This window comes from Rattus rattus, chromosome 1, assembly GCF_011064425.1.
Source record: "Rattus rattus isolate New Zealand chromosome 1, Rrattus_CSIRO_v1, whole genome shotgun sequence".
Lineage (NCBI taxonomy): Eukaryota > Metazoa > Chordata > Mammalia > Rodentia > Muridae > Rattus > Rattus rattus.
The window spans coordinates 1,383,417-1,498,726 of record NC_046154.1 but is presented as its reverse complement, the minus strand read 5'-3'; the positions used below and the strand labels follow the sequence as shown (position 1 = coordinate 1,498,726).

Sequence of the window (115,310 nt, the reverse complement as noted above, 5' to 3'; positions counted from 1 at the left end):
AGCACTGACTGCTGTTCTTCTGAGAGGACCAGGATTCTGTTCACAGCACCCACAGGGGAGCTCGCAACCATCGGTAATTCTATATCCAAGGAATCTAACACCTAGCTTCTGTGAGTGTTACACGTGGTATAGCACGTGTGGTGTGCAGAGACCCATGAAGGCAGACAACCATAAATAGAAAATGAAACTATTAATTAAAAAAAAAAAAAACCCCACGGGTTGGGGATTTAGCTCAGTGGTAGAGCGCTTGCCTAGGAAGCGCAAGGCCCTGGGTTCGGTCCCCAGCTCCGAAAAAAAAAAAAAAAAACCCACTATGGGGTTGGGGATTTAGCTCAGTGGTAGAGGGCTTGCCTTAGGAAGCGCAAGGCCCTGGGTTCGGTCCCCAGCTCCGAAAAAAAGAACCAAAAAAAAAAAAAAAAAAAACCAAACAAACCACTATAATAGTGCATTGCTGATCTGTAGTTCAGATTAAAAAAAAATAAAGTTTATGCACCATGTTAGACAGGTTTTGTGCACAAAAATCTTAATACTCTCATGTTTGGTATGTCTGTGGATAGAATTCACTTGAATCCACATTTTCTGTACCTGGGACTGGAGACATGGCTCAGTGGTTAAGATCACTTGTGGTTGCAGATGATCCACATGGTGGCTCACAACCATCCCTAATTTTGGTTACAGGGGACCCGATGCCCTCTTCGGAACTCTAAGGGTACCAGGCATGCACATGGTGCACATTCATACATGAAGAAAAATTGTTCATACACATAAACCTAACAAGAAAAATCTATACCTTCAGGCTGGATGTAGTGGGGTATGTCTTAGCCCAGGCTACTTAGGAGACTGAGGGAAAAAATCCAGGCGCCCAGAAGTTGCAGGCCAAAGACCCTGTCTGAAAAAAAACCTAACTTTTCTGTACCTTCCAGACTTTCCCGAAGTTGTTCCTCATTCCTCAATAGATTTAAATATGCCGTGCAGTTACTCTTTTATATCTGTGTCGGCATCTTTGTTCCTTCAGGTTATTTTATTCAGTATTTCATCCAAGTCTACAAAGTGAGACCCTGTCCAAAAAAAGGGTGTGTGTGTGTGTGTGTGTGTGTGTGTGTGTGTGTGTGTGTGTGTGAAGAAAATACTAAAATGAGCAGAGATTATCATACTTATAAAAAAAGACAGATAGACAGACAGACCTAGAGACTCAGTATGAAAAGGCAGACTGTGAGCTGAGCCTGGCAGTGACAGGTGGATCTCAGTTCAAGGCCAGGCTGGTCTACATATTGAGTTCCAGGACAACCAGGGCTATATAAAGAGACCCTGTCTCAAAACAAGAAGACAGGCTGTGGGGCTGACAGGATAGCTCAGCAGGTAAAAGCACTTGTTGCACAAGCTTAAGAGACCTGGAATCCATTCCCAAGACCCACTTGGCAGCTTGCAATCATCAGCAATTCCAGTTCCAGAGGATCTGACATCGTCTTATGGCCCCCATGGCATATGCTGCAAAGATATACGCGCAGGCAAACATCTAAGCATGTGAAAAGTCTTCTTTAAAAGGAATCCTCAAAAGGATTTGGTTTTTAATTGTCAATTAAAATCCTAGAATGGAGGCTGCTTGCGGTGGTGTTGGCCTGTAATTCCAACACCCAGTATGTAAAGGCAGGAGAACCAGGAGTTCAAGGCCAGCTTGGGCAACCAGAGACCCTGTCTCAAAAAAAAAAAAAAAAAAAAAAGGGGGGGGGGAGGGAGGAAGGGAGAGGGGAAAGAAAAAGGAAAGAGGGAAAAAGGAAAAAAAACCCCAAGTTTTCTGTGCAAGAAGATCACTGAAGTAGTTCAGATAATGGTGAAAATTTTGGAAGTGGCCTCAATGTAATAACTGGGGTAACTCTCAGTTGCTGTCATATGAGACTTGAGACAGCACTTATAGGCTATCTTTTCCCCACTCTCTCACTGAGACAAATTCTCCTAAAGTCCCATTGGCCTTGAACTTCTGATCCTTCCAGTCCCACAGTATTGAGATCACAAGTCTAAGCCACTGTACCCTGTACAATTTTTATTTGCATTTTAAATTTTGATGTGTATTATTTTTTAAACTTTCATACATGCATGCAAATTACTTTGATCATCTCCACAACTCCTTCCCCAACTCTCCCCAGGCCTCCCTCCTCTCCTCTCCTAACATGACCTTCTCATAATTCTTTTTCATTTAAGCCACTGAGTCCAATAAGCACAGGGTCATAGGATCACCCATTGGACTCGGGGAACCTACCAGTTAATCCTAAAGTGACTGTCTTAGTTAGGGTCTTATGGCTGTGAACAGACACCATGATCAATGCAAGTTTTATAGAGGACAACATTTAATTGGGGCTGGCTTACAGGTTCAGAGGTTCAGTCCAGTATCATCAAGGGGGAAGCATGGCAGCATCCAGGCAGGCCTGGTGCGGGAGGAGCTGAGTTCTACATCTCTCACTGAGACAAATTCTCCTAAAGTCCCATTGGAGAAGAAGCATCCTCAGGCAGCTAGGAGGAGGGTCTCCAAGCCCACTCCCACAGTGACACACTTCCTCCAACAAGGCTACACCTTCTAATAGTGCCACTCCCTGGGCCAAGCATGTGCAAACCATGACGATGACCCTCCCTTCCCCTCTTCCCCTCCCCCTCCCCCTCCCCCAGCAGCTAAACAATAGCCAATGGCTCCGCATCTACCAGTAGGGCCTTGAGATTCCTTCTCCACTCAGGCTGGAGACAGGATCTAACTATGTTGCCCTAGTTGGCCTGGAGCACCCTATGCAGACCAGGGTGACCAATATCTTGTAGGCTGGTGACTATTGCCAGGCACTGAGATTTTTGTCTACTAACCAGTTTTCTTTTTTTTTTTTTTTTTTTTTTTGGTTCTTTTTTTTTTTTTTTTTTTGAGCTGGGGATCGAACCCAGGGCCTTGCGCTTCCTAGGCAAGCGCTCTACCACTGAGCTAAATCCCCAACCCCCAACCAGTTTTCTAAGAGTGTCCTTGTTTCCTAGTGTGGGGCCTTTCTGTTCAAACTCTTTAAGTTTTATTTGGTGGGCTTGAGAGATGGCTCAGTGATTAAAAGCATCTGCCTCAGTAGCCGAGGAGTTTGGTCCTTGGCATCCATAGCAGGCAACTCCTTACTCCGGGGGCTCTTTTTTTTTTTTTTTAAAGATTTATTTATTTATTATATATAAGTACACTGTAGCTGTCTTCAGATACATCGGAAGAGGGCATCGGATCTCTTTACAGATGGTTGTGAGCCACCATGTGGTTGCTGGGAATTGAACTCATGACCTCTGGAAGAGCAGTCGGGTGCTCTTAACCGCTGAGCCATCTCTCCAGCCCCAGTTCCGGGGGCTCTTACACCCTCTTCTGGCCTCTTCCGCACGTGCGCCTTTACACACGGACACGTAAATAAAACTAAACCCTTAAAAACTATATTCTTGAGGTTGGGGATTTAGCTCAGTGGTAGAGCGCTTGCCTAGGAAGCACAAGGCCCTGGGTTCGGTCCCCAGCTCCGAAAAAAAAAAAAAAAAACAAAAAAAAAAAAAAAAAAACCTATATTCTTAGTTCACAAGCTAATAGGGTTGTCGAATGCTTCATACCTCATTAGTTTTGTGTAACCTCCACTCTCCCTTGTTGCAGTAGTTCCCAACCCCAATAAACCCATATAAAAATACACAATCCAGTTATTATAATTACAAGCTCTATGTCTAGAACGGGCAGATCTAACACGGTACTAACTGATCCCCCAGCAATGAGAGCCTTTGCTACTGGCCAACGGGCTCTGCTACATCTATGCTTCCTCCTCTTCTGTCCTCTCTCCTTCCCTTCTCTCTCTCTCTCTCTCTCTCTCTCTCTCTCTCTCTCTCTCTCTCTCCCCCCATCTCCAGTCCCAATACCACCTCTCCCCTCCACTGCCCAATCACAAACTCTAGCATTTATTGACCAGTTAAAATGGGGAGGAGGGTGCCCTCCCCTTGCCCTCACCCCAGGTCCCATTTCAGATTAACCCTTTAGCTCCCGGAACTCTCTCTCTCCTTACATATCACCTACATGTTCTACTATCCACTCCCACTACAATATGTTTTTTTTTTTTTTTAAAGATTTATTTATTTATTATAGATGAGTACACTGTAGCTGTCCTCAGACACACCAGAAGAGGGTGTCAGTTCCCATTACAGATGGTTGTGAGCCACCATGTGGTTGCTGGGATTTGAACTCAGGACCTCTGGAAGAGCAGTCAGTGCTCTTAACCACTGAGCCATCTCTCTAGCCCTACAATATGTTTTTTTAAAGAGAGCACACAGAGCCAAATAGAGTGGAATAATAATTACACAGAAATGCAGCAAAGTGCCGCGGGACCACAGGTAAGACCAAGTTTTCTGCTCCAAGTGACCTGCCTGGTGGACTCAGCACACACAGGGGCAAAATTCCTCTGGGACCTGACACTTCCGGTTTTTAGCTGGAGCCCCAACCTCACTGATCCCGGCCCACAGCTCACTGATCCCAAACCCACTGGGAGAGAGAGCTCACCTCCCGGACAGGTGGGCACTCCTGAGACTGCAAAGTGGGAGAGACCACCAATACTGCCCACCCCAGCCCACATCCCTGGCCCAAGAGGAAACTGTATACGGCCTCTGGGAACCAGAAGATAGGGGCACTGGAACAGCAGATCCCCTGCAGTCCAGACACCACCCAGACCTGAAGGGAACCTGTCAACAGTTCTCTGCACCCAAATCCCGTGGGAGGGAGAGCTAAACCTTCAGAGGGGCAGACACACCTGGGAAGCCAGAAGAGACTACACTCTGCCCACATTTCTGACTCCAGAGGAAAACACCTAACGCCATCTAGGACCCCGGTGCACGGGGGCCCCAGGAAAAGGCAGTGCAGGCCCTCCTGGTTGCCACCCTCATGGAGAGCTCAAAAGCAGCAACTTGAGCCTCGGGACCACAGGTAAGACCAACTTTTCTGCTCCAAGCGACCTACGTGGTGGACTCAGGACACAGGCCCATAGGAACAGCTGAAAGACAGTGGACTGGAACAACTACACGCCCGAAAGCAGAACACCCTGTTCCCATAACTGGCTGAAAGAAAACAGGAAAACAGGTCTACAGCACTCCTGACACACAGGCCTATAGGACGGTCTAGCCACTGTCAGAAATAGCAGAACAAGGTGACACCAGAGACAACCTGATGGCGAGAGGCAAGCACAGGAACCCAAGCAACAGAAACCAAGACTACGTGACATCATCGGAGCCCAATTCTCCCACCAAAGCAAACACTGAATATCCAAACACACAAGAAAAGCAAGATTTAAATTTAAAATCACATTTGATCATGATGCTGGAGGACTTCAAGAAAGACATGAAGAACTCCCTTAGAGAAACGCAGGAAAACATAAATAAACAAGTAGAAGCCTATAAAGAGGAATCACAAAAATCCTTGAAAGAATTCCAGGAAAACACAATCAAACAGGTGAAGGAATTAAAAATGGAAATAGAGGGGTTGGGGATTTAGCTCAGTGGTAGAGTGCTTGTCTAGGAAGCATAAAGGCCCTGGGTTCGGTCCCCAGCTCGAAAAAAAAAGAAAAAAAAAAAAAAAAAAAAAAGGAAATAGAAGCAATAAAGAAAGCACAAAGGGAAGCAACCCTGGATATAGAAAACAAAAGAAGAGACAAGGAAGGAGCCGCAGATACAAGCATCACCAACAGAATACAAGAGATAGAAGAGAGAATCTCAGGAGCAGAAGATTCCATAGAAATCATCGACACAACGGTCAAAGATAATGTAAAACAGAAAAACCTACTGGTCCAAAACATACAGGAAATTCAGACTCAATGAGAAGATCAAACCTAAGGATAATAGGTATAGAAGAGAGTGAAGACACCCAGCTCAAAGGACCAGTAAATATCTTCAACAAAATCATAGAAGAAAACTTCCCTAACCTAAAGAAAGAGATGCCCATAAACATACAAGAAGCCTACAGAACTCCAAATAGATTGGACCAGAAAAGAAAATCTTCCTGTCACATAATAGTCAAAACACCAAATCACAAAATAAAGAAAGAATATTAAAAGCAGTAAGGGAAAAAGATCAAGTAACATATAAAGGCAGACCTATCAGAATCACATCAGACTTCTCACCAGAGACTATGAAAACCAGAAGATCCTGGACAGATGTCATACAGACCCTAAGAGAACACAAATGCCAGCCCAGGTTACTGTATCCTGCAAAACTTTCATTTTTTTTTCTTTTTTTCGGAACTGGGGACCAAACCCAGGGCCTTGAGCTTGCTAGGCAAGCGCTCTACCACTGAGCTAAATCCCCAACCGCAAAATTCTCAATTAACATAGATGAAGAAACCAAGATATTCCATGACAAAACCAAATTTACACAATATCTTTCTACAAGTCCAGCCCTACAAAGGATGATAAATGGTAAAGCCCAACATAAGGAGGCAAGCTACACCCTAGAAAAAGCAAGAAACTAATCATCTTGGCAACAAAACAAAGAGAAGAAAAGCACACAAACATAACCTCACATCCAAATATGAATATAACAGGAAGCAATAATCACTATTCCTTAATATCTCTCAACATCAATGGTCTCAACTCCCCAATAAAAAGACATAGATTAACAAACTGGATACGTAATGAGGACCCTGCATTCATCTGCCTACAGGAAACACACCTCAGAGACAAAGATAGACGCTACCTCAGAGTGAAAGGTTGGAAAACAACTTTCCAAGCAAATGGTCTGAAGAAGCAAGCTGGAATAGCCATTCTAATATCAAATAAAATCGATTTTCAACTAAAAAGTCATCAAAAAAAGATAAGGAAGGACACTTCATATTCATCAAAGGAAAAATCCACCAAGATGAACTCTCAATCCTAAATATCTATGCTCCAAATACAAGGACACCTACATACATAAAAGAAAGCTTGGGGTTGGGGATTTAGCTCAGTGGTAGGCGCTTGCCTAGGAAGTGCAAAGGCCCTGGGTTCGGTCCCCAGCTCCGAAAAAAAACCAAAAAAAAAAAAAAAAAAAAAAAAAAGCTTACTAAAGCTCAAAGCACACATTGCACCTCACACAATAATAGTAGGAGATTTCAACACCCCACTCTCATCAATGAACAGATCATGGAAACAGAAACTAAACAGAGACATAGACAGACTAAGAGAAGTCATGAACCAAACGGACTTAACAGATATTTATAGAGCATTCTATACTAAAACAAAAGGATATACCTTCTTCTCAGCTTCATGGTACTTTCTCCAAAATTGACCATATAATTGGTCATAAAACAGGCCTCAACAGATACAGAAAGATAGAAATAATCCCATGCTTCCTATCAGACCACCACAGGCTAAAGCTGGTTTTCAATAACAATAAGGGTAGAACGCCCACATATACGTGGAAATTGAACAATGCTCTACTCAATGATACCCTGGTCAAGGAAGAAATAAAGAAAGAAATTAAAAACTTCTTAGAATTTAATGAAAATGAAGGTACAAATACCCATACTTATGGGACACAATGAAAGCTGTGCTAAGAGGAAAACTCAGCTCTGAGTGCCTGCAGAAAGAAACAGGAGAGAACATATATCAGCAGCTTGACAGCACACCTAAAAGCTCTAGAACAAAAAGAAGCAAATACACCCAGGAGGAGTAGAAGGCAGGAAATAATCAAACTCAGAGCTGAAATCAACCAAGTAGAAACAAAAAGGACCATAGAAAGAATCAACAGAACCAAAAGTTGGTTCTTTGAGAAAATCAACAAGATAGATAAACCCTAGCCGGACTAACGAGAGAACAGAGAGAGTGTGTACAAATTAACAAAATCAGAAATGAAAAGGGAGACATAACTACAGAATCAGAGGAAATTCAAAAAATCATCAGATCCTACTACAAAAGCCTATATTCAACAAAACTTGAAAATCTGCAGGAAATGGACAATTTCCAAGACAGATACAAGGTACCAAAGTTAAATCATGAACAGATAAACCATTTAAACAACCCCATAACTCCTAGCGAAATAAAAGCAGACATTAAAGGTCTCCCAACCAAAAAGAGCCCAGGTCCAGACGGGCTCAGCAGAGTTCTATCAGACCTTCATAGAAGACCTCATACCAATACTATCCAAACTATTCCACAAAATTGAAACAGATGGAGTACTACCGAATTCCTTCTATGAAGCCACAATTACTCTTATACCTAAACCACACAAAGACCCAACAAAGAAAGTGAACTTCAGACCAATTTCCCTTATGAATATCGACGCAAAAATACTCAATAAAATTCTGGCAAACTGAATCCAAGAGCACATCAAAACAATCATCCACCATGATCAAGTAGGCTTCATTCCAGGCATGCAGAGATGGTTTAATATACAGAAAACCATCATCGTGATCCATTATATAAACAAACTGAAAGAACAAAACCACATGATCATTTCATTAGATGCTGAGAAAGCATTTGACAAAATTCAACACCCCTTCGTGATAAAAGTCCTGGAAAGAATAGGAATTCCAGGCCCATACCTAAACATAGTAAAAGCCACATAAAGCAAACCAGTAGCTAACATTAAACTAAATGGAGAGAAACTTGAAGCAATCCCACTAAAATCAGGGACTAGACAAGGCTGCCCACTCTCTCCCTACTTATTCAATATAGTTCTTGAAGTTCTAGCCAGAGCAATCAGACAACAAAAGGAGATCAAGGGGATAAAGATTGGAAAAGAAGAAGTCAAAATATCACTATTTGCAGATGATATGATAGTATATTTAAAAAGCGATCCCAAAAGTTCCACCAGAGAACTACTAAACCTGATAAACACCTTCAGCAAAGTGGCTGGGTATAAAATTAACTCAAATAAATCAGGGCCTTCCTCTACACAAAGAGAAACAAAAGAGAAAGAAATTAGGGAAAAACGACACCCTTCATAATAGACCCAAATAATATAAAGCACATCGGTGTGACTTTAACCAAGCAAGTAAAAGATCTGTATGATAAGAACTTCAAGACTCTGAAGAAAGAAATTGAAGAAGACCTCAGAAGATGGAAAGATCTCCCATGCTCATGGATTGGCAGGATTAGCATAGTAAAAATGGCCATTTTACCAAAAGCGATCTACAGATTCAATGCAATCCCCATCAAAATAGCAATCCAATTCTTCAGAGAGTTAGACAGAACAATTTGCAAATTCATCTGGAATAACAAAAAACCCAGGATAGCTAAAACTATCCTCAACAATAAAAGGACTTCTGGGGGAATCACTATCCCTGAACTCAAGCAGTATTACAGAGCAATAGTGATAGAAACTGCATGGTATTGGTACAGAGACAGACAGATAGACCAATGGAACAAAATTGAAGACCCAGAAATGAACCCACACACCTATGGTCAATTGATTTTTGACAAAGGAGCCAAAACCATCCAATGGAAAAAAGACAGCATTTTCAGCTAATGGTGCTGGTTTAACTGGAGGTCAACATGTAGAAGAATGCAGATCGATCCATGCTTATCACCCTGTTCAAAGCTTAAGTCCAAGTGGATCAAGGACCTCCACATCAAACCAGATACACTCAAACTAATAGAAGAAAAAGTGGGGAAGAACCTCGAACACATGGGCACTGGAGAAAATTTCCTGAACAAAACACCTATGGTTTATGCTCTAAGATCAAGAATTGACAAATGGGATCTCATAAAACTGCAAAGCTTCTGTAAGGCAAAGGACACTGTTGTTAGGATGAAATGGCAACCAACAGATTGGGAAAAGATCTCTACCAATCCTACAGCAGATAGAGGGCTTATATTCAATATAGCGAGCCATATTGGATTTGGGCCTGGCCGTTTTGTGACTGTTTAGCTCACAGTGGTTATGTGACTCTCGGCCACACATACTCCTCTAAGAGCCTCTCCCATGTATTTGCGGCACAGGAAGAAAAGACCTAGTAGTAAACACCCGGTGTCTCCACTGCATGACCTCTGCTGAGCCCGGCTGATGCATGTGGAACCGACACACCTGGGCCACACTTGGGTGGTGGTCAATTTACTTCTGCCTTTTGCTTCCTCAGCCTTTATCCTTGAGATTTAGGCTGGTCTTCTCCTATTTCTCCCTAATTAATTCAGGTCTCATAGTTGGTCTTTTGTTACGAAGTCACGAGCCAGGGTTTCCCACTGTGCTTCCCAAATATTTTCTACCTGGAGACTTGGGTATATAAGTGGTGAATAAAGCTACAGGAGCCTCTCCTCCTTCCTCTCTCTCTCTGACTCTCTTCCTCCTTCCTCTCTCTCTGACTCTCCTCTTCCTCTTCTCTCTCTCTCTCTCTCTCTCTCTCTCTCTCTCTCTCTCTCTCTCTCTCTCTCTCTCTCTTCCTCTCTTCCTCTCCTGGTTTGACACGATAACCTGTATGTGTGTGTGTGTGTGTTTCTTTCATCCCGTAGGCTTTCGCCCGATTCTCGGTACCGTATCTGTGCTGGCGCCAACAATCCAAAATATACAAAGAACTCAAGAAGTTAGACCGCAGGGAGACAAATAACCCTATTAAAAAATGGAGTTCATAGGTAAACAAAGAATTCACAGCTGAGGAATGCCAAATGGCTGCGAAACACCTAAAGAAATGTTCAACATCTTTAGTCATAAGGGAAATGCAAATCAAAACAACCCTGAGATTTCACCTCACACCAGTGAGAATGGCTAAGATCAAAAACTTAGGTGACAGCAAATGCTGGCAAGGATGTGGAGAAAGAGGAACACTCCTCCATTGTTGGTGGGGTTGCAGACTGGTACAACCATTCTGGAAATCAGTCTGGAGGTTCCTCAGAAAATTGGACATTGAACTACCTGAGGACCCAGCTGTACCTCTCTTGGGCATATACCCAAAAGATGCCCCAACATATAAAAAAGACACGTGCTCCACTATGTTCATAGCAGCCTTATTTATAATAGCCAGAAGCTGGAAAGAACCCAAATGCCCTTCAACAGAGAAATGGATACAGAAAATGTGGTATATCTACACAATGGAATATTACTCAGCTATCAAAAACAATGACTTTATGAAATTCATAGGCAAATGGATGGATCTGGAAAATATCATCCTGAGTGAGGTAACCCAATCACAGAAAGACATACATGGTATGCACTCATTGATAAGTGGCTATTAGCCCAAATGCTTGAATTACCCTAGATGCACAGAACACATGAAACTCAAGAAGGATGACCAAAATGCGAATGCTTCACTCCTTCTTTAAAAGGGGAACAAGAATACCCTTGGGAGGGAATAGAGAGGCAAAGTTTAGAACAGAGGCAGAAGGAACACCCATTCAGAGCCTGCCCCACATGTGGCCCATGCATATACAGCCACCCAATTAGACAAGATGGATGAAGCAAAGAAGTGCAGACCGACAGGAGCCGGATGTAGATTGATCCTGAGAGACACAGCCAGAATACAGCAAATACAGAGGCAGCAAACCACTGAACTGAGAACGGGACCCCTGTTGAAGGAATCAGAGAAAGAACTGGAAGAGCTTGAAGGGGCTCGAGACCCCTTATGTACAACAATGCCAAGCAACCAGAGCTTCCAGGGACTAAGCCACTACCTAAAGACTATACATGGACTGACCCTGGACTCTGACCTCATAGGTAGCAATGAATATCCTAGTAAGAGCACCAGTGGAAGGAGAAGCCCTGGGTCCTGCTAAGACTGAACCCCCAGTGAACTAGACTGTGGGGGGGAGGGTGGTACTGGGGGGAGGATGGGGAGGGGAAGCCCATATAGAAGGGGAGGGGGAGGGATTAGGGAGATGTTTGCCCGGAAACTGGGGAAGGGAATAACAATCGAAATGTAAATAAGTAATACTCAAGTAAATAAAGATAAAAAAAAGAAAAAAAAAAAAAAAAGAAATACAGCAAAGTGTGGTGGCTCACATATTTAATACCAGCACTGGGAGGCAGAAACCGATGGATCAGTATGAGTTTGAGTTTGAGACCAGCCTGGCCTACTCACTGGGACCAGTGAGTTCCAGACCAACCAGGACTATATAGTAAGACACTTTAAAAAATAAAGTGTGTCTGCACAGAGATAAACCCAAGAGATGAGACAGATGTTAACAATGGCTATCTTATAAGGGGTATGAGATTATAGGTTATTACAATTTCGCTATCCATACATTTCTGTATTTTATAATAGTCTACATGCAATATGTGTTACTTTAGTAATTGTTTTAATAATTTAATAAATGTCAGGAAAGTGAGAATATTCACATTTAACAAGCTTTAATATAAAGCTCGGATTCTTAGTTTTTATTTTAAAATTTTTGTCATGTTTCATTTATTACTGTTATTATTGTTGTACATGTATGTGTGCGCATGTGCATGCATGCACCTCAGCACACATAGAGAAAAGCTTGCTGGAGTTGTTTCTGTCCCCACTGTGAGACTTCTGGGGGTTGAACTCAGTTGTCCATCTGTCAGAAGTGCCGATTCCCACTGAACCACCTCGCTGGCCTGGAATCCTCTCTTTTATTTAAGAACATTGCAAGAATGTTTCAACTTAACATTCACAAAGTGGAACATCAATTTAGCAAGGTCGAAGTTGAGTGTTTGGGTACACCCCTATATCCTGTACACCCCTATATCAGCAGAAGAGTCAAGGGGAGTTTAAGTTCTGAGTTAACCTGAGCTACTTAGCAAGTGTAAGGGCAGCCTTACAGTAAGAACCTATCAAAGAAAAGTTACTGCTACCAAGGAGTAACCAAAGTTACCAAGGAGGCCAAGAATATTAGGAGGCCAAGGTCCCATTGACCCACTAGTGGCCAGCCTGGTCTGTGTAGTGCATTCCAGGCCAGTCAGGGGTATATACCAAGACCCTGTCAGTCAGTCAGTCAGTCAGTCAGTCAGTCAGTCAGTCAGTAAATAAATAAATTCATGCATGGATATAGTGGTCTTTAGAGTGGGAAGTAGAGGATGGACTCTGCTCTGTGCTGCCTAGCCAGACCGGTACTGATGCATGTGGGACATCAGATCTGGGACATCAGATCTGGATATAGTGGCATATGACTCCCAGAGGTGCCTAGGACGAAAAGGAACTGTTTTTAAGTGTTGGTATGTGAGAAACAGCAGAGAGCTCTCGGAAGGAGTTGCTGAAGCTGGTGAGTGAAAAGTATAGAAGAAAGAAAAGGAGGAAGAGGAGGAGGGGGACAAGGAGGAGGAAGAGGAGGCAGGAGAGTTTTGCAAGCCTCTGAGAGAGGAGTTGGTTAGTCTCTCCATGGCCCCAAAGATCAGAGCTCCAGTTATGGCTCGAAGCTGCGGTAGATTTAGTTCCATGCAAAGAAAACAAACAAAAATCTGTCCGCTCTGAAGTCAGCCTTACGAAGACAAGCCCATAGGTGCTTGGGAAGCTCGCGTCGACTGAGAGAGAAGAGAAAGGGAAGGAGAGAGGAGAAGACTAAAGAGTGAGGCAACACAGAAGAGGAGAATGGGAGACGAGGAGAGGTGTGGGTGCAAGAAAGGAAGCGGTGAAATAAGATGAAAGTGGTTGGTCTGGGAGCTCGGTAACCGCTGCAAACCAGACTCTCCCTTTCTGTTCCACCTTCATCGGCAATACCCTGACACGCCAGCAGATGGAGATATTGCCCTGGAAAATGTGAAAATTTTCAGCCCTCCCCCCAAGTTAAAATTCAAATTTTCCTTAACACACCCAAAGAGAATTCCAGATATTTCTGAATTTCCGAACTAAATTTAAGAAGCAAAGATTTTTATGCTAAATTTTGCGTACTTTTAGTAACCCATGCTTTTAATCCCAAAGGAGGCCACTGTAAATTTTTGACCTTTGATTGCTACTTGAAAAAGGTTCCCAGCGTTCTTTCTGTCCCATTTCTGTTATTATTTAATGTATGCATATGCGTACATTGTCTGTGTATTCTTGGCTGTTAACTAGTTGAGCAACATTGGAGTGTACTACAGTTCTGACCCAGCTGACCAATGGATGTCCTTTCTTTTCCCAGGCGGAATCTCTAACTTTTGCATTCTCGCCTGTGGTAATTCTGGGAATCCTCATCCTCCCACCAGGAAGAAGGCAGCCAATGCAGAGCACTTCTAGTGACTATGTCCTCCTGGTAAAGAGGTACCCCCAAAAGGAACTCATTCTGGTGTAACAGAGTTTCCCGACCTTCAACTATACCCAAATCACAAGCCGATTTCCAGTCAGAAGATCTGATGGATTCAGAAGTGAAAGAAAAAAAACCAGCTTTCCTGCTGGGTGTGATGGTACCTGTGTGTATGTAATCCCAGCACTTGGCAGGAGGGTGGGGAGTTCATAGTCACCCTCGGGTTCAGAGCACCCCCAGGTAATGATGTCACTGTTTCAAAGACCATGGCACTTTAAATAGCAAAGTCATAGTGTCCCTGTGCTGTAGAGGAGTCCAGACACTCACCCCAAGAACTGCACCTGATTCCTTATACTGCACTCTTCTTTGCACTTCTTAACTTCCACATAACTGCATTTTCATGTAACCAGTGAACCCATACATTGTATCGATTATGTACAAACCCTTTGCTAACTGGTTTCAAGAATGTTACTAAGCATCTCTGAGAGGCACTCCTGCCCCAGGCTCCAAGAACTTGATGACATGTTCCGATCTATTTACCTACCCTTTCCTTCATCCCTTCAAAAGTTTTTATTTTACCTTTATTTATTTTTTGTGTGTGCAGGTATATGTTACCGAGTAAACTCTCTTCTTCCACCAAAGAAGGCCATCAAACTTGGTAGCAAGTGCTTATCCACTGAGCTATCTTGCCAGCCCTCTCACTCAACATTTGTTGAGATTCTCCATTTTCTTTTTACAGGACCTTCCAGGAGTTGGAGGTGCAGAAGTGAAAGAAAAGAAATAAAATTTCTGGCTGGGTGTGATGGTGCAATGCCAGCACTTGACAGGAGGGTGGGGAGTTCATAGTCTCCCTCAGACACAGAACAAGTGGAGTTTGAAGACAGCCTCAGCCGAAAAGGAATACAGACCTCAGCCCCTTCTTCCTCCTTTCATACTTGACCACCAAACGAGCAGTTTTGCTTTACCACACATTCCCTCTTGGGACCCAAATAAATTAATAATTTAACAAATGAAATGTTTCTAATAGGCTCTAACATTCGTTGTTAACTTCAAATAAACTGTGTATGGAAAAGACTCACGGAAGAGGCAGATGACTAATTAGTTAACTAAGCCCTTTCATCTTCTGGAAACCATCAATTGAAAATCACTGAGAAGAGTCAGATAAAGTAACCTTCCAACCAAGGAGTTCTGACAGGTAGAAGCAAAGTACAATTTGCCTGTGTGTCAGTTCTCATTTAGAGCCCAAGCTGGCTTCAAATTCACGGCAGGGATTCAAATGCAGGGATTACAAGCGTAAGGCTGTAACAAGATTTTGGACAGGATCTTTTAGCTGTAAAGGCAGTATTGAGACAGTTGGGGAATTTGGATACTGTAGAAAGATTACATGTCCCATCACTGTTAGTTTTCTATTCGGGTAGCTGTATTGAAATTACTTAAGGAAAGGACCTACATTAGTCAGGTTTGTTTGTTTTTTTTTTTTTTTTTTTTGAGCTGGGGACCGAACCCAGGGCCTTGTGCTTCCTAGGCAAGCGCTCTACCCCTGAGCTAAATCCCCAACCCCCAGGTTTTTTTTTTTTTTAATATTACCTTAACAAAACATGTGAGACAAAACAGAGTGTCCAATCTCTGTGAATCTGAGGCCATTCTGTTTTACAGAGCGAGTTCCAGGCCAACCAGGATTACACACAAGGTGATAGTCTCCCTAGAACGACAATAACAACACAAAATGAAGACAGCTCATAAAGAGGAACGGTTTCTTTTATTTTGGTTCAGTTTTGGAGATTTTGGTCTACGACTGGTCCCACAGCTTAGAGCCTGTGGGGAGCAATACATTACAAAGCTAAGCTCTTCATCTGGAGGCCAGCTAGGAAAGAGGAGGTACTGCATCCTCCTACAAAGGGCGTGGTCGTCGCGGGAGGAACCAAGAAGTGGGCGGAGACGAGAGCTACCCTGTAAGGGGCGTGGTCTTATTGCTGGCGTGCCCTGGGCGGGGCCTAGATATCACTTCCGGTTTGTGAGTCCGCGTGTGAACCAGCGAGCTCATGGCTACTCTGGAGTCTCCCGGGATGGATGGCCAGACTGGAGACACGGAGACAGAGGTGCTACAGAGTGCAAGATGGCAGTACTGTGGAGAGCCCGACGACAGGCAGAAAGCTGTGCTGGGTAAAGACCGCCGGATACGAGCAGAGTTCCTCATAACCCTGTCCCCTTCCAAGATCTGGGTACCACGGTAGCTCCCTGCCCACTGCCTGGAGCTGGGACAGGACCCCTGCCACCATCACCTCTTCCCTCCATTCATCTGTCACCACTTCGTATACTTCTTAGGACACTGCCCAGGATCTGACATCTCCACAGGTCTCTCATTCGCCCTTTTTCCCCTCTAGGAGCAGAGTTCCCTCTCTTGCCAGTAAATGGAATTCCCTCAGTAATTTTCTTCTGTCACAACCCTACCACGAGGTCACTTTCCTTCCCCTCCTCCAATTCCCTCTTTAGAACTGAACCAGGATTTCCTTCAATCCCCTTAAAAGTCGGACATGAGCTTCCTTGCCGTCGCTACCGGCTTCCAGCCACAATGCAATCCCCCCATCATCCCCCACCTCACCCTGCTGGTCCTGCTCGTGTCTCATTCTTTGGTTACACTCTTACAGTCCAATTCTCCAATGGGAAGCTGCAGAATCCAGGCAACATGCGCTTCACCTTGTACAACAGCACCGACTTGGTAAACCCCAGGCAGAAGTGTCATCGGATCCTGGTAAGTGCTTGCTGGTACAGGTTGTCTGGGTTCTGCAGATCTCAGAAGGTTCTTGGTGTGGGCAGACTTGGGGGGGGGTGTAGGGGGAGAAACGAAGGAGTAGCAAATGGGACTCTGGCTCCATTGAGGAGCAAGATTTGGGGTGAACGGATAGCTTTTCACTTATATGGGTTTTTATCTTTCCAGATGGGTTTTCTTTGTTTATCCCTGACTATTCTGGAATTTACTACCTGGCTGGTCTTGAACTCAGGGAGTCACCTGTCTCTGACTCCCTAGTGCTGGGATTAAAGGTGTGCAGCACCAGCCACTCCTGGCTTCATATGTTTCCCCCTTATTGAATGTTCACCATGTCCTCTTGTAGCAGGCTAAGGAAGCACCTTAATGGGATTTGCAACTCCTAGGGAAGCTGTTCAGAGATCAGGTTCAACCCTGTTTTATGTGTATGGGTGTTTTTCATTTTTGTCTATGTTCTGTGTGTGTGTGTAGCTAGTGGAAGCCAGAAGTGGGCACTGGGTCCCCTAGAACTGGAGTTACAAATGGTTGGTTGTGAAACCTTGTGGGTGCTGGGAATCCCATGAAGGTCCCATGGAAGAGTGTTCCTGACCCCAGAGTGATGCTTTTTTGTTTTTCTTGTTTTTTCAAAGGTTTCTTTGGGTAGCCCTGGCTGGCCTTGAAATCAGGGACCCACCTGTCTCCGCCTGAGTGCAGGGATCTGGGATTAAAGGCATGCGCCACCACCACCCAGCCCCACGGGATGCTTTGTAGCATCTCTGGTCTCTCCCGGGTGGATGCCAGGGTTAAGAGCATCTGCCCTCCAGAGACTCAAATTCGCCAAGTAGTACAGGCATACAGTAGACGCAGCTTGGGGTCTAAGGGAGTGCTTAGGGCCTAGCGAGCTCTGTAGGAAACCTAGTCTCTGCTTGTCTGAATGCCTTCCTGAGAAGGGTGAATCGAAATGAAGGATGGTGTGATAGCTGACGTTCGGCGTCCATAGTGAAAAGACAGAGAAGAAAAGCTTGTCTGTGATGGGAATCGAGCCAGCCATTTCCAGTGGCCTTGGTGCATAGGGAGAGCTAATGTCAGAAAGGTCGGCAAAGATCTAGGACTTGGGCTAAGGCAGTTCTGGACAGGATCCCGGTACCTGTAAGTGCTAGAAGACCAAGACCTCACTGGTTAGTTCTGTTGTGCCGCCAACTGCTATTTTTATCTGTATTCCCACTGCCTTCTGCCCACTGCCATCCCCCATATCTCCCTCTTGCCGGTCGCTTGCCACCCTCCCAAATAAGTCACTCTTTCATGACATACATACTGGGCTGGAGAGGTGGCTCAGCAGTAAAGAGCACTTCCAGAGGACCTGGGTCCAATTCCCCGCACCCACGTGGAGGCAACAACTGTCTATAACTCCAGTTCCTGAGGACCTAACACCCTCTCCTGGTTCCTGTGAGCACTTCATAAATAAGGCATGCATATATGCATAAAGGCCAAACACCCGCAACACATAACTATCTCATTACATGCATACTGTATCAGCCTCTCTCTCTGGTTTTCCTTTCTTTTACAACTCTTTCTTATGATTCTACTCTCATGCCTTGAATGTGTGCACACTCACACACTCACAGATTCACACCCAGACTTTGCATATGAGAAGAAAAACGCTTTTTTTCTAAGTCTGTTTTATTCCACTTCATTTCCCCACCAGTATCATGGTTTTATTTTTCTTTTTCCTTTCTTTTTTTAGATTTATTTATTATATGTATGTGAATATACTGTCTCTTTCTTCAGACACATCAGAAGAGGGCATCAGATCCCATTACAGATGGTTGTGAGCCACCATGTGGTTGCTGGGAATTGAACTCAGGACCTCTGGAAGAGCAATCAGTGCTCTTAACCGCTAAGCCATCTCTCCAGCCCGGTTTTATTTTTCTTTATGGTTGAGAAAGTCCCCTTGTGCATGCTTACCACATTTTCTTTATCTGTTTTTGTCACTGATGAACTTCTAGGCTTGTTCCATTTCCTGGCTGTTGTGAATCGTTTGGCGAAAAAACACGATTGTAGAAGTGCGTGTACAGTGAGCTGACTGACTTCTGGGTGCGTGCCTAAGAGTGGTACAGCTGCCTCATACGGCAGTTCTACTTCTAGTTTTTGAGGACCTTCCACACTGACTTCCACCGTGGCAGCAACAGTTTATAGCCCTACCAGCAGTGAATAACAGTTCTTTCCCCACATCTTTGCCAGCACTTGTTGTTACTTGTTTTCTTGGTGATAGGCATTCTGACTGGGGTGTGATGGAATCTCAAAGCATTTTTTGTTTGTTTGTTTGTTTGTTTGTTTGCTTGCTTGCTTGTTTTGTTGTTGTTTCTCTGTGTAATAGCCCTGGCTCTCCTGGACTTGCTTTTTACACCAGGCCGGCCTTGAACTCACAGAGATCCACCTGTCTGCCTTCTGAGTGTCACCAGGCCTGAATCAAAGCTATTTTAAAGAAACGTTTATTTGCCTGTGTTTGGGGAGGTGGGAAGAGTGCTATGGTACACATTGGAGATCAGAGAGCAGCTTGGAAGAATCAGTTCTCTCCAAAACATGGGTCCTGGGGATTGAACTCAGGTCATCAGATTTAGCAGCTATTGGTTTTACTCACTGAACCATCTTGCCAGCCCAAAAAGCAAAGTTTATTTTGTGTGAGTGTGTGTGTGTGTGTGTGTGTGTGTGTGTGTGTGTGTGTGTGTATGTATGTTTGTGTGTTTGTGTGTGTGTGTGTGTGTGTGTGTGTGTGTGTGTGTGTGTATGTGAGTGTGTGTGTGTGTGTGTGTGTGTGTGTGTGTGTGTGTGTGTGTGTATGTGTGTGTGTGTGTATGTGAGTGTGTGTGTGTGTGTGTGTGTGTGTGTGTGTGTGTGTGTGTGTGTGTGTCTGCACATGCATATAAGTCAGAGACTAACTTAGGAAACTGCCTCTGCTCGGTTCCCATGTGGGTTCTGGGCTCTATCTCAGGTGATCCTCTGGACTTTACCCAGGGAGCGGACTCAGCAGGCATCAAAGCACTTTGCATTTCTCTGATGGTTAAGGGTATTGAATACATTTCAAGTATTTATTGGTGGCATGTGTTGCTTCCATGAAGAAATGTCTATTCTGGTCATCAGCCCACTTATTGACTAGATTATTTGAGGGTGTTTTTAATGTTTAATATTTACATTTCCTTGTATACCCTCGAGATCTATCCCTTGTTTGATTAATACTATTGATACGTGGCAGAGATTTGTCCCATTCTGTGGACTGTCTCTCTACTTTGGGTAGTGTTTGTTTTGCTGTGCAGAAGCTTTTAAATTTCATTCAGTCTTATGTGCTACTCCCCACCCCCACCCCCACCCCCCAAGAACTTTACTGATCGTTTTGAAGCTTCCTTATGGTATTTGGGGTTCCCTTTCCAAAGTTTTCTTGCCTTTCCCCCAGAGAAACCCTAGATATGGCGTAGATGTGACGGGGCTGAGTCACTTGGAGGATATCTGGGGCTGGTACATTTGACTCGAAGGCTTCTGCGCATGTCATAAAGCGCTGCACATGCTCAGTGCTGACTGTTCACGGAGCCCTCCCTGCTTTTCAGGCCGCTGAGACAGACAGGCTCTCCTATGTTGGAAACAATTTTGGGACTGGCGCCCTCAAATGCAACACTCTTTGCAGGTAATGGACAACCAAGCAATGACAGAGGTAAAAGGAGGTTGCATTGGTGATACTGTCACTGGTGACTTCGGTGTCTGTTTGGGGGGTAGTTGGAGGGATCTGAAGGTTTGCCAGGACCCTGCGTTTCCAGGCTCACAAGTTCCTTACACCAGGTGTAGACACCCTGGAGAGGAAAAGATGCTTTCCTCTGTTAAGTTTCTAAAGACCTTATTTGTTTATGGCATTATTTGTGACTGTCCTATCTGCTGTCTGCTCACTTCAAGCTTGCCTTGGGACAAAGGGAGTTGGGATCCTCAAGGCTCTGGGTCACAGCAATGTCACTGAAGTGAATGACCTTGGTAGCTTTGCCCTGTACTCGCCTCTGCTGTCTTCCTTGTAACAGCATGTCCAGTCGAAGAGTCTCATTCCCAGGGCTGACACAGGGTGGATGGGGTCTCAGGATGCATCCGTGCACCTTAGGGAAACCTTTCAGAGTCCTGCTGGGCCTCAGCCCTAACTCCCACCCCTGCTCGTCAGCACTTACAAAGACACCCTGCCTCCCACAGATCTCTCCAGGAGGAACTAGGGTGTGCTTGTGTCTGTCTCCATAAAGTTTATGCAAGCCAAAATTATAGTTTAATTCTGGATTTTTTTTTTTGAAGATTTATTTATTACATATAAGTACACTGTTTCTGCCTTCAGACACACCAGTGGAGGGCATCAGGTCCCATTACAAATGGTTGTGAGCCACCATGTGGTTGCTGGGAATTGAACTCAGGACCTCTGGAAGAGCAGTCAGTGCTCTTAACCGCTGAGCCATCCCTCCCAACCCTAATTCTGGATTCTTAATACCTGAGAAAGGTTCCAGGTAACAGCAGTGTCTCTAAATGTGATTGGTTAAAAGAAGTAGCTGGCGGCCTTTCCAGTCCACAGCCATCTTCTATCCCCTTCTTTTCTTCACCTGCTACTGTCCCCTCTCCATGCAGGGATCACCGTTACATCTGAGCAATTAGATGCCTTCCTCTGACAGAAAGAAGCTGGGACCTCGTGTGCGTGGGGAAAGGGAATTGTGTAAATAGTTCCTTTTGAATAATCTATTATGGTGTCTTTCCTTCCGGCACAGACACTTTGTGGGCATTCTGAATAAGACCTCTGGCCAGATGGAAGTCTATGATGCGGAAGTGTTCAACATGCAACCCCTGTTTGCTGGTAGGTTCCAGACATGGCAGTTCAGTTAAAGACTGCACAGTTTGAATTTGTCGGATGAGTTCGTTTTTTGTTTTCTAAAACGCATTGCAGTTTCTTTCCCTAAATGGGTTCCCCCATACCTTTTAGAGACACGGTCTCATGTAGTCCAAGAGGCCCTTGACTCTGCTGGGCAGCTGAGGTCGGCCCTGCCTTTGCCTTTGCACGAGTGCTGACGTCACAGGTGTGTGCCACCGCGCAGGCTTATGTGATGAGGGGTGTGGACTCACAACGTTGTGTGTCTGCCTAGCAAACAGATTTTCCTCAGCCGTAACAGGAAGCCTCCTTGCCAGGTGTTTTTGCTTTCCTTTTTTAATTAGAAAAGTTATAGGTGTATTTTTTTTAAATGAATCATTTATTGATTCCCCACTGTGCTTCAAGTTCCAGGCTAAGGATCTGATGGCAAGTAAGAGTGTCTCTTCAGCCGAGTTAGTCAGGCCTCAGTACGTTCTCTCCCTTCACAGGTTCTTCCTAACTCCTCATGCGTGTGAGTGCAGGTACACATGCGCCCCGACACACACGGGGTCAGAGCGGAACCTTCGCTGTCAGTCCTAACCTACCGTGACAGACAGCACGTCCTGCTGGCTCTGGGTAGGCTGGCAATCTCGGGTTCTCCTGTGACTGCCTCCCATCCTGCTGTGGGAGTACTCGGGTCCCATGAGTGCATCACGGGCCTGGGGATCCACACAGAAGTCCGTGTGTTTGGGCCGCAAGCTCCATACACACGGAAATTCCAGTGGAAATTTAAATATTTTAGTACATTTCTTCATTATTTTACATGTGTATACATGCCACCGTGCATGTGTGGAGATTAGAGGTCAATCTCCCAAGGCAAGCTTGAAGTGAGCAGACAGAGGATAGGACAGTCACAAATAATGCCATAAACAAATAAGGTGATTTATTTCCCTTCGAACATGTGGATTCAGGAATGGGAACTCAGGTCATCACACTTGGTGGCAAACACCTTTACCTGCTGGCCCTCTGCCAACCTACCAAAGTGAAACTATTAAAAGTCTTTTTTTTTTTTTAAAGGTTTATTTATTTTATGTGTATGGGTCTACTGCCTGTGCACCACACACATGCAGTGCTTGTGGGGATCAGAAGGGCATTGGAGCCCCTGGAACTGAAGTTACCCTGGTTGTTAGCCACCGTGTGGATGCTGGGAGCTGAGCTTGGTCAGTCTTCAGACTCCGAAGCTGTTTAATCTTTTGATGAGCCATATTTTATGCTACGTGTAAATAGTTGATAAGTACTGGCTTGTTCTGGGTAGCACATACACAACTTTCATTTTGGGTACTTGTACACTTGCACTGTTCTGAACACCTTTCACGAGTGCCACATAATTATCTCTACTGTTATTCCTTCTTTTTCCTAAACCACTGTTGGGACTCGGCTGAGTCAGGTGACCTGTGGCTGAGCTAGCTCAGGCGAGGCCACCGCCTTGCTGTCCTGCTGGATGAGTCCTCTGTGGAAGGTCGGAAAGCGTCATGTGAAAATTCGCTTCACGTTTACATCTGCCTTCAGGACTTTGACCAGCAAAGCAAATCTGCTTATGGGAAGAGCCAAGGGTTTGGTTTCTGATCCTCTTGGCCCGCCTGGAAAAGTGCTAGGGCCAGTCACGGTGTCTGCAGGCCTCATGTCTCTCTGATTATGGATTAAGAGGCTGGAGCGGAGGACCCCTGCTCCCCAGTTCTCTTACTTGTGTACTGAGAGTATATTCAGCATTCACAGTGTACATTCATATTAGGGAAATCTTGGAATGAGGAGATCTGCTTTTCTCTGATTAATGTTAAATCAACGCTAAGTGCTTTTAAGATGTTTAAGGCCTTACAGAGCTGAGCACAGTGGCTGGTGTCTGCAGTGCCCCTGCTTGTGGGCGTTGAGACCTGGGCATCAGTTGAACTCACAAGACCAGTGTGGGCAGCATAGTCAGACCCCATTTAAAAACCAGCAGAATACACTTTGTGAGCCTTACAGTTCTGTGTTCCCTTCCTGTTCTGTGTTTCTGTAGAAGACTCTATTGAGCATGGGCCTCCTCTGGAGAATCAGAACAAGACCTTCAGGGACAAGGTGAGTGACAGTTTAGGAGGCTCCTTCCCGTCCTGGTTTCCCATCTGTGTACCAGTCCCCTTGAACTTGGTTGGCCCTCACTGGCTGCCCCAGCTCAGTTGGTCTGTGGTACTCTGCATGGTTGCTACCTGCAGAGGCCTTCCCAGTCTCCCAGGGAGCAGACCAGCTGCTGCCTCAGCCAGGGCAACGTAGCTAATGTCAGCATTTGCACCCTGTTCTCTGGGCTGATGGAGTAGAAAACGCTTTAAGTTTTGGTTCAAAATGTAGAAAATGATTGTGCCTGGAAACTCCCATAAACAAAGTCAGTTCCTTGAGTTCCTTGCTCTAGGGGAGTCTTAGAGAAGCCATCTCACCCCAGGGTGATAGATTGACTTCTCAGTGCTGCCCGGACCACTGAAAAGAGAATGCATTCTTATGGCTTGGGGAGAACCAGTGATTTATTAACAATGCCCGTTACTGGCACAGAATGGGAGATGGGTAGGCCGTGTGCCACAGATTTACTAACCCTGATTCTAGTAAAGTCTTCATTTTGTCCTGATGGGAAACTATAGATTTGTAAGTGGGGGAGACCACACAGCAAACCTCAGGGCTGATGTGGAGCGTGCGTTGAGATGGACAAGCATGAGAAAGGACTCAGCCTGATTGGCAGGTGACATAATCCTGGCTCAGGCAGCCCCCAAGCTTGCTTATGCTTACACAACTGGGAACCGCCATGCTGCCCAGCTGATCCTTTAGTAACTGGTTTGTGTCTTCCACAGTTGGATTCTTGCATTGAAGCCTTTGGAAGCACCAAGCAGAAGCGGTCCCTGAACTCCCGGAGAATGAACAAAGTCGGCAGCGAGTCTTTGAATTTCACAGTAGCTAAAGCCGCAGAGAGTATCATTGACACGAAGGGCGTGAGTGGTGAGTAGCTGGAGCTTGGGTGAAGACTGTGCCTGCGAAGGCCTGAGAGCGCTCACCGAGGCAAACGGTGGGCTGGCTCCCTTCCCGTGCTGGCCGAGGGCCTTCAGGAGTAACCCTGGAAGTAGGAGAGACACGCCACCCCATCCTGTCCTCAGTCCAGGAGGGGAGCAGGCATCGGAAGGGCAGTGTGCGAGCCCCGCCCTTGGTCGGGGTTCTCCGATGTCGCGCAGTAATTACTTAGCAGCCCACATCTCTTGGACTCTGTTCTGAGTTAATCGAGGGCAAACACATGGTACTCACTTTCTGCATCGGCCTGACGGGCAGCTCAGATCTTGGCAGGTGTTCCGATTCGAGTTTCGGAACGCGTGGTCTCCCCTGCCTAGTGGGGCGTTGGGGAGCCTGAAACCAGACAAGCCGACACTGACATTGATTTTTCTTCACTGAAAGCTTTGGTCAGCGATGCCATGCAAGATGACTTGCAAAACGACTCCCTCTACCTTCCTCCCTGCCACGCTGATGCCGCCAAGCCCGAAGACGTGTATAGATTTGAAGACAGTATCCTTGCTGACGAGCGGGTGTCTAGTCTGCGGGCTGTGATGCTTGTACACATTGGTAGAGCCAGGCTGTGTAGAAGGGTGGTCATCGTCTGTGACGTTAATAGATGTGACATCCAAATCTTTTCCCCATGTCCTAGAGCTGCTAGCGAGAGGTTGGTCAGTTAGGTTTCCTCAGTGCTGACTGGCCCATAGGACAGAGGGACACGGCTTAGCCCTGTGGGGGTCATTCTCCACAACAGTTGGCTGTGTCAAAGTCTAGAGCAGACACACTGAGAGAAGGGTTGGAACCTAGAACTTCACTGCTCAGTGTCTGGTTTATTGGAAATGTTGACACACGCTCTGATCAGGAAGAGAAGGGGGAGGATGGTCCAGGTAGGAAGTGATCCCTAAGCCGGGGTCTGAGACTCAGGGTCCCTGAGCTCTTCCCTGCTTCCTCTGTGAGTCCCTTCTCTTTGCTTCCCTACCTGGGAAATGAGGCCCTGTGGGACGACTTAGCTCCATGGGTTTCCATTTTGTTCAGTCACGTTCTTGACCCGCAACCAGTCCTGTCCCCGGCCGAGTATGATGCTCTTGAAAGCCCATCCGAAGCCTTCAGAAAGGTCACGTCTGAAGACATACTGAAGATGGTGGAAGAGAACAGGTACTCGTGGGCAGATGGGGTTTCAGTGAGTCATGGGAAAACCAGTCAGATAGAAAGCAGCCCCGTGAAGGATGGGAGGTGTCTGCTCAGCCTGGAATGAAGGAAGGAGTGAGCTTTGATGCTAGGCTTCCAGGAGCTGTGGGTGGATTCAAGGAGGAGGAGTGGTCATGTGTGTAGAGCCTGTAGCTGGGAGATGATGGTAAGGCGCTGTAGTCTGGGGCCGGGGACCAAAGCTTGCCCCGCCTCCAGTGTTTGTTGAAGCAGAGTGTCACTGTCAGTGCCCAAAGGCCAGCTTGGGAGCCCAAAGCAAGGCTTCTCTGTGACAGCATGCTGACAGATTAATTAAAATTAAATACGGATTCTAAACATTATTTATTTTAAATAACAGAGATTATCCATCCCTCTTCTCTTTTGCCATTAAAACAACTTTTTAAAAAAATGATAGTCAGATTATTTCTTAGTTCTGAGCCTTTTCTTCTAACTATTCCTTTCTTTTCTAAGATTTTGTATGTGTGTATGTGTGCCTATGACATGGGTGTCATGGGATCCTCTAGATCTGTAGTTACAGGCTGTTGGGAATGGCCCAGGGGAGTGGTAGAAAACAAACTGGGGTTCTCTGCAAGAGCAGCAATACTCTAGTAAGCCATCTCTCCCCTACTCTTTAAAAATTTGATTGTGCGTGTGTGTGTCTGAGTGTGTCTGAATGCCTATGTGTTTGTGTGTGCGTGGTGTATGTGTTTGCGTGTGGGTGCACGTGGAGTTTGATTATAGGAGTCATCCACTATTGCTGTCTACCTTATTCAGTGCGGTGGAGTCTGTCAGTCAAACCTGGTGCACCCCGAAGGGCGGGCCTCCTTAGCCGTCTTGCTCTGGGTGTATGGACGGTGTGCTGGGGAGGGGGTGTGGCTCCTGAGAGCCTGCTTTCCCTCATGTGCTGCTGTGACCCTTTCTTGTTTTAGCCACTGCTCCTTCATCATAGAAATGCTGAAGTCTTTGCCAGCAGACGAGGTGCAGCGAAACCGGCAAGCCCGGAGCATCTGGTTCCTAGACGCCCTCCTCAGATTCCGAGCTCAGAAAGTGATAAAAGGGAAAAGTAAGGCCCACAGCATTTTCTTATCCCAGCTCTTTCCAGCTGCTGGCTTGTCTGTGGTTCTGACATCACCTCCATCGATGTCTGTCCAGGGCCTCTGTGCACCCTGCCCTTCCTCCTGCTCCCGCTGCCTGCCTGAGCCGCACAGGCCTCTCCTCTCTGAATTTCTTTGTTCTGTTCTGGAAATGGGGACATGGTGGATGGGGCTTCCAGGGAGCACATTCACTGCTTTTGTTTTGTTAGGAAAACACTGTATCCAGGTCAAATGGAACAAAGAGGGAGTGCGTCAGGACAGACAGCAGTGAAGAGTAGTCAGAGCTTCGATTCGCACCTTCAGGTTGCTTTGGTGTTGTAGGACAGGACAGTCCCACTGTATATTCCTGGCTGGACTGGAACTCTCTGTACAGACCAGGCTGGCCTTGAACTCACAGTCATTTGCCTCTGCCTCCAGAGTGCCCCATCGAACTTGGCTTGTCTCTCTGTCTCTCTGTCGCGCTTTCTCTCTCTCTCTCTCTCTCTCTGTCTCTCTCTCTCCCCCTCCCTCCCTCCCTCTCTCTCATTGTTGTGGTAAAAATTAAAAAGGAACGTTTTCTATCTGCTCCCGCAAGCCGGACCCACTCGCTCCAGCTGCGACTCTGCTATGAGGTCTGCAGGCCGCCCTCTCCCGGCTGTCTCCTTTTAGCCGCCCTCTCCACGAGGTCCCCTAGGTGGTAGTTACCACTGACACACACATATCTCGTTCTGCTGGCCCTGCGGGTTCTCACTCCTCGAGGGCAGCAGAACCAGGTCCACACGTTCCAACTGCCTCTCAGCCGTTTCTTTCACACGCTGTCCTCTTTAGCTCAGTAAAATCAAAGTTCCAGAATCTTGTAATTTAGCAATTAGATTTACACGTTAAATTCTCAATCCACAATTCATCCACACAGAAAATTCACTGCCAATTGATAAAGACATAAACCGCCCACCTGACAAGATAAAGTCAGTCCAGTTCACCTAAATCTGAACCATCCTCCTCCATAGACTCCATCTCGATCCCCTCCTTCCTCCTCTCTCCCGACTTACAAAAACCTTGTCCCCTTTCCCCTCTACTGTCCAATGGTGTATCGCCTGACATCAACCTACATTTCCTCCTCCCTCCCTCCCTCCCTCCCTCCCTCCCTCCCTCCCTCCCTTGTTTTGGTGGTAGTGTTATAACACTTTATTTCAGACCGAGAAAGTCAGTTTGTAATGTTAGAAATTCCAGTTCCTCCATGCGGTGGTAGCACAGGCCTTTAATCCAGTCACTTGAGAAGCAGAGACAAGCAGATCCCTGAGCTTGAGGCCAGCCTGGTCTACAGGGTGAGTTCCAGGACAGCCCACACAGAGAAACCCTGGCTGGAAAAAACCCCACAGTTCCACCTGTTTCCGGGAGCGTATGTGGTGGCCACACACTCATACCTACCGTGCAACTTTAAAAACACAATGGCTCCTTTGCTCGGGCCACATTCTCTGCTTAGCTCTGCCAACAGCCAGCTGGTGTCCTGACTGGGATGGGTCCCCTGCCCTTCCCTGGGTCCCCTACCCCTCCCAGCTAGCTTTGCCAAGCCACCAGCCACCACTCTGCCTTTGCCCAAGGATGAGAAACGCTTTAAGACAGTTTTAATATTTTAAAACTTGCCAGATAACACAATTTCTGGGTATAGAATCTATTACCCTAAGCTTACAGCTATCCTATATCAGAAATTCACCCGCTCTAGTTGCCCTAAGACTTACATGGTTGTCTTGTCCTCTCATTCTAAAACCTGGTCTGAAGCGAGCTCCCCTCTCCCTGCATCCCTTTTCTTCCTCTACCCCCGCCATCCAACCCGGAAATCCCACCTTTTCCCCTTCACCCAGCAATTGGCTTCTGACTCCTTTATTGAATTGACACGATCAAGAACCAATTAGGGAATCAACACCCCCCTCTACGTCCCTTCTTTTCTGTACAATATAAGTGGAACAAAACCACAGCGAGTAAATTACATGGTATGAGGTATAAATGACAGCTAGTCTGTCAGCTTGTCAGTTTGCCTGTTCACTGTTTCTGTGTGCCCACCTGCTCAGTTCCCAGGTTTCCTATTCCTGTCCCTTCCCCGTTCCACCCTGCATGCACTTGTTTGTGGGTAGCTGTTGGAGGCGCCTACCTAGTGCCTCCATGGTCCGAGCACAACCAGGGAATCTGTCCTCTGCTGTGTGACTCCTGGAACTTGGTGGCACTCGTCTTCCCCTGTGGCATCATCTCACCGGTTCAGACTTCACCGTCCAGCATCTTATTGTGCTCTTAGCCTTCGTCAGTGTGTCCTTCTATCTTCTCACGCTTCCTTCATAAACAACCAGTGGTGTGTCTGACCTCAGAGTGGCTGCTTTGGATCTTGGGCCCCTGTTCCTCTTACCACGTGGTTCTGGCCATTACAACACCCCCTCCCTCACCCCCCATCTCCCTCCTATCAGATGTGTGGCCTGTGCACTCCCAGGACAATGCTGGAACTTTGTGTTCTAGGTGCCTTAGGACCTGGGACCCCGCACATCATCAACACCAAGCTGCTGAAGCAGTTCACCTGCTTGACCTACAACAACGGCAGGTCAGGGGCTCCGTATGAAGAGGAAAGCAGGCGGGAGGTGGTGAAGGGCGGGGCTCATCGCAGCTTCACGTCCACAGAGATCCAGTGCCAAAGGCTCACTACCTCCGCTTGGCTTTTGGGGGCACACAGACATCACATACGCTGTCCTCCTTGGAAGTGTTCATTTTATTTTGGCTGTGACCCCTGCAGTAAAGTGCATGCGCCCTGATGGCTGCAGAGCTGCAGAGAAGGGCAGCCAGTGTGGGGACTTAGAAGACAGGATTTCCAGCAGCATCCTGGCTGTTGCACTGGGCTGTGCTTCCTGCTCCTGCCTGAGCAGACAGTGACAGACGCAGGACAGCAGTGCTGCCACCCTGCATGGGGAAATGTGGGCAGGGCTTCCTGTCTCTTAGGGGATACAAGGCTTGGCTCACAGTTCACTGTGAGACTTGGGCACCTTAGAACAGGCTGTGTGGCTTGTCCCCCCATCCTACCCTTCCCCCACCCCAGTCCCAAACTGGGAACACTAACCACAGAGAGAAAGTTTCCCGTGTCCCTATTTTGTTTATGGAATTTAACCTCATTTCTCCTTCACTTCCACTGACCCTACAGTTTACGGAACTTAATCTCGAGTTCTATGAAGGCCAAGATCACTGCATATGCAATCATCCTTGCCCTGCACATAAATAACTTCCAGATTGACCTGACGGTGTTGCAGAGGGACTTGAAGCTGAGTGAGAAAAGGTGAGCTCAGTAGAGCACGGTGCTCCCTGCAGCAGCCTGGGGGGATCCCTACTCCTGCCCGGAGCACGATGCCCTGCTGAAGGGTGGTTAAGGGACAGGGTGACTCATGGGAAAGATCTTGGGACCAGAAGACAGTTCTCAGTGATTGAAGGAATGAATGATTGATGACTCTTTGAGAGGCACGGTATTGAATTCATTCAGTGTCCCTCACTGACTTTCTAAATAACTAAAGAATCGGAGGAAAAGTAATGGCCTCACTCCCCAGAAGGGTGCCTGGGCTTCAGGCCTGAGCCGACTACAGCTTGCTGTTCTCAATAACCCTGTGGGCTTTGAATCGCTGTGACCAAGGCGAAGTGAGGGGTGGACAGAGAACCTGCTTCATGGATGGAGCAGTGAGCTCTCTGCCCTGCCTGACCTGAGCGGCGCACCGGCATCCTCACCATTTGCTCTGTTCCTTCCCAAGGATGATTGAGATAGCGAGAGCCATGAGGCTGAAGATCTCCAAAAGAAAGGTGTCCCTGGCAGATGGCAGGGAAGAGGATCATAGACTGGGCACTCTGTCCATCCCACTGCCTCCGGCCCAGACCTCAGACCGACAGTCGAAGCGGAAAAAAATGAGCTAGATGTTTTCCACAGCTACTTCTCTTCACTTCGTTCTTACTTTTTTATTTTTTGAAAAAGAAAGTAGACTGGACCTTGTGGTACATACCTAGAAGCCAAGAACTCAGGAGACTGAGGCAGGAGGATTATGAATTCTGGGCCTGTCTGGGATGCTGCCACGCTCCACCACACCTGCAAGGCCTTACTTTAGCATGGTTACCATGCCGGAAGCCAGCATTCCAGTTATCCGTCTCCTATGCAGAAATAAAACGATGGCCCTGGTTTGACTTCATCTCCCTCCTCTGGCGTTGCTGTGGTTTGAAGTGGTAGATGTTTCTCCTTTGTAGGGTTTGGGAGGGTCTGGGGAAGTCAAAAGATCTTATCAGTCTGAACTTGGAGCCGGAAGTTAATAAAGAGGACCTGGTGCCCAGGCAGTGGTGGCCCAAGCCTTTTATCCCAGCACTCAGTTGGCAGAGGCAGGGGGAATCCTTGAGTTTGAGGCCAGCCTGGTCTACAGAGCGAGTTCAGGGCAGCCAGGGCTACAGAGAAACCCTGTCTCAAAATAACAACAGAGAACCTGGGAGACCGAGTAGGGAGAGGAGGAGACTGCAGCTGTTAGGGCTGGCAGTGGGATCTAACTGAAGAGCCTGCTATGGTATGGCATAGCCAAGTCGGGAAGCAATAACCAGAGCTTTTCCTCCTGGGTTAGACCATGTGGAGAGGCAAGGGAGTGGGGACTGGGGTGAGTCCATGTGGGAAGTATGAACCGTCAGCTTGGCGCCTTGCCTGGTTTTGGATTCAGGCCTCAACAGACTCACGGCTGGTAATAAAGTTTCTGGGGTCTGGAAGGGGAGCTGCAGATAGAGGCTCAAGGCTTTTAACAGTGCCAGTGATCCTGTGGCCATGGTTCCATAAGGGAGTTTAAGGCAGAAGTTGACAAGAAGCCTGTCATGGGTCCACAAGGTGAAAGGGGAGCTCCGACTCCTGTAAGCAGTCCCTTCTCCACTAGTGAGCTGAGGCGTGAGCACACCCACATCAGCAGAGCTCAGCAACAAAGACTGTTCTTTGGGGGTTGGAGAGAGCTAAAGGTTAAAGGTCCCACAGACACCAGCACCCACATTCCCAACACTGGGAAGCAGAGGCAGGAAAACCATCCAGGCTTCCTGGCTGCCAGCCCAGCTCTAGGTTCCAGGAGAAACCTTGCCTCAAAGGAAGATGGCAGACAGTAATAGGAGACACCTGATACTCCGGCCTCTCCACACGCAGGCCACACCACACAGGAAATCAGTTCTCTAGGAAACAGTGCCACACTGGATGAAGAGATTCGTAAAACAGCTGATGGCAACAGACAGGCTGCGGTCTGAGCCGGGTGGTGGTATGTGCCTGAGATCCCAGCATTTGGTAGTAGAAGGAGAGATGAGTTCAAGGCTGGTTTCAGCTAAACATGGTCGCTTGAAATGCAACCAGCAGCGCACAAGAGGTGTCAGCCAGAGGGAACTGTCCCTGAACACCCCCGTCCAGGAGGAGGAGTTTACAAGGCAAGTTTAGCTTAGGGGTGGACTGCTGAGAGTTAAACCAAACTATTTTCTATGGAAAACATTAGAATATCAACAACAATATTGAATACTAGGGCCAGGAGATGGCTCAGTGTTCCACAAAGGACCCAGCTACCAAGTCTGGCAACCCGAGTTCAGTCCCGGGAACCCACATGGGAGAGCCAACTTCCCCAGAGGTTGTCCTCTGACCTCGACATGAACACGTACAAAACAAATGTAGAAACCTAAACGCTAACCTAGTGGGTGGAGCAACACTAAGATACTGAGCGAGTGACCCAAGTCCAGGAAGCTATGCTCATGTATCTGATGCGCCCTAGGAAGGTCCTGTCACTTTGTCTTCAGAAAGGCCCCTGGGCAGGACTAGAGTTACAGCTTTTGAATGCTATGGAGACTGAGATGGCGCCCTCCAGCTTTGAGTTCAGAGCCACGGTAGGAGAAAGCTGATGAGTCCTGGGCTCTGCAGTAGGCGGTGGTCCCTACTGGTCACTGAGCTCCAGCAAATGTGTGGACCAAGTTGAGACCCTGGAAGCACCTCCTTTAAAATATAGAACTTTATTTTGGTTACTGAGATTTTGTAAGTACTTGGTTCACAGAAAAGTCATTTCTTACAAAATAACAAAGGCAGCATTTTTATACAGCGACTCACATTGGGGCCACCAGACAAGTGCAGTGGACAGTGCTACACATGGGAAAGGCCAGTGTTCTTCCCAGAGTGCTTAGGGAGAAGTCAGAGCTCCCCCTCCCACCCACCCACACAGCAGCACCTAGGGCTCCACAGAACCAGCATGGGACAGGGCCCAGTGTGGGACAGTGACCCCAAAGGCTGGTGAGGGCCCTGCAGTAGAGGCCACGTGGGAAAGGGGTCGTCAGGCAGAGCTGGCCCTGCATGCAGACCCCTTCCTCAGCCTGGCTCGCAAAGCTTGCCACCGTCAGTGCAGTCTGGTGAAGCCCTTTGGGAGCTGGACCTCTCATCACTTCAGCCACTAACTCAACTCTGGCTCTGGGCTGGGACAAAAGGACAGACAGGTGGCTCTGCCTTTAGAGAGTTCACAGGCAGACGGGCAGGACGGGTATGGACCCAGAGTTCCAAAGCAAGGCAGAAAGTGCTCAGTGTCCTGAGGAGCAGGAGGGCAGGCAAGGCTGAGGGTGCTGGGCGACACGATCACCTGAGCAAGGGGAGAGTCACGTGGAGACGGCAGTGTCGAGCTAAAGTCACCCTCGAGTAAAGGGTGGGATCTGCAGATGGAGTTGGCTGGGGAGGGCCATGCCAGGGAGAAAAACAAGCTCAAGCCAAGGCACAGAGTGGGGAATACGGAAGGGCTGGTCAAGGCAGCTGGTCACCCATGAGGACATGGACACGTCGGGGTGAGCAGGGGTCTGTCTAGACAGGCTGGACTCTAGGGGAGCTGGAATGTATGTGTGCACACAGTCAGAATCCTGTGACAGGTGCTAAGCTAACGCTCTGAACTTGGGGTACCCCTTGAGGACAGTAACTTTGTTCATCCTAGGGGGCCCAGCCCAGCCCCTGCCCTCTTATTTGTAACATGTCCCCTGTCATTCCTGGGCAGCTTTCAGGAAGAACTCCTGTCCCAAGCCCTTCCTTGCTCACAGGACCAAGCGCTGCTAGTCTAGGAGAGCTGTTTAATAAACACTGCAGCTCCCAGGGGCGGCCGGGAGGCTGGCATAGGCCCAAGAGGGACCCAGAGAGTCAAGGTTCAGGAAAGGGGTAGCTGTGTCCACCTCACCACAGCTACTTCCTGCTCAGAAGTAAGCGTTCTCTTCCCTGAGAAGAGTCAGCTTGGTCTGTGTAAAGTGAGGTCTTTTGTAGCTTGGAACAACTGACCTAAAAGCTGCGTGTACTGTTTAAGTCTCTGCAGCTCTTCATAACCTCTGAGTGACCGGAGACACTCCAACTGCGCCTGGGGAAATGTCCCAAGATCCTTCCTGCCAAGGTTTTGGAGCTAAGGGTTCTAGAGGTACCTCCTCGTTCTTAGGCCCCAGGAGGCCGAGGACCCACTTCAGGAGTGGTGGTTTGTAAGATGGGGGTGGGTCTGGGAGACTTCCCAGGCTTAACTTCCACCTCAGGAGTCAGCCTGCAGCTCTCTGTGCACCGTCCGGGGCCTGGGCCCGAGGCAGGCCTTCTCGCTTACAGGATGGTACAGAAGATGCTACGGTTGCTGTGATAGCCACCTTCCACACGGGCTGTGATCCTGGTTGCCATGGCTGCCACCTTGTGCCCACTGTGGGCTGCAGAGGAGCCCCGGAGTGAGTTTTCCAGGTGGGGCCGTGCTGGTGGGTTCACCAGGCGCCAGGTGTCAGACCTGTGGATGCAGAAGGAAAGCCGGTGAACCTGAGACCGCGAGCACTTGGTGAGTGGCCGTCTCACCTTTGGTTCCAGTTCTCTGGATCTCAGAGTGCAGATCTAGGTGTGGTGATGAGTGACTGATAAGAAACTAAGGAAGTCACATTTCCTCTTTGGCCCTCAACTTCCCCTTCTTTCTGGATTTGGATATGATTCAGTGGCTTCTGTCCCACCACTGCCCATAGCGGCTCTGTGAGCGGGAATGGTGTAGAAGCCTCATCTATCACCATCCTAGACTAGAAACTACCTAAAAGCAAGCTGAGGTGATGAGCAGCCAAACGAGCTGCTACATCTGTCATGTGCATGTGCATTTGTGTGTGTGTGTGTGTGTGTGTGTGTGTGTGTGTGTGTGTGTGTTGGCACATGCTTTAATCCAGTGTTCTGCCTAGCCTGGTCTACAGACTTCTGAGATAGCTAGGGCTACACAGAAAAACCCTATCTGGATAAAACAGACAAAAACAACAAAAAGAAAGAGTGACCGACTTCCAGGGACTCCAACTATCTCTTCTGACCTCTGCAGGCCCCAGGTGCACACATGCTGTACAGGCGTCCATGAAGCACTCACACATGTACATAAAACAGCTAAAACCAGAACCACCACTGCACTCCTGGCCACCCAGAGGGACATTCGCACAGCCATGCTCCCTGCCGCACGGAGCACAACAGCTAGGAAATAAACAGCCTCCACATCCACCAACAGAAATGTAGACAATGGATGGACCTGGAGAGAGTCACACTGAGTGTAAGAATGGGATTCAGTGCAGACGCAGCCAATCCCACATCTCCTGTGCAGAATCCAGATCCCGACGAAAAGCGCGTCCGTGTGTACGGGGGATAGTGTCATGAGAGTGGAGAAGACACTGTGATAGTCTTTCTTCTCTGTCAGCTTGACTAGAATAACTTAATGTACTTGGGTTCTCTAGAAGCACAGAACTTAGCAGAATGAGTACATATTCATTTCCTCTGAGGCATCTCTATATAAGAGGATTTATTAAACTAGCTTATAGAGTGGTCCGGCTAGCCCAGCAATGGCTGTTTACTAACAGAAATTGTAGAAGCCACTGGTTGGCCAGTCCATGAGGCCGGATGTCCCAGGTCTTCAGTACATGCCATATCCCACAGTGGGTGGGCTCCCAGGCCAGGAGAGCGACAGCAAACAGGCAGGGAGCAAATGCTTCCTTCTGCCTTGTCCTATATAGGCTGCCAGCAGACGGTGTGGTCCACATTAACAGCGTGTCCTCCCTCCTCAGAAGACTTAATTCCTGAGAGAACCTCACAGCTGTACCTGGCCATTTCCGTTTCGGTCAATTCAAGATATAGTTGACAGCCAAGAACAGCCATCACCTGTGGAACTGACCTATCTCTGAGTACTGGTGAGGGTGTTACCAGAGCAGTCTGAGAGTGTGAAAGACAGCTCGACTGGGTGGCATCATCCTAAGGGCTGAGGGAGAAAGCAAGCACAACCCCAGCATCTATCCATTTGCTTCCTGATGGCAGACATGATGTGACCTCCCGCTCCTACTGCCACAGCTAGAGCCGACCTCACCACCATGCCTTCCCTACTGTGGTGTGTTCATGCTCAAACTGTGAGGTGAAATAAACCTTTCCTCCTTTGAACTGCTTTTGTTAGGCACTTTACACATCAACAAGGAAAGAAACCACCTAGGGGGATAGGGAGGGAGAGAGAGAGAATACAGGTGACAGGAATTGGGCCTTTGCTTGATGGCCTCTGCCTGGGCTGCTGGGTCCTGTGGAACTCCGAGCGTTACAGAGTAGCCAGCTGCCAATATCTGGGGATGCCAGCCCAGGACGCCTTCCAGAAGAGCGCTCGTCACACCCCTGGAGGAAGCAGTGTACACAGAACGTGCACGTGTGGTTTTCAGATCTCCAGGAGAAAACTGCTCCATGAGGACTCAGGTTTCTGACAGGAGCATGTTGTGTTGAGTAATATACAAAGTCCCTTTCACATGGAGTCCTAATTAAAATAGTTTAGCTCAGATGGAAAGGAAGAGTTAAAACTGTTTTTAGAGAATTACTGAGAGCCATGAAGGAATGCTAGAGAATGCTTGTAAAGTTCACTTAGCTTTGGGGGCTAGGGCAGCAACAGATTCCTGCTCTGGCCACTGAGCTCCACCTCAGGCTATAATTTTTAGAGGTGTCTCCTGAGAGCTGTGCACTACTTAGAGCTAGATACTTGTTAGTTAGAGTAAGAGCCATTTTCCAGACAGTAGCCATCTTGGGAATAGCTCAGAGAATTCCAGAAAGTTTACAACATTGCTGTTTAAGTCTAGGAAGTTCCTATAAGGGCCAAGATAGCAAACATGTTAAGCTTATATTGTCCTGTTTTCACAAATGTGTTGTGCTTGTGTATCAGCAAATGAACACATCAGTAAAACTTACTAATGAATGATGGACTTGGAATTTCATTAAAATGTTCAGAGTCAACATATTCCCAAACATTTACATGGTTAAAATAATTACTGTTTCTTAGAGGCCATTCACAAATGGTAACAGAAGAGAATTAGTAACACTGCCAACCTTTGGATGTTCTTCAAGCCTTAAGAACTGGACAGCATTGGTCACAGTATCAAAATATATCTTCTTACTTCTTTCTTTCCCCAATTCTATCTCAGGCTGACCTCAAACTGGGTGATCCTCCTGAATTAGCCTCCAAGTGCTGGGGTTAAAGGCATCAGCCACATGCCTTTGTATTCCTTATCTAGAGGACTAAAATGATTAAATAAATTATCCAGGAAAAAAGAAGAAAAGGAAAGGGGCCTACTTTGGGAGGCAGAGGAAGGCCAGCAAGCACATGCTGAAGAGTAAGGATGGGCAGAGGGAAGAACACTGTACTAATCACACACGTGTGAAAATGCCACGATAAACCCACTGCTCTATATGCTGACCTAAAGACAGAACAGAAAGAGCGAGCCGCTCACAAGCAATGCCCCGGGCCGACTACAGCTGCACTTGGCTAAATCAAAGACCAGACTCAACGGACAATATAACCAGCATCTATGTCGGTGCTGGGACGTAGACTCAGGTCCGCGTGCTCACAGTAAGTGCATTACCCAGGGCCCGTCTCCGTAGCCCACTTACTTCTTCTTGAAGACAAGGAACTTGTTGTTTTGCATGATGCACTCTCGGTTGTTTGTGATCTGCTGGAAGATGGTCTTGTTGGTCTTGCCCTGGAAGATGATGTTCTCCTGTACCAGGGCCTTAACACGGCCCCGCACTGCAATGCCATAGGCCCGGAAGGAGTGGATCCGGTTCTTTAGTACCTAGGAGAAGCAGCCAGGGCTTGTCATATCTCAGAGACCCACAGACTGGTGCAAATCAGGCAAGCGGGTGACTGTTATAAAACCATTAAGTCTGAGCATGTTGGAGAAGTCATCACAGAGCAAGAGGAGCTCTGGGTGGGGCGCAGAGGGCACCCTGAGGACCCACAGGTGTCCTAGAGCTGACAGGCAGGCTGCAGGAGGTCGGCAGGTGCCGAGCTGGGGACACATCTTCCTGGAAGAAGCAGTATGGAAAAGTCTACCAGAAAGGGATGCTGTGCCAGAGCCATACTTCCTTGCAGCCCAACTGAGCCCACAATGTGCCCCTCTTGCTCCTGTTCCTGAGGACTCAGAAGAGTCCAGGTTTTTACTCCTTCCGTACGTGGCTGATTTGTGAAGCTTGGAGCTGAGACCCTCTGACAGTCCACGGGGCAGTGGCTGTGTCTGTCTGATGCTAGTGAAGCCCAGCACCGTGTACTGCTTTGCCTAAGAGGTGCTCAGAGCTATGGTCATGTGCCAGAACTGGCGAGGAAACAGGAGGCACTGACAGGTACTCAGGAGGCCGGGCAGGGTGGTGGTCGTGCCCCAAAGGTCCAAAAGAGAGCACCTCACATAGCACAGGGGGCTCAGGGAGTCTTCCTAGCAAACCGTGACGGTTAGCCGGATGTACGAACGGCTGAGGAGGAATCCCCTCCTGACCACAGTGGGTGCCCTAATGCTCTCTCTGAAGTATCTACTGCACGATGGCCCAGTGCAAGCTTACTCTGCCAGTGAGGGCTGGAATAGCCAGGACCAGGCTAGAGACCAAGAAGACAGCAAAGGCTCCCAGCACCGTGAGTCTACGTGACACTGGTGACACTGTCTCTCTTGGCCTCCTGCTGAGGTACAGTGTTCATCCTTTGGGACCCAGTTTACACATCCCCCTCCATGCAGCATGGCCATGCCGTGTAGAGCTCTGACTCCCCTCGTAGCTCTGAGTGCTGATGGCTGTCTCTCAGCCGTGTGTGCAAGCCAGGCCGGAGCCCACCGACATCACACACTTTATACACTTACCTTAGTGTCAGACCTGGGCAGCAACTGCAGTCCACTGCCGCGGTTGCCGATGATGTCATTTTCCACAACAGCGGTACCATCGCCCTTAGTAATGATGCCATGGCCTCTGTTGTCATAGATACCATTGCCCCGGAGCTCCACCTTGCATTGAAATTCCACCTTGACCCCACTCTGGCGATTGCAGGAGATGCTGTTGTTAGCCACCCGTGTGACCTGGCTGCTCTGAACGATGGTGACGCCTCTGTCCCCATTGGCATGGATCACATTGGCGGTGACCTGAAGTGCCTCGCTGCTCTGGACAAAGATTCCTGATGCTACAGTGTGGGAATGGGAGGGGCACAGGTCAACCCTGACGATGCCAACTGGGAGGAACAGCCTCACCACAAGTGTGCACTCCTGGACCGTAGGGAGGAAGCACCAAGTCCCTGCTGATGTGGCCAGGGACAGAGCTGTAAGGCTTAGTCTTAGTCCTGTGACCGAAGCTCCCGCCTCAGGTCTCCCACGGCCCCAACCTATTCAGTGGCAGGAGAGTTGCAGTAAAAGTAAAAAGACTGAAACAGCTCTGGGAGCAGGCAGTGTGGAAGGCAGGCCCTAGGCTGCTTCAGGAGCAGGTGGAGCCCACCTCTTGGTAGCTGGCGCCCATGCTGTCTGCCCTGACTTGGGTGAGCCACCTTTCATGCTTTAGCCTGTGCTACCAGGCCTCACAGAGAAGTCCTCCACCTGAGTGTGCTGGCAGAACGCATCCCCCGGGGGCTGCTTGCTATTACTGCACTCACTACTCAACATCACTCTGGAGGACAGCGCCTCCCAGGGCCCGTGAATCTATTCCTTTACTCCAAATGAACTTGAGAGTTGTGTCCCATAAAACATGTCATGGATGGGGCTGGAGAGGTGGCTCAGTGGTTAGAAGCACCCACATGTCGGCTCACGAACATCTGTGACTGCAATTCCACAGGGATCCAATACCCTCTTCTGATATCCACCGGCATCAGGAATGAACGTGATGCACAGACATACATGTAGGTAAGACACTCGTACACACAAAATAAATAAATCTAAAAACTATTCAGAAAGGAAAGCCAACTAAGAGCTTTAACAGCCCCATGTCCCTGGTTCTGACTCAGGGCACAAATCCAAGGAGGAAAGGACGAGGGGCTATGCTTGTAGTAGCTTAGAAAGACTCCTTGGTGTGGGATAGATAGATAGGAAGAGATTCCCAGCAAAAGAAATACATTAGTGACGTCAGTGGGGCAGAGGTAAGAAGAAATGGGACAAATTCTGGGCTTAGTTAGTCAGTAAGGACAAAACATGGAATGTGGCTGGGACAGGCTGGGACAGAGAGCCCCGGGGTGGTGGGAGCCATGAAGGGTGCCAGCGAGGGTGGGCACACTCACCTCCATTGTGATTAATACTGTTGGACTCCACAAGAGCTACGGTGACGGGCCGGCGCAGTGGGTCATCCTCCTTCTCCAGCTCCGTCTCCCAGAGGATGGCGTCCCCGTCCTCACTGAAGTTCTCCTGGGCCCCGTGGCCCCCAGGGAACTCGCCGTCTTTCTGGCTGAACACTGCCACCCCATACAGGCCGTTGTAGCTCACGTGGTTGCTGGTGACATGGGGCAGGCTGGAGGACATCATCCACACGCCACATCCTTTGTTAGCTGGGACAGTGAAAAAGAGTCTGTCACTGACCCCCGAATAGGTGAAGCAGCACCCAGCGTTACCCCCAAGATGTAAAAACTATTGAGACAAGTCACCTCACAAGCTAGATCATTCTCAGTGCTCTGAGGCCTGCAGAGCCCCACTGGGCAGTGCAAAGGGGACACCAGTGCCTCTCTGTGAGGGAGTAGGCTCAGTGTGAACCCCAGCCCTACCACGCCCTAGTTGTGACCCTGGGTGAGTGCCTCGTGTCCTCATGAAGGCGGGTTAGTAACTACTTTACAAGGCAGTCTTGAAGGTTAAAGGTGGCAGTGAGCAGACATAGGCTTGAGTAATGCAGGCTCCAGATATTATCAGATACAGCCCAGAAAGGGTGAGGCTTTGTCTAAAGTCTCATGGCAAGATCAGTACTTTCTGTAATCGTCGTGTTTTCCATTAAATCTTCCACCGTTTGTATTGAAAGAGAAGGGACGGGAGGAGTTAGGATGGCTATGAGGTGGGACCACTTGTAGCAGACAACCCCCTGCCTTTTACTCTCTTCCATGGAGCTAGAGCACTGCTTGCTGACCTCTGGGCTCAAAGTGGGTCAGGAGGTGAAGAGAGGCCCTCTTGCTAAGAGGCCAGAGACCAGGCCTGTCCTACACACGAGGTCTCTGAGGCCTAGAGGAGATGAGCACCTTGTCAGATCCCACTAGTTAGGGCCGAGACCTGGGCTTTCTGCCTCCCAGGTGGGCTGGGTCGCAGATCATGACCCGAGGGGCATGCTTCTCACCATAGATGGTATTTCCCTCTATAAGTCCTCTGCCTTCATCCCCCACGACCACACCATCTGAGTAGCCGAAGCAGATGAGGTTGCTCCTGAGGATTGGGATGCCGCCTCGGCGGATGTCTACACCTCCCCACTGGTTCTCTCGGATGACGTTTTCTATGGGGAGATGTGAAGAGGTCAGCACCCAGGAGCCATGTCCAGTGCAGGCCATGATGACTAGAACAGCTAAGAGAAAGCAGTCCCAGCCCTCGCCCAGACTAAGACACCCACACCCATGTTACCAGCAGCCAGCTCCCTGAAGCTCACCCACTGGCTTTTTAGGGCACTCATCTGTTTCCCCAAGGACAAAGCCTGTGTCTGGTACACTCCTGTGTTTCCACTCCCATTGTATCCAGCAGCCTTGAGACCTGCGAGGAAGAACTCCCTCCCATACGCTTGCCCTCAGCCTCAGGCCTGCCCTCTGACCTCACTGCCCTGTCCCATGCCTGGGAGCTACCTCCTCCCCTAGTTCCTGGTGTTCGAGTCTCACGTCAGAAGGGTGGTCCTAGGCACTGCTGCCTCGGCCCAGTGAGTGGCAAGGCAGACCTGGTTCCAGGGGCTAGGGTACTTACCAGACCCTGTGCAATGGGCCCGTCCTGCCTCTGCAACCCTATCTCATACGTGTCCCCCCTTGCAGGCACAGTCCGCCCTACTCAGTCCTGCTCAGGTATGAAGGTCTGTTCTCACAGGTCTGTTCCCTTGCACACAGAGCTGACTCATGGACTCCTTCCACCTCAGGTTCTGGATTATGCGTCATCCCTGAGGAGAAGTCTATCACAGTCATAGGATCTCAAGAGCTCACCTTGTGCAAATGGCCGTCACTCTGAGCTGGGCAGTTTTTGTCTACACATGTTTTTACCTATTTACGTGCTTTCCCTTCTAAACTGTCAGTTCCCGGAAGCAGAGCTGGTGTCTGTTTCCTTTATTGCTACAGGACCAGTTCCCGAAACAAGGGTTGCACATGGTTGGTGCTCAATAAGTGTTCTGTTTGGTTTTTCTTCTTCTCAACACTAGGATATAACCTAGGGCCACATACAGGCTGAGCACGTGGGCTATGGCTGACCTATGAATACTTGGTAAATGATGACTCTGCAATCACGATCCCAGGCTCCAGTGGCATGCCAGGTAGGTGTGATCCTTGCCTGAGGAGGTACCAGAGGAGGCAGACGAAAGAAAGCGCTAAGAAACTGTCAGATGTTCAGCAGAGGAGGAGTCCTGTGCACAGTGCACACTATCTGTGTTCAAGGGGAGTTAGGGCAGGCTTCCCTCAGGAAGTGGTGTAAGGATAAAAGATACAAAGAATTGGGCGGACAGATTCACAGAGCTGGCAGAGGCCCACACAAAAGTATGGAGAAACTCAGACACTTGTTTAATTGGTGCAGTTGGAAGTGCGATCTGGTGAGCCAGAGGCTGGCAGAGATGGTGCCCCTCCACCGTGCTATACTGGGTCTTCCTATGAAAAGCATGGCCCACCTATAGAACTGGCACCCTGAATGCCTACCTGCTAATCACTGAAGGAGGTCTGGGGTAGGTAAAGGGGTGGCATAAGGGCCTGAAGCTGGTGGGGTGATGCCAGGCTTGGCTTGGCTGCCACCTGCCCTGGCTGGCTATGGTTCCAGTGGTCCCCATCATATACCTGTGATGAGGCCTTTGCCATTCTCGTTCACTGCTATGCCAGCTGCACGCCCCTTGAAGATGTGGTTTCCGCTAAGACAGAAGAGACAGGGAAAGACATGAGACCAAGGCACCTATGTCATGGTTCAGGTGTCTCCCTTGAAAACATTTCAAAATGGTGCACGCACGCAGGCACGCGTGAGTGTGTGTGTGTGTGTGTACACGCACGCACGCACGCACATGCACTAAAGCATGCATGTGGAAGTCAGCACAACTTTCGGAAGCTGGTTCTGCCCTTCAACCATGGGTTCCAAGAATCAAGCTCAGGTTGTCAGGCTTACAAAGTGAGTGCTTTTACCCACAGACCATCATGTTCTCTACTGCCTTCCTTAGTAAGCTTAGTAAGCCCAAGTTCACAGGGAACAGCTACCTCCTGAAATCCCATAATCTAGGCATTTAGAAATCCTTGGCTGTCCCTAGGATGCAGAACTCTGGAACATAATTACAACACTATCCACCTCTCTATGGCTTTTCTGTACTGTGTCACTCAACACATAGACATTTACATAAATGTCGCCATGGCACACGTGTCACGGGGTAAGCCGTGGCAGCATGAAGAATTTCTAGGCTGCTGTACCGAGCTTTTTGAGAATAATCAGAGCTCTACCACTCTCGGTGCTGCAGTGCCTCAGTCTGCGGCCTCAGATTCTTTCCGTGTCACTCTCCTGCCCCCACCTCCTAAACCAAAGAAACACAGAGGAATAAAAGCACCGCCAATCCTCTCAGGATGGCTGTGTTTTTAAAAGACAGCAACACAGACTTGTGAGTCTCCAGTCAAAGCTCTTTAATGGTTTCCTAGAACACACAGGATGTACTATGACTACACATTACGCTTACGAAAGCATCCTTAGCAATGGGACGTTACCTGCCTAGAAGTAGCAGACTAGATAAATCATGGAGATCAATGATATGACCTCCAATTGCCACAGGGGTAGGCAAGCACTACACACCAACACTTAGGAAAACTCCTAAGGGAAAGTGGAGGGCAACTGACACCAGCTGCTTCCCTAAAACACTGCCATAACCGAAGCTGCTGCCCTGAATCTTAGCACCCTCCTTGGCCCGAGGCCTTCTGCCATTTCTTTCCACTCTTACGCTGCATGGCAGAAACGGCAGGCAAACTGTGGGTACAGAGTGTCGTGCCACAGTGCACACAGGGCAATGCTTTCCTGAGGCAGCCTCAACTTTAAAGCACTAGTTTGGGGCAGGAGAGATGGCTGAACACTCCTGCCGGGGACCCCTGGCTCTTTGCTGCTCTGGCACATGCACAACGCACTTTTAAAGGTCGGAGAATCTGCAAGAGTCGGTTCTCTCCTCCCACCATGTGAGTCCTGGGAACAAATTCCGTTTGTCAGGCTTGGTAGCAAGTGCCTTTACTCACGCTAGACTAGAGGGGCAGCAGGCACTTGTTTGCTTTGCTGTGTCTGTTAGACGTGCACAGCAGTGTCTGACAATCAGGTGTCTGCACACGGCTAACTGGAAGAGAGGACAGGAGCACGGGGCAGAGGTGTTCTTGGGGTGGGATTACAGATGGAGACTCACTCTTTTGCTGGGAGCAACACAGCTGTAAACAAAGGCTTTCAAATGGAAGACAGGCACAGAGAAGGGGCGTGAGGGGCTGTGGAAGTGCCAGACAGTCTGGGCAGGGCAGTGCCTACCTCACAATTGGATTTCCGTGGTACAGGATATAAATGCCAGCCTCCTTATTAGAAAAGATTTGGTTGTTCCTGATGACACCTTTCCCATTGCCAAGGACAACAATGCCAGATCGAAGACCGTGGTGGATCTGGTTACACTGCAAGTAAAAGGGAGAGGTGGGAGACAGCAAACATGGGGAGTGGAGTGAGTGAATCCTGCCTCACAGCTGTACTAAGACAGACAGGGCCACGATAAAACACCACAAGATGTTCCCTCACGCACAGCAGAGGGACTAAGCTATGCAGCTGCCGTCCTTGCATAGCTGTGTGCGTGCAAACAGTACGCAGGATATGAAGATGAACGGGTCCTCCCACAGTCTTGGGACATGGCTATGGGGCCTTTGATGTTAGGGGGTTTTGTGCCTTTTTCCCAAAACAGGAAGTTATGGAAAGTATCTGAGTCTCTGGAGACCCCCACCTCCCAGTATAAAGCTATCTAACCAAGCCACACCAAGTCACACTATGTGGCCACCCCTCAGGGAAGGGGGCAAATGCAGTAGAAGATGTGGGGCAATGACAGGGTAAGGGCCTTGTGTGGGCCACACAAGTGGTAAGAACCACTTGGCTTCTGGTCCTCTTTCAAGGGCAGCCTGTGAAAGGCTACAGGTATTGGGGGGCTTCCTGCCTCACTGGGAAAGACCAAAGGAGGTTTATATGGGCAGGATGCTTAGGACACTCACTCCTGTCACCTCTGTACAGATGGGGACAGACACATGCCTGTACAGAGTGTCTGTGACAGAGCCAAAATCTTGGTAAAATTTTCTCATTCTAATTATTTGTGTGTGTGTGTGTGTGTGTGTGTGTGTGTGAGAGAGAGAGCGTGCGCGCGCGCGCTCATGTTGAGTGCAGAGGCTAGAGATGTCTCTCCTCAGAAGCACCCACCCTTGGTTTTTGAAACAGGGTCTTTCACTGGACTAAAATTATACAAGCGGGCTAAGCTGGCTGTCTAGTGAGCCCCAGGAATCTACCTAATCCCCCTCCCCTGCCCCCCAGTGCTGAGATTACAAACAATGCCAGGTTGCCCGCTTGGGCATGGCAGTAATCTCAGCACTAAGGCAGAGGATTCCCAAGTTGAAGGATAGCTGGAGCTTTGTAACAAGAAACACGAAAACAACAACAACAACAACAACAACAACAACAGAGCTCAAACTCAAACCAACGAAAGAAACCAACAAAACAATGACTTCACACAGACTTCAAGCCTATCTTGTTATTAACTGTTAATCGAGGCAGGGAGGTTTCTGTATTAACGCACCTCCAAGTATTCTTCCCTTTATCAACTGCAGCTATGACAGAATCAGAGCATGCCCAGGAGCTCCTGTCCATCACTGTGACCTTTTGAACATGTGGTTCATGACCTTGAACTAAGTGTGTACAAAAGTGTACTTGCCATCTTTTTGTCTTAAATTAATGACCTTAAACCAAATGCATCTTTAACTGAGCATGCCCAAGAGCATGTCCATCCCTAAAGTGCTTTCTCCGTGAATATGTACAGACACAGCCTCCTGAATAAACCCCTAAGCTTCCTTGGTCGTCACAGAAACATCACACATCACGCTCACTCCAGGCCTGCACACCAAGCCCTTCTCTACCCACGTGCCCTGGCTGTACTTGATTTGACTCTGGATACCGAGAGGTAACCAGACAGCAGGTTACAGTGCTATGGGTTCCCTCACTCTGTCTTTTGAGATCTCTGAAGGGGCTGCTAGCTCAGGAGACACCCCTGAAGAGGCTGAAAAGCGTAGAGACGTAGATAGGCATGACACACATCCCTCCACATTTCACTACGCCTGGACTGAAGTGGCCCCATCCTCTCCCCGCTCTGCCTGCAGGAGTGGCCTACCCACTGCCAGCACACTCCCCACGTCCCTCTGGCAACAGTGTCGGCAACTGTGTCAGGAGCTTCCTGCTAAGGCAGTGTATCCATCGCCCACCAGCTGCACAGCAGAGGCCCAGCGAGGGGAAGGGAGGCGTGGGCAGGAGTCACTGGCCAGGTGTGTCTTTAAATAGAGTTAAGAACTCTCTACCCCAGGTGTTCATGGTCAGTCTAGACACAACGATCTAAGAACATCAAGGCTGAGCCGGAACCTCAAGCCCAGCCCTTGCTGCTGCCCTCTGTGCCCCACCTCTTCACTGGGAAAACCGTCCTGCTTCGTGGATGGCTATATCCATAGGGAGCTTTAGAAGCACTGGGACAAAAACGCTCACTACACAAGGACGGCCACCATTTTCCAAACTCACTACTCCCCAGTTTCTGGTAATCTCAGGAAAAGTCAACCATGGAGCCTGTATCTCGTACACTAGGCACAAATGCAAGGGTTTTGTGTATGTGGTATAATGTGTTTGTGTATGTGGTATAATGTGTTTGTGTATGTGGTATAATGTGTTTGTGTATGTGGTATACATGTTTTGTGTATGTGGTATGCATGTGTTTGTGTGTGTGCACATGTATAAATATGCATAAGTGCAAGGAGACCAAGGCTGACACTGAGTGTCTTCCTCAGTTACTCTGTGCCTTATCTCTTGAGGCCTGGCCTCATTTGTAATGTGGAACTCACCAATGGCTAGACCTGCTGTCCAGTAAACCCCAGGGATCTTCCTGTCCCTAACTCCTGCACTAGGATTACAGCTGTGTAGGTGTGTGGGGGGTGGAGGTATATGTGGGGTGTATGTGTGTATGTGTGTGTGTGTGGTGTGTGTGGGGTGTGTGTGTGTGTGTGTGTGTGGTGTGGTGTGTGTGTGGTGTATGTGTGTGTGTGTGGGGGTTGTGTGTGGGGTGGTGGGGTGTGGGGGGTGGAGGTGTGTGTGTGTGTGTGTTTATGTGTGGGGTGTATGTGTGTGTGTGCACGTGTGTGTGTGTGTGTGTGTGTGTGTGTGTGTGTGGTGTGTGTGATGTGTGTGGGGGGGGAGGGGGTGTATGTGTGTATGTGTGGTGTGTGTGTATGTAGGTATGTGTATGTAAGTGTGTGTGTGGTGTGTGTGTGCCCGTGAGCGTCATATACATGCAGGTGTATCCAATTCCTTGAAAACAGAGTTACAGACGTTGCCTGATGAGTGGCTGGGAACTGAACGCTCGTCTTCCGGAAGAGCAGTAAGCGCCTTCAACTGCTCAGCTGTCTTTTCAGCCCCATGTCTACTTTTTCATGAAGATGCTGGGAGCCTGAACCTAGAGGACTTTATGCCTGCATGGCAAGCATGTACGTTATCAACTGATCCACCTCCCCAGCCCCATATTCAAGTGCTGTATGTCATTCTCATGCTGATGACACACGAACTGCAAGCCGGGTTTGTAATCCGCAGGGCTTGGGGGGTAGAGGCAGGAGGATTAAGACTTCGGGCCAGTTTCAGGTATGTATTAAGTTTGAGGGCAGCTTGAATTGCAAGAGAACTGTCTGTATCTTCCAGTAAGAATAAAACAAAACCAAGCTCCATGTGCTCTCCTGTCTATGAAACCTCCCGAGGGTAATGCATATCTGTCCCAAAGAGCGACGATGAGATTAGAGTCACCTGCCATATAGGAAGCCAGAACCTCTTTACTAGCGTCAAAGTCAGACATGCATGAGTACTGAGGAGGCCCTGGGAAATTTCCTTGTCCAGGTCCCACTTTTTTCTGTTGATATGAAAATTTCAGGGTATGGCTTGTCCCCTAATCACCTAGGAAGAGAGTTGAACGGCAAAAGAACAGAGAAGAGTACCAGGATGAGTGGGTTGGATTTCTTCCGAATGTCCACGCCAGCCTCTGCATTGTGGTAAATGTTGTTGCCAGCGATCAAGCCTCCACCCTCCAGTCGAAGAAAGATGCCTGATGCCCGGCAGCGGTAAATATCATTCCTGAGCATGACGATCTAAACAGAAGAGAGGGGAAAAAATTGGGGGGTGTCAAAGGATGGTCAGAAACTACAAGGGGAGATGGTTTAAGAGGGCAAAGACACTTGCTGACAAGCCTGACGACATAAGTTCAATGTCCAGGGCCCACATAGTGGAAGCAGAGAACCAAATACTCAAGGTTGTCCTTTGACCTCTACACCTATGCTGTGGCGCACGTACACATACAGATACACTCAGACACACACACACAGACACACAGACAGACACATACAGGCACATATGCACAGACGCAGAAACATACACACACACACACACACACACACACACACACACACACACAATCTACAGTAATAATAATAAACTCTATAAGAAGAACATGCAAATCTTTTCCTCCCATCTACTCCCAGAAGTTTACAGTTGGTGAGTGGGCCCCTCTCCGTGTACCCCATCTCCCTGCTCTGTGCTTCAGAGGACGTAGTCTCCCTTATCCAGTGTGACGCTGCCGTGTGGGTGCTTTTTTTCTTCTAATACTCAGAAGCCTGATTTGGGCTCAACCCTCTTTACTTGAATCCCTAGATGATGGGATGGAATGATGCTTTCAGACCAAGAGGTCTGCAAACTTCACATTCTTGAGCTTGCATTCTAAAAGGTATCAGATCGCCCAGGCTGACCTTAGACTCATTCTGTAGCCAATGATGACCTTGAGCTCCTGGGACCCACCTGTGTCTGCCTCCCTAGTCCTGGAATTACAGCTGCAGCACCACACACTATTAGAATGCTGGGTATTGAACACGGCACTTCATGCGTACTGCTGAGTACATCCCTAGCCCACAGCAACTTTTAACACAATTAGTTCCAGATCTGTCCCTGTCACCGACCCTTCATCAAAATCCATCGCCCAAGCAAGCTGGTTACACAGCCAGCGCTGTCCTCTTCCCCGGCTTCCCTCCCATTACAAAAGTCAAGACCTTGCAGTGCTGGGCCTCAAACTCGGGACCTTGCCCCTCTCAGGCAAGTATCCTGTCACTGAGACACCCCCAGCCCTATCTGGAACTCATGGTCTTTCCTGCCTCTCAGGTGCCCAGAATCACAGCTATGGCGATGACTTCTGGCCCAAGGCCAATTCTTAATTTAAAAAATGTTATTTAGTTAAATCTGGAGTATGGTGTCGCATGCCTCTAGTCCCAGCACTGGAGAGAAAGGGAAGGAAGGTGGGAGAAGTCAGCCTGGGCTACGTGCTGAGACCCTATCTCAAACAAAAGAAAAGCAGAAAACAAACGTCAGTTGAGAAAAAATATCTGAAACAAAACAAAACAAATAGTTACGTGGCCTGGAGATGGTCCAGTCAGTGAGGAGCTTGCTTCGTGAAAGGAGACGTGAGGGCGTTCTGTCCACAGCTGCACATATACCCCCTCCCTCGCACACACCCATGTGTGCGCTCACACAATTTTGGTTTTGTTCTTTTAAATCCTGTTCTTATTAACTGTGATTCTTGGTGTAGCCGCTGGTTTGCAAAGGCTACTAATACTCCAATGAGAGTGCCAGGAATCTGGGTGTTTAAGAAGTCTCTTTAAACAAGGTAGACAATGCAACTCCCACATATGAAAGGAATGTGTCTCCTGCCTTAATTTCTTATGTGTGATAAGTATAAACACACACACATTGTTTTAAATAATTGTGTATTAAGATCAATTATTCACGACTGTAAAATTCTAGTAGAGTTGAGTGAGGAGGAATGAACACCCATGTGATTCCAGGACTTGGGAGGCAGAGGCAGGAGGATCTCTGTGAACTGGAGGTCAGCTGTGATTACATAGTGAGATTGTCCACCAAAGGGAAACAGCAAGACAAGCTTGGGAGCAAGCAGGGCAGACACCAGGGCAGAGCAAGGCACCATGCCCATGGTCTTAAGTTAGAGTTACCACTGCTGTGATGAAACACCACGACAAAAGCAAGTTGAGAGGAAAGGGTTTGACTTACACTTCCACACCATAGTCCATCACTGAAGGAAGCCAGGACAGAAACTGAAACAGGGCAGGAGCCTGGAGACAGGAGCTGATTCAGAGCCATGAAAGGGCTACTACCCCTTGGCTTGATCAACCTGCTGCCTTATAGAACCCAGGAGCCCTACAACCCAGCCTTATGGCGGCGTCTTCTCATCTGAGGCTCCCAGTCATCCGATGACTCTAGCTTGGATCACACTGACAGAAAACTAGCGGACACGGCCGTCCTGGACTAGCTGTCCACAGAACTGGCCTTAAGTAGTGGGGTAAAGGCAACACACCCCAGGACCCTTAGGGAGAGGAGACTGAGAAAACAAAAGCCAGCGTTACCCTGTCCTTCCCCACTTTGGCTTCATTCAGTAGAATATACTCAAGAGAAGCCCTGCCATATACAAATACGAGAGACAGTGCTATGCAAATGACCTATAAAGGGTCACGTGGCCATGGCCCAGCACATCTGGAGTATATACATTTTATTTTCAACCATGTGGTTCCATTCTTTGTTGTGCTACACAAGAACTTGAATACTTTAACGGATGCCTCTGGGATATTTTGGTGACAGGTGGCCTCAGGTTCTGCCTATGACTGAAGGGGCATTGGGAGGAAACTCGGTTTTGGCCCAGATCATGAGGAAGGAAAGCCCCTAGCGCTGGGGCTGAGAAGGACCACTGACGGATCGGATCTCCCCCTAGACCCAAGGACGTAATGCCTGCCCGGATGAAGCACAGCACTGGAGAACTCTGTCCCTGCCAGGACCTCCTGTGCAGCCCCACAGATCCCACCACGTACAGGAGAGGGAGGCTGAACGCTGAGGGAGGGGCCTCTCCGAGGAGCAGGAGCAAAGGGAAGTGCCAGACAGAGAAGTAGCAGAAGGGAAAGATGAGGGAAACTGAGGCCAGTCACAATGCCACCATCATCCAAACGCGTTTCCAAACCCAGTGCACCTGGCTTCCAGCCAGGAATTACAACCTACACAAGAACACCAGGCTTCCTGGAGCCCCAGGGAGCCAGGCTGCTTCTGCCAGCTGGGGTATTTTAGGACCTGGGAGCCCTCCGGCCAGAGATCAAGACCTTGACCCTCAACGCAGGAACTTGCCCAGCACGCTCCACACTCCCACCTCATACAACCCAGACTTGTGTTCATGACAGCAGTTAGCACTCACAATAGTTCCAAACACATGTTGATTTTTCCCCCTTTTTGTCAAAATCCCTGAGAATCAGTTTCCAGGTTCTTTGCTAGAAACAAACCACGGATTTCTGGCTAAATAACTCCTGCCAAATGTCTCCTGGGGCAACCGTCCAATATGGCTAAGGCTGTGTAAGTTTTGTTTGTCCTTGCTGGCCTGCACGGTGACAGGCCCCATGTGCACCCAGTGCATCAGCACACACCTCTCCATGTCCCAGACGGAGAAGATGGCCTCTGCTGAGTGTGTGCTCCACCTCAGCACGCCCAGGGCTAAGCTCGTCTTTCGGGTCACTCCGAGACCTCCATGTTTCCTCCACTGCCTCATGTACCCAGGCTGGAGATCTCAGCCTGAGGGGCTTGATTTTTCTCCCCTGTTCTTCTTCCCCAGGCTGCCCGGTTCTCCTCCCCATCCCTGGAGCCTCGGAGTGAGCTTTCTAAGACAGATCTGACCCAGATCTCTTCATGCTTCTCGGCCATGTTCCAGAGTTCAAACCGCCACAGCTCCACCTGACGCCCTTCCCACTCCTCCTGACATTTCCCCTCCCGCCATGGCTGGGGGCCTCACAACTCCCTGTGTGTGCTGCGTCCTCTCTGCTCCAGGTCCTCTCACCCACCTCTCACCTGACAACTCTTGTTCCTCCTGCAGTTTAAGCCAAGGGCACACGTACTTTAGGAGACTGTCCTGGCTCCTTGAGGGTGGGCCAGGTACCCTCGTGTATGGGTTCCTGTGCCACACCCTGGCACATCTATCCGAGGACCTCTCTACTAGACGGTTACCACCTTTTAAAAGGCTTACTAAGCACCTGCTATAGACCAGATGGTACCATTAGGCCCCCTTCTAGATTAGGCTCTAGAGTCACAACTTAGTCTGGACTTGAATCTGTGATGTGCCTGCCTTAACTTCCTGAGTGCTTGACTCACAGGTACACACCACCACACTACCAACCTAGGGCTTTCCATGGGGAACCTTCGCTAATCATCTTCACCATCCCTAAGGAACCATGGGCAGCAAAGGCAGAATTCTGCCCATCAGCCATGCCCTTGATAATTGTGTGAAGAGTCCTCTGCAGGGCTCAGACCTGACCTTTCATCGTGGTGCCTGTGGAAGTAAACTAGCCTCCTTCCACATTTGTTTCCTTTCGAGACACGGTCTCAGTAGCCCAGGCTGGTCTGAGCTTTGTGGTGATCCTCCTGCCTCAGCCTCTCATGTACTGAGATTCTTGATATGCACCACCAAGCTAGGCCTTCTTCCTTTAAAAAAATCTATTTTCTGCTTATAATATAGTATAGTCTTGTGTTTTCATAGTAACTTAAAATTGTCCTTAGAAATGGGCCTGGAAGCTGAACGAGGTGGCACACACTTCTAACTTTTAATCCCAGCACTTGGGAGGCAGACAGATCTCAGATGAGTTCAAGGCCAGCCTGGTCTACAAAGCAAGTTTCAGGGCCACAAGGGCGCTGTTACACGGAGAAACCCTGGAAAAAAAACAAAACCAACCCAGCAGCCAAAGACGAATAAAAAGTGGGCATGTTACAGACAACTAAGTACAGTTGTAGCTGACCGTTCTCGATGCCTGTAAGACCCACAGTGGTCTCTGCGATGCTTCCTGGTTTACTGAGCACTTCTGCTAAGGTCGAGGCACCAGGCCCTCAGACCTCAGTGAGAGAAGCCACATGGACACTCTCTTGTGGTACAGAAGTGCAGGTAACTACAGGGGAGTGATGGGAGCTGAGCCCCAAGCCCACGGCACCGCCATGCCTTCTTCTGTCAGGCTGCTCACCCTTCAAAACCCTCCGTGGCACCAACCTCAATGGATATGGAGGCTGCCACACAGCACTTGCCGTGACTTCTCATCAGCGGCTGGTGAGCTGCTCTGCGAAGCCTACTGTTCCAGACTCTGGGCAAAGTGGCCCTTGTTTAGTACCTACAGCTCTGTCTTTAAGAAAGTTCTTTTAAGACTTATCTTATTCTCTGTGAATGAGCATTTTACCTGCATATACGTATGTGCTTGTCTGGTGCCCACGGGGTCCAGGAGAGGGCTTTGGGTCCCCTGGAACTGCAGTTACAGGTGGTTGTGAGCCACCGTGCTCCTAACTGCTAAACCACGGCCTCTCGGTGTGCTCCAGCTGCACAGGGACTCAGCCCAGACAGCGCGGCACGGGGTGCACTTGTTTCTTTCTGGAACACGCCCCTTTTCCAATCATGTGTGCTCTACCTGCCCTGCACCCACTCTTCACCCCACTCAGCTCAGACGCCCGTTTCTACTGGAGTCTGCAGCGAAGGCAGCGACCATGTCTTTCTTCTATGAACGCCTTTGCAACATGCAAGAGAAGCAGAATGACAGACGTGAGTGGAGGTACAAGACCTGGGCTCTGTCTCAAACTTGCTCAAAGGCTCTCCCGTTCTGGGTCCCTATCTTTTTTTTTTCTGGGAAATGGGAAGACGTTTGTCTTATCCAAGTCAGATGACAGACAGGAAGTCAAGTGTATATAATAAGCTTGAAAAATCATTTAAAGATGCAAACAGCTCACCACACCCTTTCCACGCACAGCACTGGAGCCCTCTCAAAAGCAAGTTCGTGCTCTTGGCAAAGACCACCCAGGGAGGTCTCAGGCTACAGTGCTGGTCCTTGGGACAGTACCTTGCTATTGTGTATACATCGCACTGCATAAGTCAGGTTCCGAAAGACGTTTCCTTCCATCTTGGCGCGGCCATAAGAGCAGACGAAGACACCGCCCTTCCCGTCCCGGAAGAGGCACTTGCGGATAAGGCAGCCCTGCACGGAGCTGGCTAGCGCCATGGCTTCCTTGTCTTTCTGCAGCTCCTGGTGCAGTGAGTTCAGCACTAGACAGCTGGGGAGCTGAATGGATGCTCCAGGTAGGGGAGGGCCCAGAAAGGAGCCGCCCAGGACAGGGCGGGGGCCCTGCACCTGGTAGGACAGTCTGTAGGTGAGCTGCTCATCATCCTCATCCTCACCGCTGGGGCTCAGGCCGCCGTCACTGCTGTCTGGAGTCTGGGCCACTCTCTCCCCATCGCTGCCCACCTCTCCCTCCTTGGAGCCTGGCTTTGGAGAGCTAGAGACTGGGCTTGTAGGACTCTGGCTGCCCTCGATGACAATGTCACAGGTCCTTGGGCTCCAGGCCTGGTCCCGGCTCTCTAAGTCCAAGGACATTAAAAAGTCATTGTCCTCTGCAGGGAGGAAGATGGGAGAGGCCTTGATAAGGCCCAGCAGGTACTTATAGGCCCAGTTCTTGTCGGCCGACGGGTGACCCTCAACGGTCACAGAGTTGTTTTCGCTGCCCACAAATTCACAGTTTTCCAACATACATAAGGGCACGTTGTGCAAAAAGACATGGGTGTTTTTGAAGGTACAAAATTTCACTTGGCAGGTACCTGGGCCATGGACCTGGATGTGTCCATTCTCAAAGTTGCAGTTGTCAAACTGGATGTGACCTGATGTGGTCTGGGGAACAAGAAGGAGAAGACATGGTCAGAAGCCTACACTTTGTTTTGATGGTTATCACCCAAGCTGCTCTTCAAGGAGGGCAGAGACAGAAGGGCCCTTGGTTCGACTTCCTCTCTTCCTTAAAAGGCCAGGACGTCAGCTGTCACTCAGAGGTCCTGGAAATAGGTCTGCATCAAAGAGGCACAAGAGAAACTGCCAGTCACTGTATCCTTCTAATCCTGAAAGACATGGAAGGAAAGCCCATACTCTACGTGGGACCCATGTGTGTATTTCAAGTTTTAAATAGGGGGCTGGAGAGATGGCTCAGTGGTTAAGAGCACTGACTGCTCTTCCAGAGGTCCTGAGTTCAAATCCCAGCAACCGCATGGTGGCTCACAACCATCTGTAATGGAATCTGAATCCCTTTTCTGGCGTGCAGGTGTACATACAGATAGAGCTCTCATTTATATAAAGTCAATGAATCCTTTTTAAAAAGTCTTAAATAAGTTCTCCAGCACTCATGAAATGCTAGGTGAGAATTACTGTCCTCCCCCACCGCACTCCCTGATCCCTTACTTTCTTTTTGGTGGACTAGGAAGAAGGGAAGCTGGAGACACACTCGGCAGCACAGTGCTTGCCTAGCAACGCAGGCAGGAAGAAGCTGCAGCACAGGGAGGCCGGCGAGACAGAACCGATATAGATATAGAGAAGGGGAGGGAGGAGGCGGGCCACTCTAACCTAGGGGATGCTTTGGATTTTCACAAACACAGGAGCTGGTGCAGTCCCAGAGCATTACCCAGCATCTGAGCTGGACTTCACCAAGGGGAGGAGGGGAGTCCCTGCTTAGTGACTGGGTTATACGATTACCATGCACAAGTTTCTCCTGATCGTACCTTTTTAAAAGCACTTTTCCTTCGTCCACACTCTCTTGTGCCTACAGGTACGTTCTCTACCTGAGCCTGCTGGCCTGCAGTACACAAAAGGGCTGTGCTGTGCTGGGGCCCTGATTTCTGGGCACAGCAGAGGAGAGGCAAGAAGAGATCTAACACTTCTGTGACTGGGACAGGTTATGGCTCAGCCACAGGCATTAGGAGAGCCCAGTCTGTGCAGTTACTGGTGTGAGGGTTTGCAATGTAAATGACAGGTCTCATCTTCAAAGAGAAAAGACAGGGGATGAGGTCAGTGGTTGGGAGTACGCTCTGATGGCTGACCACAGCTCTGCCTCTTCTAAGTGCATTACCTGGGACAAATGGCTTCATCTCTCTAAACCTCAGTTTCCCTGTCTGTAGCATGAGGCATGCAAGTTTATAAGTCACAAAGCTGGTTCTCAGACTCAGTGATATCTGAGTCAGACTCAGACTCAGACAGCTATTGCTATCTGAGGTCAGAGACACAAGGACCTCAGGAGTCTGGGGTAGGAAAGTGGGGAGCCCTAGGCCTGAGCGATGGGTAAGTTTGGTGAAGTCAAACTACTCTATACCCATTTCCGGATTCACGTGAACTCCACCAGATGAATCTGAGTCGAACCAACAACCCAAATAAACTTGCCCTTGAGCTAAAAACATTCTCTACCTGCCTCGATGGCTTTCAGCGGACGGTGACTACATGGACCCCAGCTGCTGCGGGTGCCGCCTTACGGCTACACTGCTTTTCCTGCTGCTAGTGAAGCCCATCTTCCCTCCTGGTCCTCTGTTTCTTGGAGATGCAGTCGACGCTAGAGTTCTCTTACAAGGCACTGAAAACTTCTGGGACGTTGTCCTGGCCTTTGCAGTTTTCAGGCAAGAACATCTCTGTGCCTTTCAAGTTGAAAGACCATCATGGACTTTAGCACTCAAATATACGAAGCACTAAACCAGATGTCTGACTACAAAGAAGCAGCCATGGCCAGGCCTGTCTTCTGAGGAAGCTGTGCTTGCAAGGCAGCAGCAGAGGCCCCAGTGAGCACTTACTCTAAGAATCAATGTATTTCAAGGTACGAAGGGTCTGGAGCCTGGCTTCTAGAAGCAAACTTTACTTCTGGGTCTGCAGACCAGAACAGGGACGTCCATTACTCCTTATAAAACATTCTCGAACTAAAAAACAGGCTTTCAGGCTCCCAAGGACTTTGGCACGATGTAATTTTATAAACCAGAGGGCTTGGATTTGAGCTCTAACCTCACTAATTACCCATCTGGGAAACTTACTAGCGTCTCTGGCTTTTAATGCCCCTCATCTGCCCAAGGGAACCACAGCTAGTGATCACCACAGATGTCTGCTTAGATGGAGCTTATCCTGATTATTAGTAGGCTTTGGGTCCAAGCTCTGCCCATAAGCCTGAAACCTTGCTTATGCTGCTGTTGCTGGGTCTCAGTTTCTCTCATCTATAAAACCAGGGGATGCAGCATCCTCCCAGGGCTCCGGGGGAGAGAAACTGAGACCTGGCACATACTGAGTGTCATGAATTTCCAATGAGGTACTGATCATTACAATGAAGACAAGGGCTTGCTGCTGGCTGTAAGAGGACCACTGCCAGCCAGTGCACAGGCTCTGTGCTGTTTTACAGGGCCACCAGCTCCTCTCTCTACACACACTTTGTTCAGAAGGTGACTGCTCTGTGCTAACGAATCCTATGCTGGACTGGTATTTCCTGATTTTCCCTCCAGGTATCCTTGAGAAGCAGTGACTCCTGCACAGATGAGGCTTCAGATACTGAGGGTTTCTGCCTCCCCCGCCCCCCACATGCTGCTCAGCTAATGCCCTGTCACCATGCTGCATGGCTGACACCCAGTGCTCTACCCAGTGCTCTAGCCTATCTTCTTAGGAATAGAAGAGGCACAAAAAATGTTGTCCTTAGCCCACATCTCATTTCTAAGGGAGCTTTGAATTAAGGCACCAAGCGTAACTACTGACCCGTGTGCCCACTTCTCAGTTCAGCTCTCGGGAGTGTGCGCGTAGGAAAAAAGTACTAAGTTCTCAAGTCTAACCTACAGGGCAGGCACTGAGGCCAAGGCCGTGGGGTGGGGACTGGACGGCATCGGGTGTGCACCCACCTTATACATGATTGGTGAGAACCAGGCTGGCATGAAGACAAGATTGCACACACGGGTGGTTGAGCAGTGCTGGTCAATGCTGGCAAGCAAGACCACCTCACCCAACTTCCCTTGGCCCACAATCTCCACTGGCACCTTCAGGATGATTTCCCCTTGCTCCTCGTACACACCTGGGAAAAGCACGATTCGATCATAGAGGCTGGCCATGGCTAAGGCACTGCCCAAGCTGTCAAACTCATGGCCTGGCCCAACACTCAAGGTACGCCGCTCCTTCTTCCTGCGGAACAGAGAGAAGCAGATAGAAGACTCCAAGTCCAGTGCGTTCTTAGCCCAGGTCTTAGAGGCAAGATAGTGCTGCTTGAAGGCCTCCCTCCAGGACTCGGGCTCCACATCGGGCTGGTTGGGCCAGTTGGGGTGGCGGCACTCGGTGCAGCCCAGACACAGCTGCCGCCAACGGGTACTGTCCAGGCTGAGGATCAGCTCATACCAGGCCCTGCACACCAGACTGCAGCGGCCCAGGTCAGGAAGATGCAGGTAGGCTAAGATCACACGCCACAGCTCCAGGGGGAGGCCGCCCGTTTCCATGGTCACCTGGGAGAAAGGCACAAAAGAAAATGTTTTCTAGTCACTTCATTTTGTTGTTCCCCTTTTAAGAATAATGCCTCCTGACCCCAGAGATGAGCAAGTGAACAAGGCGCAGCCAATCAGAGGGCTCCATTCCCTCGACCAGAATCTGTGATGGTTAATTTTGATCGTTAATGTGGTTAGACTAAGAAACACCTAGGGATTAGTGAAGCACACCTCTGGGTGAGTCTGTGCTGCAGTTCCAGACATGAGAAGGTCAGGAGGACTGGCTAATCAATGTGTTAGTCCCTCGATAGCTTCATAATATGACAGCATCATCAGGAAGTAGTGAAAGGTGGGACCGAACTCAGGAAGCAGGACCTGGTGGCCTATTCTTGGAGCTGTACCTTGCCCTGGTCTCATCTGGCACCACCCTCTTCCTGCTTCTATATTTTGTGAGGTAATGGAGTTCTGGGATGGAGAGATGGCTCAGATGTTAAAAGCACAAACCCACACCAGGCAGCTGACAACCATCTGTAACCTAATCCCACAGTGATTCAATTCCTCCTTCTGGCTTCCTCAGGCACCTACATTCACATGGCATACATGAACACATGTACATGAACATACGAGAATACATATACATATACACGGTGATGGTTTGAATATGCTCTGCCCAGGGAGTGGCACTATTAGGAGGTGTGGCCTTGTTGGAGTAGGTGTGTCACTGTGGGCGTGGGCTTTAATACCCTCATCCTAGCTGCCTGGAAGTCAGTCTTCCACTAGCAGCCTTCAGATGAGGATGTAGAACTCTCAGCTCCTGCACCATGCCTGCCTGGATGCTGCCATGCTCCTGCCTTGATGATAATGGACTGAACCTGTAAGCCAACCCCAATTAAATGTTGTCCTTATAAGAGTTGCCTTGGTCATGGTGTCTGTTCACAGCAGCAAAACCCTAACTAAGACAAACCCTTATACATAAAAATAAGGTTTTTTTAAATATTTTCTGGACTGGAGAGATGGCTCAGTGGATAAGAGCACTGACTGCTCTTCCAGAGGTCCTAGGTTCAAATCCCAGCAACCACTTGGTGGTTCACAACATCTGTAATGGGAATCCTATGCCTCTTCTGGTGTGTCTGAAGACAGCTACAGTGTACTTATAATAAATAAATAAATCTTTAAAAAATATTTTTTCTATCAGCCAGGCATAGTGGCGCAGGCCTTGAAGCTCAGCACTAAGACAGATACAACCATGTCTCTGTGAGTTTGAAGCCTTTGTGGTCTACAGAGTGAGTTCCAGGGCAGCCAGAGCTACCAAGTGAGACCCTGTCCCCAAAATAAAACAAACTACAACAAAACCCGTTCTATCATATACTCTCTCTGTTTTGATATCTGCCCAAACACATATAGTTAAAAGGAACCGTCAGTTCTGAGCCAAAATAAGTAATTTTTTTGGCTATTTCTGTCACACATTTGGTCAAAATGACAAGAAAAGTCACTAGCACTGGGTCCTCAGGGATTTTCACCCGATCCCTGCCATGCGTAGGTCTCTACTGTCCTCAGTCGGACTCTCTAAGGTCACGATCCCAGGACTCCCAGAAACCAGAGCCCCAACCTTGTGGAGAAAGCCTTGTGGTACTGGTACAGGCAGCAAAGCAGGGAGGATGGAGCCGTCTAAGCCTTGGATACCACATGTGAAGCTCTAGGATCTGGAGTTTGTCTTGCTTTGGTCCAGCATTCCCTCCCTTTCGGGATGGTAACGTATATTCAGGGCACTGTATGTTCGAAGTATGTGATCTGCTTTTACAGGGGTTACAATTAAGAGATCGCCATGAGTCTCAGAAGAGACTTTGGATTTTAAACAGTGCTGAGACTGAAAGACTATGAGGACTTCTGAAGTTGGACTGAATGCATTTTATATTTTGATGTGGCTTCAAGCCTCTGGGGGACGGGGAGTAGAGTGTGGTGGTTTGAATAAGAATGGGTGGGCCCTGTATGCTCAGATGTTTAAATGCTTGGTCTTGAGTTGGTGGCTTTGTTTGGGGAGATTAAGAGGTGTGGCCTTGTTGGAGGAGATGTGTCACTGAAGATGGGCTTGACAGTTTGGAGATCCAGGACAATTTGAGCTCAGCTTCTCTGCATCCCGCCTGCACTCCAACAAGTCAGCTCTCAGCTGTTCCTGCCATCTTGCCTGCCTGCTTCCCCACCATGATGGTGATGGACTTCTGGCCTTCTGGGACCATAGCTCAAATAAACCCTTCGTCTTATCAGCCGCCTCGCTATGGTGTCTTACCACAGCAAGAGAAAAGCAATTGATATCGCTGCTGTGACAGACCTGACCACGTTGGGTTTTTAAGGCACGTGATAGACTTTGAGCTTTGGAGCAGAAAAGCCGTCAAGCATTGTAACAGTAAAGGTTAAGAGGCCATCCTAGCAGGAACAGCCACAGTCTTCACCAAAATGTCACGGAAAGACCGCTAGCCCGGTTGCGAATACTGTTTCCCTCTGAAACCTCTTGAGCTGAGGCCTCCACAGACAGAATCGTTCTGAACACTCCTGTATTCCACACTTTTTCTCAACGGCACACCTCCCAAGCCTCCTCAAACAGTGCCCCAAACTGAGGATCTCATGAGGGGCTGTTCTCATTCAAATCATTACAGTGAAACAGCCATAGAGAAAGGAGTAGAGATGTAGTATGAAGTCAAGGCAAAAAAAGAAAAAAAAAAAAAGGTGAGGACAGAGGACAGACAGGTGCATGTACCCTGGGAATAAGGAGTGAGATCCCTGACATGCCCCTGGAATCTACCTAAAAGAGTTTGGATCACACAGAGGGAGGCCATCTTTGACTGAAGCTGTCCTAGCATCTAGATGTCCTAGACACCAATGAAAACCAAGTATCTATGTGTCTTTCCCTTACCACTCCCATATCAGCTAATTACTAGTGTTTCCCTAAGAATCATGGTGTGGTTTTGTCCTGGCTTCTCTACTCCCTGGTGCAATCCTAACCATTCACTGGACTGGCTGCCCCCACTGGCTGCCTCCTTGCTTTCTTTGGGAATATTCTTGCCCCTTACCAACAATGTATCCTGCATGATTACAGAAGCAGGGGTCTCTGAAAAGAAGTGCATAGCAACATGACAGCCAGCCCGCTACAGGCTGCATCTGACACGAATGGACCACTGAGACATTCCCTAGGTGTACATGATATTCTAGCTGCTGGCTCCTTTCCTAAGCGATAAACTCTGGAGTAGGTGCTGGAAGACGAAGGCAGAAGATGAGCCACACAGAGAATGAACCAGAGAGAGCAATGGAAGGAAGGTGCATCCCAGTTTTGCTGCAGGTCACAGTGCCAGTCTCTAAGCTCAGCTTTACCCTTGGCCTTTGAATGCTCCCAGTAATCCCCATGTCTCTCTAACAAATGCCCCTTTTGACTGGGTGTGGTCACCCAAACCTCTAATCCAAAACTTGGGAGTATCAGGGAGTTCAAGGCCAGCCTGGGTTACAAAACTCTATCACAAATAAATGCTCTCCTTTTGGCATAAGCCGGTCATATCCAATTTCTGTCATGAACACCAAAATGCTTTCTTCCCTCCCCACCCCCACCCCTCATTCTGGGGATCAAACTCAGGGCTTCACACATGTCAGGCAAGTGATCTACGACTGAGCTTTAACTGCCCAGGCAGGCCCTCCATTGGCAACCTCCTGCCTCACACCCTCCTGTAGCTGGGATGATACTAACATTTCTCCCACCCAGCCCTGACACTCGGAGACTACGTCTCAGCTTCCTAGAACATATTGAGCCTCCCCTCCCACTTAACAGCTGCCCTGCCACGCCACTCACTCTCTCTAGTGTTTTCTTCCCTGCGAGGGGCTCACTGACAAGACTGCACTAGCCGATTCTCATTTCCCTTCCCTTTATTATCTATGACATCATCTCAAAACCAGCAGAGCCACCACACGCCCATAAAAATATGAAATATGCAAACACCTCCCAGAGCCTGTGTTCATGCGAATCAGGACGGAGTGCTGCAGCTCAGGGGGTATCTTGTGATCACTCCTTAGGGCTTTGACCTACTTCTACACCCATGCTTTCCTTGTCTCCGTGCCCCACTTCCTCACACTGGTCCTCCGGAGGGCAACGTGCACTGTTCTCTCTTTAGGGGTGCACTTCCACAACACATTGTCCATCAAGCCCTTTACTTCTACAGAAGACAGCCGGCAGGTGCTCCCGGTGAGAACTGAGCCTCCCACATCTGTCCACGAGGGGCCCCCTGGGATCTATTGCTAATAACACCCCATTCCTAGCAGTGATGTTAAAAGACATCCAAATTACAGCTACCCAAATTACAGCCACTGGACATGCTAAGTACAGCTTCAGCCCACATGTCACCTGTCCCAGGTGGCTTTCTCATCCATAGGGTAGCAGCCGGTTAAGAAAGGATGCCCGGGGCCACAATTCAAAGACTACAGCAAAACCCATCTAAAACTGAGCACAAAATACAAGCTTACTACACTAGCTATAAGTAACTGAACAAGCAGAGGTGAATCTCCATCAAGTCTCCACCCTCGTTTTCAGGTAAATAAATTGTTTCCTCAGCTGGATGTACTATTACATCTTTGAGAACCCCCTTCCATGTATAATGAGACTGATCTAGAAATTTCTGAACAGAAATTCTTCCAGTAATAATATAAATAAGGAGTCAAAGAGTAAAAATCCTGGAGGATTGGCACACGCCTTTAGTCCCAGCACTCAGGAGGCAGAGACAGGAGGATCTCTGTGAGCTGAAGGTCAGCCTGGTCTCTACACAGTGAGAGTCTCCAAAAAAAAAAGGGAAATTGTTGAGTGAAGATGCTAAGAACTTGGGGCTACTCAACTAGCAGAGCAAGGGAAGCTCAAAAGCAGCAGGTCTCAGCCTAGGGGTCATGACCCCTCTGGAGGTTGAACAACCCCCTCAAAGGGGTCCTCTGAGACCATTGGAAAACACAGATATTTGCATTATGATTCATAACAGTAGCAAAATCACAGTTACAAAGTAGCAACCTGTGAAACTGTATTAAAGGGTCCCAGGGCCAGGAAGGTTGAGAGCCACTGCTCTAAAGGCATGAGATGATGCCTCCGGAAACCCTGAGGTTGCCCATTCCATGGATGCTCCACAGGGACTACAGTGCTCTTCTCAGAGCTGAGCAGGTGTCTAGCTCTTAATTACTTCCTCAGCTGGTCTCGCTCCCTCCTCCCTTGAGCCACTCACGTTCTACACCCTCACACAGTCCAGACTGGCAGAGACCTTGAGTGACAGTCCCAGCGGCTGGAAGTCCGGTGCAGGTCTCTCAGGAGGGCCGTGGCCTGGCCAAAGCTGCTTTAAGGAGATCCACAAGAGGTATGGTAAGTGGAACAGTAAAAGCAAGAAGTCACAACTTTGCAAATATTAAGTGAAAATGTTTTCCCCTCAGATTGTGGGGTTGTCTGGGAAATTTTGGGCAAAAACATCTGTAATATTTTGAGTGTGTCTCCCAACAAACTACGTGTTAGAAACTTAATCTCCAGAGTCGTATGTCGGGGCACCTGAAGGAACCTTTGGGAGCTAATTACCATTGAGGTTGTTAGAGCAGGATGCCCACGATGTAGTCATTAGTAGCAGTTCACTGGTCACCTTAGCATGCAATGGCCTCTGAGGTTTTATCGTGGAACAAGAGGCCTTTCCAGCCAAGCAGATGTGGATACTGTGCTCTTAGCTTTGCTTGTTTGGTTGGTTTTGAGAGGTAGGGTTTGGTTTGAGGTAGGGTCTTCTGAATTATACAAGGTAACCTTGAACTCTTGGGCTCAGCTGCGCTTCCTGTCTTAGCTTCTCAAGTATCGAGGACCACAGGCACAACCCCTGTGCTTTCATGCTCTTGGACCTAAGCTAAATAAATTCTCCCTTTTTGTTGGCCTGTGTTTTTATAAAGGTTTATTTATTCACTGTATTTATATGAATACACTGTGGCTGTCTTCAGACACACCAGAAGAGGGCATCAGATCCTATTGCAGATGGTTGTGAGCCATCCATGGTTTCTGGGAATTGAACTCTGGACCTCTGGAAGAGCAGTCAGTGCTCTTAACCTCTAAACCCATCTCTCCTGCCCATTTTTGTTGTTTGTTTGTTTGTTTGTTTGTTTCATTGTTTGGTTGGTTTGGTTTTTGTTGAGACACAGGTTCTCTGCGTACTCCTGGCTGTCCTGGAACTCACTCTGTAGACCAGGCTAGCCTCAAACTCAGAGATCCACCTGCCTCTGCCTCCCGAGTGCTGGGTTTAAAGGTTTGTGTGTCATCACTGCTTGGCTGCCCTCCCCCTCCCCTTTTTTAAAAAATCATCTGTGCTCAAATATTTTGTTATAGCAGTGGAAAAAAAGACAAAGACTGCATTCCACACAGAATCCACTGCGGCTTTGAGTTTTGGGTTCAGGAAGCAAACAGTCCCACCTCGCTCCTGGCCTCTCAGGAGGTTTCAGGAGGCAGCTGGTTTCTACCCTTTCTCCAGATTCACTTCGTCCCCCATTCCAGGGGTCCTCAGTGTAGACAGGCTGAGGCCAATCCTCCCTCAGGATCCCCCTAGGATCAGATAAAGGTCTCCTTTATTTCCCTGCCAGTCCCTTGCTGTTCCATTCCCTTCAGCTGTATTTACAAAATTAGTCCACTGGGATCCATGCAGCCAGGGATTCTCTAACTAGGTAGCAGTTTTTAAAAGAGTACTGTACACCTTCTGCCTTTCCTTTTTGCCACTGGAGCCTCTGAGCATGGAATTAAAAAGTAACAACTGTCCCCTGGGCCTGTGTGCCTGTAACGTGACGTCTGTAAGAACTGGAAAACAACGTGTGGGAAAGTAGGTGTGAGGCAGGCAGGCCCCGTCACCTCCACATTTGATATGCTCCTGAGAGGTGAGTGCAGTGTTTCTGTGGCCTGGAGAGAGCCACAGGACTCCAGGCCAATCGGTATCCCCAACTTCTGTTAAAAGGGGCAGAGGCTTCCTCCTGGGAGGTGAGCCCACGAGACTTCGCTCTCAGCAAGTATGAACTGCTGCTTCCCAGCCCTGTGGCTTAAAGCAAGTCCTCGAACCTCTCTGAGCCTATCTCCCCACCTCTGACGTAAGACTAAGACCTCTCACCCAATGACTCCTGCCACAGTGTACACATCTCTGACAACTTCTAAAGAAAAGTGGCATTTAGTTAACAAGTATGTGATTGCCTACTATGAGCCAGGCGCTGTTCCAAGTACTGAAGAAGTTCCTATCCTCAGAGACAGATAAGAAATGACGCAAATGGAAAAAAGGAAGAAAGGAACGAGGCAAACGGTACCACAAATGCTACCCAGAGATAAAACGGGACTTGCACACACGCATGTGTTCATGTGTAAACAACTGTTCAGGACTATTTTATTAGACAGGCTGCAGGGATGGACTCTAGGGAAGTGCCCTGAATACAGACCTGGCACAAGAGGAAATGCCAGTGACAGAGTGAAGGCAGAGAAAGTCTGATGACCAAGTGCCCTGCCAGTCTGGCAGGTACAGGACGCGCAATAGGACACACGTCTAAAGGAGAAAGTGCTCATAACGTCCTCAAGCACTGTAGTACTCTCCCTGTGGAGAGGGCTAGAAGGAAGGCTCTGCAGTTTGGTTTTGCTGTCTGTCTGTCTTCTCGGTGCTTTTTGTCAGCCTCAGAATCTGGGGGACTTCAGTGCCTGACCCCGGCACACCCACTTAGCCTGACACTCACCAGAACAGACAGCGGGGAGACTTTCTCCTCCTCTTTATCTTTCCTGAGTGGAACGCAAGCCCTGTAGGCCAGGAGGGCTGCATCGCTGTGTGTAGTCGGTCTAGAATGCAGCCCACGGCGGGCGCTCGCACTGAATGAGTAAGTCCTTACCGGACTCACAGTGCTGAGACTCCCCATCATCACCACAGACACCACCACAGCACTGCGCGACAAGCAAATAAAACCTCAGCGTGTGTCCAACACTCGCCATGTCTGAGACCATGCGGTAGGCCTCACAGTTCAGTGGGGAAGCAGATCAGGGTCCTGCTTTCTACACAGCAGAAGACAAAGATTCGTCCACCAAAAATAGCAACAATATCCCCTCTAACCAAAACAATGCCATCCCTGACAAACCAAAGCAAAACACAATGGAGGTGAAAAGCATCCAGTGCCTCAGGAAAAACCCTATTTAGGGAATAAAAACTGGCTGGAGTGACAGACACACTTGAGGCTGGAATGACACACCTGAGATCCCATCAGGAGACAAGGGATCAGTGGGTCTAGGCCAGCCTAGGTTACATCCAAGCAACACCCTGTCTCCAAACAAATGTTATTTTTTCCAATGAATTACTCCATAACCTTCTCTTCACATCTCTTCAGGGTGATACAGGCTTCCTGTGGTCTCCCACCCTCCCACTGGAGACAGCCATATGACTCCAGGCCACATGGCATCCCAGGATTTAGAGGGTTGTTGGAACACTAAGTCTTGGGTGGCATCAGACAAAGATTTATTTTCATCTGTGTATAAGTGTGTGTTTGTGTAAATATATGCCTCCTGAGTGAAGGTTTCTGCAGAGGACAGAAGAGGGTGTCAGGCCCCCAGGAATTGAACTTGCAGGCGGCTGTGAGCTGCTGTGTGGTGCTGGGAACCGAATCTCGGATGATCTGCCAGAGCAGCGAGTACTTCACTTAATATTTATCTTTAGTTTTTTGAGACAGGGTCTCTATGTCTCTAAACTGGCACTGGCTCTGTAGACCAGGCTAGCCTCCACCTCCTGGGTGCTGGGATGACAGGCATATGCCACCAAGCCCAACGGAGAACAGGAAATACTCTAAGCTGCTGGGCCATCTTCTCCAGCCCCAGAGATGGCCCTTTAACCTCCTAGGAGCTCCTGTGGACACACTAAATGGAAGCAGTCCCGTCCTCACTTTACAGATGCAGGAGGGAGTTCAGGCTGAGGGCAGAAAGGAGAGACTCAGGACAGCAAGCAGACTTCACGGATGAGCAAGTTACCTCAGACGTGCACAGGAGTAAGGCAGGTGTCAGGAAGAGCTCTGAGGGGAAGCTGCAGCTAAACAGGACAGTTCTTAGTCAGACTAAGACAGCTCCAGGGTCAGCCAGAAACGCCAGCCGTTCCCATGGACCCCACCAGAGCTACTCATTAATTTGGGAGCTGCCTTGGGCCTCTGCACAGAAGGCTCTACACATCGTGGTGAAAGAAGGACATGCAGGGCTTTACATTCTAGCTTAGCTCTGCCTCCCTCTACAGCGACTGAACTCTGCTTTCTTGCTCTACAATGACAAAACAGCCATGGTGGTGCACACGACTGCAAATCCCAGAGCCTGGGTGGTGGCAAACAGGAGGGTGAGGCTGAGGCCAGTCTGGGCTGTAGAGCAAGACCTGGTGTCTCGACCAAACCCAAACAGCCAAGACCAATTGCTTCCCACTTACAGGAGGACATCTTCGTGGCAAGGTGGTGGGAAATTAGATTTAGTTTTAAAAAATCAATACGAAGAAAGGATGTAGGGCAGCGCAAACCTTTTTTAGTATCCATGTGGAGGGGAAACGAGATTTCTCACCCACTCTGTGGAGCATACAAAGCACCAGTTAAACAAGAACACACTGTACAGAGGAACAACTCTAACACGTTAATGATTAAACATCTCAAATGAAAGATGTCTCTCTATGTCTGCGGGTTTTAGTTCGAATCCGTTCTAAAGTAAGAGAGAGTAAAATGAGCCAAAAAGCCTGTACATAGGCCCAAACCCACACATCCATAGGCTTTGGAAAAGGAGGAAAACCCTAAATGTCTCAGTGGGGCCCTCCATTGTTTCTTCAAGCCTCAGACCCCTATGCCCGGGAGACGGTACTCTTAGCAATGAAATCAGATACTATAATCCAGATACTGTGAGCTTGGTCAAAGTCAGGAGCTCGCAGGGGTTCAGACAGACCCTCCCTTTGCCCTCCTCTGTCAGCCCGGGGCCTGCCTGCTCACTGAGGCTTAGCTAGGAAGGGACGTGCACCAGGGAACCCTTTGAACTGGCCCTTAATCCTGATTCTCACAAATTTAGTAAGCAAGCCTGAAAGGGTAAGGAAGGGGGTGTTTTGGGTTTTTTGCTTGTTTTTTGTTTTGTTTTTTTTGAGGCAGATTCTCCCTGTATGGCCCTGCTTGGCCTGGAAAGTCAATAGGTAGACCACGAGGGCCTCTAATTCAAGAGTTCTGTCTGCCTCTGCCTCCTGGGCGTTGGGATTAAAGGTGTGGATGACCACACCCACGAGGAAGGTATTTGGAGGATGTCATTTCGGTGAGAACTCACAACACAAACTGCATTGCGCACCTCATCCCAGGACCTGGCAGTAATGTATCTGAAGATGGATTCCTAACCTGGACGGAGTCCCAAGTCCCCGTAGTACAACCAACCGCCTGCCACCCAGGTCCTTCCTTGCAATGTCCGGTTTCACAGCAAGTGAGTGCACAGGACCCTTGGCCTCACCCACCGTGAAGAAGATGAAGTTGATCCTGAAATTACTATGGAATGTCATAAAACGTCAGATTTGGACTGACAGCATTCAGCTGGGAGGCCTAGTCTAAAGACTTAGGATTTCAAGTAAAAACAAAAACATCTACAAAGCTCCAGGGCCCCTCCTTACCTGGCTAGTAAACCCCAATTGCCTAAGCACTGTCAACGAGACAGTGTCCTTCTCGTCCCCTTCTGCCTCCCAGCCAGCCACAACCTGCTCCAGCCACTTCTCTTTAATCACACTCGGCTTGAGGCAATTTCCACACCAAGGAGTTGCTACTTGACTGGTGACATTAAACGTTCAGTGGAGTCAGTCTGGTCTCTGGCCGTTCTTCCTCATCTATAGAGATGGAGGTAATGCTACCTTAGAGGCTCCTTTGGTGGATGAAGGAGGCCTGGGAAACAGTTAACACTGAGTTGACACACAGTAAACACCGCAAATGGTAGATTTCCTCTCCTGTGATGTTTTCCTAAATCAAATCCCTTCCTCTTCCTCCCTGAATTTTGAGCCACTTTTCTCAGCATCTTAGGGGAAAAAAAAATGTCTGAAGAGCAGAGGGAGTCGAACTGAGAGTGCAAAAGAGGGTGTTGATCTCCTAGGGCTGGGGTCTCTAAGGGCCACTGAACTCAGGTTCTCAGGAAGAGCAGTAAGCCATTCCCCTGCCCCAGTGAGCATTTATTGTAACAGAAGTAAGCAGGTTTTGGGTTCCTGACCATCAAATGGCAAAGAGAATAAGTTTTTATTCAGAACAGGATCGTTAGAGCAGCACTGGCAGCAGGTGGGTGTGGCCCCCGCGGTCCAAATATCAGATTCTGGGGAGCTTTTCTATTTCAAGTGCAAATAAGGGGGCAGATGGTAAGCTCTGAAGGGCCAGATGCTGGTCCTTCCAGAATGAGGTGGGAAGTCTGGATCCCTGGCAGACCAAAGCCCCACCACACATGGACCCACCCCCTCCTCCTCTCACTTTTGCTCTACACAGTCTGTCACAGCACTGGGGATTGAACCCAGGGTCCTGTGCACACCAAACAAGCTTGCTACCACTGAGCTACACAGCCAGGTCCTCCACTTTTGTTTTTCTTTGTTCTTACAAAGGAGTGGGCTATGTCACCTGGGCTGGCCTCAAACTTTCTACTTCTGCGACATAAGCCCCAGCAGTGTCTGTTCCTCCTCATTTTCATTTATCTAGTTTTTGGCACTGGCAACGATCCCAGGGTCTATGTGTGCTAGGTTATATTCTATTCCCAGTCCTCTTGTTTCGAGATACGGACTTACTAAAATGCCACGGCTGCTCTGAAACTCGCTCTGTGGCCCAGGCAGGCCTCGAACTTGCAACCCTACTCTTTAGCCTCTCAAGCAGCTGAGGTTACAGGACTGTGACATCAAGCCTAGCACTCTCCTTGTCCTTAGAGCTGTGTTCCAGTCCATTTAACCTGACGGGATGGCATTCACATTGCCTTAGCCACACAAAATACCACATAGGATAGATATTTTACCTAAAGTAGACTGAATGCCCCTTGTCAGGAACAGAAATTCAAGAGAGATCTTAAAAAAAAAAACAAAAAACAAAACAACATTTATTTATTTTGGAGGCAGGCACCTGTCATAGCATCTACGTGGATGTCAGAGGACAGTCTGTGAGTCAGTTCTCTCCTTCCACCATGTGGACCCTAGAACTGAACTTAGATGGGTAGGTTTGGTAGCAAGCACCCTTTTCTGCTGGTCCATCTTGCTAGCCTGGGATTGTTTTTTCTTTATTCTTTTTGTATTTTTATCAATTCTTTGAGAATGCATATAGTATTGTAGTAGTTTGAATGAAAAATTACCCCAGACTCACATATTTGCTCAGTCCCTAGTGGGTTGGCTATTTAAAAAGGATTAGGAGGTGTGGCCTTGTAGAAGGAGGTGGTTGGTGAGCTTGAGGATTCAAAAGCCCATGCCAGCCAGGTTAGTGTGATTTCTGTCTGTCTATCTGTCTGTCTGTCTGTCTGTCTGTCTGCAACTTGCAGGTGATATGTGAGCTCACAGCTACCTCTCCAGCATCATGTTCGCCTGCCACTATGTTCCCCACCATGATGATCATGGACTGACTCCCTGAAACTCTAAGTGAGTCCTCAACTAAATGCATTCTTCTGTAAGTGTTACTGTGGTCGTGTGTCTCTTTACAGCAATAGAACAGTGGCTGAGGCAGACATATCTTAATGATGTTCATCCCCCACTCCTCCCGGATACATCTTCCACTCTCCACCTAATTCCTTGTCTTTTCGAAAATGATTATTTGTTATAACCCGCGGAGCCCTAGCCCTTGGGAGACAGAGGCACGAGAGTGTGATGTTTGTGTCGCCCATGTACTCATGGGTGTGGGACAGCCCTCTGCAGCAGGGTCGACTACTGGGAGTACTCTTAACTGACTCACCTTCCCGCAGAAGCCATCAACTGTTAAAAGCTCCCCAGCCAAGCGTGGGCTTGTGATTCCCTGTCCACTTCATGCTAGGACACTGACCGGTTTGATTCTGTGCAGATGACAGCTGCTGTCGGTTTGTGTGTTCGTCAGCCCTGTCATATCCAGAAGATACTACTTCACCTTGGTCCTCTCCGAAACTCTGGCTCTTAGAATCTATTCTCTCTTCTGAGATGTTCTGGGTCTTGTGGGGAAAGTGGTTTCTTATCTGTCACCCTGCACAAAATTCCAAGTGGGTCAAAATCTCAATGTTAACCTGAAACTGAAGATTCAGAGAGAGAGTGTAGGGAGTACTTCAGGGTGTACTTAAGTAAGGGTTTTCTAAACGGGGCTCCAGTGGCTAATAATCAACAAGTGGAACCTCATGACGTTGAAATACTGCAGAAGAAACTGAAGAGGCAGCCTACAGAATATGGGATATGGGGGAGGTCTCTATCATATACATCTGATGAGAATTGGTGTCTACAATACACAAAGAACTCAGAAAAACTAAACACCAAGAAAACATACTATCCAATCTTTAAAAACTAGCTAATGGAACTGAATAAAGTGGAAGGGAAGAACCTTCTCCTAAAAAGTGTCTTCTGACCTCCACACATATGCACACTCGCACACACATGCACACACACACACATGCACACACACACACACATGCACACACACACATGCACACACACACACACACGTACACACACATGCATACACACACAGGCAAAAACAGCAGTGACTAACACGGTAGCATGTCCCCTTAATGTGAGCACTTGAGAGGTAGAGGCAGAGGCAGGAAGATCTCCAAGTTCCAGGTCACTGTGTGACCTGGAAACAGTGAAGCCCAGTGTCTTAGTTACATTTCTATTGCTGGGATAAAACACCATGACCAATGCAACTACAGAGAGTTTATTAGAACTTCTGGTTCCACAGGGTCAGAGTCCACAGTAGTAGAATGATAGCTGGAACAGCAAGTTGAGAGCGTCTTAAAACACAAGCAGAAAGCAGAGAGCGTGAATCTGTAAGTTCTCTAAGCCCACCTCCAGGGATGTACTTCTTCCAACAAAGCCACACCTCCTAAACCTCCCCAAACAGTGCCACCGATTGGTCCCCAAGCATTCAAATGCCTGAGATTATGGAGAACCTCTTTAATTCACCATACACAATTTAAACAAACAAACAAACAAACAAACAAACCTTAAACACAAACGTCTAAGATATATCTTTTAAAATACTGATGGCATTAGCCATCAGGGAAACACAAATGAAAACGACTTTGACGTGTCGTCCACCCCAGTCAGAATGGTTAACCGTAAGAAAACAAGTGAGAGCAAATGCTGGCAAGGATGTGGGGAGAGACAAGCCTTCGTTCACTGTGGTTGGGAAAGCAAAGTTGTGTAGCCACTATGAAAATCTTTGTGAGCGGTTCCTAGAAGAGCCAGAGAGACGCCTACCACATGACCCAGTTAGACCACTCCCAGGCACACCCAAAGGACTCCAGAGCCTCCTGGGGACATCTGCTCACTCACACTCACTGCTGCTCTGCGGACAACACAGAGGACATGAACACATCCTAAAGGTCCACCCACCATAAAAGCACGGCACCTATGCACAGCGAAGGTAAATGGATGAGCCTGAAAACTATATAAGTGAGGCCACACGGACCTAGATAAACACACTCTGCATGCTTTCATTTATATGTGGACCACAGTGTCGAGTCCAGTGCGTGCTTCTCTTAAAGTAGCTGCAGGACCAGCTGAATGGACGGGTGGAGGAAGTCCCGCCAACCCTGGCAACCTGGAACCACATTAACAAACAAGTCTGGTGACTTGAGTCGTTCACAGAGACCGTCCACTAACTGTAAAAAGGTGCTCAGTATCAGCAACAACCAGGGAAGTAAGTTAAAGCCTTGAGACACGTTATACACATAAAAACAATAACGTGGCCAAAGCAAGTTACACCCCAAGACCGGAAACAAATATAACTCACGAACTGCTGGAAGGAAAGAGATTTGGAAGCTGGGCATGTAGTTCCTACCTGTAGACTCCAGCACTTAGAAGCTTGAGGCGGGAGGACTGCTGTCTGTGCTCCGGCACAGGGTTGGTTACAGGACAGCATGAACTACACAGTCAGATCTTGTCTCAAAGAGCAAACCAACCAACCAACCAACCAACCAACAGGGAAAAATGAAAACAACAAAAACAGCCACCATCAACAACAACGCAATTCTATTTGTATGAACGTAACCTAGGAAACTTGTTGACACACACAGCAGACTCTGCCTGAGGAAAGCCAGAGACGGGGGTCAGGAGGCAAGCCTGATGCTCTGAGTGCCACGCCGGGAGCCCACACCGTGAAAGGAAAGCCACCTCTGGCATGCCTCCTACCACTAAACAAACAAGTGAGGAAACGCAATTTCAAAGACAGAGACTACGCCTGAGGATGATCTTGGCAACCCAGGGCCCATCCATGGCTGACTGAACTTACTGTGACCTACTCGCACCAGCACATCTGTCGGCGACGGACGTGAGGTTACCACATGGATGTGTGCCAAGTGATACGCTGAGCAAAAGAGGCAAAACACAGGATACGGACAGGGTGACCTCACACACACATAGTTAAACTAAATGGTACTGTGTAGGGATGGATGCGCACCCACCAGGGATGAGACAAAGAGATGGCCATCCACAGGTCAAGATGGCAGCCTCTGGGGGGAGGGGCCTGGGGAGATGGGGGTGGGGAGCTCAGGCTTCAAAGGAGGCTCTGACCACGCTCCATTTCTTAAGGTTGTGGAGTCTACACTGTGACTTACCTCAACTTGTGGCTAAACTAAACATCCGTGCCACATCTGTATATGTTATCTTTCAGAGTAAACAACGTTCGAAACAAAGAAAACGATAAACATACTGATTCTTAGAAAAATGGAAAGAACACCAAAACCATCATGGAAAACAAAAAGGGAAACAAAGCAAAACAAGTGAAAACTCTCCCAACCAGGCTTTTGCTTGTTTCCGAGCCGAGCTCTTGCCATACTGACTCAAAACTTCTAGGCTCAAGAAATCCTCCTGCCTCAGTCTTTCAAGAGCTGGGATGACAGTGTCACCTTGCCTGGATGCAATCTTTTGTTTTTCATTTAAAACCTTGCTTCCCAAATTCCTAACACCATATATGCCAAATACAAGCCTGCCCTCACCCCCCCCCCCAAAAGCAGGGCTGAGCTGGGGGGTGTTCACAACTGCCTAGCCTCTTAGGACTGCAGGTACACACAGTCACCTGGGAACACACGTGTGCTCTGCCAAGAATCACCCAAAGGCCCTTCTTACACTTGGAAAAACAAGGGTGAAGAGGCACCCAAAGTCCTGGGTGGCATCCTGTTGGAATTCGCCGTTCCTGAGAGTCTTTGCTTAAGCCCTGGGGACAAAGCAGAACTAGTTTACCGAAGGGACTTGCTTGGATTAAGCACAGGAACAGGAAAGGCAACAGAGCCCTTAAATTCAGATAAACGGCTAGAAAGGGGGAAAATCTCGGTGATCTGTGGTGACCCCGGAAGACTGCAAGAAGCCAGCCTAGTAGCAAGCTCAATCGAAGGCCCAGCCAGTGGTGCTTTGGGAACACAAAGCTAAGCTCATGCACATGAACCAAATTAAGTTCCAACCTGAGGGTCCAGCGTGGGGCCTGGCTGGCGGGGATCTGGTCCTTAAAGGGCACTGAGCAGCAGTTACTGCACTCTGGACTGTGCGGGGCAGCCCTTCCAGTGACATCCCACGTCTGTCAGAGACAACCATCGGGTGCAGCACTCACTGCTCTCCCTCCTCCGAGAGTGACAAGAAGGACCCCTTTGGACTACGGAAGCCTCCAGAGAGTTTAGAACCCTTACTAATGAAGGCCTCGGATTACTTGGCAGAATACTTGAAAAAAAAAAAAACAAAAACAAAAAACAAAACCAATGTGTGACTGCATCAGTAGCCATCGTGAGAAATTAGACACCTGGGTTAAACGACTCAACTGAAACACGTGGATCTTAAACAGCTGTTTCTCTAGTGTCCCTTTATGTTAACAACCCCGTTATGTCAGGTGACCCCCGCACTGACAGGAAAATCAGTGGCTCGTTCACATGAGGCCCAGGACAGGTGACTCAAGAGGAGAAGGCCCATCCATTAAAGGAGACTCAAGGAACAAATGCTACTGTGCTATCTGGTATCCCTCTGTGACTAAGGCCCGGTAAAGGCGCACCCCCTGTGAAAAGCGGGTGAGGCATACTTGTTGCCCAGGACACCATCCCTCCGCCTCCGAGAGCTCTTGCTGATTCACTGTCTGCATCGTCCAGGGGTTCACTGACTTGTCCCCCACACCCTTAGTCTAGTGCACTGCACCATCACCACCATCACCACCATCACCACCATCACCGCCATTACTGCCATCACCAATGGGATGGGCCCAAGTGTCTGCCTTTATTTTGTCTGTTCTTATTCCCACCCCTCTTCACACTGTCACTTGTTGAAGAGGAGGAGGAAGGGAGGGGAAAAGAAAAGGGAGACTATGTCTGCACTACAGCTGAAAAACGAAACAAACCAGAACGCAGGACGAGACTGATGGGTGACTGACTGGTGGTTGGCCACACGGCTCAATAGCTACCAGTGCTGCCATCATGAAAAACGTAATTCCCCTGATAACCATGGAAACCAAAATGAAGGCCCTGTGGTGAGGGCTGCTCTCTTTAGATATCTAAAAACAATAAGAGGCCAGAAACCAGAGAGACAAAGAAATCTTGGCATTCCAAGCCAGGGGAAATCCTTTCTTAAAAGCTCTGACTGAAAAAGGGCCATTTTCTCCAGTCTCTAAATCTCACCAAGCTTCCACTAGGGCTGGAGACCTGAGAGGGATCATGAAACCATTCAAGCCTCTCTCGTGTGCTAGTCCCCTGGGGCCAGCTGCTATGAGGCCAGCTCCCTGGGAGCTGAGAGCTTATTGTTATCATAAAACATACTGAGAACCAGCAGAGGGGCACAGGCACACACGGACATGGACACACACACACACACACACACACACACACACACACACACACACACACCTATGTGTGCACTAAATAGGCTTTTATATAACTAACATAGCTAGCTAAGGAAACAGCTCTATGGGGGCAGACATCATTGTCTGGCTCTTATAGCCAGAATAAACGAACAGTTGAGTTAGAACACAGGAACGCTCAAGCATTTTTTCTACTACCCAGGGCCAACAGTGCTGGAGTGTGAGCAAAAATCAAAGTGCTGGCCTCGTTCTTGGTCTATGTGCTGGAGACAGCTGAATTCCATGGGTTCTAGGCATCTTCCAGGAGACAGTCAATCACTCTACTGTGCTTTTTTTTTTTTTTCTTTTGGTGGCGGCACATGCCTGGCAGTTTTCTTTCCCCTCAGAGGGAATCCGATACCCATCTGCTCAAGTAAATTATCGTTCCCATCCTGCCTGACTCATTCGGTAGGAACAACAGGTTCACATGCCAATATGAAACAGAAGGCAGAGGGGGCCTGGGAAAGGGGAGAGGGTTCTACAGCCAAAACGACACTGTCTTCAGAATCACATGTACAGTGGACTTACTCCAAGAAAGACGTCTATCATGGAGTCCTATCTAGCTTGCTATTTTAATAATGCTCATACCGAGAGCGCTCTCTAAGGAGTCCTCAACGTTTCATGCTTAATCCTCACAGCAACCTCGGGGTGAAGAATTCATTTTAACAGAAGCGCCATCGACGTGGCTCAAGGTTGCCTGGCTAGTGGGTGGTGGAACTAAAACCAACCCTGGAGTTATGGCTCTCCAAACGGCTTTCCCATCAGTGCAGGAGGGAGGCCGGGCAGGGGTTATCTCTCTTCCTTCAAAGATTTTAGAAACCGAGGCTCCGCGACTTGTTAAAACCAGACCCACTGGGTGCGCGACAGCACACCTTCTCCTGAATCCCAGGTGAAGGCTAGCAAACCGCCAAGTCGAATTCATTCTCTCACACACTCCCAAAGCCCTGGGGCTGCAGGCGACTGCGGGTGGTTCCGGGGCGGGGGGTGGTCCGCCGCACAGCTCTCCTGGAGCTCGGGCGGCCGAGGCCCCCACCTCCCGCACACTGCCCAAGGCCGGGTCCCCGCACCCCAGCCAAACGCTGGGCCCACGGAGGCATAGAGTGACTGGTAGCCTGGAGCATCTGCGGGCTCCGGAGAAACCTCCGGGGCGCGCCGAGGAACCCGCGCCTCTTACCTCTGGGAGCCGCGCTGCCCGGCCGCGGCCGCGACGCCCTGGAAGCCGCAGGGCTGCCAGAGGACTGCGGAGCTCTGCCAGAGGGGGTCCGACTTCGCCGCGCGCCCCGCCCCCGATGGCTGTCACGTGACGCGGGTGTAGGGCTGGACTGAGAGCGCGCGGCCGTGAGACTGTGGGGAAAGGCGGGGCGAGCGAGGCTCCGCGGAGGGCGAGCGTGGCCTTTGAAGGGGTGGGAATAGCATCGTGGGCGGGAAGTGCACGAGGCTCCTGGGGGAGGTGGGCGGTCAATGTGGATCTTTCCCATCACCACTATAGCCTAACAGCACCCTGGGCTCAGTGCGGATGTGCACATAGGAGCTGGGTTCACCCCGAGAACAAACTGATCCCAGCTAGAAGTCAAGAAGGATTCTGGGGCCATGGGTGGGTTGTGTGGAAAGCGTTTGGCCTAACAATGCGTGATGTACGCAAAAGATGTGTAGTACTTGTTGCTCCAACTAATAGTTTATGGGCCCAAGAGAACAAGTGGTGGTGGCTCCTGTTCTGAAATCCATTCTATGGTAAAGGGGATAAACACGAAAAGCTTTTTAAGTCCATATGTATTTAAAATTATATGACGAATGTGAAAAGAGCACTTTGGCTTCAAACTAGGGTTTGAGGAATGTGATGACCTCATGACAGTAGCAATATGAAAGAGGACAAAGAAAGCCTATGTGAGACAGCTCATGCGCTGAGGGAGACAAGACTGCTCCTTAGGGAAAAAAAAAAGGTTCTTTTTTGTTTGTTTGTTTGCTTTAGGATTTTTAATTTTTATGTGTATTTGTATGTATCTGGTTTATGTGCACCCTGTGCATGCAGGAGGCCCTGGGAGCCAGAAGAGGGAGTTAGAGCGCTTGGAACTTGAATACAGACAGTTGTGAGCCTCCGAGTGGATCCTGCGCACGAACAATAAACCTATTAAACTGTCTCTCCAACCTGCACCCTACCAACCTGAGGTTTTAGATCAAAGGGTTTTAGAGGTCATCAGTATTTCATAAGCCACGATAAAGGAAGCCATTGAAGGGATGGAGAATGCGGGTGTTCGACACTGCTACTTTGTAGTGAAAAGACAAGAGAAGTAGAGACTGGCCTGCAGTACTGGTAGTGGATGTGGGGGCACACGGATTTGGGACCGTTCTGCAATAGACTCAAATTTGTTGTTCTATGCAGTGGTTGGGGCAGATTCAGGGTTTTGCACACTCTGGGCAAGTGGTACATCCCCTCCCAACACACATCTACACCCCAGCCTTCAATTAGTCATTTGTTTAAAGTCCAAACAAAACACCTAGACCAAACCCCAACAATTTAAAGACTGAGAGCTGTACACCAGGCTCACAGATGTAGTGGGAAGGCCATGTTTAGGTCAAGCCAAGCACACAACAGGATGAACTCCTACTACAACAAACTTGGGGATGTTGCTTACGTTTGGCAAACCGATCACATGTCTAATCCTTTGAAAAGTGACCCATTGTATGAAACCAGCAGGCTGGATGTGAATTTCAACACGCAATCAAAAGCCTGAGTTCCTGGATTTGTGCTGTCAAACGTTATTGTTTGTGTTGGCATTTCTGTAAAAGGGTTAGGACTTTCAAAGGAGAACAGTGGGGGCTGTCTACCACAGCATGTTGTCTGTCTTCCTCTACAGGGGCCCCGTGAGGGGTTTTATTTCTTTTAATAAGTATTTAAACGTCAGGACAGTGGTGTTTTATTTAAGATGTAGTTATCTTCATTTTATTCATATGTGTGCTTTGGCTACATGCGTGTCTGTGCACAAGAACAGCGTTTGTAAGCGGTTGGCTGCTCCTCTCTTCCTGCCCTCATCTGTCTGGCACAGGCCTCCGTTTGTGCAATGTTTCTCTGTTTTCAAATGTCTGCTGACTTCTCTGCTTCCTTTGACTAGAGTGGGCTTGCTCCCCTTAGCAGCCTAGCACATAATCCGTATTTATAGCAAATGAATAAGGGGACACACAGTCCCCACAGTCATGAAAACCTTTGCTTTATGGACAGATTAGACTCAGGTTGTCAACCGGCCACAGGTAACCCAACAGCTGTCATCCTTTTTGGCTGCCTGAGGGTCTCAACTTTTTGCGTCTGAGAGAGGTCTTCATCGATGAGCTCACCATTTGAGAGAGGTCTTCATTGATGAGCTTGTCGAAAGCAAACTATGTATTTTGTTATGGAAGTTGAAACTCTAGATACTTTCTGTCTTTCCATGTAACTCTAATTTTACAAATAAATACCCCTGTACAGAAGTGAGACCTACATGATATATAACAACACCTCCAAAACAATGCCAGCAACTTGACCAGAGCATCTTTGGGTGCCATTAAAGCTGCGAGCTGGCACCCCTCGAAGTGGTACCCAATGGTCAATAAACAGTGATGCTCCAGTTGGCTGGCGTCCCAGCCTGATTCTCTATATTTCCTGGTGATCCTGAAATTCCTTTTATGTTTTTAATAAAAATATTTTTCCTTACTACTGCCAAAATTGGATTTTGATGTTTATAACTAAAAATTCAGACTCACATAATTTATATTAAGAAACTGAAGCTGTTACTCAGGACTATGAACTCCAGATTCTAGTGTTCTTTCCACATGCACATCTCCATGTTCCAACAACCCACAATATTTGCATTATGTATCCATGTCTCTGTATCAATTTCTTAACTGAATTTTTATGAAAGCTGAAAATAAACATTTTGAGTGGCTGCTTGGGGAGGCGGCTGCCAATAGAACATCCAGTTTCAAAAGCAGAAGCATCATTGTACATCTGCTATATAATTTTTTTCTTTCTCTCTATGTCTCTGTGGTATTTGGGTGTGTACGTGTTTGCTTGTGCATGTGTGTGCACATGTCCATGGGTGGGGAAGGGGCCAGAAGCCACCATTCAGCATCTTCCTCAAAAGTTTCTTCACCTTCACTTTTTCTCCTTTTATTGAAAATAGATTGTTTTCTCATACAATATATCCTGCCTATGGTTTCCCCTGCCCCTACTCCTCCCAGTCCCTCCCACTTCCCCTACTGTCCAGATCCATTCCCTTCTGCCTCTCATTAGAAACAACAAACAGGCTCTTCCCCCTAAGGGATAATAATAAAATATAACAAAATAAAACATAATAAGATTTTTAAAAACCGAGCTGGAGAGATGGCTCAATGGTTAAGAGCACTTGACTACTCTTCCAGAGGTCCTGAGTTCAAATCCCAGCAACCACATGGTGGCTCACAACCATCTGTGATGGGATCTGGTGCCCTCTTCTGGTGTGTCTGAAGACAGCTACAGTGTAGTCACATATAATAAATGAATAAATCTTAAAACATGTAACTGGAAGCTATAACATATTCACAGAGGACCTGGTATAGACTTGCAGGCCCCGTGCACACTGCCTGCCTCTGTGAATTCATAGGAGCTTTGATCATGTTAATTTAGAGGCCTTGTTTTCTCGGTGCCTCCCCTCTGCTCTTACACTCTTTCCACATCCTCTTTGCAAGGGTTCCTGGAGCCCTGAGGGGAGGGATTAGGTGGAGACGTCCCACTCAGGGCCGAGTGTTCCGAGGTCTCTCACCCTCTGCATAATGTCTGCCTGTGGATCTCTGTATTTCCCATCTGCTGCAGGAGGAAGCGTCTCTGGCCGCTGAGTCAGACTGATCTATGAGTATAGCAGAATGTTACCAGGAGTCATTTTAGTACTACTTTTTGTAAAAGACCAGTGGTGTTTGATTTTTACCTTAGGTCCCTGGGTCATCTAGTCTCTGGTTCTTAGTCACCCAAGCAGTGTCAGGTCCATACCTTCCGTCTGTGGAAGGGGCCATAAGTGAAATCAGCCGTTTGGTTGGTCACTCCCTTGAGCTTTGTCCCACCAGTGCTCTAGTACGTCTTTCAGAATACCAAGGTCCATCAAAGGGTTCGCAGCCGGCTTGGCGTTTGTACTTCTTTTGTGGTAGCATGCGGAGTACCTTCCTGTACCAAAGCTGCTAGAACATAAGAGTGAAGGCTCAGCGTCTCCATGGTCAATGAATCGTGTAGGTGTTGTCGTCAGCAGTGGGGCCTTGCTGTCAGTTTGCAGAGAGCAACCTATAGTCTTGGCGACAGCTTGGGGATTGTTTGTTTGGGGTTCCCATGGACTCCTTTGCCCAACAATTCAGTTAGATGTAATCCAATCCCAGAACTGGAAGCTTCATTTTTTGAGACAGGAGATGAACAGTTGGGACTCTGTCTCCCCATTATTTGATCATCTTTATATATATATATTTTAGGAAGCTTCTACTGCATTAGGCTTTCGTTCTACCCCTCAAATGGGCCTTAAATGTCTCTCCCTGTATCTCTGCTCTCCTCCTTCCCACTTGATCCTCCCACTCCAGCCCCTCCCCCGTCCATCCATAACGATCTATTATATTTCCCTAGGGAGATCTATCAACTCTCTCTTTCCTACCCCCTGTGGTTCTATGGATTGTAGCTTGGTGACCATTGACTTACCAGCTACCAACCACACGTAAGCAAATATTCATCTTTTTGGGTCTGGGATTACGTCATTCAGGAAGGGTTTTTTCCTGTTTCCACCCATTTACCCGCAAATTCCAGGATGTCAGAGTTTTCTAACACCCGGAGAGGACTCCATTGTGTAAAAGTAGCACGTTTTCTTTATCCATTCTTCTCTTGTGGGACATCTGGGTTGTTTCTAATTATGAATAGAGCATCACTGAACATGGCTGAGCAGGTGTCTCTGTGGTAAGATGAAGCATCGTTTGGGTGGATGCCCAAGAGTGGATCTTGAGGTAGATCGCTTCCCATCTTCCTGAGGAACCACCACGCTGATTTCCATAGTGGCTGTACACGCTTGCACTCTACCCGCAGTGGAAGAGTGTTCCCTTCGCTCCACATCCTTGCCGGCACAAGCTGTCCCTTGTGTTATTGATCTTGGCCATCCTGATGAATTTAAGCACTCAGAAGACAGAGGCAGGCAAGTCTCTGTGAGTTCGAGGCCAGCCTGGTCTACAAAGCCAGTCCAGGAAACCAAGGCTTGCTACATAGAGAAGCCCTGTCTCAAAAACAAAATGAACTACAACAAAGATGAAATGTCAAAGTACTTTTGATTTGTATTTCCCTGATGCTTCTAGACGTTTGAGCTTCCTCTTTTGAGAATTTTGTTTAGATCTGTACCCTGTCCATTCTTAAATTAGGTTATTTGGTGATTGTTTTTGATATCTAGGGTTTCTTTTTAAGTTTTATGTATGTATATATATATATATATATATATATCTTGGATATTAGCCCTCCTTTGGATGCGTAGGTGGTAGAATCTTTTCTCTTTCTGTAGGCTGCTGCTTTGTTGAGATGACAGAAGCTGCTCAGTTTCGTGAGGTCCCATTTATTAGTTGTCCACTAAGGTGCCTGTGCTATTGGTGTTCTGTTCAGGAAGTTGTCTCCTGTGCTAATGAGTTCAAGGCTATTCCAGGTTTCTCTCCTAGCAGATTCAATGTGTCTGATTTTTTTGCTGGTGTATTTGATCCATCTGGAGTTGAGTTTTGTGCAGGGTGTGAAGTATGGATCTATCTGCAATCTTCTGTATGCGGGTATCCAGTTTGACCAGCACCATTTGTTGAAGACACTGCCCCCCGCCCCCAGTGTTCTGTGTTTCTGGCTTCTTTATCAGAAACCATGTGTCCATAGATTTATGTCTGGCTGTCAACTCCAACCCACTGATCGACTCGTCTGTTTCTGTGTCGATACCATGCAGTTTTTATTACCATAGCTTTGTAGTGCAGTTTGAAATAGGGGTGGGGGGTGGTACCTTATGCAGTTCTTTTGTTTTGTTTTGTTTGTTTGTAATTCATGATTATTTTAGCTGCCCTGGGTTTTCTGTTTCCATGTTGAGCTGAAAAATGTTCTTTCAAAACTTATGAAGAGTTAATAATTCTGATGGGGATTGCATTGAATCTGTAGACTGCTTTCAGTAGGATGGTCATTTTTACTGTATAAATCATACTGTTAATTAGCATGGGAGATCTTTCCATTTTCTCATATCCTCTTCAATGTCCTTCTTAAAGTTTTTATATACAAGTTTTTGGCTTGCCTGGCTTGAGTTACCCCGAGATATTTTCTTATTATTTGAGGCTATTGTGAAAAGCATTGTTTCCCTGATTTCTATCTCAGCCCATTGGTCATTTGTATACGGGAGGACTACTGATTTCTGTGAGTTAATTTTGCATCCAGACTCTCTGCTGAAAGTGTTTATCGGCTGTAGGAGTTCCCTAGTGGAATTTTTAGAGTCACCTATATATGCTATCATATCATCTACAAATAAAGATACTTTGACTTCTTCCTTTCCAACTTGTATCTTTGTATCTCCTTGATCTCCTTCAATTGTCTTATTGTTCTAAGACTTCAAGTACTCTGTTGAATAGGTGTAAAGAGAGTGGACAACCTTGTCCTGTTCTTGACTTTGGTAAAACTGCTTTGAGTTTCTCTCCAAGTTGATGTTGGCTGTGGGTTTGCTGTAAACTGCCTTAAAATAATGTTAAGGTATGTCCCTAGATCCCTGATCTCTCCAAGACTTGTATCATGAAGGAGTATTGGATTTTGTCAAAGACCTTTTTCTGCATCTAATGAGATGACCATGTGGGATCATTTTTAGTCTGTTTATATGGTGGATTACATTTATTGATTTTAGTATATTAAACCATCCCTGCCTCTTTGGGATGAAGCCTAACTTGATCATGGTGGATGGTCTTTTTAATGTGTTCTTGGATCTATTTTATTGAGAATTTTTACATCTATGTTTTCTTTCTTGTGATTTGCATGGCAGAGTAATTATGGTCTTGTGTAATCAATAGGAGTGTTTCTTCTGTTTCTATTGGGTGGAATAATTTGATGAGTGTTGGCATTAACTCTTCTTTGAAAGTCTGGAAGAATTCTTACCTGGTCTTGATTTAACTTTCATAAATAGTATGTATTCAGAAAGTTCTCCATTCCTTTTTGACTTTCCAATTTGGTGGCGTACAGGTTTTTAAATATGTTCATATGATCCTGTGGATTTCCTTAGCGTCTGGTGTTCTGGTCCCCTTTTCATTTCTGATTTTGTTAATTTGTATCTTCTCTCTCTGCCTTTTAGTTAATTTGGATAAGGGTTTGTCAATATTGTTTGTCCCCCCAAAAAAGTGAACCTTGTTTCACTAATTATTTGTGTCATTCTTATTTGTGTGTTTGTTTTCATCGATCTCGGCCTTGAACTTAATTATTTTTTGCCATCTACTCCTTTGGGGCATGATTTCTTCTTGTTCTAGAGCTTTCCATTGTGCCAGTAAGTTGCTAGTATGAGATCTCTCCGGCTTTTTGTTTTGTTTTATTTTAATGTGGGCATTTAGTGTTATGAACTTGCTTCTAAGAACTGCCTTCCTTATGTGCTATAATTTTGGGTTTGTTGTGCATTCATTTTCATTCATTTCGATTCTCTTAGTTAGGATTTGTACTGCTGTGATGAGACACCATGGCCAAAGCAATTGCAGGGGGAAAGGGTTTATTTCACTTTCACTGTTCATTATTGAAGGAAATCAAGACAAAAACTCAAACAGAGCAGGAACCTAGAGGCAGAGCTGATAAAGGCGCTGTTTGCTGGTTTGCTCCTTGTGGCTTGCTCAGCCTGCTTTCTTATAGAACCCAGGACTACCTGCCCATGGATGGCCCCAGCCACGAAGGTCTGGGACCTCGCCCAACAATCTCTAAGAAAATACTCTACAGCCGGATCATGTGGAGACATTTTCTTAACTGAAGTTCTCTCCTTCCAGACAACTGTAGCTTGGGTCAAGCTGACATAAAACTAGCCAGCACATTCATTTCTTTCTTGACCTATTTTTTCATTCAGTCGTGAATTGTTCCACTTCTGTGAGTTTGTAAACTTTCTGCGGTGTCTGCTGTTGGCGATATCCCACTTTAATTCACGGTGGTCAGATAGGATGCAGGGCGATATTTCGACTTTCTGCCATCTATTGAGACTTGCTTTGTGTCTGAGTGTCTGGTCAATTTTGGAGAAAGTTCCCAAGTGCTGAGAAGACAGTATATGTTTTTGTGTTTGGGTAAAATGTTCTGTAAGTCCGTTAGGTCTGTTTGGTTTATAGCCTCAGTCAGCTCCAGCAGCTCTCTAGTTTGTCTGGATGACCTGTCTATTAGTGAAAGTGGGGTACTGAAAACTCCCACCGTCAGTGTGTGAGGAGCAATACGTGATTTAAGCCATAGTATCTCTTTTATGAACTTGGGTACCCTTGTGTTTGATGCATAGCTGTTAAAAGTTGCAATGTCCTCTTGGTGGACTTTTTCCTTTGATGAGTATGTAGTGTCTTTCCCTGTCTCCTCTGATTAGTTTTGGTTTGAAGTTTGTTTCTTTTTTAGATATTAAAATGGTTATGCCAGCTGGTTTCTTAAGTCCATTTGCTTGTAATGCCCCTGGCCATCCATCCTAAGGTAATGTCTACCCTTGATATTAATGTGTATTTCTTGGATGCAGCAGCCAAGATGGATTCTGCGTTCACATCCATTCTATTAGTCTGTGTCATTTATTGGGAGAATTGAGACCATTGATGTTGAGAGGTATCAATGATGGTTGATTCCTATTATTGTGTTTGTGTTTCTTCCCTTTTGATTTGCTGGTCTGGGATTATTTATTCCCTGTGTGTTCTTAAGAATGGTTAACCTCTTTAGGAATTTTCCGGGGTTGGGGATTTAGCTCAGTGGTAGAGCGCTTGCCTAGGAAGCGCAAGGCCCTGGGTTCGGTCCCCAGCTCTGAAAAAAAAAAAAAAAAAAAAAAAGGAATTTTCCTTCTAGCACCTACTGTAGGGATAGATTTGTAGATAGATATTTCTAAAATTTGGTTTTATCATGGATGTCTTATTTCCTCCAACTATGTTGATTGAAAGTATTTCTGATAGCAGTCTGGGCTGGCATCTGTGGTCTCTTAGGAAGTCTGCAGCACACATGTCCAGACCCTTCTTCTGGTTTTTAGTCTCCATTGAGAAGTCAAGTTTCTAGCAAGCCTGCCTTTATATGTTACTTGGTCTTTTTCCTTGCAGCTTTTAATATTCTTTCTCTGTTCTATACATTTAGAGTTTTGAGTATTATGTGGTGAGGGGATTTTCTTTTCTGGCCCAGTCTACTTGGTGTTCTGTATGCTTCTTGTACCTTGATAGAAGGCAGCTCCTTCCTTAGGATAAGAAATTATTCTTTTAGGATTTTGTTGAAAATACATACTGTGTCTTTGACCTGGGTTTCTTCTCTTTCCTATATTCCCATTATTCTTAGACTTGGTACTCTTATGGAGAACCAGGGGCTTCTGTAAGAGCAGTAAACACTGTTGGTTGCTGAGGCAACCTCTCTACTTCATGTGTCACTTCTAAAGAGACAATTTAAGAATATCATATCAGACTAAAGCATGGGTTAGGAAGGTGGCTCAGGGGTGAAGCAGCACTTGCTACCCAAGAGTGCAGACTCTCCCGAGCAAGCTGGCTAGCAGAACTAAGTTTCAGGACAAGTGAGACTCTACTTCAGTATGAGGTACAGAGCAGTTGAAGACAGCCTGCTTCAGGCCAGTACTCACATGTGCACAAAAACACACATGCACACAAACCACACACACATGCACGCTGTACAAACATACTTAAAAAAAAAAGATTTCATTTATGTGTCTGTGTGAATAGGTGCTCTGGAGGCCAAAAGTGGTTGTCAGATCCCCTGAAGCTGGAATTGGTGTTTGTGAGCCACCCTATGTGGGTGCTGGGGTCTGAACTCCTGTCCATTGTGTGATGGTTTGTATATATTTGGCCCAGAGAGTGACACTATTAGGAAGTGTGGCCTTGTTGGAGTAGGTGTGTCACTGTGGGTGTGGGCTTTAAGACCCCCATCCTAGCTGCTTGGAAGTCAGTATTCTGCTAGCAGCCTTCCGATGAAGATGTAGAACTCTCAGCTCCTCCTGCACCATGCCTGCCTAGATGCTGTCATGTTCCCCCCTTGATGATAATGGACTGAACCTCTGAACCTGTAAGCCAGCCCCAATTATATGTTGCCTTTCTAAGACTTGCCTTGGTCATGGTGCCTGTTCTCAGCAGTAAAACCCTAACTAAGACACATTGCAAGATCAGAAAGTAGTACCATTAACCACTGAGCCATCTCTCCAGCCCCTGGACACACATTCTTATAAGAAAAAGGCGAGGTATGTGAGTGCTTTTGTAGTGTTCTGCTGCTGCAGTAGTGGTCTTTGCACCCTTACATGTGCCTTCTATGTACAGTCTCTAGGCAGGGGCTCAAAGCAGGGTAGGGGAAGGGTATGGCATTTTAAACTGTTTCCCTTTTCATGTTTTTGCATGTGTTTGTATGTGATGTGTTTTCATGTGTGTACATGTGAGGGTGTGCATGTATGTGTGTGGAGGTCAGAGGACAACTACCAGGAATCAGAATGCACCATTTAGGTCCTGGAGATTGACCTCTGTCCTTCAGGCCTGGTGGCAAGGGTCTTTACTCCCAAGCCATCTCACCCTGAAAGACTGTTTCGTATGAATGAGGACTGTAATAAAGACTGTGGTGGTTTATTGGGGATGCTTGTATGGTGAAATCTGGGATTGCAGTGCACACAGCACTCAGCAGATGGCAGCATGGGACCTTCAGAGCCAAGCTGGCAGAAACTGGCAGAGGCCTTGAGGACTTCCTGTGCTTCTGCTCAACAGTTCACTTCAGGAACACGGCCGCCTGTCTTCCTCAGACTTCTCAGACACTCTCTTTCTCTAGCCAAGCGCGAATGGTCCAAATCTTCCTGCTTCTTCCCCACAGAGCCTTCTCCGCTTCTTCCCCAATCAAAGAGGGTCCAGGCTCTTCTCCATCTGCTCCAAGCACTTGCACTTGGCTCTCATGTTTATATAATGAGGTCATCGGAAACAAAATGATAGAGGAGAAAAGATATAACGTCTGCTGGACTCCATAAAATTTTTTTCTTCCATAATTTTTGGAGACAAGTGTCTCACTATGTAGCCTTGAAGTGTTGGGATTAAAGGAACAGTGTGAACCGCTTTTTATTTTTAATTACTTGTGTGCGTGCCCATGTGACTTTATGTGCATCCTTCATGCCGGTGCCTGTAACCAGAAGAGGGCCTCATCCCCTGGAACTGGAGTCACTGTGTTGTGAGCTGTATGTGGGTGCTGGGAACCAAACGTGAGTCCTCTGGGAGAGCAGTAAGCGTTCCTAACCACCGAGCCACCTCTCCAGCCCTGCAAGCCTCTTGAGGTCAGAGATCATAGCTGTGGTGGTTTAAATGAAAATGTCCCCCATAGGCTCATAGGAGTGGCACTAGGAGGTATGGTCTTGTTGGAGAAGTAAGTCATTGGGGGTGGACTTTGAGGTTTCAGATGCTCAAGCTAGGCCCAGTGCCTCTCTTCCTGCGGATCAGATACAGATCTCTTGGTTCCTTCCCCAGCACCAGGTCTGCCTGCATACCACCATACTTCTCACCATGATGATAAGGGACTAAAGCTCTTAACTGTAAGCCAGCTCAGATTAAATACTTCCCTTTATAACAGCTGCCATGGTCTCTTTGCTGCAACAGAAACCCTAAGACTATGGTCATCTCCCTACCACCGATGCTTGGTGCACCACAGACAATGAAAGAAATACTTGGGATTGTGAAGTCTTCCATTAAAATGGTTTTTGATACTTGGACATTAGGCTTCACCCACAAAGCCAATATTCTTCTCCTTTAATTCAAGTTGTCATTTATTCAATATCTTTGTTAAGATGTAACAGAGAAATGTGGGGCAGAATTTGTATAAAGCAGTTTCTTAAAGTGGAGAAAAGATCATGGCGTATGTTTTGTTTTGTTTACTGCTATTTACCAATTTGCCAAAAGATAACTAATATCAAGTGAAAGGCTCCTTCCCTAATCCAGCTTCTCTTGTTCATAATGTGGGTTCAGGGAAGAATCCCCTTTATAGCTTCAATATGGTGTTCCTATTCTGCCTTCTGGGAAAGCAGGTGTTCTAACTGCCTGTGTGAAAAGGCCGCCCCTTTCATCTGTAAAAACCGCTCTAGAGCCAGCGCTGTCCCAGCAGGTCCACGTGCTTGCTGACAATCCTGAGGCTCTGAGTTCAGCTGGACCCCGAGAGGTGGAGGGAGGGAGGACTCCACACAGTTCCTCTGACCTCCACGAGTGTTTGCACTTGAGTGTGCACTTACACAAGAAAGAAATGCAGCTCAAAACACAGCCAAGCACAGTGGCCCATGCCTTCAATCCCAGCACTCGGAGGCCAGCCTGATCTACAGAGTGAGTTCCAGGACAGTGGAGCATAAAAAGACACCCTGTCTAAACAAACAAACCAACCAACAAAATAAACACTAACCCAACTTCTCGCCTCTGGGCTAAGCGTCTGGAATTGGTACCGAGTCTTCCCCCGAGAAGCCAGGTCTCCAGCCCCCGTCAGTACTAACTACCCACTCGTCTACGGCCAGATGGCTAACCTTGAAGTATCTGTCAGAGCAGAGGACCTTTTATTTTGAGAGAGGGTCTTGCTATGCAGCTCAGGCTGATCTCAAGCATTGAGAGCCCTGTGGCAGCCTGCACCTAACAAATGCTGGGTTTGCAGATATGTGGAGCAATGCCCTGGATTACAGATGTGAGTAGCCACACCCCTCAGTCCTTCATGCTACAGTTTAACTAATGAAACCCACAACCACTCAGTCTTCCTTTTGTTTCTTATTCCTAAACAATTATGTAATTTTATAATTGGAAAAGACCTTAAGTTAATATGAGTTTATCAGTTATCCAGAGCAGATCCTGAGCCAATGAGATCATCTGAATGCTTACGGAAAAACAGATCACTGGGGCTCATCCCCAGATTCTGCCTCAATGGGCCTTTTTGTTACAAAGCTTCCCAGGTGACTTCAGACTGCAGTCTGTTTTGAAAGGCACCTCAGCACGTGATGACTGAAACAGCGGGACAGGTGCTGTTTTCCTTGTTACACTTGAGCCTCTCCTCTCACAGGGAGCACACCATCAGGTGTAGCAGGGCACGGTCATCCTTCCAACGCCTCGGAGGATGTATTCTTTGATGTGTAGGTATATGGCCTGACAACTATTTACTATTAATAGGATGCGATCAGAAGATCCATTATGTAGGTCAAAGCAAAGATATACTTGCCATAGAGTTCTTTTTCAACTAAGCAACATGAGTATTTAATATACCAGGGCTGGGCCTGTAGCTCAGTTTGTAAAGGGCTTGCTTAGGGTGCATGAAGTCCTGGGTTCCACCCCTAGCACTGCAAAAACACTGCAGTGGCATTTCCCGTAATCTACACTTGAGATGGAGAAGAAACAGGGATCTGAAGTTCATGCTCATTTTCCTTAGAGTTGGTTTGATGCCAACCTAAGACACTCAAGACCAGCCTCACTTAAAAAACAACTAAATGATGTAAAATAAAATATGCTGTTATTTTCCTGTGGAACTGGGAAGGAGCCAATCAAAGGTTTTACTCTTATCCACCACAGTCCCAAAACCTTCACTCTCTGTATCATCTGATCTCATATTACTTGTTTCCCATCAATTAAAACAATTACATGCAATGATAGTTGGGTCTCAGTAAGTAAAGCATAAGAGAAAGCTGGAGATGGGTAAGAGAGCTTGCTCAGCAAGCATGAGGGCCTGAGTTCAAATCCCCAGCATCCACATAAAAAGCTGGGCTGAGACAGAAAAACCTCTTGTTCAGTGAGACTCTGCCTCAAGATAGGAAGGCTGAGAGAGAAAGACACTTAACATCCTCCTCTGGGTGTGCTCCTGCACAATATGTAAATACATATGTAAACACAACACAAGAGGGTGGGGGGAGGGAAGAGAGAGAAGGGAAAGAGGGGACAGAGGAAAGAGGGGAGGAAGGGAGAAAGAAAAGCCCCTCTGAGTCTCCCCGTTTTATGGTTACTTTACTTTTCATGCTTCTACACTTCCATTCTTTTTTAAAAAAGATTTACTTTATGTGTTTTTTGCCTGCATGTAGGTATGTGCAACATAGGCACACTTGGAGCCTGCAGAGGTCAAAGATGGCATCACTTATCATAAACGGTTGTGAACCACCATGCAGATGCTGGGAATTGAACCCAGGTCCTCTGCAGGAGCAACAAGTGCTCTGAACTGAGTCCTCTCTCCAGCCCTGCCCACTCCTTCATTCTTTTATTGGACAAATACCGAGTGCCTGCTGGGCGCCAGGAGACCTGTATCCTGGGATACAGAGTGAACACGGTAGACAGAAATCCCTGTCCTCAGAACACGTTCTCAGTGAGGAGAGACAAACAATTCTCAAGAAAGATCATGCCCAATGACAGTGACAATAAACATAAAGCCAGGAAGGGGAAGATGGAGCGAACTGCACAGACTGTAATTTTAAAAGTTTTAGCTCATGTGGATGTATGTATCTGTGTGTGTGTGTGTGTGTGCCGTGCTCACGCAGGCACCAGTGGAGGCCAGAAGAAGCACTTGATATTCTGGACCTGGAACTAACATCTGTTGTGAGCCAGCTGACATGAACGATAGGAACCAAACCATGACCCCCTGCAAGCAGCAAGTGCTCTAAACTGACCAGCAAGGCTCCAGCAGCCCCAAAACCAACCCCGCACTACCCCTGCTGTAACTTAAGAAATCTTAAACGTAGCAGAACGTTTAGCAGAACACACACAGGTGTACAGCAGGCTTGGGTCTTCACAAACTGAAATACCCTATTGCCTATAAAAGGTATTAATAAAGCTTCACTGAGAAAACACCCTTTCAACCAAGACCTTAAAGAGGACCAAGGTCACTGAAAACCTAAGGGAAGTGTAGTCTATGCTGGGGGGACAGTGGAGATGCATGGACATCTATGCTGAGGAAGTACATGGTCTAAATATTTTAAGAATTCATTGGGCATGAGTATTGTCTGCGTGTGTGTCTGTATGCCACACCCATGCCTTGTGTCCAGAGATGCCATTAGAGGGTTTTGGATCTCCAAAACTGGAGTAACAAACGGTTGAGAGCCACCACGTGGGTGCTGAGGATTGAACCTGGGACCCTTGTATGAGCAGTCAGTGCTCTTAACCACTGAGCCACTGTTCCAGTACCCTAAATATTTTCTAGTATATTATTTCAGAATTATCTATTCCAAACACCGAACACTCCCAATGGGCATAGCCTGAATTGAAAAAGCTATTTATAGGCCGGGTATAGAAGTGCACACTTGTAACCCCAGCAATTAGAAGACACAGCAGCAGAATTCAAAAGTTCAAGGGTCACCAGGGATATGTAGCAGCAAGACTCCATTTCTAGCAGCCACACTTTATCTCTAAGAAAAGCACACAAATTACATTCGAAGTCTAATCCTTGCCGAGCTATTTAGCTGCCGCACTGAAACTTGACCCTCAGCCTCTCCGCTTGTTAGAAGACATCAATATTGACCTACCAACGTTATTTTTTGGTAATGAATTTAAGTGATTTTTGTTGTTTGGCCTCAAACTAAAATTCTTCCACTGGGATTCTGCTGGGTGCCACCACACTTGCTGAGTTAATGTCTCTGGTAATTCTGAATACATTAGCATCAGCATGACAGACACCTCAGCACATCTGGAAACCGGTAACTGTTGTTTACCAAGTGCCAGTCGGTCCCCTTGATGGGCCACCCTAATTCTAGTACGACAATTAATTCAGAGGTTTATCTCCTGAAAGTCAGGCATCTTGAGCACTGGAGATCAAAGTCAAATCTACTTCTCTGCAGGGCCAGTATCCTTGACCACGGTGTGACAGACAGACAGACAGACAGACACAGACAGACAGACACAGACAGACAGACACACACACACACACACACACACACACACACACACACACACACACACACACACAGAGTTGTCACTGTGGAATGGAAGGGACTACCAGTACAATAGATCCTTGTTTCTCAGAAAGAAAAATTAGGCCTCACAGAGAGACCAGAAGTCAAAAGGTTTCAGATTTCTCAGCAGCACTCAAAGCTGGAGGCAATGTCACAATGTCTTGAAACCCTGAAGGGTGAAGATTCCAACCAGAACTCTTAACTTCAGCAAACATGTGACTAGAAAAAAAGCAATTTCCAGACCAGAAAGGTCTAAAAATGTTCACTTCCTATGTCACCAGTCAGAGCTTCAAGAAAACAAACGATAGCAAGGACAAGAAATGCCGTTCCCAGGTTACAGCCACACGGTCTGGAGGGAACAGCAGAGGCTCCAGGGACACTCCCCTGGGAAGGCAGATGTGGTGACCGACCAAAGCAAACGGTGTATTTTGGCACCTGTTGAAAAGTTAGTTAACTTAGTGGAAAGTTCATAGAAAAACAAAATCTAGGGGATAATAGGAATATGTAGGAAAAGAAAACCATTTGGTGTAACCAAAACCACACTAGGCTGCATAGAGGAAGACAGGTGACAAGAAACATATGTATGATGGGTACGAAGAATGAAAAGAAACCAAGTCCTGGTAATACACAGAGAGGTGGACAAGACCTAAGACAGAAACGACAGCATCATCATGTTACTAAGGCACAGTGGCGTTGCTGGAGAGAGGGCTCAGTTGCTGCTCTCACAGAAGGTCCAGCATCCAACGGCAGCTCCTAACTGCCCAACTCCAGTTCTAGAGAATCCAACGTCCTCTTCTGCTCTGTTAGCACCAGACACCCACATGGTGCACATACGTAATGCAGGCAGACACATATACATATAAAATAAAAACACTCTTAACAACGGAGCAAACCCATATACACTGGCTAAACAGAGGGGAACATGGACCGTTGCTCTGGAGGACTGAGAGCCCCCTTCTGCCAACACATTTAGAGAAAGAGAACTATCTGAGTCTAAAATACAGCAACCCCGCCCCACTTTCATTGTCTTTGTATTTCTAGCATTAAGCAGTCATCTACAGTTCACTAAGACTTCGGCAAAGAAGCACAATTCCACATAGCAGGATCAACAAATTCTCACGTTCAAACAAAACTAAAGGGGCAAGAGTCACAATACTGCAGCAGTCTTTCCAGGGATGGCCATGACCAACCAAAGTGGGATAAGAACACAAAAACCCATGCTTTCTTCATCAGAATGTTTATTAAAAATATAGACTGTGCTTAAAGTCATTGTGGGTGTATGCTGACTTCCAAACAGACTCTTCCCAAGTAACACTTTGAACAGAAGTCGTAAACAGAAATGACTGCTGAGACATAGGCCCCTCAGAGTCTGACGTTATCTACAATTCCGGCAACACTCACAGAGGTGGATATTTGCACTTCCCAAGTAGTTTTATATTTCATCTATGGAGGTCAGTTCTCAAAGCCCAACTTGTTCTTAACAAGTAGTTTTTTTTTTTTTTTTTTCGTTTTTTTAATGTCCGTTTAATCAGTCTTACACCTTTCTGGGCCATTTCATCTGCAGACAGGAGGAGAAGCTGTCACCAGGTGGTTCTTCATGCCATGCATCCATGGGACTCCCAAGCCTCATATGCTATCCAGCTTCTTTAAGATATATGGAGCTGAAAGAAAAACCCCCGGATTAGGTTTTACTCTACGAGCCCACAGGCTATACTGCACAATTTTAAAATGGGTGGGGGTGGGTGTCTCAGACTTTATGAAATATGGTTTCAGAAACTTCCAAGTTGTTACCAAACCTCTGTCTGCCTAACCACAAAAAGGGATTCAGTGCCTTGAAAAGCCGCCCATTCCCATGTCACCCAATAAAACCATCGCCATACAGGAAGGACAACCACTGCATCTTTCCTCAAGGGCTACAACAGTTCTTTACTGTAGGGACCTTTCACCTATTTTGCACTACAGGAAGTTGAGCCCAGGTCCTGCACAGGCCAGGCAAGGACTTTACCCCCAAGGTATACTTGGAGAGGTGGGTATATTTAACCCAAAATCCAAGAGGAAACAAATGATTATCAGGTTCGATGACCAATACTGGGAAAACAAAGGCTAGAAGGCACAGGGGAGGGAAAGCCCTGAGGAAGGCAAGCAGAACAGACACCTCTGGTTTCTCTCTCTGTCACCTGTGTGTCTTTTGCATCCCACCAGTTACTGTGCTGACTTGATAAATGACATACACAGAGCTGTCTGGAACACTGAGGTGGCATCACCAGGATAGAGAGAGGGCTCAGCAGTTAGAGATGACTCAGCAGTTAAGAGTGTCTGCTGTCAATCAGGAGGACCTGAGTTCGGATCCCAGCAGCCAGCCATCGATGGCAGCTTACAATTAATTGCCAGTTTCACTCCAGTTCCAGGAGTTCCAGTGTCCCCTTCTGGACCTCAGGCACTTGTAGGCATGTGGTTCACATACAGACAAGCAGAAAAACACATAACAAAAGTCTCTTGTTTTGTTTTGTTTCAAGACAGGTTTCTCTGTGTAACAGCCCTGACTGTTCTGAACTCCATTTGTAGACCAGGCTGGTCTAAAACTCAACTGAAATCCGCCTGTCTCTGCCTTCTGAGTGCTGGGATTAAAGGCGTGTGCTAGCATGCCCGGTCAGTGCACGTCAAATACAAAGATCACTGGGCTAACATTTTCTTGACAGCTCTCCCCTATAAGAAAAGGATGGAAAAGCTAAGGTTTAGAGGCTGTCAGATGAGCAAGATGTTCTGGATGCTTCCATGCTCTGAGATGTCCTCTCCCAGAGAAACCAGCGATACAGAGAGAGTACAGCAAAAGAGGCACCCAAATGAGGGAGGCCTACACTTCGGTGAGTTCCAGGCAAAGCCTAACTCTAGTCTTCTAAAAGATTTGGTATGCTCTTCAATTATTTCAACCACTCCTGCCTCTCCCCGCCCAGAAGACAGCCATATGCAAGCAAGCACTGAACAATGTTAAGTATGTTCTATTGAGAACAAGGGAGGGGTTGGCCACTTGTTAGAGAACAGTGCTAGAAAGTCGTTCAATGCTTTAAAAAAATCTCTTTATTGTTTACTTTGTGTGTACTCCGTGGTGTGGTGCAGGTGTGGAGGTCAGAGTACAACTTCTGGAAATTGGTTCTCTCCTGCCACCAAATGGGGATCCCGCTCAGGTTGTCCATCTTGGGCAAAGCGCCCAACTCAGTGAGCCATCTAGCCAGCCCCTGCTTTTAAAATTGACAGTGGTCTTTAACCTTGCATATGTGTCCTGTGAACTCAAGCTCTCGATTAAGGGGGTACGGAGATCAAGCAACAGAATTAACTTGTTAACGGTGAAATCAAATGCTTCAGATATTTTTTCAAGAAATAACAATCGTTTACTTCACCCTCGGTGCAAATAAACACAAAGAAAGCTAATCTTTTTTATTGCAAAGGCAAGAAGAAAGAGAAAGCGCCTGGTACCTTATTAAGAGCTCGGCCGGAATTGCAGTCAGACTCATTGTCTGAACGGCCAAATGACCTTGGGTCAGCCATCTCCCGGGGACCGTTTCTAGGTTTGCAAAAAGAGGGTATTGCTCTGGGGATAATAAGTGTAAGCTCCTTAAGCACAAACATTGGGCGAGCAAAGGTGACTTAACCACGCGCCCTCTGCCACCACGTGCACTGGGCACAGCTTCAGGACCCCCAGACCCCTAGAGTGAGCTTGGTTGGGCAGCCCTGGACGTGCAAGTACCCCACTCTCCCCTGGATGCTCAGTTCAAAGCCTCACGACCGCGTGCAGAGTTGGGCGTGGACGCGTGGCCTCACGGTCACAGCCCAGAAGGACACTCACTGACTCGCAGCAGGGCCACGTAGATGAGGAAGTTCCGAATGGAGGAGACCACATCCTCACGCATCTTCCGTTTCATCTCCTCCGGGTCCAACTTCGGCGCGAGACCTTCGATCCGGAACATTGCAGCTCTGCCTCCAAAGCTTGCGAGAGCGGCAGCTTGCTCTGCTCCAGCGGCCGCCTTGCACCCGGAACTCAACCAGGCTCCACTTCCTGTCCCACCCCTTGTTTCCGTCGTGCGACGGGAACCTGTGAGGGAAAAACTTCATCCTGTACTCTTGTGTCTGAAGCTAGGAGACCTGAAGGGGGCGGTCGCAGCCTTAAATCTCTGAGCCTTGGGTGGATCTGGACTGTGTTTTGGTTCCCAGCTGGACTGAAACGGAGACTGCCACCTGTAAAATTGTTTTATGCTGCAAAGTAGGGAGGTGTGTGCAAAAATACCATTATAAATAATAATAGCATTTATGAAGTGTCTAAGACAGTGCTTCGTGAAATGCACATTATAATCTGTGTTTCCTAGGTTTGGAATTTAAAAGAGCTTGGTTGGGAATGAAATTCGTTTGCCAAAGCGTTTACTTAGAATGCATGAAGCCCTGGCTAGTATTGTTGTTGTGATAAACACCATCAAGACAATTTAGGAAGGAAAGGGTTTATTGTACCTAAACTGTTACATTATCCAGAGAAGCCAGGGCAGGAGTTCAAGCTGGAACAAACAGGCAGGAACTGAAACGGAGATCAAGCCGAGATGTTGTACTTACTGGCTAGCTTGCCCTGGCCTCATCCAGCTAACTTTCTTTTACTGGTTAGGACCACCTGTGGGGTGGCGCCGTGGGGTGGCGCAGCCTTCAGTGGGCTAAGCCTTCCTCCATCAATTAGTAGTCCACCAACAGGGCCATCTGGTGGAGGCAATTCCTCAATTAAGGTTTTCTCTTCCTAGGTGTCAAATTGACAAAAACTAGCCTGTGTTCCCAGCACTAGGGTGCTGGAAAGAAGAGGATCAAGAATTGAAGATCAGGGCAGTGGTAGCACACGCCTTTAATCCCAGCATTTGGGAGGCAGAGGCAGGCAGATCTTTGAGCTCAAGGCCAACCGGGTCTACCAAGTGAGTTCCAGGACAGCCAGGTCTACACAGAAAAACCCTGTCTCAAAACAAACAAACAAACAAACAAACAAACAAGAGCTCAAGGTCAAGGTGGAAACAGTGTCTCAGACCTGTAATCTCAGCCCTCAGGAGACAGAGGCAGAAGAATCCCGGCAAGTTTCAGGGCAGCCTGGGTTACAAAGTAATTACAAGGACAATCTGGACTAAAGACCCTGTCTCAAAAAACAAACAGCCCCAACACAAACAAACAAACACATACGAAAACCAGAGTTCAAGGTTATCACCCTCAGTTAGTGAGTTCAGACTGCTAGTCCCCCAGACACTGAATTTTTAACATCTCCCACATTTTTTCTGTATACTCATTTTTCTCCAAAAACTGATCCTTACATATTCTAATGCAGACTTTGAAATGCAGCAAGTATGAGCCCAATTCAAAACTGATCAACACTGGACAAAGGAGAGGAAATCAAGTGCACTGTTAGAGTTCTCAGACATGAATCAGACAACTGAATTTTTCACACAATTCAATAACTTATTTTGAGGACAGACTGTATAGCAACAATGAATTTGGGGTTAAATAAGAATAATACTTTACTATGAGGGTGATTGATAATGTTAGCATAACTACCCACCTTCCTGATTGACAGAGTGCAAGACCCTGGGGTTAGGGTAAAAAACTTCATCTACTTCAAGCTTTAGTAAGCATTTGCATCTATAATTCATACAGTGGACCAGGAGAGGCAGCTGTGGTGTGAGAGGGGCTGACTCCAAGGAAGAGGTCCAGCCTTCATGAGTGCTGAAGACAGAACCTAGAAAGATCACACTTGGCAATGCCTCCCGCTGCGCGCAAAATCAGGGACAAGTCTCTGTTTCGTGCTCTAAAGTCTCTTTTAACTCTGGCAATCTATGCATTTTGAATCCCATTTGTGTCACTGAGGGCAGAATAGTTTGGAGTGCATGGACATCAATGTACATCACCGGCTAGGGTGCTGGCTAGATTCTTGTCAAGTTGACACAAGCTTGGGTCATCTGGGAAGAAGGAACCTCATGCCTCCATCAGATTGTCCTGTGGGCCAGCCTTTGTGGCATTTCCTTGATGGGTGATTGGTGTGGGAGGGCCCAGTCCAGTAAGAGCAGTACCATTCCTTGACACGTGATCCTGGATTGTGTGGGAAAACTGGCTGAGTAAAGCAGGCAGTAATCTTCCGTGGCCTCCACTTCAATCCCTGCCTCCAGGCTCCCGCCTTCAACACCTACCTTTGACGTCCCTTTGTAATGAACTGCATCTGACAGCCAAAATAAACCATTTCCTTCCCAAGTCGCTGTTATCACATCAACAGAGCCAAACTAAAACAGATAAACAAAATAACCAGTGTGTGTATTAGTCAAGGTAGGAAAGAATGTAACAAACAGATTTTGCCACACAGGGTGGCACAAACCTTTAATCTCAGCAGAAGCTTTAATCTAGGCAGAAGCAGGCAGATCTCTGAGTTGGAGGCCAGCCTGGTCTACAGGATGAGCTCCAGGATAGCCAGGGCTACACAGAGAAACCCTTCTCAAAAACCAAAAAACCAACCAGCCAACCAACCAACACACCAACCAAAGATCCCAATAGGCAGATTTGCATCTGAAGAGTGAGGCAACACAGACTAGGAAGGAAGTAATTGTCAATTACATAATTCTAATAACTTAGGCTCCAAACTGACCTAGTTTAGATGAGGTAATACTTATTCCCCCTCTACTGAGATGCTTTTGAGTAGCTTGGATTCACAGACCATCAAAGACGATATTAAATTAGCAAAACCCATGCTTCTTGATTTAAAAAAGAAAGGTTTCTAACACTGAATTGTGTTTATCTAAAGCTTAACTAAAGAGGCATTATGTCCGGGTAGGTAATACCTGGTTGATCAGCTAAAAGACAGTATGAGTCTTAGACTTGTTTATTTTTATTTTGTGTGTGCGAATGTTTTGCCTATGTGGATGTCTGTGTATCGTGGGTGTGCCTGGTGCCCAAGAAAGTCAAAACAGGGTGTTGAGTCTTTTGGAACTGCAGGTCCAGATGGTTGTGAGCCTCCTTGTGGGTGATCTTCACTCAGAGGTATCTCTTCCTCCCCAGGACAATGTAATTCTTATGAAGATTCCTTAGGAAGGTCTGCTACCTGCCGGCCTTGAACGACAGAGAGGGAATTAAGTGACTTGTGGTGCAGCCCGCGCCTTACTGGTCTGGATCAAGTCCATGAGACTGGTTTCTGTGATAGAAATGCTCATCCGGGCGAACTTGGCCTTCTTCCCCTTGCACAGCCCCTCTAAGAGTCTTGGAGGACACTCATAAGAGTGGGCTCCCCACTTCAGGCTTTTAAATAGTGCTTATTTACATATCTTTATTTAGCATATAGGAGCTGGTGTCATCCAACCACAGTGAATTTAGGTGAGGCAAATAAAGAGATAAACCTCCAGAAATCTGCACTGGATAGAGCCATTTCATATTTCAGACTCCTCATCTGGATGCTGAGTGCCTTAGGTCTCATCTTCGAAGTCACTCATAACTAAAATACTATATTTCCAGGCTTACTGTATTTCCTGTTCTTCCTACATAATGAACTAAACCTAAGAGCGAAGGATTTACCGTGATGTGCGCTGAGAGGCAAAGATAAAGAGTGTGCATACATAATTTAATATTGATGTTTGTGTTCTTTAGTTTGATCACAGAGGAAATAGCGGCTGATGTCATAGCCTGTCTTGTTTTCCATTTAGCTCCCAGGAGGAATTTAGGAGCCATTTCCTTTGACTCAATTTCCCAGACAGCCCTCACGAAAGTGTTTGGAGTGTACAACCAAACTATAAGAGAATTAAGTGTTTCGATCTCCATCACTGGGGAGAAATTTGTATGTGTATGGCCAGAGATTCACTGACAATCCTTGATTGAGAAATTAACACAACATACAATACCAATGAGCTTGCGCTTTATGATCTATAGAAAACAGACTTTGGGTACTGAACAGTTCAACTTCTCTGTTTCACATACAGGGAAGCTGGGCCCCAGAGAGGAGCGAGTTAGGAAAAGGAGTGACCTGGGTTGGTCTCTGATGGCTAGTTTGGCTTTCCCCCCTATCATATCCTGCAGTATAAGTACTTTCATGGTCAGTTCTCACCCAAGAGATAAGGACAGAAAGAATGGGGCTCCTTCCATCTTTGGAGAAGCAGGGCTTACACACCAGAGGCTGACAGCAGTTGTTCCCACACCCATGATGGCAGCCACATGGACTGAGTTATTATTCCACTCAAATCCTGTCCTTCCTCATTCCTTAGAGAGGAGTATATCCTAGCCTCCTTTGACATTGGCTGGGCATGTTGAATGTTTCTTCACTCGTAGTATTCAGGAGCTGGAAGGAAGAAGATTAGGAGATCAAGCCCATCTTATCCTGGGCTACATGATAACCTCATATCAAAGAAAACCAAGACAAAAATAAAAATATATACGTAAATATATAAGTCCACTAAGGCCTCAAAATAAATGAAACAAAATTCAGGACAAAGAAGAGAGAATTGGACTCTCTCTCTCTCTCTCTCTCTCTCTCTCTCTCTCTCTCTCTCTCTCTCTCTCCCTCCCTCCCTCCCCCCCTCCCTCCCATTTTCTTTGAGACAGGGATTCTCTGTGTAGTCCTGGCTGTCTTGGAATTCTCTCTGTAGACTTGGCTGACGTCAAACTCCAAGATCTGCCTGTCTTCACTTCCCTAGTGCTGGGATAAAGGCGTGCACCACCATCACCCAGTGAGACTTGGACTATGGAAGCCTGTTGTGTTGGATTGGGGGGATGGCTCACCAAGTAAAGGTGCTTCCTGTCAAGACTGATGACCTGAGACCCACATGACGAAAAGACAACTCCTGCAAGTTGTTCTCTGACCTCCATACTGGTGCCTTCAATGGTAGGTGATAGATAGATAGATAGATAGATAGATAGATAGATAGATAGACAGACAGACAGACAGATACAATAGGTAGATAGATATATTCTGCTCAGGTGTGCTATTGCACGCTTTTGATCTCAGTAGAGATCAAAGAAGGCAGAGGCAGGTGGCTCTGACATAGTGGGTCCCAGGCCAGCTGGGATTGTATAATGAATGCATCCTTGTATCCAACAACAACAACAACAACAACAACAACAACAACAACAACAACAAGATTGCTCTGTGATAGAGGCTCATAGTCCTCACCTGATAGATAAGGTGTCTTACTTCTAGCGATTACTGCCTAATGAGAGCCTTGCATTTCTAGGGAGGACCCTTCTGAACCTTAAAGAATGCAGAGACTTTTGATAAACTTCACCTCACTGGCATCCTCTTTAATAGAACACTCTGCTCTCACTTTGACAGTTAGGCCTTCGTATCTGCAAGTTCATGGTCTCCTTCTACTTCTCTGAGAAGTCTGGAAGCATCTCGAGTATAAGGAGTATATCACTGGTCCTTCTGAAGCCCTCCAGCCAATGAGGGCATGTGTTTATGTATGATAAAACTCACCATCCATTGAGGGAATGAATGGATGGATGGCCAGGTATATATTGGGCTGATAGGAAATTGTTTACTCCCCAAATTGTATTTATTATATTTCTACATAAGGATTTGTTTCTTACAGATTTGGTAAACTTGGTTTTGCTTGGCTACATAAAATTAAGAAAGGTAGGGGCACAGTGAAATGACCCAGTGGGTAAATGTCCTTGCTGCCAAGCCAGGGGGTCCTGGGACCAAACTCATATCATCAGGCTTGGCAGCCAGGGACTTTACCCACTGAGCCGTATCTGCCAGCCCATTTTTTTATTGTTTGTTTGAGACAAGGTCTCACTATATAGTTCTGGCTAGACGGGAACTTGCTAAGTGGACCAGACTAGCCTCGAACTCATAGAGATCTGCCCAGCCTGTTTTTAATTAAAAAGGGATTACTAGTGCATGCTCTTCATACAAAGTGATGGGCTTCATAATAACTCTTTCACTCAAGTGCACTGTCTACCATTACAGGGCTTTCTCCCACCACCCTCTCCTGTCCCCACATTCAAATTAGCCCCCTTCCCTTGTCCAAATAACATAGTCCCTTTCTGCCTTCACATCACATCTATGTTTCAATGTATGTGTGTATGTATGTGTGTATCAATGTATATATGTATGTATCAATGTATATATGTACATATGTGTGTATGTATGTGTGTGTATCAATGTATATATGTATGTGTGTATGTGTGTATCAATGTATGTATGTATGCATGCATGTATGTATGTACATGTGTGTATGTATGTAACAATGTATGTATGTCTGTACATGTGTGTATGTATCAATGTACGTATGCATGTATGTGTATGTATTTATGTACATATGTATCTATCTATTTATATCTAGAGAGAAGTTTCACACTTGTCCTTTTTTTTTTTTGTTCTTTTTTTTTTGAGCTGGGGACCCGAACCAGGGCCTTGCACTTGCTAGGCAAGCGCTCTAACCACTGAGCTAAATCCCCAACCCCCACACTTGTCCTTCTGTATCTGTCTTTTTTTTTCTTTCCCACATGGACTGTGGTTTCATCCATTCTCCTGAAGAGATGGCCTTCTTCTTTATGCTGAAAAAAAAAAACCCAGTGTGTGTGTGTGTGTGTGCGTGTGCGTGTGCATGTGTGTGTGTTTTTGTGTGTGTGTGTGTGTTTTGTGTGTTGTGTTTTGTGTGTGTGTGTGTGTGTGTGTTTTGTGTGTGTGTTTTGTGTGTGTGTGTGTGTGTGTTTTGTGTGTGTGTTGTGTGTGTAGGTAGGTAGGTAGTCCACATTTCCTTCATCTAGACATCTGTTGATGGAAAACCTAGTCATCTGCAGAAGTAAAGAATGACCCACAGGGCTGGGGAGATACCTCAATGGATGAAGCAGCATGGGGGCCTGAGTTCAGACCCCCAGCACCCATGTGAAAGGTGGGTGTGGTGACCATGTCTGTAACCTAGCAATGGAGGCAGAGAAGAAGGAAGATTCCTGAGGGGACCACCCCATCTTGCTGAAACAGTGAACTCCAGGTTCTGTGTTAGATCCTGGATCTCAAAAAGTAAGGTGGAGAGGGCCAGCAGGGTGGCTACTGAGTAAGGGCTCTTACACCTGAGCCCAATGACCAGGGTTTGATCCCCAGGATCCACACGGCAGAAGCAGAGAACCGAGTCCTGCAAGCTGTTTTCTGAAAATAAAAATAATATATACAAAAGAGAGCAGGGAGAGCTCAGTGTTGACATCTGGTCTCCATACGAACACAGCCACATATAACACATACATACAGCACACAACATACATACACACTACAAAACAGTATTACGGGGGCTGGAGAGATGGCTCAGGGGCTAAAAGCACTGGCTGCTCCTCCTGAAAACTCCTGGTTCAATTCCCAGCAACCACATGGTGGCTCACAACCATCTGTAACTCCAGTTTTAGGGGATTCAACTCCTTCATATGACCTTCCCAGGCATGATGCATGTGGTACACAGACATCCATGCAGACAAAACACCTATACGGATAAAAATATAATAAAAACAATTTAAGGGGCTGGGGATTTAGCTCAGTGGTAGAGCGCTTACCTAGGAAGCACAAGGCCCTGGGTTGGTCCCCAGCTCCGAAAAAAAAGAACCAAAAAAAAAAAAAAAAACAATTTAAACTATGACCTTTAAATTTTATTGCTTTTATTTATCTATGACAATATAATTATATAAAACCCATATGGCTCTTTTTTAATCAAAAGATATATATATATATATTTGTTTGTTTTGAAGATTTATTTTTATTTTATTTATATGAGCATTTGGCAAATTTCCATGCATGTATGTGCATCAAGTACATGCCTGGTGTTCTCAGATACCAGAGAGGGCTCTGATCCCCTGGAACTGAAGTTTTGGATGGTTGTGAAGCCAAATATAGGTTGTAGGAACTGAACCTGGGTTCTCTGTAAGAACAGCAAGTGACCAGGTGTTGTGGCATACACTTTTAATCCCAACACTCTGAAGGCAGAGGCAGGGGGATCTCTGTGAGTTCCAGGCCAGCCCTCTCCTACTTAGTCAGTTCCAGGACTGCTCTTAACCACTGAGCCACCTCTCCAACCCTGTATATTTATTTTGTAATGATACAGAATTAAGGAAGGAAGAAAACAATCTCCTATGATCCTGAAGCAACTATTGTTATAGCAATGGTAATCTTTTTGGTGTTTCTCCAACTTTCTGTTTTCCATACACCGCCTCTGATGTTTAAAGCATGACAGACACCACCGGTCTCAGCTTAGAAATGACACATCTTCCGAAAAAGAAGAATGCTTATTTCTCTCTTCACCGTCTTTCCCCTGGCAGGCCGACATCTGTCACCAGGAAGGTCGAGCTGTGCAGTTTTACAAGATCTGCCCGGGACAAGGGCGGCGATACGCCTGGACCGATGGGAAGGTTTTCCAGTTTCTTAACGCCAAATGTGACCCTGCATTCCTTTCCAAAAGGAATCCTTGGCAGATAAACTGGACTGTCCCCTCCAGAGGAAGACACAGGAAAGGACAGTCGAAGACATTCAAAAGAAAAGAGACCGCGGTGCAGTCAAATTCCAGTGAGCTGTCACCAGTGCGTCTCTGGCTGATTTAAGGGCCGAGAGGAGTCGGGAAAGCTCACGGAGAGCAGGGTAGCAGGGCTGCCAAGGAAGCAAGAAAGGCCAAGCAGGCATCAAAGAAGACAGCAATAGCTGCTGTCAAGGCCCCCACAGAGGCAGTCCTTAAACAAAAGATCGGGAAGCTGTGAAGGTTTCTGCTCCCAGAGTTGGTGGGAAACGCTAATTTGGTAGATCAGAGTTTAAAATAAAGATGTCTTTAACTCTTAAACACACACACACACACACACACACACACACACACACACACACACACACAGAGAGAGAGAGAGAGAGAGAGAGAGAGAGAGATGCTGAGCGTTCCATTTGATAATATTCGGAATCCATTGAAAGGCTAGATTCGAACATGAGAAGTCTTCTTCTTCTTCTTCTTCTTCTTCTTCTTCTTCTTCTTCTTCTTCTTCTTCTTCTTCTTCTTCTTCTTCTTCTTCTTCTTCTTCTTCTTCTTCTTCTTCTTCTTCTTCTTCTTCTTCTTCTTCTTCTTCTTCTTCTTCTTCTTCTTCTTCTTCTTCTTCTTCTTCTTCTTCTTCTTCTTCATTAGATTTACATGTTAAATTCCCAATCCACATTACTTCCACACAACAAATTCACTGCCGATTAATAAAGATATAAACCGCCCACCTGGACAAGATAAAGTTGACCGAGTCCGCCTGGATCTGGATCATCCTGCTCGGTCGTCTCCATCTTGATTTTTCTACGTCTTATCTTAACCTTGTCCTCAGAGGCTCCCTCCCAGGCTCGAGTTGGGAAAGTAACAGAAGCTGTCTCTAGGGCCTGGCTACTGACTTAGCACCCCTGCCTCTGTGTGAGCACCTCAAGTTCTGGAGACTCCCCAACTCTCCAGGACAGATCTGTCTGTCTCTCCATACCATGTATCCAATAGTCCCAGCTGTATCTTCCTACCCACCTAATGTAAATTCCCTCATCTTCCCTCATGGGGAAGGTGACTGGAGTCTTCCTTAAAATGTGCCATCTCCAGAATAAAGTGTGCTTTGCAAAATCCTTGTACAATTTCGTCATTTTCCTTTATGTGCAACCTTAACTTTCCCTTTTAAAACTTTTAATTTTTATATGTGTTTGTTTGCACGCATGCTGGTGCACCACTTGTGTGTCTGATTCCTGTTGATGCCAAAAGAGGGCATCAGATCCTCTGGAATGGAATTCCAGATAGTTTTGAGCCACTGTGCTTGTGCAGAGAATTAAATCAGGGTACTCCAGAAGAGCATCCACTGTTCTAAACCATGGAGCCATCCCTCTAGCCTAAAACCTTAACTTTCCAACTTAATGATAGACTGATTTACTCTGAGCTCTGGGCTCTGCATTCTCACGTGCATACATTGGCATGCGTTCACACACCTGCATGCTCACATGCACAGACCTCAAAGGGGACGGACATATTTGGGACTCTGGGATTCAAAGCCAGAACTTCTTCGTTGGTTCTCAGCAATTGTCCTGGAACTCGAAGTGTGTGCCTGGGTGTCCATCCCTTCAATCCATGGTCCTGCCCATGATAGATGGAATTCCCGGGCCATCCATTTCCATCTTGATCTTCACACAGTGAAATGCAGGCCAGCTGTGAGCCATGGTTGGTGGAGACAGTGTCGTTCCAGAGGGAAGGAAGGCAGGAGTCGGAGTGAAGGAGGTTTCCCTTCTAGCTCCTCGGCGAAGTTAAAAGCTAGCGCCCGATATGAGTCTTCCTATGTCTCTGCTTCTTCATCCATAGTAGAGGAAGGTGGTCTCCATTCAAAGTGCAGTTTAGAGGGCTCAATAAAAAAATGCAGTTAAGTGCTTGACTTACGGCAGCCACTTAATAAATCATAGCTACTACTGCTAATTTTTAGTAGGATATCGTGCCTCAGTCACACTCGAAGTGAAATAATAATTGTTTTTACCACAACAATATCAGTTATTATTTTCCAATCCCATGTAATTTATCCCTAGCCCCTGAGGTCACAGTAAGTTTTAAGGAATGGCAGATGCTGATAGCCTCAAGTCTTCACTTTCTATTCTGTCTGTAGTCCAAAGACAGTTTGGATTTGTGGCACCATCCAGTCTCTGAAACTGCTTACTTTGAGGGAAGTCCTGCCAAATCGGAGGGACTTTTGAGGGTCTCAGCTTGTCTTTGGCTTTTGACACCCCTGGCTACACAGTGCTTTCCAAGAAGCACTCTCTTAGCATGAGGGATGTCGCTTTCTCTGATCCTTTCAACCTTTCAAGAGTCTCCCTCCAGCCTCTTTCTCCACCCGTCCTTCCAGCCATCTTGTCACCGACAGTGTTCTTTTAGGTTCTTTCCTGGGTTCTCCTCTCCACAGGAATACACTATCTAGTCTGGCTTCAACGGCCATCCTTAGGACAGTGGTTTGTCACAGGACTCTAGTTCATGTCTTTCCAGAAACAAGAACCAGCATATACAACCAACGTCTTTGTTGGTTTATTTTGGACGAGGATCTCATGTAGCCAAGGCTAGCCTTTAACTCCTACTCCTCCCGCCTCTCCCTCCCCAGTGTTTGTATTGTATGGCTGCATCATCACATCTCGCTCACCCGATGACTTCACTGTCTTGTCTGCTAGCCCATGAGTTCCTCACACATCACCTTCTCAATGTGGAAACATTTATCTTCCCTTTTTAACCCATTTAGGGCCATTACTCCAGAATATCTGAAACTACATAATTTATGAAGGGCAGGTGTTTATTCTATCTTGGACAGAGGTTCACAATCAAACCACTGGGCCTTCTTGCCGAGTACTCACAACGAGGGAGCAGGAGTCAGAGCAGAGGCCACTCCTGAAAGTCCTGCCATTCACCTGTTCACAAGGGCAGAGCTGTCAAGCCCTCAGCACCTCCTTTATGCACTACATCCCACTGTTGCTTCAGGCAGGGATTAATTTCCTAGCATACATTTAAACCACAACCATACGGCCTACAGTTGCTCCTGCCATTCAATTCATCCCTCACCTTCAGACTCTTGAATTTACCTCCACTTTCTGTCAATTATATCTCCTGTCTAGAGGTCGTTATGTCATTTCTGTCCTCTCTCTGTGATTTTTGCTGAGTCTATCTGCCACTGGGTCCTCGAAGTCTTCTACATTATCCTGGCTAGCGCATTTCCCACCTTGGGATCATCTTGATGTTTCTAAATACAATTCTGGTAATGTACCATCCTGTATAAAATACGTCAGAGCTGGCAAGATGGCTCAACAGGTCATGGCCTTGGCTGATAAACTTGATGGCTTGAGTGAAATCCCTGGGACCTCGATGGTAGAAGGAAAGAACAGAGTCGTGAAAGTCATGAAAGTTGCCCTCTGACCTCCCTACACACACACACACACACACACACACACACACACACACACACACACACACAGAGAGAGAGAGAGAGAGACAGACAGACAGACAGACAGACACAGACAGAGAGAGACAGAGAGACAGACAGACACAGAGAGAGACAGAGAGAGACAGAGACAGAGAGAGAATAAAATACACAAATGTTATAAAAACTAGGAAAAAGCAAATATTGAACCTAGATAAGACATTCAGGGGCTGGAGAAATGGCTCAGTGGTTAAGAGCACTGACTGCTCTTCCAGAGGTCCTGAGTTCAATTCCCAGCAACCACATGGTGGCTCACAACCATCTGGAATGGGATCTGATGCCCTCTTCTGGTGTGTCTGAAGACAGCTACAGGGTACTAATATATAATCAAGAAATAAATTTAAAAAAATATATTCAAAGTGGAGAAAACAGAGTTGAGGGGTATATAGGATTCTTTGGCTACTTTCATGGCCTTGTCATACATCTTAGAACATTCTACGCTTTCTTTTAAAAGCCTGGGATGGTGGTACACTCCTTCGATTGCAGTACTTGGAAAACAGAAGCAATATAAGCGCTGTGAATTCAAGGCCAGCCTACATAGTGAGACCCTGTCTTAAAAAGATATTTTAAAAAGGAAGAAACAGAAGAAGGAGGAGGGGTGAGAAGGGGTAGGAAGAGGAGGGAAAGGGGATGGGGAGGAAGGATCAGTGGCATTCTCATTAGCTCACCTGTGGTGGCCTCTGTGTGCCTGTAAGACTGATCCTGTCACAGTGCGAAAAAGCACCCAGCAGAATGTCTTCTCATTCTTGAACTCCCAAAGCCAGCACAGTGCTTAGCAAATGGTAAGTGCTCAGTGTCTCCTAAGTAAAGTTTGCTGGTAAATAAAATGACAGGGTGGGGGGCAGTGTTTATCGTAAGCTAACTGGAAATTATAAGGAAGAAGAACTGAGCCGTCTCAGAGGTCATAATCAACACGACAGACTCGGCAGCCACGCCGTAATGGGTGGACTACAATATCTCCTGTAACCCTACGCACTCATTCCTTTGCAGGTAAAGAGCCCCAGGTCAACTGGGGTTGCTCACTCCTGCTGAGCCTGGTAGGCTGCTGGCACGTCCATCCCGGGAGGGTGCGGACTGTGCGTCAAGTGTTTGAAAGCCAACGAGGGCGGGCGGAGAGCAGAGGAACGGGTTGGAAGAAGAATGATACACAGGAGGTGGATCTCCAGTTGGGCAATCCTACCCTCAGCCCTTGAATCAATGAGCTGCATGACCTCGGCTGAGTATCTACCGCCTGTGGGTTCCAGTGCTCGTGGTTGTAAAATGAAGGTTTGGATTGGGCGGTCTTTGAAGTTCCTTCCAGGATTTATGTTTGGCGATCGGCGTGAACTGTGTGGACAGCTGTGGGAGGAAGCAAGTAAGTGTGTCTTGGGAACTCTTGGCAACTGGACCATTAGCTCCAGGTTAGCAGACATATTCAGAGATAAGTAACCGTGCTAGGCGTTCTGGACATGGGGAGCTCTGGGGACAGCTGCTCGCAGTAGTGCCTTACTGATCTAACTGGAGTCTATCAGAAAGAAGCATTTCCGGGGATTAGAGTAGGCAGATGTGTGGCACTTAATAAATTTAATGTGTTGGGTGGGGGTATGTGTATTAGCTGAGAGTTTCAGGCATTAACTTTGAACGATGAAAGTATCCAGTTGGGTACTGAACTTGACGCCGCCGTGTGCCTCCTGGAGCTGGGCCAGATGTTCTTCAGTTGAACCGCTGAGATCATGAACCGTGATTAAGTTGTGGCTTGAGGCTATGAGCAACCAAGTTATAGAAATTTAGAATTTGTCCAGGTTTTTTTTTTTTAAAAGGTCATTTATTTTGAAGTTTGCCTGTTTGATTATTGATTACCAGTAGCTTTTAAAACTGATTTTTAATAATTTTTAAAATAATGATTTTATTTGCGTGTGTTGATCGTGCAAAATAATGGGTTTCATTTTCATTCTTTCATACACTGTTTTGGTCGTATCCAACCCCACTACATGCTAGTGCTGTCTCCTGCCTCCTCCTGGTTTGTTGTTGTTGTTGTTGTTGTTTTGCTAACAGTCCATCTTCTCCTTCTGTGTATTTCCTTTTATTTTATTTTATTTTTGTCTAATGACAGAAAAAATGAGGTGTTTGTCTTCCTGAGGATGGCTTATTTCACTTAACATGTTTTTAGTTCCGTCCATTTTTTCCCCCCAAAATAATCTTCTTTTTCATGGCTACCTAAAACTCTACTTTGTATACACTATCCCTCCCCCCAGGTCCCCCCACCTCATTTTGAAACAAGGTTTCTCTGTGTCTCCCTGGCTGTCCTGGAGCTTAGACCAGACTGACCTTGAACTCACAGATCTGTCTGCCTCTGCCTCCTGAGTACTGAGATTAAAATTGTGCACCACCACCTGACTTATGCTGGTTTTTAACCCAATGACGGGCAAGTAGGCTGATCCCATAGCTTGACTATGTCGGTTGGTGACAGGATAAACATGACTGTGCAGGTGTCCTGTTGTCTGCTGACTTTCACACCTTTGGACCCAGAACTGGAAAAGCTACAGTCTACGGTTGTTGTGTGCTGTTTTTTTTTTTAAGAGTGGTGGTAGTGGCTTTGACATTAAAGTACTTGGGAAGAACAAGGAAAAGTAAACATTTAGCCCAGCATGAAAATGTGACTATAATCTTAGTCTAAGGCTAAGTCAGGAGATTGTGAGTTTGAGGCCAAGTTAGACTATAAAGTGTGTTCCCATCCAGGCTGGACTACATAGTGATATTCTGCCTCACAAGGAAAGGAAATGGTGTGTGTGTGGGGGAGATCTGCCAAGCGGTGTGACTTTGTCATAAGCAGCTAGTTAGGACCCCGGGGGACACATGGACGAGTCATCGTTGGTCTGACAATTCCGGGAAGCTTCTTTCTGCTCCCTGACATCAGAGTTTTATGTCTTGGAAAGAACTGAAATCACAAAAGTTTCCTCAGAAGTCTGAGCCCCTGGCTTAGGGTGACTCCTTTCAGATCTGGTGTTCCTTAGAAAAATAGTTACATGGTGACTCATGTGGGTCACTTGCCTGCTTGAAAGTTTTGAGTTTGAATCCTAGTAGAAAAGATGCAGGTCAAGTGTTAGGGCGGCTGGGTATCCTTAGAGACTGAGTGTGTCAGAAGCAAAATTAAAAAGTCCCTGTTGGCAAGAGAAGGAAGCAGCCAGAACCAAAAGTGAAAGAAAATGGACTAAGCTTGAGGTCACAGAAAGAGGAGACGGAACACAAAAATAGTAAGAGTTAACATTACTGAGAACTTACTCTATGTCAGGTATGGTTTGAAATCATTGACTATAGTGATCACAGCAATACTCCGGAAGTGTTCACAAGAGGAAAACTCGGAGAGAGATGTTAAATGCTCACCCAAGGACAGTCAGGGGTAACTTGTAGACCTAGGATGCAGGCCTAGGGTTCAATCGGAGAGCCATTACGTTCGATCACTATACCTTGATGCATCCATAACCGTCAAGGTTGCATATGACTCAAATTCTGTGTCTCTGGAACACAGCCCGAAGCTAGAAGGCAAGAGGTCTTGCTGAATGTTCCCAAACTGAACAGAACCCAGCAAATTCAACCTGGGGCTTGGCCTAATTCCTCCAGATTATGGTAGGCTCTGCTGGGCTCAGCAAGGCACTAGGAAGATAAAGATGGCTAGCCAGTCCCTCAGGGCTGGCAGCAGAAACACAGTTTGACATGCTGATGGAGGGTCATGGGCTTACGGTCTTCAGGGCACTGGAAGGGAGAGGAAAACCATGGTACTTAAGAACCCAGAGCCCAGGGAAGGGAGGAAGCAGCTTGATCATTCTACTGCACACTCTAATTCACTAACACCAGCAGTGGGCACTGGGCACAAGTGTAGAATTAGGTAGAGCCTTTTCTGCGCTCTAGCCCCACGTGGGCAGAAGATGGACCACCTAAGCTGTAGGTCTCTGCAGATCTTCTTAGGACCTCTCTCCCGGTTTGCATGGGCAGACAAGACTGACTCCAGGTCCCTTGATTGCCGGCCGTGGACTTTTAAATGCTTATTTCACTGACCACTAATTGAAAGCTGGAGACGGGGCTTGGATAATCTTCAGGACCACTGGTGAACATTCTGGAACAAGAATGCTTGTAACACTGTCTGTGAACAACCACAAAAACACTTGTTTTTTTGTTTTTTTGTTTTTCCTGGCACGTCTGAGTCCCAGAATTTAAAGGTAAAGAGGCACTGGGGTCTAAGTGCTTCCTGCTAGCCTCTTCCACTCTTGTCACCGTGCCTACATGCAAATGGGACCCTTTCCTTCCTTCCTCAGCATGTATGCAGACATAGGAAACTAAAACTTATTTAAAACTAATTAAATGGAAAGAGGGTACAAATTTATGAGCATCTGCCGTCAACGTCGGAGTGGTTTTCAATCTTCCTAATGCTTCGGCCCTGAGGCTTTACTATAGCTCCTCATGTGGTGGTGACCCTCACCATAAAATTATTTTTTTGCTATTTAATAACAATTTCCCACTGTTAGGAATTGTAAAGCAAATATCTGTGTTTTCCGATGTTTGTCTTAGGCGACCTCTGAAAAAGGTCCTTTTGACCCCAGAGGGGTCGCAACCCATAGGTTGAGAACTACTGACTCACAGTGATCAGCTCTGGGCTATTTTAGTCCTCCTCAAACTAGAGTGTTGGGACACACAGTCAGGAAGAAGCTGGAGTAGGGCTCTGTAGGGAATCATGGACTCGGAGGACCCTAAAGTCTCTCATATTCTTCTGGGCTATGGGCCCCCGAGTGTTACTTCTTAGGGTATCCTTCTTTTCTGCCTCCTGGGAAAATGCTGAAAGGCTTTTTCACGGGGAACTACCATGAAAGCTCCGTAATGAACATAGAACTCACTGGACACAAGAATCCGGGAGAAGGACTGAGACCCGTTCCTGTGCTATGAGCAGGGGTCTCCTGGTTAGCAGCAGTCAGCCCTGCTCATGCAACCTCCTTTATAGTGGAAGACGGCAAGGATTCTGGGAAGGAGCCCTTTCCCAAGTTCCTGTCACACTGTCTGTCCCCTCACTTACTGTAGTCTGTCCCTGTCTGTTCTGTGTGCTGACTCACCAGGGCCTATGGTTTTATGTGACACGGTTGCCTGGCTGTCGCAGAAGCAGTTTGGAT

At 47.3% G+C, this 115,310-nt stretch overlaps 3 protein-coding genes and 1 pseudogene across 5 annotated transcripts; 2 read left to right on the top strand and 2 right to left on the bottom strand.

Annotated features, from left to right (window-relative positions):
• Nucleotides 1–16,127: 16,127 nt before the first annotated feature.
• Polr1e (RNA polymerase I subunit E) lies at nt 16,128–31,370 on the top strand. Its single transcript, XM_032891352.1, has 12 exons — nt 16,128–16,271; nt 16,757–16,860; nt 20,457–20,533; nt 21,636–21,721; nt 23,769–23,827; nt 24,586–24,730; nt 25,178–25,285; nt 25,831–25,927; nt 26,887–27,020; nt 29,536–29,617; nt 30,209–30,340; nt 30,804–31,370. The coding sequence occupies exons 1-12, from the start codon at nt 16,151–16,153 to the stop codon at nt 30,961–30,963; spliced, it is 1,305 nt and encodes a 434-aa protein (XP_032747243.1). The 5' UTR covers nt 16,128–16,150; the 3' UTR covers nt 30,964–31,370.
• Nucleotides 31,371–34,120: 2,750 nt separating this feature from the next.
• Fbxo10 (F-box protein 10) lies at nt 34,121–78,399 on the bottom strand. 3 transcript variants are annotated; one of them, XM_032891329.1, is made up of 11 exons: nt 78,300–78,399; nt 58,517–59,107; nt 54,684–55,505; nt 48,720–48,869; nt 44,986–45,122; nt 43,290–43,360; nt 41,618–41,770; nt 40,584–40,847; nt 39,190–39,503; nt 37,958–38,139; nt 34,121–34,817 (listed from the first exon to the last, which is right to left on the bottom strand). In XM_032891329.1, the coding sequence occupies exons 2-11, from the start codon at nt 59,099–59,101 to the stop codon at nt 34,643–34,645; spliced, it is 2,853 nt and encodes a 950-aa protein (XP_032747220.1). In that variant the 5' UTR covers nt 59,102–59,107; nt 78,300–78,399; the 3' UTR covers nt 34,121–34,642. The 3 variants fall into 3 exon arrangements, with proteins under 3 accessions (XP_032747220.1, XP_032747210.1, XP_032747229.1); XM_032891319.1 differs by lacking the exon at nt 78,300–78,399 and adding an exon at nt 59,318–59,338; XM_032891338.1 differs by lacking the exon at nt 78,300–78,399 and having other exon boundaries at nt 58,687–58,821.
• A 17,035-nt stretch (nt 78,400–95,434) lies between these two features.
• Nucleotides 95,435–98,264, bottom strand: Tomm5 (translocase of outer mitochondrial membrane 5). Its single transcript, XM_032891307.1, has 2 exons — nt 98,054–98,264; nt 95,435–95,870 (listed from the first exon to the last, which is right to left on the bottom strand). Exons 1-2 carry the CDS (start codon nt 98,172–98,174, stop codon nt 95,836–95,838), a joined length of 156 nt encoding a protein of 51 aa, XP_032747198.1. The 5' UTR covers nt 98,175–98,264; the 3' UTR covers nt 95,435–95,835.
• Nucleotides 98,265–106,408: 8,144 nt separating this feature from the next.
• On the top strand, nt 106,409–106,967 carry LOC116886520 (annotated as a pseudogene).
• Nucleotides 106,968–115,310: the final 8,343 nt, after the last annotated feature.

What these genes read in the sequence shown, in the direction of transcription:
- Polr1e (XM_032891352.1), top strand. Translation starts at nt 16,151, where the DNA reads ATGGCTACTCTGGAGTCTCCCGGGATGGATGGCCAGACTGGAGACACG. An exon ending in AGAAGTGTCATCGGATCCTG is followed by an intron (nt 16,861 to 20,456) that starts GTAAGTGCTTGC and finishes CCTGCTTTTCAG; the next exon opens with GCCGCTGAGACAGACAGGCT. An exon ending in GAAAGTGATAAAAGGGAAAA is followed by an intron (nt 27,021 to 29,535) that starts GTAAGGCCCACA and finishes TTTGTGTTCTAG; the next exon opens with GTGCCTTAGGACCTGGGACC.
- Fbxo10 (XM_032891329.1), bottom strand. Translation starts at nt 59,101, where the DNA reads ATGGAAACGGGCGGCCTCCCCCTGGAGCTGTGGCGTGTGATCTTAGCC. An exon ending in TCTCACCAATCATGTATAAG is followed by an intron (nt 55,506 to 58,516) that starts GTGGGTGCACAC and finishes CTTGTTCCCCAG; the next exon opens with ACCACATCAGGTCACATCCA. An exon ending in TGCCCAGGTCTGACACTAAG is followed by an intron (nt 38,140 to 39,189) that starts GTAAGTGTATAA and finishes TGCTTCTCCTAG; the next exon opens with GTACTAAAGAACCGGATCCA.
- Tomm5 (XM_032891307.1), bottom strand. Translation starts at nt 98,174, where the DNA reads ATGTTCCGGATCGAAGGTCTCGCGCCGAAGTTGGACCCGGAGGAGATG. An exon ending in CGTGGCCCTGCTGCGAGTCA is followed by an intron (nt 95,871 to 98,053) that starts GTGAGTGTCCTT and finishes TTTTTCTTTCAG; the next exon opens with CTCCATATATCTTAAAGAAG.